The sequence below is a fragment of the Cibotium barometz genome, chromosome 14, assembly GCF_041138505.1.
Source record: "Cibotium barometz isolate CiBa-2024 chromosome 14, ASM4113850v1, whole genome shotgun sequence".
Classification (NCBI taxonomy): Eukaryota; Viridiplantae; Streptophyta; class Polypodiopsida; order Cyatheales; family Cibotiaceae; genus Cibotium; species Cibotium barometz.
The window spans coordinates 31,757,061-31,901,239 of record NC_141059.1 but is presented as its reverse complement, the minus strand read 5'-3'; the positions used below and the strand labels follow the sequence as shown (position 1 = coordinate 31,901,239).

At 42.7% G+C, this 144,179-nt stretch overlaps 1 protein-coding gene across 4 annotated transcripts; it reads left to right on the top strand.

Annotated features, from left to right (window-relative positions):
• The first annotated feature begins 46,759 nt into the window (after positions 1–46,759).
• LOC147631927 (pentatricopeptide repeat-containing protein At4g39530-like) lies at positions 46,760–103,168 on the top strand. Of its 4 annotated transcripts, none has more exons than XM_086808466.1 (3): positions 46,760–47,141; positions 99,842–99,984; positions 100,079–103,168. In XM_086808466.1, exons 1-3 carry the CDS (start codon positions 46,908–46,910, stop codon positions 102,378–102,380), a joined length of 2,679 nt encoding a protein of 892 aa, XP_086664592.1. In that variant the 5' UTR covers positions 46,760–46,907; the 3' UTR covers positions 102,381–103,168. The 4 variants fall into 4 exon arrangements, with proteins under 4 accessions (XP_086664592.1, XP_086664593.1, XP_086664594.1 ...); XM_086808467.1 differs by having other exon boundaries at positions 46,899–47,141; positions 99,829–99,984; XM_086808468.1 differs by having other exon boundaries at positions 47,009–47,141; positions 99,852–99,984.
• The last annotated feature ends 41,011 nt before the right edge of the window (positions 103,169–144,179 follow it).

Here is a 144,179-nt window from a genome sequence, read left to right as displayed (position 1 = left end):
GGTACATGGTCAATGTGGAATAGTGGAGCATGAGGAATATCGTGTTCCACCCCTAGAGGGGGTTGTTCATTTAGAATTCTAGAAAGGTGGTCAACATGAACATGCATAAACCCACTTTGCATGGTGATGGTGAAATTAAACTCTATAAGAATAAGCAACCGTCTCTGGTGATGCACCCTATGGTTAAAGCTTGTTCATCAAATACCACTATACTATCGATAACCCCTCTCTTTTAGTGGTTGTGTAGTTGCACTCAAAGTCATTTAGTTCTCGCTACTCATACAAAGGTCATAAGGAAGTCTTTGATGTGCTTCCCTAGCTATGCTAACATGTATTCAATAGCAAAGGCGAAAGCATATATAAGCACATGGAAAATTAGATCCTAGTTGGAGGGTGTGGTTGCTAATCCCTTCTTTAGTTTTTTGTAGGTCCACCATTGGCATTCATCTATCCATTTAAAGAAAACCAACAACTTATACAATATGGTCTAGCATATATGGATCATAGGAAGATAAATATTCTATAATACCTTGCATGCCCCGTGAAGCTTTGCACCCCCTTATAGTTGATAGGTGGTGGAAACTCTAAGATCATATGGATCTTGTTTTCATGAGTGGAGATACTGTTCTTAGAGATGATGTGTCAAAAAATGATGCCGTGTTTAACCCAAAATCAGCATTTGAGTGGGTTTATAATGAGATGTGGTAGAGTTTGAACCTCTCGAAGACTAGCTGAAGATAAACAAGATGCTCCTTCCACTTGGACTACATGCATGTTGAGGAAATCATAGTCAAAGAGTGTGTATTTGTGAGTCTTTGTGTGAGAGAGTGCCACGTGTCACTTTGGGAGTTATCCCATAAGCATATGGTACTTGAGTGTGTGTGTTCACTCTATAAGAGTGATGTACTTTCTTGTGTGTCACATCAATCAAGTCAAGATATCTTGCTCTACATGTAAGTACTTGTTCATTGCTTTCACTTCCATTTCATTATGTTTGCCATCTTTCCTTTTTGCAACTAGAGCTAGCTTGCTCTCCTGTTCCTTCATGTGGTATCAGAGTCATGCTTGTCTATGGGCAGGGCAGGTCATGCTTGTCCATTGGCAACCCTTGGGGGTGAAGGTCGACCCACAAATGGTAGTTGGTCTTCCTCCTTTGGTTGCCTACTCCCATGAGGTTCTCTTCTCCTATCCTCCATCCCATATGCTCCCTTTCTCTCTAATGACCGACTGCTCTTGATGTTGCATTGCTTCATCCCTCTTTCCCACTTTGAAATCAGCATCTCCTCCATATTTTCAAGCTGCTAGCTGCCTCTTCTACTTCTACATGCTGTTGGGCAGCTAGGAGGGTCGTGGTTCTTCTTCATGGGCAGCCATAATTGACTTTGGAGGTGTTCCATGATGCGGGCAGCAAGCTGGATTGTCATACAGGCTGTTGCAGGATGGGCAGCATGTATCCTTGTTGTGGGGCATGATTTTTTGATCCTTGAGCAATGTTTTTGGGGTCATTTGGAGCTACCATTTGAAGGATAGAAGGCCATTTTTGTGGCAGGACTGTTCAGCCGGCTACTGTTGTTGACCATCAAGTCTTATGAGCTGAATTCCATTGCAAAAATAGTAAGTTTTCAGTTCAGATTTGAGTCATGACTTCGCTATCTTCTAGTACAGTGTTCATGGATAAGTTCAATGGGGAAGGCTTTCCCACATGGCAAACCAAGATGCAGCTGCTACTTATGCGTGAAGGAGTCTGGGATGTTGTTGAGAATGACACAATCGATGCACTTGATCAGCCACAAACAAAAATTTGGAAGCAGCAAAATGCAAAAGCCATTGCCCTCATTGGTCTTTGCTTGGCAGACTCTCGCATTGGTCTTTGCTTGGCAGACTCTCTCATTCATCATGTCGACTTTACATCCACCATGACTAAGGAGATCTGAAATCGATTGTGGAGAGCATCTTTGGTAACAAGGTCACTAATTCCAAAGTTTTTTTGAAATCGAAGTTCTATGAGCTGAAAATGCAAGACGATGAAGAGCTAAGTGATCATCTCTCCAAATTTAATTCTCTTGTTATAAAATTATCAAGTTTGAAGTGTTCTCCATATGATGAGGACAAGCTGGCAGTACTAATGAAAAGCATGCCAGGTATTTCTTGCTTTGAGCATACCATTGAAGTATTACGCTTGGCCGCTACTACATATGATGACTTGGTTGCTCTTCTCATTGAGAAAGATTGCCGAAACAAGGAAACCACTTCTACATCCTTGACCTCAAGCACTGAAGAGGCGCTTATCTCCGCTAGCAGATGGAAAGCCAACAAGAACATCATATGTAGATACTGTAAGCGAAAAGGTCATATTGAAGCTAATTGCTTCAAGAAGAAGGAGAAACAACAAGAACAACACCATGCTAATCTTGTTGCCACTGTTGCTGATCCACCAGATGAGATTCCTGCCATTGATGGGTGGCATTCATGCACTTACTGCCCATGTCACCCTCAATGAGGATGACAAAGATTATAGTTTTTGATTTCTTCGATGTGTGCATGAGTGCTCTACCCTTGCATTATGCATAAAATGGATGAAATAAACAGTGTGATGTGTGATGGTCAATAAGGGTCCTCTGCCCTAGGTTGTCCCCTAAAAATGTGTATTGGTTTTTCTTTGATATGATGTATTGACACCCAGTTCAAAGTAAGGGGGGTGACGAGTGATGGTTCTCATTGCCGGTCACAAGCTGACTCAGAAGTCACTATCACACGGGAGGTGTTGGATAGTTGGATAGTTGGACTTGCTCTTTGCAGTATTGTAGTGGAGGGGGGATCGGTCTACTCCTCGCGTGTTGGGTCTCACACTCTTTGCTTTGAGGAGGGATTTTGAGGAAATCATAGTCAAAAAGTGTGTATTTGTGAGTCTTTGTGCCACATGTTTCTTTGGGAGTTATCCCATAAGCATATGGTACTTGAGTGTGTGTGTTCACTCTATAAGAGTGATGTACTTTCTTGTGCATCACATCAATCAAGTCAAGCTATCTTGCTCTACATGTAAGTACTTGTTCATTGCTTTCATTTCCATTTCATTATGTTTGCCATCTTTCCTTTTTGCACCTAGAGTTAGCTTGCTCTCCTGTTCCTTCAATACATAGGTCATCAATGAATATCTCCAAAATCTTCCAAAGGATATCTTTGAAGGCTATACACATTAAGCACTGGAAGGTGCCATGGTCAATGAATATCTCCAAGGTCTTTCAAAAAGGAGATCTTTGAAGGTTATACATATTAAGCATTGGAAGGTGCCATGGCCATTACTCAAGCCGAATGGGATAATATGATACATGTAAGTTTCCCATTTTGTAGGCAAAAGCTATCTTGTATTGGTTGGTTGGGTCTATTGTCACTTGGTTATAGCCAAAGAATCTAACCATGAAGATATAAGCTTCTACTTTGGGTGACTCTTTCTAGCATATGGTCTGTATTATAGGGCAAAAGGGGTAGTAATCGTGCACTGTGGTAGTTTAAGATTAGCGTAAACTCTAAGACTTCCATTCTTTTGGGAATGATCACATTGGCGACACTCACTGAGTGTGCTTAATCTTGTACATAAATCTTAAATCGATGAGCTTGTCTAGCTCTTTTTTGATCATTTGACCATACTTAGGGTTCATGTGATAGGCTCTCTACTTGGATGGTTTCACACCTTCATGCAGATGGATAGTGTGAGGTCATTGGCAATGAGGTTCTTCTCATGGGTCAACAAGGTTTATTTCCTTAAACCTCAGAGGGGCCGTCATATATGAGGCATGTGGCTGTGCCATGTACCACTCTATTCCCAATGTTGTAGGACTTGAATACTCAGGCACTTGCCTCATCTTCCTCTTAAGGCCCTCTTAAGGCTTGACGAGCTCTTTAAGGCTTACTTCCTTCTCTGCCTCTGCCTTAATTTTATTGACACGCAACTCAATAGAGCTTGGCTTGTTGGGGTCCTCATCACTTTTATAGACCATTGTGTAAGTAGTGACCTTGTTTAATTCAGCTTCCCACTATCATGTGTAGGTTTCATGTGAATCCATGTAGGTTTCAAGATACTGAAGCTAGTGAAGATCTACCTTTGTAGTAGGGAGAATATACTTCTTGGTAGGTTTCAAGATAGTGAAGATCTACCTTTGTAGTAGGAAGAATATACTTCTTGGGATTTCTATGTGGTTTCTTTTTTCTTGGTCGGGTAACTATGGGTAACGTAGAATTTGATCCTTCTGTGAAGGATTCCTCCCAAGATGAATCACTAGATACTCTCAGGCTCACTATTGTGGCTCCCAAGAGGGATGATGCACATGAACAAGGAATTTGATTTCCATCCCAAGAGGGATGCTCACATAAACAAGGAGGTGATTTCCATCCCATTCAGTCGTGTAAACCTTGTTCCAACCTTTTGTGGTGGAAGAGTTTCCATGGTTTCTAAGCCATGGACCTAATTCTTAGCATCATCGAGCTCTAGGAGAGGTTCATAATCTTGGTTCTCATCTTCACTATTCAACAAATTATTGCCACATTAACACATGTTAAGTTAAAGCAGTTTGTAATATTGGTTCTCATCTTCACTATCCAACAACTTGTTGCCACATTAACAAATGTTGACTGAAGCAGTTTAGACAATTATGTGAGACTCATGGTGAGAACGCCTTGGCCCACGGGAGGAGTCTTCCTTATTTTTAGGCTTATCTTGAAGGATTAGATACCTTTGCATATATAGATGTGATTGGTTTCCCAATCATGAACCAACCTTGCTTCCCTCATGTAGTAAGGTCTTCTAAGGATCCTTGGCTATGACCCTTTTCTCTCTAAAATCCATCACCACAAATGTGTGGTGGAAACTTAACTCAAAGGACTTGATTTTTACATCTTGCAGGATGCCTATAGGTTTGGCTGTGTTTTTATTAGCAAGCTTGACCAACGAGGCTTGTGGCTACTATGAGTGGTGGGCTACCCCAAGCCTCCTAACAATCTTTGGTGATTATGCTGACACTAGCAACACCATCCAAGATTGTGGAGACCGTAACTCCCTTGTACATGATAGGTAACACTACATTCATTTTGCAACTTTCAAAATAGTGTCCCAGCATGCTTATGGGAACTTTCGGCTATCCTTTGGTTTTGGCTATGGAGGGTTGGTTCTCGTCTCTTCCTGATCTAGTTCAAGTTCATCTGTGTGAGCTCTTAAATTCCCATTCATCCAGTCTAATAAGTCTCTCCAAAGTTGAGAATTCTCTTATAAAAGAGAAATTATCAGAACTTAGACCTCCAAGGACAAGAAGGCTATGAGGCTTGCTATATCCCATGGCAATATTCACACTCATCACTGGGCTTGTACTCACTCTGACGTGGGCTAGGACCTGCTAATGTGTAAGGTATCAAGTCCATCCCTAGGAGGCTTGCTATATCCCACAGAAATATTCGCACTCATCACTGGACTTGTACTCACTCTGAGGTGGGCTAGGACCTACTAATGTGTTAGGTATTAGATCCTTCCCTAGGAGGCAAGAGCGACAGATTACTAGCTATCTCCGTAAGGGAGGCAGCTTTGGAGTGCTCATCCACTGAACCACTTTTGATGGTTATGACATCATTTCCCTTCATCGTGTATTTTGTTTACGTGTGTTCTTTGAGATCTTCTTCTTTTGGACCTCTGGTTCTAGTTCATTGGCCTTCTTAGGGCTACTACAGCTTTTAGGGCTTGCACCTCTAGCTCTTTAGCTACTTGCTTTAAAGTTGAAGCTTGGGCTTTCTGTTTATTAGCAACCTTGGATGTTGTTTCTTAACGATTCTCTTAATGATTAATCACCTTGCAAAGGCAAAAAAAAAGTGCTTATTGATGATGATTTGGACAATATTAAGCAAACTAATGGTAGCAGCAGCTCTTCTTCGGCTCGACGACACCCACAACTATTTCAAATCGGCGTGACCGTTTCCTGAGCATTTCAGAGCATTTGCTAACTTGGCCCACAATCATAATTCCCGCCATTCAATGATGTTTAAGATGCTCTCTCCATCTTGGAAGTTGCCCACCAGAATGGGAAACAAAGATGTGGTTAATGCATGCATTAAATACCCTTAGCCACTACTTGGTCCAAAGGACACGAAGCCCAAATCCTTATCTTCCTCAAAAGAAGAAAACACATCCCTTGCACAGGAGCCCTTGTGGAAAGATTGAAGTGCATGGAATCATCCAATGAACTCATGAAGAGGATCATCTCAGTGCCACCAACAATGGCTTTGCAAGTGATGAGATTACAAAGATACGGAAGCTCGTCTTCGTCACTCGATAAAACCTTGGAATGCACGACAAGAAAAGCTCTGTCAAGTGTGATATACAACAAGGGGAATGAAGTGTTGCCCCAATTGCATAGAAGGGTGCATGTGAGGGACCTTCATAGGCCATGGATGTTCTTATCAAAGGCATTGATTAAATAGAAGATGGGAAATGAGGCAGTGGCCACATTGAGTAGAGGTCCAAAATTGCATGGGTATATATATGTATGCATGTATGTACACACGGATAATCCACGTATGTATGTACACACACACAAAAGAATAATCTAGATTATGTTATCAAAGACCAAAAACATCTAACCTTCCAAGAATCAATGAGAAAATATATGGATTTTGTGGCCTAGACACCTCCTTGTTTTGCCACCTTCAAGTCCTAGCCTCCTTAAAAAAATTTACCGCGTGTAAGCTAATAACGTCTACAATGCACTCGTCAGTAGCCTATTGCCTCAGTGCTCGCACATATCCCCCATGATGTTTGGCAATGTATCAAAGTTTCAAACGAAGCATAGTTTTTAGGTCCAACATTGCATGGGTATATATATGTATGTATGTATGTATGTACACACGGATAATCCACGTATGTGTGTACGCACACACACAAAAGGATAATCAAAATTATGTTATCAAACACCGAAAACATCTAACCTTCCAAGAATCAGTGAGAAAATATATGGATTTTGTGGCCTAGACACCTCCTTGTTTTGCCACCTTCAAGTCCTAGCCTCATTTAAAAATTTTACCGCGTCTAAGCTAATAACGTCCTCATAACGTCTATGATGCACTTGTTAGTAGCCTATTGCCTCAGTGCTCGCACATATCCCCCATGATGTTTGGCAATGTATCAAAGTTTCAAACTGAAGCATAGTTTTTAGGTCTAAAATTGCATGGGTATATGTATGTATGTATGTATGTACACACGGATAATCCACGTATGTATGTACACACACACAAAAGGATAATCTAAATTATGTTATCAAACACCAAAAACATCTAACCTTCCAAGAACCGATGAGAAAACATATGGATTTTGTGGCCTAGACACCTCCTTGTTTTGCCACCTTCAAGTCCTAGCCTCCTTAGAAAAATTTGCCCATGTCTAAGCTAATAATGTCTACATTGCACTTGTTAGTAGCCTATTGCCTCACTGCTCACACATATCCCCCATGATGTTCGGCAATGTATCACTCTCTGGCCTTGCCCATCTACACTCTTGGGTAGATGGTCTCAGAAGCTTCATACAAACCCCCATGCTATGGGCCTTGCTAAACTCTAGTTCTAGGTCTCTTCTTTTGGAAAGCAACCAAATGTCATAACATTATTACTGCTAATAGGACAACATTCTCGGTGGGATGCACAAAAGCTCGCATCTTTATATGATACACACAAGCCTTTGGTATGCACGTTGAAGTCTATATTGTTTTTGATTATGCTATTCTTATTGATTAGGTTCAAACAAAGTTTGCGCATGTATTTTGTGTGTGTGTGCATATATGTGTGGTGTAAAAAACTTTCATGAGACTTTTAATCTTCTATAGCTAGGTTAATCGCAATCTATAATGTTCTTGTATTGGCAATACGCTCCCTATTATCTCCAAATAGATATAAAATTTGCTTTCCTCAATGGAAACCTCAAGGAGGAGGTGTATGTGGAACAACCACCTGTGTTCGTGGTTTTAGATTCCCAAAGAAAAGTTTACATAAAAAAAGACACTCTATAATTTAAAACCGGCCGCATGAGCATGATACCAAATAAAAATTATCTTAGAATTACCCCCACCTATAAACTACAAGGAATCCCAAAGGTTAATGAGGCATGTAGGTTACAATAGCAATTTTGTTAATTTTTGTTGAATTTTGCACTCTTTTTCAATAAAATTAAAAAACAAATTGCTCAACTGAGCAAAACATCATGGAATTTTGATTAAAAAAACCCTGCCATTGCGTTTGGAGCATGCCAATCACCCTAATTGCATACATGTATCAACAAATCCATCATATTATTGCTTGATTTTGAGGGGTGGATTGAAGAGGATTTTGTAATGCAAAATTTTGGTTTTTGGCAGAAAAAGTGAAGAAAAATCACTCATTTGAGGCCCTAAATGATGGATTTTGATGAAATGGACACTGCCATTGCATTCGGAGCATGCCAATTACCCTAATGGCATACATGTATGCACAAATCCATTAAATTATTGCTTGATTTTGAGGGGTGGATTGAAGAGGATTTTGTAACGCAAAATTCTGGTTTTGGCATAAAAACTGAAGAAAAATCACTCAATTGAGCCCCTAAAGGGTGGGATTAGGGAAAACAAACACCACCATTGCATCCCAGCATGCAAATTAGTCATGTTGCATGTGTGTGTGTGAAACGATAACATTTGTGCTTAGTTTCGATGCCCGGATCGAAGAGGGCCTTTGTGCTTTGAAAATTTCTAGTTTTTTGGCTTATCAAGGCGATTAGTACTAATCATAATTAAGGGATGCTTGGTCCTTGTTCACACATACTCCTCTTGCTTGTCGGCTAGCAGCCGGGCCTCGCCCACCAACGTCCATCCCACAGCAGTCAACAACGCCCATTGTAGCGCAAAAGAAAAGAAAAGAAAAACAAAACAAACAATTGTGTACGCGACATGTTTAAAAAAAAGCGCAAGAACAAAAAAAAACAAAGAGAAAAAAAAACAAAACAAAATCCATATACGCGGCATTTTAAAAAATAACGAAAGCGCAAGAACCGAAAAAAAGAGAAAATAAAGAGTTTTTTTTAAAGAAAAAACAAACAAACGCAAGGGTCACAACAGCAAATGTTGAAAATTATGGCAGCAATTTCCAAGTAGGCCCACCTTCTCTCAACAAGCAGGCTTTGTATATAAGCTCATCAAACCTCTTCGAGAACTTCAACAAGATTGTGTTGCCGTATGTCAAACAATGATTCCCTCGACAAGAGTCCTTTACATTTGGACAAATGACATTAGTGCGGGAAACTATGAAAACAGACCCCTAAGACGATTTCTAAGTTGTACTACTACATGCCTGCTTTGTCTACTCAACAAGCATGTCGTGAGATGAGTCCCTCAATTGAGAGGATCACAAGGCAACAAGCTACCCATGCCCCTTCTGTTGAACCACCACAATCCGGACCCCCGCTCCCATATCGCTAGCTCATGTTCACCCTCCCCAACTCCAATCGTCATGGTTGTATCTAAATCATCACCATTGTAGTTTGCGACACCAACTACTATTAATGGAGCACGTGATATTAAGACATGTAGCCACCAGTGGAGGCCGACTTGGTTTTTATCCTGATCATTAATGCACTGGTATTTAAATCATCACCATTGTAGTTTGCGACACCAACTACTATTAATGGAGCACGTGATATTAAGACATGTAGCCACCAGTGGAGGCCGACTTGGTTTTTATCCTGATCATTAATGCACTGGTATTTGGTAGCCTTTCTTCAATTTGATCGGTGTCTTGTTATGGTCTCACAAAATTATATGAAGTGGTCCTAGCTGGTTTCACGACCCTGCTACTCTTGGTACAACATGACTTGAAAACTCTGGTGAGCTAATGATGGATTCTGCATTCGTAGAGGGGATGGTCATGAGCATACAAGAAAACCTTAGGCTACCATTAAGGGACACCGCATCTTTGTGTGGTTCCTTAAATGAAGCCCAAGAACTAAGTCGATCAGGCATTGCTACTAGCACACTAGCTAGTAGTGACACTAGCCCAAGAACTAAGTCGATTAGGCGTTGCTACTAGCACACTAGCTAGTAGTGACGCTAGCCCGAACACCACCCCCAACCAAAAACTTATGCCTAATGGCCAAACCAAAGAGGAAGTTGAAACAGTAGTAGCCATGTGGCGAGCTATTCATGCAATGAAAGAAGAAATTGAGATTTGTGCTCAATAAAGGCTAGCAGTTCAACCCTCCCAAGCCGACCCCAAAGCTCCCACATCACCAACACAAACTCAACCAGAGGCTAGTCCTTCAACCATGTCCTCCAATGCTGGCCCAACTTCTAGAGGACTCTTAAAGCACTTGGACAAATGGATTGCTCAAGGCACAAGACTGGCAATACAACATTGAGAAGAAGTCCTTATGGATTTTGCTACCCTGCAGCTATATAGTAGCAAGAAGACTTATTATTTATTGGTGTCTCCGAAAAAGGTGCTGAGAATGTGCAAGAGGTTGCCAATTACCTCATGAGCATAGTACAAAGTGAGCGGCAACGATTGACATGCCTTATGCTTGTTCAAGAAACTACACCAACCACCTCTACCCTATCCCTAGTGGATCCCGCACCCCAACTAGTTGAACCAATCCAAATCCAAACCCTCAAAAGGAGCACTTGAAAAACAAATGCTTAACATAGTGCCAAACTCTGTAATGAATCTAGAAACTCAAGAGGTACACAATGACCAAATAGAGTCGTTAGTGCCCATTACTCAAGCAGTTCCAATACAACCTACCTCTTAGAGGCTACAAAGAACTTGACAAATGTTGCTCCATCTTCTAGAGGATATCTGAGCACATGGACGAATGGGGTACTTAAAAGTGTAGATTAGGGATACAACATTGACACCCAACTACTTAGGGACTTGTCCACACATCAAACCTATGAAGTCCTTTGGCAAGAAATCATGCAAGCTATAACTAGTACCATGAAATGAGCTGAGCATCTTCAAGAGGTTTCCAATTGCATTGCTAAGGTAGTTCAGAATGAGCGACACTTTCTTGCAACCACCCTACCTACAAATGTGCCAAGGTCACAAGCTCAAGAAAATAACGTAGAAATTGAAGTGCCAGAAGTGGTGGGAGAATCGCCTCAAACCCCATCATGTGCTACTTCTATCATGCCACCACCAGGCTAAAACAAGCTCCAAATATGCCTCCACATGAGGGGGATAACAACAAGATGCTCACTACCAATGTGGCTATGGCAGCCAAGGAGAATGAGTTTCCTAGCTCAAACTCACAAGCTATGAAAATGAATGATATGCCTAGCTCAACTAAGAACTCCACCATGGACCCACAAGGAGGACCAATTGCTAGTGCTACGTGCTCCAAATGCTAGTTCTATTAGCTCTTTGGACTCTTTAGTGGACATAACAACAACAACTTCCCCTAAAGATGGCCCAAAATCTCCTTAATCACCTACTTCAAGCTCCAGGGTTATTAAAAAATAGACCATTTGTACCATAGAAATGAACCCTGAGCAGACTTCTCAAAGACCCTTGAGCTAATGGACGGAAGGAATTCTAAAGGGACAAGATTGGGAGTACAACATAGCAACAAACATTCTTATAGATTTTGTCATCGAGAAATGCTATCCTTTGGAATGGAATGCAATTAGCCATTGAGGACATTGGAATCTAATTGAGTCTTCATTTGATGATGATGGGACTAAATCACTCTGTGGAAGAAATAAGACAAGAGCAAAACATTATTACTCATGCCAAGAAATATCAAGAGCTATCAAAGGCAGATGCACCTATGGTTTCTCAAGCCTTTAAGCAAGGGGACAAGCTATTAGCCAATTCTCGAATTGCATCTAGCATGACATCCCTGGGAATTTTGAGAAAGCCATCAACTACTCTACAAAAGCAAGAAAAGGTCCAAGAAGCATCCAACACAAGCATGAATAGAGCTGACATCCTTGGGAATTTTGAGAAAGCCATCAACTACTCCACAAAAGCAAGAAAAGGTCCAAGAAGCATCCAACACAAGCATGAATAGAGCTCCAGAAAAATCCTAGCTAGTGACCCATGTGTTCCTCTAGCTAGTGAAACCATGGCCATGACCACATCTTTGGAAAACTACTGCAATGTTGCCACATCTTGGCACTCTAATCACATGGGTGAGATTATTCCAAAAGCTACTACTTCATGTGTTAAAGCACCTATGGTTTTAGCTACAGCAGCTCTGGAACCAAAAAGGAAATGCATTGAACTGGCTAGTCCATATTGGAAAGTGCTATTTATTGCTTTGATTGATGGGGAAACCATGCACAACTTAATCTCTTTTGTTGCTTGGTGCCAACCTAGGATAACCCGAGCTTGAACCAAGTGAAGCTAGAGTGAGAGGTAGCAAGAAGAAAAATACAAAAGTGCTTGGTTTGTTAAAAAATGACACCTATTGGGATAATCAACACTTGGTGGTCTTGCCTAAAGGTAACTTCAAAGGCCAGTCAGCCTTGGTTACAATTATAACCAAGGGGTAGCAAGAAGAAAAATACAAAAGTGCTTGGTTTGTTAAAAAATGACACCTATTGGGATAATCAACACCTGGTTGGTGACTTCTTGGTCTTGCCTACTAAAGGTAACTTCAAAAGCCCAATCACCCTTGGTTACAACAATCGGTTGACAAATGCAAGAGGTAAAAGTAACTATGCAAAAGAGATTGAACATATGGTAGAACATCATAATAGCAAAACTCTGGTCTTTATGCAACCTTCAGTGAAGTTGCCAGCTCTCAAGGTTAATCACAAGGAGGAAGCTTTGCCATCAAATGGATTTAAAGCTAGTTGCTCAAAGCCCTCTGCACCATTTTCAATGGAAGATTCTTCCACCTCAACTTCTTCATCGACTACAAAAAAGAAGAATCAAAGAGCTCATTAATGAAAACCAAAACCTGTTTTATAGGGTCCACCAATGAATCTACTAGGGTGTAGACTTCCCAAAAAGTTCCAATAGTTTGTCCAACCATTGACTCCTCTCCACCAAAATCAAAGCTTACAAGAACTGGGAGAAACAATATCAACTAATGGAGGAGGACAAATCTAACACCCCCTCAAGAGGAAATAGACATGCCAATACATCATGAAGAGTACCTAAGCAAAATTCACTCTTATGAAAGCACATTGCCACCTCTTCAATTGGATATAAGCACTTCTCAAGTACTCACATGTGTACCATCACCTAAGCCTTCTCCCATAGCATTTGGAAAGGATGGTTTCATCTAGCTTATGCCAAAGTGAGTAAAGAAAACTTGAGGTGGTGATCCAAGGAGATAGTCTCATCTTTCTTAAAACCCTCTACAACACCTTACTACTTGACATTTCACCATGTTCAAATCAAGAGGAGCTTGCTGGAAAATTTAATACCAAAAAAATTGGTATTGACCCAACATGTATAGCATTAATACTTTGTACACAACTTAATCACAAAAATACAAAAAAAAGTCAAAAACGAGAAAAAACTAGTAAGAGAAGAGAGCACTAATCAACAAGCAGGCATGTACTTCATAGTCTTGGCTAATCAACATGTGCAAAGCTTTCCTTGAGGATGATGATGCAACAACAAAGTCTTCTACAACAAAGCAGACAAATAGCAACAAAGTCTTTCACCAAGATCAAGAGCAAAGGATAAGCAATGACTTCATGAGCTTCAAATTAAACAGGTTTATTCAAAATTGACTCTTCATAATCTCTCTTTTGCAATTCTATACTTCAATTGTTCCTTTGAAGAGCATAATTGCATTGCACTTGACTGGTTTGCCTTTCTCTTAGTAGCTTCCAAGATGAATATTAATGATAGCATCTTTTCCTTTAAATCTTCCTAGTCTTACGATTCTGTATCTAAAGATAAAATATGCCAAAGGAGTATGCCAAGTACTCCATTTTACATTTATTAAACCATCTTTAGCTATATTTTATCTCTCTAGGTAATGTTTGAGTGCAAAGATGGTTGTTACAATATTTTAAAAAAACACATTTTAAATAAAATAAACAAAATTTTTAAAAATAATAAAACATGACCAAGAAGATAGCCATCGCCATGTGGAATCCTGGTAGGTCTTTGGAAAACTAGCAATGGTACCATAAGACCGATGCCTTGATTTCTCATAGGGTGGAACCTTGTGTCTTTGCTTCACTAAAAAACCATCGTCTCGTCGGAGGCTCTTAGAGTAGTTTGATATCCTTGGCGGGAGTCATTGGGCCATTACTTTGGTCTCCATGGGATGGTTATAACTCTTAATTTCACAAAAGAAGCAAAAAAGAAAAAGAAAAAGAGAGAGAGAGAAAAAACATTTTTGTTATTTAACTAATCGTCTAATCACATGCAGTTTTACTTCCAGAGCTAAAATATTGCTTTAGATGTTTTGCACGTTCATTAGTTTGAGACCATGGTAATAACCATAGGCATATTTTTTGAGCTCAGTTCATGAATCATAGACTTGTACCTATTTGTAAGTTAGATCCGCATTAATCTTCATCTTTGTAGCATCTTTGGGAAGCTTAACCAATCTTATCCGTGATTTCATAATTGTTTATTCAACTATTTTCTTGTTCACTTCTAGTTTTTGTTCAAAGAACATCTTACTTGTTATAATTGTTGCCATGTGGATCATCCCAAGCCTTGCATTGCTTTCCTCTTATGACCTCAAATCTTCTTCAACCACATCTTCCAAGGACAGAATCTACTTCAAGAAGGGAGGCATATTTGTTATGGCTCACCCTAACCCTCCTTGAAACACATCCAAAAAGAGATTAACTGTGGTGAATGTGAGAAACAATTCCACCATGTCTCTCGCGAGCGTTGTCACACCGTCGCGTTGCACTACGGGTCCTCGTCCCTCCTCTCACCTCACTTCAGTCACACACACCCACTAGCATGCATTAGGGAGAGAGATTAGCAAGAGCAAGACTCAATTACACAATGGGAGAGTGTTGTATTATGAGTGAAATTCACTTATATACATGGCCATAAGTGTTCACTCACTTACCGACTGGGCACTTTAGGCTCCTAAGAGGCCTAATGCTATTACAATGATTACTCTCATAATATATCCATGAAGTACATCACTTAGGACTTCATCCTCATAATATATCCATGAAGTACATCACTTAGGACTTCATCCTAACTTGCTAACACATGCTCTTGAAGCGAGAATCGCCATAAATACTCTGTCGCACCATTATGGGCACCCGTCCAAGTTGTAGCTTTAGACACTATTGCTTCATATCTTGAATGTATGACCCTTTTTGGTGTATCTACCGTGACTCCTTGATGTAAGATAATGGCGGTAGCTTTTGTTAATCCTAGAATTGGATTAACATCCCCCCCCTTCCTGATGACGATCACGTTGTGACGACCTTTGTGTGGGGAGAATGAACAAGATTTATCGTCGATGGCGTTAATGTTGAGTGACGTTCAATGGTCTTTGTTCCTCCAAAAGGAATAAGAAAAGCTAGTTAATGAATGAATAGGTTAGTGGTGTATTGGGAATTCTTAACGGGGTGGGGGGTGGGGTTTTTTGCGAATGATTGCCTTTTTATATTTTTGTGAGCCCCTCTTTTTTTTTGGGCTCAATTTGTTTTTAGCAATCATCGGCAAGGTTACATGCGATTTTTTGTTAGTGGGGACACTAAGAGATGTTAATAATGGGAGAGAAGAGAGGGTTTGATTCGGAGGAACGTAGACTTAATCATCAGAATGAGATGGTGTTTCTAAATTCCTCATTTGATTCATTGAAGCGACATTCATCATTTGAAGCAATTGGCTTTTGATGATGTCCTTTTGTGTGGCAGGATTCCTGTCAAATGTTGTTGAGAAGGACCTGTTCTTGTCTTCTTTTGCCCATGTGCTTTTTATTTTTTAATGTATATTTAAGTGCTCTTATGATACAGATTTACATGAAGTACAAGAATTGAGTCATATAGACTCTTATTGAACTGCTCTCTGTTGAAGTAGCCACTTGTTGGTGAGGATTGAAAGAATTACGTCGACTTGCGAGGCTAATATAGAGATATTCACTAGGGATTGAAAATCATTGAGTTGTGAAGATGGTGGCATCGTTTGGAGAGGTTTGTAATTTGAAGAAAAATTCCAGGCGATGGGTTGTACCATTGACCATGCTTTCGCCCACTATGGCCCCCCCATCGAGAGATGTACCTGGAAGTTTTTGATGGTGAGGCTTTGGTGCAAATGTTCTCTAGTGCATGAGTATGGATATATACTCATGGAACAACTGCTACATTAATTTATCTAAAAGAATAATAAGTAATAAGCTTAACAAATATATAGTGGCTATTGCTTGATATGGCTTAATTCGTGGATGGGGCTTAAATCGTGAGACAATGCTGGTTCTTAAGACGTGAGATGGAACTCTGTGAATTGTAATTCCATGAGATGGAATTTCTTTGAATTTGCAGGTTTTGACCTTGAGGTTTTTTTTTTAAAATGGGTCATCTAGTCATGATTTGCAAGCAACAGCTCCTTGTGCGCTCATTTCTCACTTCTAGAGGGGTGACAAGTGCATTGTTATTCTATTCTTGATGTGCTCCTAAGTTTCCGTATTGATTCTTGAATTTGTTTGCTAAAATGATGTCGAGGTAGTAGGGAAGACTGTTGATGTTTGCTTGAACAAACAAGCTCTTGTGAGAGTGGTTGAGTGATTTGTTTGTTATTGCTTAGGCCTCCATTCTTGTCAAACTTTAGGTGAAGTTGTTGGGGTTGAAGTCGATTGTGAGGTTTTCTTCACATTGTTCGATTTTGGTAACTATATGATGAAATTACTATCATAGTATCCTTGTTGGTTGAAGTACATGCACAGGCACCCATCTTTGATGAACACTCTAATTTGGTGGCCGATGTGCTTGGTGTTGAGGCTTTTTTCTTTATGCAAGCTTAGAGGACTTTGTTATGCGCTTAGGGACCTAAGCTTTGGTATTTCTTTGGTAGTACCCTTGTGCTTGTAGCAGTGTTTTTGGTACCCACACTTGTTGCATTGGTGGAGTTCTTTGAGAAACTTGCATAGGCTTTTGTGGATAGTGTTGTGGAGTACTTTTCTTTTTCCTTGGCCTTGGAGTGCTACGTTAAGGAAGAGGTTTTGACTGTCGAGGCACCCAAATTTGATTGGCACCTTCATAGTAGCTTGAGTTACAACAAGTAGCTGCTTCTCCACCCTCATTTTGATACTATGAAGATATCTTGATTGTGGTTGTCATGGTAGTGGAGTTTTATTTTGGGTTAGTGTGGAAGGTTTGGGGCCCTCCTTGACTTTGGCTGGTGCTGAGGCTGCAGGTTTGAGACTCATGGTGGGCACTGTCAATGATGATGAGGTTAGAGTCTCTTGTGGAGTGGTTGTAGATGAGACGAGGCCTTTGAGCATGTGGTTGTCTCCTTTGTTGAGGTTTGTTGATGAAAATGCATAGGCTCCGGGGTCTTTCCTTTGAGTTCCTTGTTTAGAGATAAATGGTTGGGCTTTGGGAACTTCTTCAAGAATAGCTACTGATATTTGTGAGGTTTTGGCATCGAACTTCATGGGGTTGAAGGAGTTGATACTTTATCGGAGTCGGTCGTTTTTGCAGATGGTAGGTCATTGTGTAGAGGGGCTTTTGTGGACGAGGCTTGTATCCTTTTACGTTCAGCATCATAGATATCCATTAAAGTTGGATCCTCTTCCTTCTTGTAGTATGGTATTGTCAACTTTTTGTCGTTGTCCATCATGATGACTCTATCGCTAGCAAAGCACAGTGGTGCTTGGGCAGCAACAGTCCATTTATACCCCAAGATCAAATCTACTTCCAACACATACTCAACCACAAAAAACTTGCAAATGAGGGGGTTAGTTTCAATATACATTGTATGTTCAAAGTACCCCAAACATGGCATGTTCAAGTCTTGTGTAAAGGTAATCCTTTTAGAATGTGCGGTGAGTGTTGGTTGACCTAACAAATCCCATAGCTAGAGGGTCATGAGATTGTGTTCGCGTGTTGGATAAAGCTGTGCTTGAGTTGTGGTGATTTTATTTGCAATTTCCAATCCAACAAAAATCCTAGGGATCTCCTCCCGTAAATAGCAATTATACATTGCATGCAGGAGTGTTCAAGGTGACTGTTTGCATGGATTCATGTAGTGAAATACAACGATTCACTTATCCAAGGTCCACCAAAGATGACATCATACTCAAGGGAATCTAGGGTAACATGGAATGTAAATTCCATATCATCATTGATTAACTGAGTAGTGTATCTAAAGTAACCTGGAACTTCAATGTTTTGTCCATTGGCTCCTCGTGCAAGACTATTGCTTGCAGGGATGAGTTTAGGTTGTCCCAAAAATGACACCCAAGTGTCTTTGTCATGATGTTATAACTTGCTCGAGGATTAATCAATGCACATTTGCGCTAAACATCATTTCTTGTAGGGAAATACAACCATACCATGATAGAATCTTCTAAAGGAACCATGGGTGTTTCGGTTATTGTTTCAACTTCAGATCCTGTGTCTGTTTCATATTGCCATTCACTTTCATCCTCTATTTAGGTCTCAGCTTTTTCAAGAGTACCCAATGCGTACATTGGCACACTTGGCCCTCTGACAATTCTTAATGAGGTCTATTTAAAAACTTACAAATCCTCACAGTCCTGTTTTATGGAGTTTGTTATGTCCTTGTATAACTCAGGTTGAGCCATTAAAGGTATAGTGTGATGTTAGCTTTATCAAGAAAGAAGAGCATTCCTTCGAATGAGGTTTTGAGAGACTGTTTTAATCTTGTAAGGGAATTTTCAAATTCCTCACGTGCTTTCTCAAGCCTATAGTTTGTACAGTATGTTTCAAATGACTCTTTTGTAGAGAGTATGTCTTCCTCTTGAAAGGGAAAGCAATACTCCTCTAGGCTTTGAATCTTGGTTGCTCTTTTCGGATTGGCATTATGAGGCTAAATCACAACCAGTGACCCTATAAGAGATTCAACCAAGCTAAGAATGCTCTCCCAAGCTTGCTTTTTGCATTCTGCATATGTCATGTGATTATCATTATGCATTTAGGGTGGTTGGGTGGGTTCTAGTTTCTTGACTGGTCTATGTGGTGCACTGAGTGAAGAGTAAGAACTTGTTTCATCCTCACTTAGCGATGTACTAGAACTTGTTTCATTCTCTGACTTTCTTTGGTTTGTCAGTTTTTCATTATGTTTACCCATGCGACGAGATCGAATTTTCTTTTGGGTTTTTGTATTCTGTGTCGCACACACATATGGGTGTTGTGGTTTGTGTGGTGGTTTTTGAGGTGGATGCTTCTGCATCATGTATAGCTTTTGGTTCTTTCGTGTTTATGTCCCTTTTTGGGTTTATGTCCCTACTACAGACTCCTTTTCCCTATCTTTTAATTCAACCTTGGTTTTGATAGTTTTTTGTCCCTTGTCTTTCTTGGGATTAGAATGTTTTGTTTTCTCTTTTGGGTTTTGTTTTAAAGCATGTTCTTCTACCCATGTTGAGGTGTTGTCTTTTACATTCCTTTTGACTGTTTCTCATGCCTTGGCTTATAAGCGTATAAGCACATTCAAGGGCACCGTGGCCAATTGCCCATTTTGTACACTTAAGATGTTAAGAGTTGTATTTTGTGAGACAAGCTGCATTGATGCAACTCGTCTTGGGCAATCTTGGAACATGTGATTAATGCCACATCATTCACACATTGGTCGCAAGATGTTAGTGATTATGGGCATGGAAGTATTCCAAACTGTGCAGTCTGCCACCTTGTGAGGTCCACGATAATAGAAACACTGAAGTGTCCGATTAATTGCTTCCTGAGCAGTTTCTACCCTTTGGACTGTTTCTATTTGGTTAACGGGAGATGGAGGTTTTGAGTCCATTGTGGATGAAGCGGGACATTTTTTAGTATCATGGTTAAAGGTTTTATAATATATGAACTATAGAAGAGCAGGTGCCTTGTATGCACAATGAGGATTGGGATGGTCGTAGTGATTGCATTCAACACAAGGCATTTTTCTCCTCACTTTTGGAGGCATTAAGGATGTCTGGTTTTGAAGGTTTTCATCCTGTCTTATAGATGTCTACTATAATGTTTGAAGCAAGGCTGCATAAAATTCAGGGAATGTTAATTCCGAGAACGATCTTTCTTTTGCCATTGCTTCACTTGGTTTAGAGATGAGGAACACCTCGTAGCATGCTCATCTTCTAGCATGTTGTCATCTAAACGTATTGCTTCTTTGCAACATTGATTGTTTCCGGATTGGATACAATGATCAAGTTGTGTAAGCTGTTATTCTTCAAGCCCATCATGAAACATCTCCTCAATCAAACATCATTTAATTTTTCGCATGACTCACAAGATGAGTCCAAGAGTTTTATCTGAAGGATAAAATCTCTAATGGATTCATTGGCTTGACACTCAATTGAATAGAGTTCTATTATTGCACTCCATAGATCACCTTGTCTGGAAAAGCCATGTATAAAGGTTGATTTTAAGGTTTTGAAGTTGGTCTTGATCGCGAGCATCAATGTGATGAACCATCGACTAGCTTTTCCCTCTAAGCATAAGTTCAACGCATGTACCTTAGTGGGGTAGTTGGGATTTCCAAAGGCTTCACATCTCTGTTCAAACATTTGAATAAATTAAATAGGGTCTGTTGTTCCGTCATATTTGCCCATAGTTTTGGAAATTTGTACGGCCGTATTTCTATATGAATCACTGATGTTGGAATTAGGGTTGCAGGAAAGCACACAAAGCTTAGAGAAGAAGAAGCAAGAATGCACACAACACAAAGTGTATAAGATTGTGTCAATGTACAAAAGATAAGTTAGCCCTAGAAGAATGGGCGTATATACAAGCCGGGGGAAAAAACCTCCTAAAGAGGGAAAAAGTGCCCCGGCGGTCCTAAGTGTGTTCACACACATCAATGCCTATGTATATGGCAACAAATCCCCCCTGGGAGTGATGGTGTGAACGAGAGCTGGCACTCATGTATAGGGGAGTGCCATGCCCGAAGTAGATCAATCCACAAAGGGAAGCAAGCCCAAAGCTTTGCGGAAAGCTTCGAACTTCTCACGAGGAAGCGCCTTTGTGAAAAGATCGGCGAGGTTGTCCTGTGTTGGCACATAGGCCAAGCTGATCTCTCCTGCTGAGAGTCTCTCCCTGACATAGTGATAATGCACCTCAATGTGCTTTGTGCGAGCATGAAAAACTGGGTTTCTCGCAACTGCCAATGCGCTCTGACTGTCAGTGAAGATACAGGTGGCAGACTCCTGTCCAACACCCAAGTCAGCCACCATAAGCCGTCTGAGCCACACACACTCAACCGTAGCTGTGAAAGCTACCATGTACTCAGCTTCACAACTAGAAGTGGCCACAGTAGGTTGCTTCTTGCTCAACCAAGATATGCATGAGCTACCGAGCATGAAACAAAAACCACTTGTGGACACTCTTGTGTCATAGCAACCAGCCCAATCTGAGTCCGAAAAAGCATGTAAATTTGGCAGCAACAACGATCCCCCCTTGGGATAAAACAACCCAAGATGTATGGTGCCACTCAAGTAGCGAAAGATGCATTTAACTGCCTTCCAATGCTGAGACCCTGGGCTATGCATAAACCTGCTCACCTGTGAGACTGCAAACTAAATGTCCGGCCTCGTAATGCATACATAAATGAGGCAACCAACAGCTGTCTGATAGAGTGTGACTTCAAAGTGATCTCCAGCATCATGAAGACTCAACTTCAAACCTGTCTCCATTGGAGTAGCAATAGGCTTGCAGTCTTCAAGGCCAAATCTCCGCAACAATGTCTCAATATACTTTGTTTGACACAAAGCAATACCTCCATCACACTGCTTAAACTGTATCCCCAAATAATGATGCAAATGCCCCAAATCTGACATCTCAAAAGAGGCATTCAAATCAGCCTTAAAATCAGCAATATGACTCTCATTTGGTCCTGTGAGCAGCATGTCATCGACATAGAGAGCAATGATTAGATGTACACCATCCACACGTTTAACATACAAAGTGCTTTCTGTTGGACTATTCTGAAACCCATGTGCAGTCAAATATGCATGTATCTTTTCATACCAAGCTCGTGGAGCTTGCTTTAAACCATATAAAGCCTTTTTCAACCTGCACACTTTGTTTTCCTGCCCTCTTTGAACAAAACCACGACGCTGCAATACATACACCTCCTCATGAAAATCTCCATTCAAGAACATAGTCTTTATGTCCAGCTGATGTACATTCCAACCATTATGAGCTGCCAATGCACAAATGCTACGAATGGTAGTCATACGACAAGTGGGAGCAAAGGTCTCATCAAAATCAATGCCCTTTTCTTGAGCATAACCCTTTACAACAAGCCTAGCCTTATAGCGATCAACACTGCCATCTGGCTTTCGTTTCAACTTAAAAACCCACTTACATCCAATGGCCTTTTTACCAATAGGCAAATCACACAAAGACCATGTACCATTCTTCATTATAGCATCATATTCACTTTGCATTGCAGCCAACCAATTTTCTGAATTTTGTGCCTCATCAAATGAAAGAGGTTCTTCCTCTTCACACATACTAGACACAGCCAAAGCATAACAATCTGATGTATAAGAGGCATGCTGAAAACCTGAACGAGTACAACTAGTCATAGGTGCATCAATCTTACTATCACGCAAGGTTTGCACCAGCCATTTAGGCATACCTCTAGCCTGCTCATTTTCAGTCCTATCCTCATGAATTACATCCTGTAAATCTGCATCAGAAATAGGCTGATCTATGATGTCGTTTGAAATCTGCATAGGCTGAATATTTACCTCATTAGGACTTACATTTGAATTCCCACCTGTAAAGAGAGGCAACAACGTATCAAATACATCCCGTGAGCTCACACCTGTCTCTTTGGTACATGATAACAAGGGCTGCACAGCATCTTCCACAAAAACAACATCTCGACTAATCAAGATACGCTTTGACTGCGGATGATACAATCTGTAATCCTTGCTTTCAGCACTGTAACCAACAAAAATGCATTTGACAGCCTTATCATCCAATTTTCTACGTTGTTGCACAGGCACTAAAGCATAGGCCAAGCAACCAAAGACACGCAAGTGACCAATAGAAGGTTTCCTACCATGCCAAGCTTCATATGGAGTAATAGACTGCAAGGCCTTAGTGGGACACCTGTTGAGTACATATGCAGCACACATGACAGCCTCAAGCCAAAACGCATGTGGCAAAGCTTGGCTCTTGACCATACATCGTGCCATCTCCATAAGTGACCCGTTTTTCCTCTCAGCAATACCATTTTGCTGAGGGGTATACGGCACTGTACATTGGTGTTTTATCCCACGACTAGCCAAAAATGCATCAAACTCTTTAGACATGTACTCCCCCCCTCGATCAGAACGGAGGGTGCCCACAGTACAATTGGATACATTTTCAACCATAAGAAAAAACTGTTTGAAGCACAAAAACACTTCGGACTCTGCCTTAAGTGGATATACCCATGCATGCCTTGAGTAATCATCAATGAAAGTCACGAAGTACAAGTGTTTACCAAATGACGGAGTTTGCATAGGCCCACATACATCACTATGTACAAGTTGCAATTTGCGAGTGGCCCGCACAAAACCATCCTTTGGAAACGCAGAACGCTGCATTTTGCCCAAAATACAGCCTTCACAAACATGTTTCAATGGTGCCTCAAGAGGGGGCAATGAAGCAACCATATCAAATTTCTGCAAACGCAGCAAACTAGCAAAGTTCAGATGACCAAAACGAGCATGCCATAGTTTTGCATCTGAAACTGCCTTTTCATCAGAAACTGCATTTACTGAATCTTCCACACACTTGTCATAAGAATTGAGCCTATACATCCCACGAAACAAGGTGCCAGACACAATAATCGTATCACCAGAAGTCAAATCATGAACAGTACATCTGTCATCCACAAATTTGACTACAAGTCCAAGTCTAGCAAGTGCAGAGACAGACAATAGATTCTTCTTTATCCTTGGCACATACAAAGCATCTGAAAGTGTGAAAGCGCTGCCATTTGCAGCTGTAAGCATAATTTTACTAACGCCCTTCACTGGGTAAGAAGCATTATTGGCACATGTGACAGTATTCCCATTAGGGACAGCCTCAAGGGAAGTGAACATATCACGATGCGAGGTAATGTGCTTTGTAGCACCACTGTCAAAATACCAAACATGAGAGTCAACAGAAACTGCCAAACATGCATCATGTACAGATGGGTTATACTGGCAATACACGCTAAACGCCCATTCTGTATCCTGCACAACATTTGCAGAATCTGCAGCAGTTGTAGAAGCATCCGCTATTGTGGCTGCATTTGACTCTTTCTTCTTTGCCTCTTTAGCCTTTAGCTTAGGGCAATTCTTAATGACATGATCATTTGCCTTACAATAGTTGCACCTGGTCTTTTTCTTGTCTTTATCAAGAGCCTTCTCAGACTTATTGTTGCTACCTGTGGAAGGAGAAGAAGTTGCAGACCTACTAATAGGAGAAGAAACAATGGAAGGGGCTGCCTTACCACTTCTTCTCTGCTGCTGCTGGGCAGCAATAAATGCTTGATCAACTGCACGCTGCCTGGCCCTGTTTTGCCTGGACTGCGCTTCTTGCAAGAGCTTGTTGACTAAAGTATCATACTTGACAGCATCAGGTCTGTCCTCATTAAGAAGTCTCCACGTGGAAGCAAAAGTCTGATATGTCTCAGGTAAAGCATCAAGAACAGTTTGCACAAGAGAATGATCAGGAATAATCTCACGTGCAGAAATCAACTGTTCTTTGAGATCTTTAATCTCAGCAAAAAAAACATAAATGTCATCATCTTCTTGCATAGTCTTCAATTCTAGCTCTTTACGCAGGTAAGCGATTTTTGCCTCGTTTTTACGACCTACATACAAACCAGCTAGAATATCCCAAGCCTCTTTTGCTGTTTTAGCTGAATGAATATGTGGGGTGATGTTACATTTGACAGAAAGTGCAATCAAGGCATGAGCCTGCGCATCTTTACCATCCCAACGACCTTGTTCAGCAGTGGGTAAAATAGTAGCAATAGTAGAGCTGCTAGAACCTGCAACATCCTCAACAGATCCTACATCCACAGAACCTGGACGTACATCCATACCCTGCACAGTGTTCCACACTCCTTTTGCAACCAAAACATGCTACATCATGTATGCCCAAAGTGGGTAGTTACTGTCTCCATCCAGTTTGTCTTCAGCAGACAACATGCGAAATACATCATTGCTGTTATCAGCCATGGCCACTGACTGAAATTGATGCAAAAGCTACCTGTAATGAAGCAAAGACTGAACAGAAAACAACTCGTGCTATGTAGCATGGTCCACAATAGAGTACGTATACCTGTTTTGCAGAAAACTGCACTGTCGAAATTTCTGCAGAAAATGACGAAAACACCTGTGCAGAACTTGAAATGCAAAAACGGAGCCCGAAACGACCTCAGATGCGAATTCTGAGAACGCACAGCCCCATGGGCTGATTTGCAGAGTATAGGGACCTGCAAGCGCTCGTGAAAACTCACCTCAATCGGAGAACGTGAGTCGGAGGGTGCTGGCGGCGTAGCCCTGGGAGCCGATGCCTGCTCTGATACCAATTGTTGAAATTAGGGTTGCAGGAAAGCACACAAAGCTTAGAGAAGAAGAAGCAAGAATACACACAACACAAAGTGTATAAGATTGTGTCAATGTACAAAAGATAAGTTAGCCCTAGAAGAATGGGCATATATACAAGCCGGGGGAAAAAACCTCCTAAAGAGGGAAAAAGTGCCCTGGCGGTCCTAAGTGTGTTCACACACATCACTACCTATGTATATGACAACAACTGAGGCCGTATGTGAGTACTCTTGTTGGAAGAGACTCAGTGATTCCTTGAGCCACCCCCCTTCCTAGACTAGTCAGTATGTCCAAGGTGTGGGCATCTAGGAAAGGGTTGGTACTTATAGGACTCACAGGAATGTTAGGCAAGGGACCAAAGCTCGGTGGGATCGAAGTCATAAGGGGTGTAAAACCGGATGACACTCTTGTTATAGGCATGGCCAATGGCATTGGAAGGTGAATTTGCGACATAGATCTCAATGGCTCGAAGATGTCAGCCATTGGGTTGAGTCCTTGTGTGCTCCTTGGAAATCCCTCTATCATGGCCATGTCAGAGTGTCTAAATGCTGAGCAATCACTTTCTTTTTTCTTCTTTCTTCTTTTTTGCTTTTTATACTTTCCCACAGCTCGTTAAAGCCTCAAGAGGCTTGGTGTTCTCTCCGTTGGATCAAATGGTCCACTCGCCCTAATTATCTTAGGCGTTATACGCACAAATCCATATCTTTTTCATGGGAAACCATAATCAAGATAATGGGCAATGGGTTATGTGTAGATTAGGGGCAAAACGATGGAAAAAACCAAGGGATGGCTCTCTAGAGCGGTGCCAAAAATGTTATGGCTCACCCTAACTCTCCTTGACATCTAAAAAGAGATTACCTGGTGAACCGCAACTGTCGTGATGAGGATCTTTCCAACAATGACTGAGCTCGTAACCCTTGAGGTCTCCAAGCTTTACAACTCCTTGAGAAGCAATTCCACCGTGTTTGCCGCGCGAGCGTTGTCACACTGTCGCATTGCACTACGGGTCCTCGTCCCTCCTCTCACCTCACTTCACTCACTCACACTCACTAGCATGCATTAGGGAGAGAGATTAGCAAGAGCAAGACTCAATTGCACAATGGGAGAGTATGTTGTATTATGAGTGAAATTCACTTATATACATGGCCATAAGTGTTTACACTCACTTAAACTGTGGTTGGCCGGGCACTTTAGGCTCATAAGAGGCCTAATGCTATTACAACAATGACTACTCTCATAATATATCCATGAAGTACATCACTTAGGACTGCATCCTAACTTGCTACCACATGCTCTTGAAGCAGGAATCGCCCCATAAATACTCTGTCACATCATTATGGGCACTCGTCCAAGTTGTAGCTTTGGACACTATTGCTTCATATCTTGAATGTATGACCCTTTGGTGTTTCTACCGTGACTCCTTGATGTAAGATAATGGTCGTAGCTCTTGTTAATCCTAGAATTGGATTAACAATGTTAAGTGCTGTTGGAGACTCTATCGAAGACTTCTATGACACCACGGTCGACCACCACATATTTTGACTAGCCTAGGCACTAGAGAATTCATATTTCTCTTGTAATGGATTATTTTACATGTGCGATCACTACTTGTATATGAAAGGTGTGCCATGGGATAATAAGGTTGGAGTTACTAGCTAAGACAAGGTGTTTGCACTAGTGTAGGCAGTCTTGGATGCACTAGGACCTCATTTTTAACATTGGCTAGTCAAGTGTGAACACTATGAGCTCAGTATAAAGGTCAAAGTGTAACTCTAAATCCTCATTCTTGTATGCATTGTTGGATGCATTCTTGCATGCACTCTTGTATGCTTTGAAGTAAAGGTACTCCTCTATTCTTCTCTCAAACCTTGCTTATCTCTTGCCTTCAAGGTTTGTATGAGTGTGTGTATGAGGGAGGGAGTGAGAGAGAGCAGTGGCTACACTTGAGGCATGGTGGTGGCTACTTTGTTGAGCTACTTTGGCATGCTTCCATTGACGTAGCTACCACGAGGAGTCCCCGATTCAAGCAAATGAGTAGAGGTAAGTGAGAGTTTCCTTGCTAATGCATTACATGTTTCCCATGGAATATTGGGTTTGGGTTGGAGTTTATGCTCCCCGAGGCATGAGAGAAGAGTTCCATTGAGTGGTCAAAATGCCCGACAAGATGTCCTCGATCCATAGTACCACTTCTTTAGCTTGCTACCATTGAAGTATTTTTCCATCTCAACCTCATCCAAGGTCTCTATCTTTATTGCAACTTGAGGAGAAATTTCTGACTTGGTAGGGACCTTGGCCTCTATACTTAAGTTTCCTTCTGTTCTGTATATAAGCACCATGTGGCCTACCTCCATGCACTTGTCCTTGCGTTGGTCATCAAACCATTGCTTACACCACTAAAGGTTTTCAACCATTAATCCATAAGTGGATCGTAATCATTACTCACTAAGTTGCTCTAAGGCAACTAATACAACCTCTCTATGAGAGAGTTTTCCTTGAGCTTATGTCTTGTTGCAATATTCGGAGGCTTGGAACCAAGTGTTCCATTTGCATGATTACGTCAAGCTTGAATGCAACCTAAAATGGTATGCTGTTGTGATAGCCACCTTGTATATCTTATGGTAGGCTTTGTCTCATCAGTTGATTGGGGAAGACTTGAATCACAAAGGTAAGGATTTAGTGATGAGAAGGGTTCCATCATCCGATGAAATTTGTCACATTCTCCAATTGTGCCATGATGGAGTATGTGGCACCCATTTTACACAAGATCACAAGAAATCACAAGTAGAAAGATCTTATTGGCAGGTTACATTTGGCCTAGCCTACACACAGATGTTGAGCATTGGTGCAGGGCTTGTAAAGCTTGCTAGCTTGCAGGATATAAGAGGCTCATTTATGAGCCACAAAATCCCATTTTCTCTTATGGTCCATTTGAGAAATGGGAAATTGATGTCATTGGTCTCCTCCCAAGAACCCAGTCAGGAAAGGTTTACATTATTGTGGGTGTTGATTACATGACCAGATTGGCAGAAATAGTTAGCACTAGGAGACTAATAGCTAAAGATGTTGATAAGTTTGTGTTTGATAATATTTGTTGCAGGTTTGGAACTCCCTTGGAGCTGGTATTAGATCATGGACTAGGATTCAGGGCAAATATTCTTCAAGAACTTCTAGATAAACTGAAGATCAAACACAAGTATTTCACCCCCTATTATCCTCAATGCAATGGTTTGGTGGAGAAAGTTAATGGTGTTTGTGCAAGATAATCAATAAGTACGTGGAGGGCAGACCTAAGGATTGGGACAAACACTTGACAACAGCCTTATGGGCTTACAAAACTTCATTCAAAGTAGTGATGCAATTTACACCTTTTCCTCTGGTGTATGGCCAAGAGGCCTTATTACCTTTGGAAGTGGAGATTCCAAGCCTTAGAGTTTTGGTAAGAAGCCAAGTTGAGCCATAAGAGAAGTTTAAGGAGCACTTATTGGACCTACAAAGGCTTGAGTTTAATAGAGATCAAGCAATTCACTTTTACATGGAGTAGGCCACCAAAAAGAGAGACAAATTCAATGAGGCCCCCAAGGAAAAAGGTTTGAAGGAAGGTATACTTATCTTGAGATATGATAATAGATTGGATAATAGGTTTGACATCAAATTTTTCAAAGCTAGGAAGGCCCTTTCATTATCAAAGCAAAAGTTTTCAAATGGTAGTTATAGATTGCAAGACTTTTCTAGCAAAGTACACAAAACTAGGGTCAATGGCTAGAGGTTAAAGCCATATTTTCAAAGAGTCGAACCAACACCAATGGAGGCCATGACAATTCATCACAAGGAACTTCAAGAAGTAAAGGAACTCACCAAGAAAAATATCTTTGATGTGGAGGATCTTACCACAACCCTCACTAATCTCTCTCATTCATCTACCACTTAGAGGTATGAATACCTTTAAGCTAGGGGGAAGGCTAAATATGAGACACGTTTTATAGAAATATTTTTTGCAATTATTTTATACCTTGTCATTACTACGAGTATTTTCTTAAACCTTATAACTTATGTATAAATCACACATTTTCTCCATATTTTTTCCTTGTTATTTATCATACACATCACTATGTCTCCCCTACATCTATGTATATATATGTACATTAAGTATTTTCATTTCTATTGTTGGGGTGGTTTTATCTAGATTGATAAGTTTCAACCTATTAAGAGAAAATATTTATATTCATGATAACTCTTGATAAACAAGTGCACACCAATAGGACTCACAAAATGAAGTCAAGAATGGGTTGTTCTGCTCAAAATTTGGCAATAAAAATTCACAAATTACTTTGTAGGTTGTGGAAAATTTTTTCGTAGAACGGATCACGAATTTCGACTTTGCTTTGAAGCTTCTCAATCCGAGCTACACACAAAAAGTTACAACCAAAACACTAGCTTACAAAAATTCTAGACAGTTTGCTCAAATCTCTTCCTCACTTCTTCTCTTACCCACAATCACACTCCTCATTTTGTAATGTTTTCACCCCACAATTATTTAATATGACCTTTGAAAACCTTGGCTTAAATGGAAAATTGTAATATCTTCCTTCACCACCTTGGACCTAGCAACAACTAAGACCTAGTCCAATTACAACCTCTACATCAAACCACGTTCACACTGCTTATATCTTTGCTAAGGGAGTCCCCCTCTACCTATAAAAAGGGACCATCTATCACCCCATCAAGGCATATATACATCTTTCTTCTTTTCTCATTAGCCCTCAAGCTTATGTTAAGCTCCTTCTTCCCAACACCCATGCCATCATAAAGTCTTGAGTATTCTCCCCATGCTTATTCCCTCACCCTAGCTCTCTACAATTCTCTACGTATCAACCCATGTGCTAGTGCTTCGGGGGTGTTTTCTCCACCATGTGGGATTAGTGTATAGCCACTTTGTCCACCATGTGGTTCTTGCTAATGCCATTGTAGGTGTGTATAAGTCATCCATGTGGGATTAGTGTATAGCCCACAAATCCCCCTCTCCATGTACTTTGTCTCCAACCATTCATAAACAAGCTTTGGCCTCCACTTGGTTTCGAGCATTGGTTTCCATTGGTGAGTTGATTTGTGGTGTGTGTATATGAAGAGGATGCCTTGTTTTGTTCTTCCATTGTGCTTCTTTTATCAAGAATTGTGCTTCTTCCATTGTTTTGTTCTTCCATTGTGCTTCTTTTATCAAGAATTCTCTAGTTTTTGTCTTTGTGAGTGTGGTTCTCTTGGGAGGTGATAGAGGCCACCTTTCAAGAAAATCCCCCTCACTATGTATGAAATTATACTTATAATTATAAGTATACATATAAGTACTTTACATTTTTTATATACTTATAAATTATAATTAATTATAAGTATACATATAAGTACCTTACATTTTTTAAATACTTATAAATTATAATTAATTATAAGTATACATATAAGTACCTTACATTTTTTATTATTACATGGCCATGGAGGATCAAAGGTGAAGTTAAGCATTGTGATAATAAGAAAGATTAACACTTAAGCAAATGAGAAAAATATGGAGCATAATAGCAAAGAACTCCTACACTTCCATTGATGAGAGAAGCCTCTTTAATAGGCTAAGATTACAAGATCAAGTACATAAGGAATGATGTCATTGCATCACATGGGCGGTCAATTATTCTCTTCTATATTCTGGCCTAGAGAATGTCCTCCATATGCCCACTTGATCTCTCCACGAGTTCCTTCAGTAGATTCTCTCATGTTTACTCATCCAAAAAGACCTTAGACATATCTAATGACTCTTAATGCTCCAAATATATCAAACATCCCAAATACAATAAATGTGTCAAATATAACCAATATCCCATGTGACTAATGTCAAGCTTCCCAATGCACCAAATAAATTTTCTCTAATGAGTGTGGATATGGCCAAGGGTGGTGGACCATCTTTCAACACCCCCTTATGGGCAATCATGGCCAATAAATAAATAAGAGCAAAGTGTCCAAGCCTTAAAAGGCCCATTCTGCAGCATCAACAAAATTTGCCTCCATATAGGTGAGTCTTCAGAGACAATGTTGGCTTCATTGGCTTTGGCTTTGATGAAGCACCTATCTTCCAAGTGTCCTAGTTTTCTACAATATGTGCATTGCAGCTTGGGCTTATTTTTGTACCTGAAATCTTTTATTACATGATCAATTTTACCACAATGAATGCAGCTAGTGTTTTTACCACCTTTGTTGATGAAGTAAGCTCTAGTGCTTGGATCAAAGGGATTCTTTGATCTATTCTTCTTTTCTTTCTCGAGTAAGGTGCTTTTCACACCTTCTAGTATAAGATTTACCGTGTACATTAAGGTAGGACGAATGTTCTCAAATTCTGGAGGTAAAGATTTTAATACAATAGCAATGGCATCACTCTCTTTGACTTCCTCCTCTATAGCAGCAAGTTGAGCCATGAGGCTCTTTATTTTGTTAATGTGAGAGGCAAGATTAGTGTTTTCAAGCTTCATGTCCAACCCATAGAGCTCTACTCTCAAGCTGATTTTGTTGCTTAGACCTTGTGCTCCAAAGGTTGTCCCATGCTTGTTTGGAGGTACCACAACTTTCCACATAATGAATGTAGTTGTCATCAAGGCCCAAAGCAATCCTAGTCAACGCTTTTTCATCTTTGGTTCTCCATGCGATTTCACATTCTCTTGTTGTAGGCTTGGGTATTTGTCCATTGACAATACCCCCAAACACTTTGCTTCATGAGAGTGAATTTCATCTTCACTTGCCATGTATGAAAATCATGGCCTTTGAATTTTTCCAGAAGAATAGTCTAGTGTTGTTGCCATGTTGAATGGGAGGTCTTACCGCTTGGCAAAGTGCTCAAGGGAAGTGTCTAACCCTTAGAAGGATAAGAATGCACACAATTCAGAAACTAAAACCCCCCCATCCCCATGCAAATGCAAGTTACATGAAATAAAATGTGAGAAGCCCGTAGATTTTGCATATCCTAAATACCAAGGCTTGGTGTTGCTCTTGTTACTCTTTTTTTGATTATTTTTTGTGATGACTTTCTTAGTTGTTAGATATTGAGCATTTGATGATTGACAAGAAGATGGCATTATGTATTTACTCACTAGTTTGTAAACTTGAAAACATAGCCCTCAAAGGAAAATCAGACCCCCCTTTTTGCATATGAACAACCCCTTAAAGAGGATGTTTGAAGAGGGAAAGGTTGAAACCTTATAATTTTTAAAATCTTGAAAACTCAATGATGAGCTGAGGGAGAGGTGAAGAAGAGAGGTGGAATACTATGGTTGACAGGCCACCCAATGGTGGTTACTGCTAGGGGATCAAGGCATAAGACAGCAGGCGTCGTCACAATAGAGAAACAACAGTATTTGAAGACACCATAGCTACCAGTTGCAGCAGGTAGTAGAGATAGCAGGCGGTTGTGGCGACCTTGCAAGCCGCAAAGAGAGAGAAATATCAGTGCATCCAAGATAAGGAGGCCATCATCATCATCATTGGCGCATAGTCGAAGAAGAAAGCAAATCGGTGGCACAACTTTTGACAGTGGCAGCAGTTGATGTGCTCAGTTCGACGACGACGGTGGAGACACGTACTGTTGATGGTTGACGGAACCTCACAAAAGGAGTCTACCATGGAGCCAGTCGTATATATGTGCAGGGATGCCATAGCTCAAATCTGCTGAGGAGTTGAGCGATAACGTTGTAGAGCACTGCTCGTCACCATCGTAGAGATGCGTCGTGAGCTCCTGGTCGTGCTAGTCATAGAGCAGTCGGTGCATACACATCAGTGGCTCCTTATACCATGTTATAATTACATGGCTATGGAGGATCAAAGGTGAAGCTAAGCATGGTTATAATAAGAAAGATTAACGCTTAATCCAATGACAAAAATATGGTGCATAATAGCAAAGAACTCCTACACTTCCATTGATGAGAGAGAGAGAGAGAGGTATTAACGTCGGTAGAATGCAACACGAGGGCATATACGACCAACGGTGGGACTTGAACTCGGGTGGATCATGAGAGAAGCCTCTTAAATAGGTCAAGATTACAAGCTCAAGTACATAAGCAATGATGTCACTACATCACATGGGTGGCCAATTATTCTCTCCTACATTTTAGCCTAGAGAATCTCCTCCATATTGATATGCCCACTTGATCTCCACGAGTTCCTCTTGTAGATTCTCTCATGTTTACTCACCCCAAAAAGACCTTAGATAATGACTCCTAATACTCACAATATATCAAATGTTCCAAATACATGTCAAATACAACCAATATCCCATGACTAATGTCAAGCTTCCTAATGCACCAAATAAATTTGCTCTAATGAGTGTGGGTATGGCCATGGGTGTGAACCATCTTCCAACAACATTTATATTTAGATTTATAATTAAACTTACATTTATACTAACATGTATGAAATCATACTTATAGTTATAATTAATTATAAGTATACATATAAGTAGCTTATACACAAACTTATAATCAAAATATTAAGAGTATAAAAAAAAGCTTCATGTCAAACACAGATTTAACGTACACTTCTACTTACTTTTCAAGAACTAAAAATTTTAAAATACAAAAGCCAAAAATTCATGTCATTAATTTGAGATCGGGAATGCTACAACCACTCCACAATCTCAAGGATGTGAGGGGAAATACAATGCTTGCACGTAATAGACTTTTCATGCCTACTCCTAACCTTCCTGCCATCTAGAATCATTTAATATTAACGATATCTCTTGTCTAAGAAAGGTCAAAAGCCAATTACTCTCTATGTTAGATGAAATTATGCCATGGCCCTCCTAAAGAACATCCACATCGAGCTATAAATCTTAATCTAAGCTTAGCCAATCACCTCTTAAGAGGCTCCATCTTCTATACCTGAAACACATTCATAACGTTTATCGAACAATGAAGTACCTATTCATCAAAACAAACAACATTGATAAAACCATGTTTTTAGCAGTCACATTCATTACAACTCTTACTGAAGGTGACATCCGACTTTATGCACTCAATTGGATCATTGTGACAAGTTTTGTTTGTATCCCATTGATCACCCAAGAAATGTGTCATCTAGCCCATAACTTGGACTTTTGTAAGCATAGGTGATTTTAGTTTTCTTCAGTTCTTCACAAGATGCAAAAAATAGACAAAGAAATCTGAAGGAAAAAACCAGGTCAAGTGAACATCTTTTGAGCCTATGGCTAGTTTCATTATAGCTTTCACATCATTTGAGAACTTTAGCCTGCAAGCTTGAATTTTGGTCTAGGCTGGGATGCTGGGACTGGGACCATTCAAGATTAGAAAAGGAAGGGAGTGGTATACGCTATAAAGAGCCAAAATTATCTCCTCCCATAAGCAAAACGTACAATGAATCATAAAAAAATATTTGTTTATGAGCCAAACAACTTGCTTTCTTGTTTTTATATGTCAATGTACAGATCTCAACATGGAGAAGAGTGATCTTTCTAATGTGGAAGGATACAAAGCTAGAAAACATCATGTGCTTCAGAATTAGAAAACAAAACTATATACTCATTGTTTCCCTTGTGCCTTGGAATTTGGTTATCTAGATGAAATCAGATTTGTTTGCACAAATTCGGAATAAGAACTCTTTTCTCTAAGTTACACCATCCGTTCGTCGTCTGAACTCTAATATTCTACCTTCCAATGTTTCGATAAATCACCTGTGTCTCTTAGCTTTACTTTAAAAGATCTTTGAGTGCTTGGTCGTACTTACTTAAGACCCAAGTGAATTTACTATATTGTTTAGGAATCCATTTTACCTCTTTATCTCTCTGATTCAAAACCTCCACAGTGTGTATATGTCTTCCTTCTTTAAGACATCTACACTGAAGAAACATATTTATAAAATAGATAAATATTAATAAAATGATACCTCAATGTAAGCCATAAGATTAACAAACATATTGAGATTAATAATTTTGCACTCAAAAATTAGATTAACAAGAGAATGAACTTGATTATTACCTTTCTACCTTTTTCTAGTCTCCAAACCAACATAACTCAAAGATTCAAAACTTATAAAGAGAAACAAATTAATATATTATAAATATATTACATTATCAATATTATTAATAAATTAGAAAATCTAAAACTTACGATTTAAAGATTAGCAAACTTTGAATAACAAGAGAATGAAAATTACTTATTACCTTTTCCTTTCCCAAACTAGTCTCCAACAGCAACAAACACAAAGCTTCAAAAACTCCAAAGCAATACCAAAGATTCAGAATTAGTCTCCATAGTAACACTAAAGATTCAAAAACCTATAATACATATTAAAAAATATTCAATTCATAACCTAAACTTTGACTAGTTTTAAAAAACTAACAAAATGTGAAATGCTTCTTATCTGTTTGATTCTTGGCAGGTTGTTAGTGAAAAATTGTCAGATCTTCAAAACTAACAAAAGATAAACTGTTAACATTAACATTAACATGTAAACAATTTCAAACTAGAATTAAAAATTTTGTTCTTAGTATTTTCCACGAATATCAAACTTAAAAAAAAAGTGTATTTGGACCTCTATGGCCCCAAAAATACAAGAGAAAAAGTAACCACAAGGTACATAAAATATTCTATTTAAATGATATTTTTTTAATCAACATCAACATATGATAGAGGATGCTAACTATAAATTTTTTTTCCAAAAAAAAAGAGGAGAACAAACTTCATGAATACTGTGAGAAATTAGCATTATCTCATTGAGCTTCTATTCAAAGGAGACAAAATTTTACCAAAACATGAACATATTAAAGAGAAACCTATTTGTAAATTTTACCTCCCAAAAATAGAGAAGGACTACCTTTGAGAAGGTCATGAGAAATCAACATCTCAAAGAGATTATATCCAAAGAGATAAAATTTTACTATACGATAGACATACTCGAGAGGATGCTTACAGTAAATTTTTATAAAAAGCAAGAAAGTGTGAAATATGATGAAATCAAATGTTGCAAAGGAAAAAAGGAGGGAAAATCAAAGCATGAAAGAGAAAGAAGAAAAGAAATTCATTGATTGAGAAGGAACATTCACTACTTTGATCCTATAATATTTTATTATGAGGACCACAAGACATTTCTTTAATTTTTTAATATTTGGTCCCAATATTATATTCCACTAGTTTGATCTTGCAAGATTTAGTAGCAAAAGATTAAAACATATCTATGATACATGGATATGGAATTCCAACTCTCTCATTGGTTCTTTCATTAGTTAGCCCATTATTTTTTTATATTTCCTTAGAGGGCCATTTTGTGAATCCATAAAGTACATAATGCCTTCTTGAGGATCTAACGTCACAGTCCCTTTTTGACTAACAATGGTGGTGAGCCCACTTGGCATTATACGTCCCCCCCTCCCTCCATTGTATGAGATAGCATTCTCCTCTTAGAGCAGCCCAACCGGAGGAGAAGAGCGTCCCCTCTCTTGTTATGTTTCTTAACTCTCGCTTCCCACGTGGAGCCGAGTTTGTACTTAGCCATTATGGCTATTTTTCTTGGTAATAAATAGAAGGATCTTTTTCTCGATTTTTTTAAAACTTGTAATAAATATTAATTTAAATTTAGAAATTCCTTATATCAATCTTTGCCTATGGTAAATATTAATATACAAATTTATTCTTAAGAAAACATTTTATTAGTCCATATTAATTCTCATATATGGGGGCATGTATGTCTGTGCACATGCGCTTGCTTCCTCAAGGTAATGCATTATGTGTGACTAAACGTGTGTGCTATATGGGTCTTTTATACACTTGCAAGAATATATAAACTCATATCCATAAACATCCACCTAATCGTATGTGCATGCACATTGTGAACACACACGCACAAGAACATCCACACAAATATGCACACACACTCAAGCGCATGTGTACCTCCCATAAAAAACTCATGCTAAAAAGTTCTAGTATACATCTCCTCTAAACTACATAGCCTTGTAAAGTTGATATATTTAGTGCCGTGGGGCGGGGTTGGGGGGCAGGGAAAGAAAAGGTGATGGAAAAAGAGGGTTAAAAATGTAGGTAAAACATTGAAGTATGTACTGTGTCGTGATATTGTTGCCCAAAAAACAAACAAGAGAGCAAAGAAATTGAAAGAGGTGGCAAAAAGACATTAATTAAAGGGTTAAAAGGGATATCGTTGTCTGAAAAACAAACAAGAGAGCAAAGAAATTGAAAGAGGTGGTCAAAAGGGGAAAGGGGCGGAGGGGATAAGAAAAGGGTATGAAAAAAAGGTAAAAATATAGGTAAAACGTTAACGTATATGCTACATGGTGTGGAAAGTTGTCACACACATGTAGGCAGCATTGTCCGAATTCGGGACACTTGGAGCTTATCATATGGTGAGTGGGTCAGGAGTGAAGTTTTGAAAATAGTCCAAACCATGAGTTTCATAGAATCTAGCCCGTAGTTAACATTGGTAGCATTCTATGAGGTAGGTAAGTAGAAAAAAGTATGAGTGTGTGTGTGTGTTATACTGTTATATAAGGGGTTGAAATGCTCCATTTTATCGCATCTAACACTATAGTTCATCAACACAAAAATCTTAGACAACTTATTATAATTATAATTAGACTATTAGTTTATACTTTAATATCAACGTCTAGTGTGTAAGGTTTTACTCCATAACCTTGTAAACTTATCCTTACAAGGTTAATGTTAGTAGGCAAAATGAGACTTATCCTTAGAAGAGAGGCCTTTTGACAACCTTATTATAATTATAATTAGACTATTAGTGTCTAGTGTGTAAGGTTTTACTCCATAACCTTGTAAACTTATCCTTACAAGGTTAATGTCAGTAGGAAACCAGAGACTTATCCTTAGAAGATAGGCCTTCTGACCATGTCTTCTTCCTGCTCAGATTTGTTTTTATTGTCTTATAAGTTCTCCTTTGCTGGTATTGAGCCCGTAATAGTGATGTTCATTCAATTTTCAATGATAGCTCCACCCAAGGCATCAAGCCCCACCATGTGGTAAGCCTTTCCTTTAAGCATGCCATCAACTCGCCTTGCTTGCACATACAACCGAGATACAACCCTGTAATGCGTTACAATTTATGGACCCCAATGCTCTAGGCCACCTAATCCCATCAATTCCTAGCCATAAAGCCCTACCAGCTCTAACGCTTAAGCCTTGTTCATGCCCTATGCTTAGCCTGAACTTTGTTGTGCACACCTACGTATGTATATAAGAGTGTGTGTGTGTGTCAAATTCAAAGTACCTCCGGTGCTCTAGGCCAGTAACCCTATTGATTCCTAGCCATGAAGCCCTGCTAACTCTAATGTTTAAGCCTTGTTCATGCCCTATTGTTAACCAAATTCTAGGGTTAACAAGATCTACCGCCATTCGCTTGAGTATTAGCTTCATGGCGTGTGCTTCAGATTCCTACAAACGTCAATTGGGCTAAAGAGATCTAATCTACACTGTGATCTTTACCTTTCTATGCTACTATTCCTACAAACGTCAGTTGGGGCTAAAGAGATCTAATCTACATTGTGATCTTTACCTTTCTATGCTACTATTCCCAACTAGATCGCTTGTTGGCTAAGCTTGATTGATGTAGGCATAGCTGTGATCTCTCTCTCTCTCTCTCTCTCTCTCTCTCTCTCTCTCTCTCGTCTATCCAGCTGACAATCGTGATAATTGGTGTAGGCAAAACAATTGATTGAGGCGCAGCCTACATCTCTCTCTCTCTCTCTCTCTCTCTCTCTCTCTCTCTCTCTCTCTCTCTCGTTAGCCTTTTGCCTTCGCGAAGTTCAGGTGTGAGCTGATCACTCACGAGCACTTTTACCCTATGCTGGCAGGGGCTTTTTACCCGTGATGAGAGAACACACCCTTAGTGTGTTAGCAGCCACGTTAGCCCTAGTGTTAGGGCTACTAGAGTTGTACTCCACTCACTCATTATCCATTGAGTACATTCTAGCTATTGCTATCGTCTCTATTGCTCTCTAAGCTCGTGTGGCTGTTTTGTCTATAAGTCTATGCAGAGCATCTCCTTTCACATCCAACATTGGTATTAGAGCCTTGTTGTCTTGAAGACAATGCCTAGAGTTTAGAGTTTGGCTTCTCCGCCTAATAGCTCTTCGCTTGCCAATCATTATCTCCCGGCACAAGTTTTAGAGCGAGTGTTTCATAGCTCTCATTTTGTTGCCGCTCCTGTTGGTCTTCATCTCATTGGCCACGTCGCACGTTCTGGGTAAGGTTCTGCTCTGCACACTTTCAGTTAGATCTAGGGTTTAGCCTTCTTTTGTACATTGGCATTATTTTTGTTAATATGGTCGTACATTCAAGGCTCACCCCCGCACTAGCTCTTCACTCAACTTTCATCAAAGTTTTTAAGTCAGATCTAGGGTTTAGCCTTCTTTTGTACATTAGCATTATTTTTGTTAATACGGCCATACATTCAAGGCTCACCCTCGCACTAGCTCTTCACTTAACTTTCATCAGAGTTTTTTAGCTAGTACTACTCTTGCTGCTGTTGTTCAATCATTCAACTTTCTTTTGACATTGGACTTTTACATCCATCGGCTTTGACATGTTAGTTTCTCAACATTCCTCTTGAGTATTTGACTTTTGCATCAATTGATTTTTCTTGGTCAGCTCATTTAATTGTGTTAGTGAGTTTTGCCTAGTCTGTAGCTCAGCCCTTCACTTTCCGCATTCAATGTTTGACTTTTGCATCAATTGATTTTTCTTGGTCAGCTCATTTAATTGTGTTAGTGAGTTTTGCCTAGTCTGTAGCTCAGCCCTTCAGTTTCCGCATTCAATGTTTGGCTTTGAGTCTTTAGCATTCAATGCTTTGCTCTCCATCTTCAGCACACCTGGCTCTCAGCTTTCAGCATTCATCACTTTGCTCTACCTTCAGAAGTCCGTTTTTCTTTCTTCAACTTCCTATCTTTAGCAGTCAGCGCTTCGCTTTCTGGTTTCAACAGTTGGTCGAGGTTTACTTTCCTAGTCGGGTTTATTGTCAGTAGAGCCAGATTACACGCGTGCCAACTCCAATTTGCTGACTTGTTAATTCTGAGTTAGCCTTAGCTTTGGAGCTACTATCTTCACATCAGATTCATATTTGATGTCTCCACGTCAGCTTTGGAACAGCTATCTCCAGGTCAACTTTTTGGACCTGCTATCTCCACATCAGCTTCGAACCTGTTGTCCCCACGTTAGCAACAGACCTGCTGATTCCTCGTCTACTTCTGTCTCGCTAATTCCACATCAGTTTTCAGTCAGCTAATTCCAGCCTGCTGCTTCCCCATCCAATTTTGCACCTGCCCATTCCGCTACCTGCTTTTGGTAAGTTTGCACATCCCTCTACAGATATTTGAAGTACTTTGACTCCCTTGATATTAGATACACTTCAGCTTGTATATTCCTTTGCTGTGCAACATGTTTGAAAATACCAATGAGTTGTTTGGCATGCTGTCTGTTAAGGACAAGTTGGATGGAACCTACTATCCCATGTGGGTATATATGATGTATCATGTTCTGGTGGATAAGAACCTGTGGGTATATGTATTTGGTCCTGACATCTAGCCTGTTGGGCCTGCATCCACCTATCAGCATGTCCAGTGGATCCGCTGTTGAAACCAATGAATTTGGTTCTAGTAGCAGTGTATAGCCTGCACCTGTTCCTCCTACATGAAACAACTTAGATGGGATACCAAAGATGCATAGACACATGCTTTTATTGCTCTCTCCTGCAAATGACAAGTTATTCCTCACATCCATTCATGTAATTTCGCTAAGAGTGCATGGGATGTCCTTGCCTCTCTATATCAGATCCACAATGAAGCTATCTTCAAAAAAAGCTTGCCTTGTAGCATTTGACAAAGGGTGAATCTATGGATGCATTTCTGGCCTGTGTCAAGGATCTGAGGGAACATTTGATCAATATTAATGAGGTTATTTCAAACAGTTCTCTTGTCTCTAATGTTCTGAATGGCCTACCTGAATTATAACAGGGTTTTGCTACCACACTCCGCCTCATAAAATAAAGAGCAATTCAGAGTTGTATACCTTTGATGAGTTGGTGGTTCTCCTGCTTCAGGAAGAGAACGATATGTTTGCTTTCGATTAGGCATTTTGCCGCCTCCCATCATGGCAAAGGCAAATCTGGGGCTCCATCTCATGCTTAGCCTAAAGCTAAAGCACCACCCTAGTTAGATAACCCTAAGTCCAAAGAGGAGACAACTGAGAAGAGGAGACAACTGAGAAGAAGAAGAGGTGCAATTACTGTTGGAAACCTGGTCATGTTTAGAGGACTGTTGGAAGCAGAAGGAGAGTGAGAAGAAGAAGAATCAACAAAGTCTTGCTGCCACTACAAGCAAGTGACAATGCAGAGGAAGCAAATTTTGCACATGATGGCTATGCCCTAATAGTAACATGCAATGATCTGCCGGCCTCTTGTCTGTCCTTGTCAGATGCTAATTGGTATATTGATTTCCGTGCCACTAAGAACATTACTTCATGCACCCAGCTTTTTTACTACCTTGAGAGATGCTCCGTCAAGTGGAATAGTTTTGTGTGCTAACAATGCATCCTATGCCATCAAAGGCATTGGCCATGTGGAATTGACTTCATGATCTGAGGATCCTTATACTCTTGCTGACACCTTGTATGTAACCGAAATCTGCAAGAATCTCATTTTTGTCTCAACATTTGCCAAAGCTAGCTTGAAGATCTAGTTTTCTGATCATTGTTGTTCCATTCATGATAGAACTGATTCTGATGCACTTCTCTTGTCTAGTACATCGCGCAATTGCCTATACAGGCTTGACATGTATGACATGAGTACTCATCCTCATGCAAATGCCTTGATTATTTCCATGCCACAGATTTAACGTGACATTGAGCTTTGGCATGCTTGGTTTGGTCACTTGAATTTCCCATCTCTTATGTGGTTACAATGTCAAGCTATGGTTCATGAGCTGCCGCCTATGCAGCTCCCCCACAAGCATGTATGCGAGGGATGTATATTGGGGAAGATGCATCATCAGTCCTTTCCGAAAGATGACATTGTTCATGTGCCCAATACAGCTAGTGCACAATGATCTCTATTGTTCTATGTGGGGGCTCCCTCTTTTAGTGGACATCTATACGTCATGACTACACATGCTTCTGTTGGGTGTATGGTTTGAAGGTTAAGTCAGATGCCTTTTCAGCTTTCTATTAGTTTCTTCCTCTTGCTGAAAACACTTGGCATTGCGTACTAACAAAGGGGGGGAATATTTGGCAAATGAGTTTACTACTTTCATGCTATCCCATTGCATTTCTCATCAGTGTACGACTCCTTATACACCACAACAAAATGGTGTGGTTGAATGTCGGAATCAGACACTCATGGAAATGGCTAGATGTATGCTCAAAAGCAAGGATTTGCCTTCTAGATTTTGGCTTGAAGTCATGTGTGCCAATTATGTACTGAACTGCTGTCCAATTAAGGCTTTGAAATGTATGATAGCTTATGAAGCTTGGAATGGCAGAATTCCAGTCATTACTCATATGCGTGTTTTTGGATGTCTGGCTTATGCACATGTACCAGCATAACACATACATAAGCTTGAAGCAACGGCTTTGAAATGTATCTTTGTTGGGTATAGCAGTGAGAACAAAGGACATTGACTATATCTTCTATCTAGTTGGAAGCTAATTGGAAGCTAATTGTATCCAGAGATGTCAACTATATCTTCTATCTAGTTGGAAGCTAATTGTATCCAGAGATGTCAACTTTGAAATGTATCTTTATGGGGTATAACAGTGAGAGAAAAGGATATCGGATGTATGTTCTGTCCAGTCGAAAGCTGATTGTATCCATAGATGTCATCTTTGATGAATATGCATCTCAACCCTATCGGCTACACCCATCCATCGGCGGATGCATTTGATACATTGCTACCTTTGTTTGGTACTAGTGCTGACTCCTCTAAGCCCACCTTGGCTCCAATTCAGCCTCTTGCCGCTGTAGCCCATCTACAAATTCAGTAATTCAACAATATCCCTATTGCTCCACATCAACAACCCTTTAATTTGGATGCCTTGGGTGATGCATTAATTGAAGAGGATGCATCTATTCGTGATTCTTAGTAGATTCCGTGCTAGCTTCGGGCTACTTTGTGTGATACAAGCTGCCTGAACCTTTGCTAGGATGGACGTGAGCTACCTCTAGACATGCATCTCATTTTGCAGCAGCACAGCCCTTGTCGCTACCGCACTGAATGAGGAACCACTTTCTCACTTTGATGCCTTGGAGGATGACAACAATTGGGTTTCAGCCATGCGTTTGGAGTTGGACTTCATTGCTTGAAATGATACATGGGAGTTATGTGATTTGCCTACCGTGGCAAGTGTGCTATAGGCACCAAGTGGGTGTTTAAGCTAGAACAGAAGCTTGACGGCTCCGTTCGGTATAAGGCTTGATTAGTCGCCACCCACAGGCTCTGCCTAGAGGGAAGGCATTGACTATGATGAGACTTTTGCACCTACATCAAGTATGACGGCCATTTGAACTCTAGGGTTGCATTGGTTGCACATAAAGGTTGGAACGTGCATCAATTGGATGTCAAAACTGCATTTCTGAATGGTGATTTGCAGGAAGAGGTTTATGTCACACAACCTCCAGGCTTTGTTCAACAGGGTGCAGACCATCAGGTATGCAGATTGCATAAAACACTATACGGCCTTAAACAGGCTCCTCGTGCTTGGTATTAGAAGATACATGCATACTTGCTCTCTTGCCTATTTCAAAATAGCCCCAATGAAGCAACTCTTTATGTCCGCAAAACAACAAGGGGATCATCTTCTTATCCTAATTCTTTATGTGGATGATTTGCTCATGTGACAGGCCCTGATGAGGAGCACATTGCAGCTTTCACACTGACCTACAGAATACATTTGATGTTTTTGACATGGGTCTTCTGCATTATTATTTGGGTATCTAGTTTGTTTCGATTGAGGGGGGCATTATATTATCTCAGTGAAGATGCATTCAACAGCTCTTGGAACGATTTCAAATGACAGATTGTACACATGTTTCTACTCCTGTGGAACCAGATCTCCGACTGTCAATTGAGGACTATTCTGATCCCTTTGATGTAGCCACCTATTAGAAGGCTGTTGGATGCCTTAAATATATGCGCAATACCCGTCTGGATGTTCAGTATGCAGTGTCGCAATTGAGCAGGTTTATGCATTGTCCCGGCAGTCGACATTGGCAAGCAATGAAGCGAGTCTTGTGCTACCTTCAAGGCACTCAGCACTATGCATTGTTTTACAGTAGTGCATCTTCTTTATGCTTGTCCATCTACACAAACAGTGATTGGGTAGGATGTTTCGACACAAGAGTGTCAACTAGTGGATAATGTTTCCTTCTTGGTAGCTCATGTATCTCATGGCTTAGTAAGAAGCAGCCGATAGTAGTGAAGCTGAATACATGGCAGCATTCACAGATCTATTGTGGAGTGTGTCTAGCTTCGCCGTCTTTTGGCCGATCTTGGTATCAGATAGTAGTCTGCTAGCACCCTTTACACACTGATAGTCAGAGCACATTAGCAGTTGTGCAGAATCCAGTTTTCCATGCGTGGATGAAGCACATTTAGGTGCATTATCACTATGTCAAGGAACGGCTCCATGCTGGAGAGATAGCCTTGGCCTACGTGCCGACACAAGCCAATGTGGCAGATGGATTTACCAAGCCCCTTTCCAGGGAGAAGTTTGAAGCGTTCCGACAAGCTCTGAACTTATTACCTCTACCAGGGTAGTCTGCTACACCTTGTATCTGTTCACACCATTCACTTCAGGGGGGTTTGTTAGCCTTCTACCTATGGGAAGTTCAGGTGTGAATAGAGTTGATCATCATGGGCACTTTTACCTTGTGTTGGTTGGGATTTTTTTCCCGTGAGAACACACCCTTAGTGTGTTAGCAACCACGTTAGCCCTAGTGCTAGGGCTACTAGAGTTGTACTCCACTCGCTCATTATCCATTGAGTACATTCCAACTATCGCTATTGTCTTTATCGCTCTTTGAGCTTTGGTGCGTGTATTGTCTGTGAGTTTGTGCAAAGCATCTCCTTTCACATCCAACATCTCTCTCTCTCTCTCTCTCTCTCTCTCTCTCTCTCTCTCTCGTCTACTGAGTTGACCACCATGACAAAGTTAGATCAACACACACCCAACTCAATCGAGTGCCTTCTAAGCTAGAGCGGCATGCATCTCTCTCTCTCCTTCTCTCTCTCTCTCTCTCTCTCTCTCTCTCTCTCTCATCTTGGGGCGGTCCAGGCGCCCCAAGATGAGAGGCCCATCCCGACACCAATGGAGACTACAACAGAGGATCAGGACCATACTAGCACGGCATGGGAGACGTCCAGTCAGAGTACTCACCACCATGGAGGACATTGAGGATATCCGCCATCGACCGATGAGAGACATCTTTGGATAGTGATGTATATGATGCTTACCTTTGTTGATGGAGTTTTCCTTCCTAGATGTTATCCATTAGGAGCTCCTAGTACCTTACTTTTCCTCATAGTTGTTGTTGTTTCAGTTTCAGTTAGTTGTTTAGTTGTTTTAGCTTTTCTTACACAGACATTGTATCAGATCCACCAATTGTTGTAACCTTTTTGGTCTCATAGGTCATTTTGGCCTTTTGCGGACGTTAATATATCATTTCATTTCATTTCTCTCTCTCTCTCTCTCTCTCTCTCTCTCTCTCTCTCTCTAGCTGACAACCACGGCAAAGTCAGATCGACAGTCGACTCAACCGAGTGTCTCCAATTGGAGCATGCATTCCTGAGCGTGAACAACGTGATGTGGCAAGCGTGAAGGTGTGGAGCTGAGCGTGCAGATTTGACGTGACATGGCGACTGTGAAGGGCTGACACATGGCTAGCTTAGGAGCCTGTAATAAAGAAGATAAAGCTGGCAATTCTCTTGGGAGCGAAAGCAAAGTAGACCATTTTTTTTTCCATACCAATTTTGTTAAGAGCTGCAGAAAACAAAAATTTTTTTTTTGATGCCAATTCTAGTGAAATTGCGGCACTCTATTTTGTTTTTCTCATGCCAAAGTGGAATGTTTTTTTGAAATAAATAATTGTTTGAAACCAAGATGACTATACAAAAGATATTATCCGAGTCCCCATCCGGTTACCTATGGAGTGTGCAACTGCTTTGCCTCGTTGCGCGACGTTCTACTGTAGCCCTTCGCCTCAACAACACACTATAAAGGATGTTTTCTCAATTGCTCTATGCCCCAGGAGAGCTGGGATGTTGGATACACACCACGCTTGCTGCAGTGTAAGACGGGGGTTCAAAGGATCCGCTTCTTCAACTGAAGGCTCCGTGGAAAGCCCGATTGGAGCTGTGCACCCCAATGGAGATGATGAGGTATGTGCTCGGTGATAATTCTGTGTGTGCGCGCGTGTGAAAGAGAGAGGGAAGGTTTATGAACGTCTGGCCCATGGCCCTGAGGAGGCATGTGTGGCGTCGCATGTATGGTGGTCTCTTCTGTTGAGCTTCGGGTCTTTGTGTTTTATGTGTCATTGTCGAGGGTGTCCAGCAGCAACTAGGCGTTTGGACGTCAGGAAGGAAACTCCTTGTGGGTGCATTCTCTCTGTGCATGCCCTCACTTATGTCTGCTTCTCGTCATCAGGATTTCGAGCTTGGCACTGCCAAATGCTGAGAGAGAGAGAGAGAGAGAGAGAGAGAGAGAGAGAGAGAGCGTCTTCACCATTGTAGCCAAGCCAATGGCCCACATATGATTTGGATTTCATATGACGGCAACAAAGTGCAAGGAATGGGACTTAAGCTTGAGATCTCTCGGTTAGGAACTCCATGTGTAAATGGATACACTAGCACTCCACACCCCCCCCCCCCCACACACACTGTCACATGCATGCATTAATGGTGGAGCATGTGGACATGGACCTTACTTGTAGCTGCCTGAGAGGCAAGCTTAGGGGTAGGATATGGTTCAAGGGTTTGTATGGAGAACTGGTACATCATTAAGCTCTCAGATCAATTCCAAAGGCCTAGCACTAGGCATGATCAATTCTGATAGGTGACCATAGTTGTCAAGTACTATACCGTATGATTTGTACGATATGATACTGTACGGGGAAATACGGTATGATATCAAAAATTTTCTTATCGCACTATAAAATATGGTGTTTTAAAAAAATACTTATAAACTTAGGTATTTCCAATTTCGAGATATAGAGTATTTTAAAAAGGAGGAAAGCATCATAGTACAGGGGAAGCTCAAACAGCCATAGACAAGCAAAAACAAGACGTTTTTTTTTTGAGATTGTTTTTTGGAAAAACAAATTATATTATTTTTTCTGAAAAATCTGTACGTGTCCGTACGGTATCATACCGTATGTTATTCCGTACGATATGGCGTTGTACGTAGTACGAAAACAACTATGCAGGTGACCCATCGCTGTATTAAGGGAAAGGGATAGCATTCATGGGGACAACAGTGGAACAGATGCCTAGTTCTTCAGCAAGACTTGGAAGTGGAGTTCAAAAGTGGAAGGTGTTCAGACCAAAAATATCAAAGTCAAAGTCAGAGTTAAAGTAGCAGGTCAAAGTCAGTATAGTCCAGGGAAGAAGGATGACAGTGTCCATCCCTCATCAAGTTTAGAAGGAGGGGATGTCGTGCACACCTATGCCATGGCTAATCTCTAGCATGAACATCATAACCCGTGAATAATATTGCAGTTAGGACAGCATTTAGAGCATCATTACCATTAGTATCACGTCCACGCCCGTGTGATGGCTAATCTTTGGCATGAACATCATTAATCCTTGATTAAGCATCAGTTAGATAGCATTTAGGTCACCAACACCAGCATCAGCAGCATCAGCATCAGCGCTTGTTGGCTGGTAGTAGTACCCTTTCGGCTAGCAGCAACAGACCTTGTGTAGCAGGCGATCAGATACTCTATAGTGGGTAACAGGTGTGGCAAGATCAACAGGCAAAAGCGTAGCAAATTCCAGCATTTTATGTGAATATTTGTCCACACAACAGGCCGACAGCAGTTAGTGCTGGTTGACTGCATCCCAAACAAAGATATATAGAGAGTCTAGAGGTCACCCCTTCGGGGTTGATCAAGGACCTACATCATGTACATTTAGTCAGTAACCTTTTTGTACCATATATAAATACAGAAAGCACTGACACCAATCTCTTGTGAGGGAAAAAGGACGAAAGGACCAAATGTACGAGAGATCAGAGCAAAACAACACAGCATGAAATGAGTGTCACGTGCATCCCGCACTTGGATGCCACGCCGACATATCTGCACAGAAGGTGCAGGACCTAGGATGGTAAACTGGTCCCATGTGAGCCCAGTCCGGGACGAGTCAGCCAAAGATCCATCTGAGTCATCCGAGGTAAGGTGTGCATTGTCTTGCACAAGAGTCCAAGGTTAGGTGTGTACTGTCCTGCATATGAAACAGTGCCAGTCCGCGCTGTGAGTCTCCCTCTGGAATGATGTTAGTGATTCTGTGTATCTGGTATGGTACTGGATGCCAGATCACTGGGTAGGTAGATAAGGTTTTGCTTATAGGAAAGGAGCCAGCCCAAGTCTTAGTGTGGCCATGGGGATAGTGTGAAACCACCCCCATGAGGGCCAAGAAGGCCTTGGCTGAACCCACCAGCCATGGAGAGGTTGTAGGACAGCCCTAGGGGCATGCCAGGGGCAGCCAACAACACATCAAGTATTTTGATGGCTGTAGGGCAAGTATGGTGCAGCCCATACAGGCTGCCCAGCCCCCAAGTTGCTTGCAAACCAGTGCCCAACCCCTAGAGATTTACGCGCATGATGCCTAGCCGGCCATGAAGAAAAGCGCAGCTTTTTATGTGATTTATTCAGCATTAAATGCTGAATATTCAGTCGTGGGCAGAAACTAAAGATGGCCGCCTGGATATAAACTGGCCGACTGCTGTTTATAAGTAGTATAAATAGGTGAGCCATAAACCATTTGTGTTATCTCATAATTCAGCAAGTGCTCAAGCAATCAAGGGCCAGGACAGCCAACGAGTGCTAACGCAAAGGGGTGAAGGACTGTAGGGCAGAGATTTCTTAGCCAAGAAAGGTCAAGATTTCTGTATTTTCTTTTCAGATTTACATCATTCTAATAAAGCAAATACACCATTCGTGGTGGGGGCCCTACAGAGTGTATTTGGGACCCAATACTATGTCCTCTCCTCTCTCCCTCTCTCTCCCTCTCTCTCTCTATTTTCTGCACATCTTCATTCAGTTTTGTGCGTTAATTCCGTCGCGAAAAGTGTGCTGATTTCTGAGCATTGAAGTTACCGATCTCCCCCGAAGCTTCCGCGTGTTATAGTGAGTGTATATATGATGGTGAGTGAAAATATGTACAAGAGCCCTCTGATGTGAGGTGACTCTGAGTAGTAGATCAGTGTAGAAACAAAGAGGATGTTGGAGTTGAAGCACGGTCGGTAACGAAGGCTCGCGTTGATGTGAGGCGAAGGCACTCCGAGAGGTGGTCGGTGTCGAAGGTTCGCGTCGGTGGATGCAGAGGCACTCCGAGGTCGTAGTGTGCAGCGGAAGGTGAAGGGATGCAAGCTCTTGTGACAAGGGTGCTACGGTACCTGAAGGGTGATGAAGAGCAGAGGGCTGTTGTCTGGAGTGGTGTAGTGGTGCAAGCTCTGGTGACAAGGGTGCTGCAATACCTGAGTGAGAGTAGAGAGGGCTGCCGTCGCGAGTGGTGTTGATGGTGAAGATAAGCAGAGAGGGCTGCTGTCCCGATGATGTGAGATGGTGAGCAGAGAGGGTTGCTGTCTCAAGGTGAATTGTAGAAGAAAGACGGTGATGTACTGTAGCAGAGAGTGGGCTGTTGTCCCAAGGTGTGAGCTGAAGTAAAACGCTGGTGTGCTCTATGTAGCAAAGAGGAATGCTATTCCATGAGTTGATGTAAAAATGTTGGTGTGCTCTATGTAGTAGAGGGGGTTGTTGTCCCATAAGCTGATGTAAAATGCTGGTGTGCTGGAGCAGAGGGCCGATGATGATGAAGCAGATGTAGTGCAGGCCCCGGCAGTTAGCAACAACAGCAGATGTGGTACCTGATGTGGTCTATGAAGTGGTACAAGTGTTGAATGATGAAGCGAATCTATATAGTATGTGGGCTGGTGGTCGGCGGCAGTCGGCCAGTAGCAAGACCCAAAAAAAGAGAGAATAAAACCTAATAAATCCAGTAAAATCCCCTTTTTAGGGCTGGACAAAATGCCATTTTCACAAACCCTCTCTTAGGCCAAAAAGGGGACCATGAGAGAAAATGAGAGAAGATGAAGGATACCATGGTCCCACACTGACATGTCAGAATACGGAGCGGAGATGATGACCAGATCTGGGAACACGAGCAAAACGCAGTGCAGAAAATCACAGCACGAGAGAGAGAGAGAGAGAGAGAGGCGTGTAACTTTGCTCTATATACACAAGAAGATCCCGGAGTATGATACGTAACTGGCAAGGGGGCTGGGGGCCTATTTATATGGCCCCCCAACAGTAGTCGGCCTGCTGTAGGGCAGCTGACTGGCCCTGAAACTCCACGACCAGTATACATATCCAGTCGGCCAGCTTGTCAGCAGTCGGCCATCACATACATGGAGTTGTGGACTAGTTCCAGCAGTCGACCAGCACATGGGCTGCCTCCCAAGCCACAAAAAAATGGGGAAAAATAGGGGAAAAATACGGAGAGTGGGGAAAAATGGGAAAACACCTCATAAGGGCGGGCACACCCACAACAAAGGCCCTGGTGTATAAAACTAGACAGGAGATGACTTCTAACACCCCCTTTCAGCTCCTGGCTGTGAAACCAACCACAGGGAGCTGGGGTGCCGCCTGAGCAAATCCTGAGATAGCGACTTCGTGAAGAGGTCCACTGTACTGTCCTCCGTCGAACAGAACTCTAGCAAGATGTCATCAGCAACGATCTGTTCACGAACAAAGTGCCTCTGGATGACCATGGGTTCCTCCAGTGGAAGCCCAATCCTGCAATGCAACCTCTGCATCCTCACCACCTCACAAGCAGCATCACAAGCAGCCCGGTACTCTGCCTCTGTCTGCGACAAGGCAAAAGATGAGTGCCTCTTACTGCTTTGTAAAACTGCTCGTGGGCCTGAAGTAGATCTCCTCGTGTCCTGATCTCCTCCCCAAACTGAGTCACTCCAACCGTGGAGTCGGACTCCATCCAACAATCCCCCTCCTGTGTAAAAGAGTCCATGATCCTTCGCATGCGCAGAAACCACAGGAAACGCAATCCTGCCTCCCAAAGAGTCATCTGCAACCATGAGCTCTACTGCCTCATTAGGAAGCTCCCGTCCAATTTGGTGTCCATCAACCAGATCAATGAACCATTTTGCTTCTGAGTCAAAGAGGCATCACACTGCTCACAAGGATCAACACCTGTTACGGTGCAAAAACAAGTCCTGGAAACCTGCTGAAGACCACGCAAGGCCTTCTGAAACCTGTCAACCACCCCCTCTGAATCCGGAACCACAAAGCCTAGAGAAACCACCTCCTTCTGCAAGTAATCACCTGCCACCTGCCTCGCTTTCCGAAAGGTCCCTGTGGAAAGAACATCCTCATCTACAGGAGGTTCTTTGTCCCGAATACTACGAGACATCAGAGCATAAGTGACCTGTTCAGTTTCCTCTGACTGACGAACACAAGAACCACCAACATCAGTACTGGAGAATTCCTGCCAACTGCTGCCATCTACTGGCAAGCTATCCACCATCTGGTCCCGGAAAGCCTGCACCTGCAGCGTATCCACACTTAAGTGGCCATTACCAGACTGCCACTCATCACAGAACTGAGGACCTGGGAGAGAGTGCTGAAAGCTTGTAAACTCCATTCTCCACTCCGCCTTCCCAAACCACCTGGCCTGTTGCTTTGTCCCGGAGAGCAACAAAATGCTCATCAAACTCCACCCGTACGCTAGTCTTGCAAACCTGATGCATTGACAACAGATAAAAACCAAGTGCCGCAACATACAACACCTGGGAGGAATGCTTCCCCCCTCTGCCATCGGGAACTATCTCCATCCTGCCCTCCTTGTGAACTGGGATAGTGGATGTATCCCTAGTAAGAATGTGACCAGAAAGCCTGTAGAGATCCTGTAAACCGGAACGGGAAGGAGTCATGTGCCTGGAAGCACCACTATCTAGAATCCACTCCCGAGTATCCGTTGCGGAGAGTCCTCCAATCTCTTCCCTGCCTGAAGAAAATGAAACATCGGTGTCCACCTCCAGGTGCACAAAAGCCGGAGTCTTCATGATTGCTGCTGAGAAATCTTCACCCTTCTCGGTCTTCCGCTTGGGACACTGCCTCCAATAGTGGCCTTTCTCGCCACAATTATTACAGGTCCTCTCTGCCTTTAGTTTCTCGCGGTCAGTAACGGACTTCTTCTCAGAAGACTTCTCCGACGAAGCCCTCCCTTTGCCCGTGTTACAGCCTTTCGACCGTTGGCGAGTTAAGGCCTCCGAATCTCCACCCTGAGGAGGGTTCGTGAATCGTTTCTCCTGGTCCAGGACCATGGGCACAAGCTCCTCCCATGTGATGGTGCTGAGCTTGCCATTGGTAATCAAAGACGAGTAAAATGCTGAGTACTGAGAGGGCAAGTGCGACAACAACGTGATGGCCATGTCCTCTGACGATCTCTCCTTCCCAGCCTGAAGAACTTCCTGCTGAAGAGCCTGCAACTTGTTAATATGCTCCCGCATCGTCGCCGACTTTACAGGGCTCATAACCCGCATCTGTACTTCCAAGGAAATCCTCTTCATGGGCGATACCCTGTTGTAAAGAGAGGCCAAATGCTGCCATATACCTCTGGCCAGCGTCATATGCTTTACATGATTGATTACCTGCGGTGTGCAGTTGAGAAAGATAAACGAACGGACCCTGGCGTTGACACGATCCCACATCTGTGTCTGAGCCTCCCGGTCCTTTCGGATCGACGGTAACTCCCCTTCCTCTACTTCCGGCCGTGGAACCCCAACAACGACGAAATCAGCGAGGTCGTAAGACACCAGAACAGATTCCATCATAACCTTCCATATGCCGTAGTTGCTCCCGTCCAACTGACGGTCCACCGAGAACGTGGGGAGTGTCGGGACCTTCACATGCCTCTCGGCCATCTCAAATAGATCTGCCATTGCGGGGATGTACTCTAAAAAGGGTGGCTGGGTGGGAACAAAGAAGAACTAACACTTGCAAGTGGTTGTCCAGCAAATCAGCCCGCCGTCCTCTTGCTTCTCCTCTTCCCGAACAGTCCCAAACAGTCCAACAATCAGCAACACAACAGTCCCCCTCTTGCTCACACAAATCCCAAGAACTATCTAGAGTATAGGCTCTGATACCATGTCAGAATACGCAGCATGACCAGATCTGGGAACACAAGAGCAAAACGCAGTGCAGAAAATCACAGCACGAGAGAGAGAGAGATAGAGGCGTGTAACTCTGCTCTATATACACAAGAAGATCCCGGAGTATGATACATAACTGGCAAGGGGGCTGGGGGCCTATTTATATGGCCCCCCAACAGCAGTCGGCCTGCTGTAGGGCAGCCGACTGGCCCTAAAACTCCACGACCAGTATACATATCCAGTCGGCCAGCTTGTCAGCAGTCGGCCATCACATACATGGAGTCGTGGACGAGTTCCAGCAGTCGGCCAGCACATGGGCTGCCTCCCAAGCCACAGAAAAATGGGAAAAAATAGGGGAAAAATACGGAGAGTGGGGAAAAATGGGAAAACACCTCATAAGGGCGGGCACACCCACAACAAAGGCCTTGGTGTATAAAACTAGACAGGAGATGACTTCTAACATGACACACTGGTAGAAGGAATGTATCCCCCTCTGGAAGTAAAGTCAGAGAGGGAGATCGTGATGGCAAAGCTAGTGAAGGTGAGTTGATGTAGATGGGTTGATCGTCTCCCAAAGTAAGATCTTGAACATGGCTCTCCTCTGATTAAGAAGTCCCATTCCCTGTGTGGTCCAGATCAGAGTTTGGAGAATCAACTTCTGGTGAGAAAAACTGGTCCTTAGGGAGTACGGGTAGATGATCCATGCTGTGTGCTCTCGAGGTCTTCAATCCCTTTGCTCACGATAGCTCTAATAGCTCTAATACCATGTGAGGGCAAAAGGACGAAAGGACCATATGTACGAGAGATTAGAGCAAAACAACACAACATGAAATGGGTGAGTGAGTGAATATATGATGGTGAGTGAATATGTACAAAAGCCCTCTGATGTGAGGTGACTTTGAGTAGTAGACTAGTGCAGAAGCAAAGAGGATGTTGGAGCTGAAGCACGGTCGGTAACGAAGGCTTGCACCGATGTGAGGCAAAGGCACTCCAAGAGGTGGTTGGTGTCGTCGGTGGATGCAGAGGCACTCTGAGGTCGTAGTGTGCAGCGGAGGGTGATGTGATGCAGGCTTTGGTGACAAGGATGTTGCGGTACTTGAGGGGTGATGAGGAGCACAGAGGGTTGCTGTCTCGAGTGGTGTATTGGTGCAAGCTCTGGTGACAAGGGTGCTGCAATACTTGAGTGAGAGAGAGGAGCAGAGAGGGCTATCGTCCCGAGTGGGTGTCGATGGTGAAGATAAGCAAAGAGGGTTGCCGTCCCGATGATGTGAGATGGTAAGCAGAGAGGGCTGCTGTCCCGAGGTGAACTGTAGCTGAAAAATGCTGATGTACTGTAGCAGAGAGTGGGCTGCTGTCCCAAGATATGTACTGATGATAAAACGATGATGTGCTGTACTGCAGCAGAGAGTGGGCTATTGTCCCAAGGTGTGAGCTGATGTGAAACGTTGGTGTGCTCTATGTAGCATAGAGGGCTACTGTCCCATGAGCTGATGTAAAAACGCTGGTGTGCTCTATGCAGCAGAGGGGGCTGTTGTCCCATGAGCTGATGTAAAACACTGGTGTGTTGGAGCAGAGAGCCGATGATGATGAAGCAGATGTAGTGCAGGCCCCGACGGTAGCAGATGTGGTACTTGATGTGGTCTATGAAGTGGTACAACTGCTGGATGTTGAAGCGAATCTATATAATCTATATATAGTATGTGGGCTGCTGGTCGGCCCAGTGCAAGGGGCAGTCAGCCAGCAACAAGACCCAAAAAACAAGAATAAAACCTAATACATCGAGTAAAATTCCCTTTTTAGGGTTGGACAAAATGCCATTTTCACACCTCTCTCTCTTCTTCTCTCTCCTTTGTCTTAATCATGTTTAATGAGCATCAATGTTCTTAATCAAGCTTAGGGTTGTGGATCAGTACAGTAAGGCTTTCCGCGCACACTGCATGCTACAATCGACATCATCATCAGCCTCAACAACATCATCATCATCATTATCATCATTGGCAGCATTAGCATCACGAGCAGCAACATCATCATCATGAGGGTCTAGATGACCTGTTGGCAGCCAACAGATCCCACTTGGCAGCCGACAGATCCTAGTGTCAGGGTAGACCAAGGGCCTACATCATGTACAAGCATTCAACAACTTTTTGTACCATATATAATAAAAGAAAACCTTGGCGCCATGTATCTCTCTCTCTTCTCAACATCTTGTTCTTAATCAGGCTTAGGGCTGTGGATCAGTACAAGAAGGCTTTTGTGCATGCAACATAGAGCTATGAGGAAGAAAACAAGCTAGGGTGCTTCCGAGACTCTTCTTCAGGTCAAGGGCAAAGGCAAATGGCAGTCTAAGGGTTCCACCAACAACAAAGTTGAGTCTAAACCTGCTAACAATCGTGCTCATAAGGATCTTACTTGTCATTATTGTGGTCTCAAAGATCACTTTCAACCTAACTGTCGCAAGAGCAGGCAGTCTTTATAGGTTGAAAGACTTTGGTGGCTCTTTGAATGAGTCATTGTCAAATCCCCATAGGATCTCCACGTAGGACGCTCCTGGTTCGAGACTCGAAACCTGCAAACAAACAAATAAACAAGAAGGGGGTGCAGGCCTGACTCACCACCCAACCATGACAGCTGTGGGCAAGCCCTTAGACCTGGCTGTCCCCACCGAGCCACGAGCTGAGCTAACTAGGTTGACGTACCGACCAATCTCTACCTCGCGACGTCCCATATCGCCATGAAGCTACCCTCGCGGGCCTTGAGACTGCTGCCGGCCTCGGTTGCGTAAAGCAGGTGCACGTCTGCACTAGATCCAGGCTCCAGACCATAGAGCTCTCACAAATCTCGCGAGACTCTATATGACTAATAACTAACCTTGGCCACCCTTTTATAGGCTCTTGGCTGGTCATTGGGCGTCCACACTTGGGTGCCCGCCTGTCCATACTTGGGTGCCCGCCCGTTAGTCTATCCCTAACTCAGCTCGCCAATCAGCCTGCCTAGCTCCAAGCTTCCCCAAACCTCGAAGCTAGTCTTGTGTGCGTGTAGCACACGGTAGATACACACTGTGCACATGACATACTCCCCTTCTTCTAAGAGCTCACTCCTGAGATTAATAAAAAGCCAGAGTAATCTCTCTGAAGAGTCGTCAATGTCTCCCATGTAGCGTCCTCCTCAACACGATCCTTCCACTTGATCTTGTATTCCGTGATAAGCGTATTACGCAATCTTCTTTTACGAAATCCAAGAATCTTTTCAGGTTCGTGTGGAACAAATGTCATGTCTTCGACATCTATGATTTCTTGAGGAGTAACTAACTGGTCTGTTCCACCTAGTACTTCCTTAAGTCTACTGACATGAAATATAGGATGAACTTTCACATGAGAAGGCAAATCCAGTTCATATGCAACTGAACCAATCCCCGTCGTGTAATACGAAATGGTCCATAGTATCTAGGAGATAATTTCGGAGATCGACCTGTCTGTAAAGTCTCGGAATCTTTCGGAATTCGCAAATATACCATCGTTTCTTCAGAGTACTCTCTGGGTGAACGATGTCTATTAGAATAAAATCTGTCTCGGTCTTGAGCACTTCTAATAGATTCTTTCGCAACTTGTAACATTTCTTGCATATCTTACAAAAAATTACGTGCTGCATCATGCTGAAGTCCTGAGAATCCCACTGTAACAGGTGATCGAGGTTGAAAACCATACATAAGCATGAAAGGACTAAAACCTGTACTCGTATGCTTAGTACTGTTATATGCAAATTCTAACATAGGAAGATAATCCTCCCATAAACTCTGTCTTTAGGATACATATGCTCGAAGCATATCCTCCAAAATCTGATTCACTCTTTCAGTCTGGCCATCAAATTGAGGATGATATGAGGAACTCAAATTCAAAGTTGTTTCCAACTTCTCAAAAACAAGTTTCCAAAAATCACTCGTAAACTTATCCCTATCACTGACTATGTCCTGCGGTAACCCGTACAGTCTAAACAATTGCTCAATAAACTGCCTTGCTAATTGCGTAGCTGTAATAGTCTTCCGGGTCGGTAAAAATCTAGCCATTTTTGTCAAGCGATCTACCACAACCCAAATAGAATCATGGCCTTGATGTGTTCTTGGCAATCCGGTAATAAAATCCATGGAAATACTTTCCCATTTATTACGTGGGATTTGCAAAGGATGCAACAACCGAGCCTGTCTAAAGCGTTCAGCTTTATTAGCTTGACAAACTTGACACTTGAGAACATAATCTACAACATACCCTTTCATCTTTGGCCAATAAAAAGTGTGTTTCACTAACGATAGTGTCCTGTGTACCCTAGGATGTCCAGCAGAAGGGGCGTCGTCACACTCCTTAAGAATCTTGGACCGAATGTCCGGGATCTGTGGTACACAAATTTTGTCATTACGAAATAGTAAACCATTCCGAATCATCCACTGGGCTCCTGCAGTCTGAATGGTAGACTGTTCAGTCATTGAGTTCGTCTTGGTCAATCAATGAGCTCCCGTCCTGGATCTTCTGCCAAAATGGACCAAAATAACTATCAGTCTTGCAAATCCCTCTCAATGACTGAAATAAGTCAGTAGAAATCTTGGTGAACGACAAAGTATTCACCTCTCTAATTCGACTAAGCGCATTTGCAACACTATTCATGGACCCTTTCCGATAACGAATCTCAAAATCAAAATCTTGCATTAACTCAGCCCAACGAGCTTTCCTTCCTCTCAAATCATCCGCATCACACACATACTTGATTGACTGATGATCGAGTCAATACCACAAACTTGGAGCCATATAAATAATGTCTCCAAACCTTGAGAGCATGAATCACAGCATAAAGCTTCTTCTCAAGAGTTGGCCAACGAGATTGAGTGTCGTCTAGCTTTTTACTTTCAAAAGCAACAGGTCTACCATCTTGAAATAGAGCAGCCCCGATGGCAGTCACTGGCATCAGTTTCAAGAACATAAGGCCAACTAGGATCGGGTAATGCTAAGATAGGTGCTTCCTTGACTTTATCTTTCAAAAGCCTGAAGGCTATATCCAAATCGTTATTCCAAGTGATAGGCTGATTTGACTTACGTCCACGACCTTTCAACAAGTCGGTCATCGGTAGTGTGAGCTGAGAGTACTCCCGCACAGATTTTCGAAGAAAAACAACAGAACCAAGAAAAGAACGAAGTTGTTTCATTGTTCGCGGTATAGGCCAGTCCAGAACCTTCTGAACTCGGTCATAGTCAATGCTCAATCCATCTCTAGTGATCTTGTGTTGATGTCTGTCTTAAAAAACTCACATTTACTTAACTTAGCATATAGTCGATTCTGTCTTAAAATAGATAAGACAATCGTGAGGTGTCGAACATGATCCTCAAGAGTATGACTATATATCAAAATATCATCCAGGAACACCAACACAAATGTTCACGAAAAAGAATGTTCATCATATGCTAGAAAGTGGCTGGAGCATTGGTTAACACAAAAGGTAATACGAGAAACTCGTAATGGCCATACCTAGTCCGAAAGGCGGTTCTTTCGACATGCCTTTCATGAATACGTATGTGGTGATAGCCAGTACGTAAATCTATCTTCGTGAAATATTTCGCTCCTGCTAACCGGTCAATCAGGTCATTTGATCTAGGGAGAGGATAACGGTTCTTAATTGTCAGCTTGTTCAATCTCTTGTAATCTATATACACATTCTCCAGGTGTTGTCCTTCTTTCTTCTAAGCAACATAAGTGCACCCCAAGGTGATTTACTTGGACGGATCTGGCCCATCCTCAAATAATCTTCGAGTTGTTTAGCCAACTCATCTTCCTCGGCTTGGCTCATCCTGTAAGGTGGAATACTAACAGGATGAGCACCAGGGATCAAGTCAATACAATGATCTACTACCCTTTCAGGTGGTAAACCCGATGGCAGTTCCGTAGGAAATACATCTTGAAACGAATCAAGTATCTTTTGTAATTCTTTGCTTTCAAATACACTTAATTCATTGACATCCATGGAAGGTATGAGAAATGAAGTAAGTGGAATCAATACACAATGGAAAGCAGTATACAAAGAAGAATCCATTATATTTCCAAAATCAACTGTATTTACAAGAGGTCCCTAAGAGGGATGTATACAATCACCTAAAATACTATACTGGGTGTTCCTATGCTGAAAAGAAAAAATATGACTAGACCAATCTATCTGGACTTGAAGAGTCTTAAACCACTCAATCCCTAATAACAAGTCTACATGTTCTAGGTGCATAACATAGCATTCCAGAGTATCTTTGTAGTTCTGAATCCGGATTGGTAGCATCTCCATCTTTTGATCCCATACTTGCCTTCCCGCAGGTAGGCTTACCTCATAGGTATGATCGCTGGGTGTCGTACCAAGACTCAATTTCTGCAGCACAAGTTTATAGTTAACAAAATTGTGTGAGCTGCTAGGGTCTAGAACAATGTGGATTCTATGGCCATTCACTTCTCCATACACTCGCAGAAGATCATGCAAGCCAAAAACTTTAGAGTTGAACAGACAATCAGAACATGAACTAGGGTGAGAAAGTACAGTAACTGACGTACCTGTCAAAGACAATTGGTTAGCTGCCTTTAGCTTGGGTCTTGCGTTGGTCTTTGCACCCTTTTGCTTGGGCACTCGTTACGCATGTGTCCTTTTTCTTCGCAGATAAAACGTCGTCCCTCCTTCTTGAGCTTCAAAGCTTTAAGGAGTCGTTTCTTCTTCGCTGGTGTCGAACTTGAATTCTTCGAAGGTTGGTCCAAAGACTTTCCTTCAGTCGTGTTAGCCATTGGTGCGGAGAACTTTCTTTTGTGCTTGTTCCTCTGCTCGGTAACGGGTTTAGACTTGGAAGAGACCATTGTATCATCATAGATACGAGCAAAGGCCAAGGTATCCATACCCGAAAGAGTAGATAGAGTAGTGGTCAAGAGAGAGATGGAGTTCTGCAAGGCTTGCATCTGGGCAGCGATTTGAGCCAGACGTTCCGAAGAAGAAGCTTTGAGAGCTACTTTGAACTCTTGGAAATCTGATTTTGACACACAATCGTCAAAAAGATCGGCATTAGTATCTTCCGTAGCCGGCAAGCCTTCGCGATCGACAAGGGGCTCCAACTCGGATTCTTAGGTTGACATCGTGAAGAGGGCAAGTGGAGAGAAAATTCGATCTCGCACAAGAAAAGTGCGGGAGAACTTGAGAGCTTGAGAGCTTGAAAACTTGAGAGATCTGTGGCAAGAAGCCCACTAAAGGGGTTTATATAATCTTCCCCAAAAGCAACTTGAACTTTTGCTTTTGTGTTATATATATATATATATACATATATATATACATATACATATATATATATATATATACATATACATATATATATACATATATATATATATATACATATATATATATATATATATATGATCAATGCATAATCTAAGAGTTCCATCCTTCTAAAAAAGAATTGGCAAAGTTACCTCAACTAATCCTTGAGCTCAACCACTTCTAGAACGGCCAACTTTCTTGTGGTTGGTCCATACCTCTCACCTTGGGTTGCGGTTCTTCTGGCTGTGTATTTCCTAGGATAAAATTATAGAGCCTCGAAGCAAGTCTTCTCTACGAATGTGTGGAAGAGGTAGGAGCTTGCTCTTAGACAGATGGTCTGTTCATGCACTAAAGTTCAGGCTCTCTTGTCTCGATGTTAGGAGTTCCTCATCCCATACTGGGATATAGATATATATATATATATATATAGATATATATATATATATATTCTGTTTTCTTAAAAAAAAACACCTTTAAACCTTAGGGGGCCTTTAAACTCTTTTTAAAAAAAAGTTTAATCTAAAAAAAACGAAAGCAATGAATTTGGTGTGTCAATGCTTTTACTAGTCCCCCCCCCCCCGGAATTAGCGCTGTCGGCCTGTCTACTGTCGTCACCTGCGCTGCTGCCGTCGTTGACCGTGCTGCCAGCGCTTTCGTTTCTGCCGGCGCTGCGTGCGCTCAGGTGACCGTGACTGCCTGCTGCCGTCGCCGACCATGGCTGTCGACGCTTTCGTTTCTGCCTGTGCCTGCGCTAGCCTGCCTGTGTAGGCGTGGCCCCTGCGTAGGCGTGGCCACTAGCCTACGTAGGCCTGGCCGGTTGCCAGCCTGGCCGCCTGCGTAGGTCTGGCTGCCTACACGCCTTCGCCTACAACAGCCGGTAGCAACGCTTGTATCCGGCTAGCAGCACTCGACCAGCACCCGCAATCAGCATCGCCAACAATCGCTTCTTGCGCTCTCTCTCTCTCTCTCTCTCTCGTTCAGCCAAAAGCAAACTTGCTTTTTCTTTGTTTTCTCTCTCAAAACTATTCATGCGACTGCACAAACACCTTCAGCCTTCTTCTTGCAAAGCAAACGAACCCTGCTAACCACCTACACCCTCATCACGGGTTTCTTTGATGAAAAAAAAACACATACTAATCTGAAAAAACAGCAATATGCATAAACAAAACAGCAAGCTTCTTGAACATATACCTTTCTTCGACCTCATCTTCTCTACCCACCGACTTGCTCGTTCACGAGGCACGCTCTGATACCACTGTCAAATCCCCGTAGGATCTCCTCGTAGAACGCTCTTGGGTTCAAGACTCGAAACCTGCAAACAAACAAATAAACAAGAAGGGGGTGCAGGCCTGACTCACCACCCAACCATGACAGCCGTGGGCAAGCCCACAGACTTGGTTTTCCCCACCGAGCCACGAGCTGAGCTAACTAGGTTGACGTACCGACCAATCTCTACCTCGCGACGTCCCATACCGCCACGAAGTTACCCTCGCGGGCCTCGAGATTGCTACCGGCCTCGGCTGCGTAAAGCAGGTGCACGTCTACACTAGATCCAGGCTCCAGACCATAGAGCTCTCACAAATCTCGCGAGACTCTATATGACTAATGACTAACCTTGGCCACCCTTTTATAGGTTCTTGGCCGGTCATCGGGCATCCACACTTGGGCGTTCGCCCGTCTATACTTGGGTGTCCGCCCGTTAGTCTATCCCTAACTCAGCTTGCCAATCAGCCTGCCTAGCTCCAAGCTTTCCCAAACCTCGAAGCTAGTCTTGTGTGCGTGTAGCACACTGTAGATACACACTGTGCACATGACAGTCATAGTCTCAATTGTTGTAACATGCAGAAGCTCAGTGGAAGAATCGGTAACTTCAATGCTCAGAATTCAACAATTGTTCGTGACGAAGATAATGCACAACATAGAAGATGTGCAAAAATAGAGAGAGAAAAGGGAAAAGGGAAAACTATATTAACGTCCTTTAGAGGCCACATCTGACCTATAGGACTAATCAGATACATCCATGTGATTACATTCCGAGAGAGAGAGAGAGAGGGAGAAGAGGACACAATATTGGGTCCCGAATATCCTCTGTAGGGCCCCCACCACGAATGGTGTATTTGCTTTATTAGAATGATGTAAATCTATAAATAAAGACTAGTTCTTGACCTGCACTTCTTCACCTTGGCTGAGCACTTCCCCTTGGCTGTCTTGGCCCTTGGAATGCAGCAACCCTTTGCGAATAATGAGATGAAAAGACTGTTTTCTATCTTGGGTATTTATACCCTTTCATATGCTGGTCAGCCTGTTCTCAATCCTCTCCACGACATGGTCAAAAGGCAAGAATGTGCCTTTTATTCATGCGATTTCACATTGCTGCCCTGGCCACCCTGCACATGCTGCTGGGCAGCACCTGGGTTTGGCCGTCTGGTGCTGGGCAGCGCCTGAGTTTGGCCGACTGGCTGTTGGGCAGCCTTTTGGCCTGGCCGTAGGGCCTGTCGGCTGCCTGGCGAGGTCCCCTTGGGCTGGCCGACAGCCTGCCCAGCCCTTTTATGGGCTGGTGGGCATGGCGTGGTGCCTTCTTGGTCCCTTGGGGTGGCACAGAGCTTGCCCCATGCCCACTGCAAGAGCCTAAGACTCTTTTCTGGGGTAGCCCTATGTCACCAAACTGGGCATGTTCCCATGTGAAAGGACTCTGGGAATCTAGAGTGCCCAAAATAGTACAAGTACTGAGAACGAGGGGTTTCCATTACGCATGCATGTGCATAAATCATGGATGCATGTAAATGCATTAGAGGATTTTTGCTAAAGAATGATGTGTTTTTGTGTCTTGCTTGCATGGATGTATGAAGAGATAGGTAATGCTTGGGACACTTGGCATCGCTTACTAGAGTGTCCTTGTTTGCTGATAAATTTATCGCATTTTTTAGGGTTTAAAACATGTGAAAAGAGGTCCAAAAAGGGGACATTTTTTATAGTGACCCACTTATAAGCTTTTGAGTTCACACTCATTTAAATGAAGGTGGACACTATTAATAATATTGGGCACTACATGTGGACAACTGACTTGGCAACAAGATTCGTGTAAAGAAGGAAATGATTAGAAGGTGCGAGCTGTCTTCATTTACATAGACTTTCCATAAACTCAACCAACTTGTATACATTAGAGCTAGTCGACGAGGTCCATTTTTCGCCATGATCAAACACACGCAGGTTGATACGGAATTCTCCAAGCAACCGGCTGCTACAGAGCGATGATCTTCTGTCGAGCAGCTTGGTGTACGGCTGAATTCAGCCACTGCACGATCAACTCTTAGGTGTCGGCAGCTATACTGGCTGTAAGGGGTGCTGTCTGTGAGGTACTATACTATATTGTACCTGCTGTACCTGTACCAGTTGTACCCGCAGCCAGGTGCTGTACTGTACCCACTATACCTGCCTGTACTATACTTGCTGCACCGATTGTACTACAGCCAGGTGCTGTACTGTACCTGCTGTACCTGCCGGTACAATACCTGTTGTATCGACTATCCCGTACCTGCTGTACTGTACCTACCGTACCTGCTCGTACCGTTCTTGTTGTACTGAACCTGCTGTGCCAGCTGTACAAGTTTGTACATGTGCACCAGTCTGTTCTGGCTGCACGACTGTCTTCCTTTGTGGTATTGCTGAACTCTTCTGCACCTTCTGCACGACTGGTTCCAGCCATGTTGCAGGACTGAATTTGGAGAAGAGGACACGATATTGGGTCCCGAATACCCTCTGTAGGGCCCCCACCACGAATGGTGTATTTGCTTTATTGTAAATCTGTAAATAAAGACTGGTTCTTAACCTGCACTTCTTCACCTTAGTTGAGCACTTCCCCTTGGCTGTCTTGGCCCTTGGAATGCAGCAACCCTTTGCGAATAATGAGATGAAAAGACTGTTTTCTATCTTGGGTATTTATACCCTTTCATATGCTGGTCGGCCTGTTCTCAATCCTCTCCACGACATGGTCAAAAGGCAAGAATGTGCCTTTTATTCATGCGATTTCACATTGCTGCCTTGGCCACCTTGTGCATGTTGTTGGGCAACGCTTGGGTTTGGCTGTCTGGTGGTATTTGGCCTGGCCACCTGGCTGGGCTGGCCGTCAGCCTGCCCAGCCCTTTTATGGGCTGGAGGGCAAGGCTTGGGGCCTTCTTGGCCCCTTGGGGTAGCACAGAGCCTGCCCCATGCTCGTTGCAAGAGCCTAAGACTCTTTTTTGGAGTAGCCCTATGGGCTGGACCCCATCCTACATGCAATCCTACATGCTTTTATAGACGCCTCGTGTCCGGTTGCAAACCCAATACGCAAATCATCTGACATCATTCCAGAGGGAGACTCATAGTATGGACTGGCACTGCTACATGTGCAGGACAATGCCAATCTGACCTTAGACGCGTAGAGTGGAACCCTGGTTGACTCATCTCGGACTGGCCTCACATGGGACCAGTTTCCATTCCAAGTCCTGCACCTTCTTGTTCAGATATGTCCATGTGGCATCCAAGTGCGGGATCTACGTGACAATTTGCTACAACTTCTTCAAAGCTATCATGCCTTGGTAGCTTAGGAGGATACATCATTGTGGCATGCTTGCTACGGGCACTTAAACTATGCTTCTCTTCAACAGCTGTCTTCTTAGTAGATGGTCGAGGGTCTTCTGCACTTGAAACCCTTCCACTCCACTTGTGTGGCTTGTTTGCATGACAAGCAACGCAGAGAGCCTTTCCCTTATGAGGCTACTCATGGGGCTTCTCATATCTTGGAGCTTATCCATATGGACTTGTGTGGTCCCATTCGGACTATTACCCAGGGTGGTGCCATGTACTTCATGCTTATTATTGATGATTTCTTACACAAATTTTGGGTGTATCTCTTGGCAGAAAAATCTCATTAGGCTTTCTCCCGCTTTCAAGAGAACTTTGGACAAATACAAAGCCAGATTGGTTGCAAAGGGGTATTCTCAGATTGAGGTATTAACTATGAGAAAACTTTTGTCCTTACAGCCAGATACACCACTATTTGGACCGTTCTTGCTCTCTCCGCTCATCATCACTAGCCCGACATATCTTACAGTGTCATTGGGAGTGAATGGGAGAGATAATTAGGGTTAGAGTTCATGTGGGAGACATACACAGAGAAACAAGGGAGAGAGAGAGAGAGAGAGTTGTGGGGATAAGTCAACTCATGAGAATATGAGTGTGTGACTCCCCTATCACACATGTATATTGCACTAGTACACATAGTGCACTTAGTACATTAAAAGTACTAAGTGTACTATGTACTATAACTTATGGGCTTGTACACACTATAAGGGTGGGCATAATGCCTTTACCCCAACAACCTCCCACTTAAAGGCAAAGTGCCCTTAAGTAAAGGAAAAGAAAAAATCAGCATGTACATGATAATATACAAGGCCATATCAAGGCTGAAACTGGCCTCATCCAATGCCCATCAAGTGTCTGCAATGAGCAAACCGCTCCGGAGGCAAACTCTTTGTCAACAGATCAGCCGGGTTGTCATCCGTATGAATCTTAACAAGCTGAATTTGCTTGTTCTCTATCACCTCTCTGATGAAGTGATACTTCACATCCACATGCTTCGTCTTTGCATGAAAGACAGGGTTCTTTGCCAACTGGATGGCACTCTGACTGTCACAATGCAACAATGGAATATCCCCTGTATAACCCAAATCAACCACTAACCGAGATAGCCATAATGCCTCCTTGCAAGCCTCTGTGGCTGCAATATACTCGGCCTCTGTAGTAGATAAGGCAGTGCACTTCTGCATCCTGGATATCCATGACACAGCACCTCCTGTGAATGTAAACACATAACCGGTAGTAGACTTCCGGTTATCTGGATGACCGGCATAATCCGAATCCGTGTAACCATGCACTAATGCATCCTGTTTGCCAAAACAAATGCACATATCCTGTGTGCCCTTCAGGTATCTCATGACACCTTTCACTGCTTCCCAATGCTTCTTGCCAGGGTTGGCCATGTATCTAGAAACCACTCCCACTGCAAATGCAATGTCCGGCCTAGTAGCAACCATGGCATACATGAGACTGCCACAAGCTGAAGCATACGGAATCTTGGCCATATCAGCCCTGCCACTATCTGACTGTGGGCTGTCCTAGCACTGAGTTTCACATATGGAGGCAAAGGAGTACTAGTCTTCTTCCCCCCGTCCATATTGAACCTCTGCAAGACTTTGCCAATGTATTCCTTCTGAGACAAATACAACACATGCTGATTTCTGTCCCGAAGTATCCGCATACCCAAAATGCGATTTGCATCACCCAAATCCTTCATATCAAAGGTTTGATGCAGCCTCTGCTTCAAGGTATCCATCTCCTTACGAGATTTCCCGGCAATCAACATATCATCAACATACAAGATGAGGATCAATAGACTGCCATCCAAAGCTTTCTTGGTGTACAAGCAGTGATCTATGTCACTTCTCCTGAATTTTTGGGATTTCATGAATGTATCAAATTTGTGATACCATTTCCTTGGTGCCTGTTTGAGCCCATAAAGACTCTTTTTCAGCTTGCATACAAGCTTCTCCTTTCCAATCACTGCACAACCCTCTGGCTGTTGCATATATATCTCCTCATGGAGATCACCGTGAAGAAAAGCAGTCTTCACATCCATCTGAATCAAGTCCAGATCATCATGTGCAACCAAAGCTAACACAGCTCTAAGTGTGGTCATTTTGACCTTTGTATCTTGGCTTTGCATCTAGTGCAACTTTGAGCCTGTATACCCACTTGCATGGCAAAACCTTCTTGCCTGTAGGCAAATGCACCAACTTCCATGTTCCATTTTTGTGCAGAGAATCCATCTCTGACTTCATGGCACGCTCCCATAGAGCTTTGTCTGCCCTCTGTAAAGCCTCCTTGTAACATGAGGGCTCCCCACAGTCAGTGAGCATTAAGTAGTCAACCCCTGGAACAAACCTGTCAGGGGCTCTGGAGGGTCTTGTGGACCTCCGTACCCAATGACCATCATTTGCAGGTTGCTGTCCAGCCTGCATATCACCCATTGGTGGCTCCTGTTCCATGCCATAAGCCTGAAATATCATGCCCGGTATCTCCTCTAACTGTGGTATATCCATAGGGATATCTTCTGCCATCTCTGGCTGTCCATTTGGACCATTTTCAGCACCATTTAAGGGCTGGTTTTCCTGCTGTAATGGCTGATTTACAGCCCTTGGTTGTTGTCCATGATGTCCATCATCATCAAAGATGACTCTGCTAGGCTCTTGTTGCCTTGCAGGCTCCTTATACATGGTCACCATATCCTAGGAATATGCATTTGTGAGACTTAGGATCAAGTTTGGTGCGCATTTCCCTGCGTATGTGCACGTACGCAACGCAACCAAACACTCTCAAGTGCTTGTATGACGGAGGCTTCCCTGTCCATACTTCCTCTGGCACTTTCCCACCAAGCCTCGTGTTAGGTGACCTGTTTATAAGGTGAACGGCTGTCATAACAGCTTCAGCCCAAAAACCATGAGGTAATGCAGCATGTGACAACATAGAACGGACCTTCTCCTGAATGGTTCTGTTCATTCTCTCTGCTGTCCCGTTTTGTGGAGGATCATAAGGAGTAGGGAGCTCCCTCTTGATGCCTTTAGCATCACAAAAGTCCTGAAACTGTTTGGACATATACTCTCCACCATTGTCGGAACGCAAAGCCTTCAGTGTTTTGCCAGTTTGATTCTCAATAAGAGCAACAAACTTCTGAAACACTGAGAATGTATCACTCTTCAAACGAAGAGGATAAACCCACACCTTACGTGTGGCATCATCAATAAAAGACACAAAGTATTTTGCCCCTCCCAAAGAAAGCTGAGGCATCTCACATACATCTGTATGCACAAGCTCTAACTGAGTATCTTTCTGTCCAAGAGCTTTCTTGTGGGGAAACTGCAGTTGCCTGCCATATATACAATGCTCACAAAACTGAAAACTTGAAAACTTTAGAGAAGGCAAGTAACCCAAACGAGACAATTGCTCCATTCCCTTGACACTCATGTGTCCCAACCGGCTATGCCACATAGAAATTTCCGGCAGCTCGGTTGCATTTACATTAGCATGGTGACAAACACCTGCATGCATAAAGTAAAGAGTGTCCACCTTACAGTCTCTGGCAACAACCAGTGAGCCCTTACTAATTTTCCACTTTCCACGACCAAATGTGGTAACATAATCAGCATCATCAAGCTGTCCAGTAGAAAGCAGATTCTTCTTGATCTCAGGCACATGCCTGACATCATGGAAAACACAAGCCTCACATCACCTCTACCAAGAATCTTGCATGCATGGTTATCACCCAAATAAACCACTCCTTCATTGCCAGCACTATACCTGACAAACAAGTCTCTGCAACCTGTGACATGAAAGTAGGCACCTGAATCAATGATCCATGAGTGCATACCATGACCACCTGTAAGAAGTGAATGGGCATCAAGTGAAGACGTAAATAGGACCTCATCCTCACTGTCACCTGCATGTGACACATTGATTTCTTCAATCTTGACTCCACTTTTGCCCTTTGGCTTTACATCTTTGGCTTCATCTTTGTCTTTGTCTTTGCCTTTTCCCTTTTCCTTTTGATCATTTTTCCATTTGTAGCATTGCTTTTTGATGTGTCCCTTCTTGCCACAATAATGGCATTCCAAATCCTTTTTGGAGCGGGACTTGCTCCTTCCTCTTTCTTGGCTTTTACCCCTTTGTTGGGATCTCCCACGTGCATTCATTGCATTGGACTTTCCAACAGAGTTGTTTTTCCTGTTCATCTCTTCTTGAAGAAGAGCACCCTCAACATCTGCATATGACAGCATAGCATGCGAATTGCTAGTGGCTGTCCTGAATGTGTCCCAACTCTCTGGCAAAGTGCATAAGAGAAAAGTGGCTTTGAACTCATCGTCCATTGCCAACTTTTGATTAATGACGTGGCTGACAATACCATTAAACTCATTTAGATGGGCTGCCATAGATGCCCCTTCCTTCATTTGAAGACCTATGAGTTTCTTCAACCAATACACTTTGCTTGAGGCACTTTGCTGGGCATACAAGTCCTGCAATCTCTGCCACATTCCCCAAGCTGTCTTCTCTTCACGAATGCTGAAAAGTAATGAGTCTGACACAGACAACATGATAGTAGATCTTGCCAGCTCATCCATATCTTCCCACTCTTCAGCAGTGAGAGAAGCGGGCATTACACCCCTTTCTTTGATAGGCTTGTGCTGCTTCTTCTGGAGCAACACATTATAGCACTGGGTTTGCCAAATATCATAGTTATGTGAGCCTTCAAGCTTCTTGATGTGAAGCAATGAAGAGCTCTCACCTGTGGTTGCCATAGCAATATGCAACCTGTCAATGCCTGACTCCCTGCAAAATGTGCAAACACTGCACCAAAAGCACACAAAGTGCTCACAGTTGTTCTCCCAAGCTTTATCTCCCACTGCGGAAGCACAAATGCAACTTTTCTCCCACTTTATGTGATGAAATCACCAAAATCTGGTTGCTGCAGATTTAGGACAGCACCTTAAATGTGCTGTGTTGCCCTTCCAAAGTATTGTACAGCAGTACTAAGTGCTCACCTGTGATGTACCAAACCTATACCGGCACGTACAGCAGCTGAAATTGAACCTTTTCCTCACTCAAATCAGTGTACAACCATGCCAAAACTTGCACAAAGCTGTGCCAAATCTGTACCAGCAGGTACAATAGCAATAAATGCTCTCCTGGCTGTCCAAATGAGTGAAAATCAGACTTTTACAGTCCCGAACACTGCATACAACAGTTCCGAACAGAAATTGGGCAAAAGCCCCTTGATTGCAAGCTGATTTCTGAGGATTCAAGGCATAAAAGTCTTGCCTGCTGCTTTGCCGAGCTCAACAAGCATAAAATCTTGAAAAGCCCCTTGATTTAAGATCAATTGCTGATCATACATGGTACATTGACGCACATGAAGGCATCCAGAGTGTTCACGATGCTTCCCCCAGGCCACATATACATCCAATACATGAAAGCCCCTTGATTTACAGGCACATTGAGTGCTTGTAAGGCATCAACACATTATCCACAGCATCAAATGCGATTGCCTGCATGCAAATCAACTTAATCGGCACAAAAGCCCCTTGATTTGCACTGCAATTTGCTGCAATTTTGCCCGAATGTGCGATTTCTCACATCATACAGCATGTATGAATGTTTAATTGCACAATTACATCAAAAGCCCCAAATTTCGACATCCAATTTCCTGCAAATTGATCCTGATTGTGACCAATGTCACCCAATTTTGCCAATTTTGCTCAAAATTGAGCAATTCGGCACCTGTACCTGCTCAATTAATGATTGTACCTGCTCAATTGCAAATCCCAAAAAAAGATTGAGGCAAATACCTTGTAATTTTCTGATTTTTCTTTTTGTTGCAGGAAAATGGGGTTGATGATTTTTGCTGCTGTTGTGCAGAAATGGGCAAGTGCAGGCGTACAAGGCTTCTCCTAGCTGCTGGTGATGTTTGCCGTAGAGGAGAAGGTGACGTGGAGCTTGCTTGGCCGCCCATTCACGACAAAACGGCCTATCCTGGGGCCTTCTACGAGCGCTGCCCAGAAGCCCGTAGAATGTGCTGTTGACGGGCGCCGGGAGTTGCTGATTGCAGGTGCTCGTTGCTGATTGCAGGTGCTCGTAGAATGTGCTGTTGACGGCGCCACTCGTTGCTGTGCTACACATTAGACGGCGCCTTGGAGAAGGTGACGTCTCACGGCTAGTTGTGCTGTCGAGTTGAATGGGAGAGTTGGTTTTACGCCTTCGCCTAGTGGTTCGCTACGATGCGCTGACACGCTTGCCCACGTTCGCCTGCCTCCCCTTCGCACTAAACGTGTAGACGCCTGGCTGTGTGCAAGGCGATGTTGGGCAGACCTCGTGGCTGCTTGAGTGTGTGACTCCCCTATCACACATGTATATTGCACTAGTACACATAGTGCACTTAGTACATTAAAAGTACTAAGTGTACTATGTACTATAACTTATGGGCTTGTACACACTATAAGGGTGGGCATAATGCCTTTACCCCAATAGGGAGGCCGCTCTCAGGGTTCTTCTCAATTAGTTCTCTTCCACTCCTTGACATTCTCATTGGCAGGCCGCTCTCAGGGTTCTTCGTTACTTACCTTGGACTATGGTCTCTCTTTCAGAGGAGGCACTAAGCTTGCTGGATACTTTGGTGCTGATTGGGCTAGTGATCAGGATACCATTTGTTACACTTCTGATTAGTACTTCATTTTAGGTTCGGGCCACATTTCTTGGAGATCCAAGAAGTAGACTATGGTTTCTCTTTCTTCCACTGAGGTTGAGTACTGTGCTTATTTGGATACTTGCTGCTGCGAGGGATTATTGTTGATGCAGATGCTGAGTAATCTTGATGTTCTTTTTGACTCTCCCATTCTCATTCTTACAGACAGCTAGAGTACCTTGGCATTGGCACGTATTTCATCTTTTCATGGCAGGACTAGGCACATTGAGGTTCATTTTTCACTTTGTTCGTGAGCTAGTTGCTGACGGCATCATTTCTCTAGAGTATTTTCCCTCTTAGGACAACGTAACTGATCTCTTCACACCAAACCGCTTCCTCGAGATACTATTGATCCGCTCCTTACCCGTATGACTGTGTTGGAGTTGAGAGGGGTTGGAATGACCATCTCCAGCCCCATATGTCCCCCTTTATTCAGCATATTTATGTGATAGTTCTGGGTATTTTTTTCCACCTTTTATTAGGCATTTTTTAAAGTCATGGACTTTGTCCTCAGTCATGGGTTTTTATGCTGGCCGACCAGCCCCTTCATGGTGTATATAAGAACAGGCTTTTTGCCATTTAATTCATTCATCATTTTTGCTCAAGTGTTGGATCATTGCTGGCTGCTCCTAGTCTCTTTTCTACTTCTGCTTGTTGCCTTCAATCGGCTTCCCATGTTACAGATATAGTCCGATTTGGGCTGCTTGGACAGTCTAATAGACGCTAAGAGATGCTTAAGACGCGCCCTAAATGATACAAGCTGGGCACAATAAGAACATGTTTAATGACACTTTAGATGATATTTATGGTCTTGAACGCTGATGGCCAACCTAAATAGGACTTGCCATTAGATTCCTGTATAAAGGAAGGTCAAGGATCATTTGAAGGCATCTATTAGTCAAAGTTTGTAGGAATAAAAGCAAGGCAAGAAGGGCACGTTGTGGATCATCAAGGTGGCAAGTTGTAGAATAGCAAGAAATGCAGCCCTCATGTGCATTAGAGCATGCAGAGTGGAGGAGGATGAGGAACCTTTTGTATGCATAGTAGAGGCATGCTTGAACAAGATCCCAGTCAAGATTCAAGATCATCTTTATGCATATTCATGTGTTGGAATACAATAGATTAGGGTTTACATCTCTTGTCAATTTTGTTTTTGCAAGTAGCTTTGATTAGTGTTAATCTACCATGCTTAGATCAAGCACGCTTCTGCATAGTTAACATGTTACTGAGAGAGAGAGAGAGAGAGAGAGAGAGAGAGAGAGAGAGAGAGACTCAAAGGATCTAGGAGACCAAAAAGTAGTACAATATCTCCATGAGAAATATCGAGTTGTGGAAGAAAGACTGAAAAAAGAAACTAATTGCTTATGCTAAAACATGTGTCAATGGGCGATGAATATAGGTAGCCATGTGGCCGATATAAGCTGCCAGTTTGTACATTTGGGGAAAGTGATATTTGGGGAAAGTAGTATATAACTTATCTAATGATGCCATTCTCCTCCAAACCGAACATAAGGAGGCAACAAAATCTCCCTCTTGTGAGAGGTTGTTCACATGCATGGGGAAAAACCCTCCTAGAGAGGAAAAAATTGCCCCGGCTAGTTCTAGAGTGTTCACACACCAATGCCCATTGCATATGTCACATGCAGAAGCTTTGGAGTCTTCTTTCATCCCTAAACACCTTTTCAGGAACACAGATGCAAAACGCAAACAAAACATGGAGAGAAGAGAGAGAGAGGTGTATTTTTAGTATATTCGATATAGTACAAAAAGGTACAATCGTAGCAAGCCCTAGGCTACCCCATAAAACTGTCTTTGACTCCAAAAAGTCCTATTCTATGATTCAACTCCCTAATGGAATGAATGATCTACAAGTTCTGGGCTAAGCTCTTTTATAGGTCCTTGGGACCCCACATATACTAGCCGACCTGCTGTTGGCCAGTAGTAAAAGCACATAAATGTACTCTTTGTGCCGACCAGTCCAGGAGTCCCTTCATTACCCTGTCCGCCAGATCCTGCACCCTCAAGATGCTTTTCTTGGGATCCCTTGTGCCCTGCTCATGCCCTGGTTCATCTGTTTTTCTGTTGCCCTTCAGGGATTAGCCCAGGGATGAGCATGTCCATGTGCATGCACATGACACCCCTTCTGGTAAATTTGATGACGGGATTCCAACTTCTGACCCTGGATGATTGTCATCATCCCTTTGCCTTCACATGGACTCCCAAACCTATCATCCTTCTCTTCCTGGCAACCTTTTCACTGAAAACCTTCCCCTGTCTTTGACTCCACTAAAAATCTAATGAAGATGTGTGCATCTGTTCCACTTTGTCCCCTTGCCTTCTTGCCTTGTCCCTGAACATTTTCTTTGGTCTTCTTTTCCCGAGTATTGAGTTTGGCATCCTCAGTCCACCCCTTGGATGATCACCATCCCTTGGAACTGTTTTCTTGAAAGCCTTTCCTTGTATGCCCCAGGTGGCATCCGAGTCACAAGGTTGCCATTCCCGTTAGGTCTTGTGGAACACCACCAAACAACCTCCTGGGAACTTCTTCCATGTCTTGTGTTACTCTCCTTGGATTGTGCACCTTCATCTGGGACACCGTTAGTGTTTATGATGCGCGTGCTGCTGCCGTGTCCTCTGGTTCAGCCAACCAGTTCTGTGAGCAGCCGACAGCTTGTGTTTGCTTCTAACGCACTGTCAGGACACCCTCTTCATGCCCTCTAGGCCTTGCTGTGAGTCCACACTTGTCCTCTTCTGCATCTTGTGCTCAAAATCCTAACTCTATCTGGTTCAAAGTCTTTATCTGGCTGCCTCTTCTGGATTAGCGTCTGAAGATTGTCCATGGCATTGATCATGCACATGACATTCCCCTCTGCTAAACTTGATGACGGGAATCCAACCCGCTCTTGGATGACTATCATCATCCCAATCCTTTTCCCGAAGTCCCTCTGTCATCCATCCATCCCTGGCAACCCTTTTCTCTGAAAGCCCGGCCTGTTCTCCAAACCACTCTGTCTCAGACGAAGATCTATGCATCTGGTTCCATCAAGTCCACAATCCATTCCTGCCCTGACTCTGAACACCGTCTTGGTCTTCATTCCTGAGAAATGAGTCTGGCACTCTCACATCACCCTTGGAGGATAAACCTCCCTTGGGACCGTTGCCCGAGAACCTATCTGGCTCACAGGACTGCCATCCCCTTTGGCTTTGTGGAACACCACCAACAAACCTCCTGGGAGTTCTTCCCGCTTCTGTGCTCCTTGCCTTGGGCTCTGAATCCGTGTACTTTCCTGTACCTTGGACCTGTACACCATCATATGGGACTGAATCAGTGTTTAGCTTTCCTGAGCCTGGTGCTCTGATACCAATGTAACACGCGGAAGCTCTGGGAGTCTTCTTTCAGCCCTAAACACTACTGGAAAACCATATGATGTGAAATGCAAATATAGAGAGAGAGTAGAGAGAGAGAGAGAGAGATGTGGTGGAAATTCAGTATATTCATATGGTACAAAAAGGTACTTGTCTGCAGCCCTAGGCTGCCTTGAAGAAAAGGTGATAACACCCAAAATTCTGTCCTAAACTAGGACCCTAATGATCCACCCCATAAAGGAATGAATGCCTAAAACCATGAGCACACTTTGCTATTTATATGGTTCTTGGACACTTGGTATACTGGCCGACTGCTGGTCGGCCAGTCATAAATGCATAAAATGCTCCTCAGCGCTGCCCCGACTGGATCTCTTCCTTGATCATGATGCGCGTGCTGTTGCCGTGTCCTCTGGTTCAGCCGACCAGTTCTGTGAGCAGCCGACAGCTTGTGTTTGCTTCTAACGCACTGTCAGGACACCCTCTTCATGCCCTCTAGGCCTTGCTGTGAGTCCACACTTGTCCTCTTCTGCATCTTGTGCTCAAAATCCTAACTCTATCTGGTTCAAAGTCTTTATCTGGCTGCCTCTTCTGGATCAGCGTCTGAAGATTGTCCATGGCATTGATCATGCACATGACAACTTGAATATGCTATGTCTGCGCGACTGCATATGCGCTCTGACTGTCAATGAAAAAATGGTGGTAGAAGACAACTGTCCAATACCAAGATCTGTCGATAGACATCGGGGCCATACACATGCCACAAAAGCTGTGAATGCTGCGATGTACTCAGCTTTACAATCTGAAGTGGCTATTGTCGGAAACGGTTACCATTGTTGGACACCTTAGTGTCAGAACATCATGCCCAATAGCTGTTAGTGGAGGCGGAAAGCATGAGGAAAACCCATTTTTGCTTTATTGCGTGCCAATGCCAAAGCTGGGGCAATGCGGAAATCTGCTCAACTGTGACACTGCATACTGAATTTCAAGACAGTTATTGCATATGTAATAAGGCATCCAATAGTTCGCTAATAAGGGGCAGCATCAAAAGCTTCATTGGAGGTATCAAGACACTCCCCTTGATTGCTATGAATTGGATACTTAAATTATGCAAAGCTCAATGTTTGCATCAGATGCATGCTGTAACATCACGAGCAAATATCAAGGGCAATTTCTGTTAGATCTGCTAGGGCAATTTCTGTTAAATCTGCTGAATGCCAGCAGGAGCAAAAAGCCGAATGCATGATTGTAACCCATGTTGGAAACATGGATCCTCCCACTTCCCGGGAGGTCACCCATCCCAGTTGTGTTCCTGCGCAAGCGCACTTAACTGAGGTGTTCCACAAATTGGTCTAGCCATCTAGACCCTAAAACCTTAAGGTGTTAGGTGACCTCCAGTAATCCAATTTGTAGAAACCTCAACTTGCCAAGATTCAAACCTAGTCTCACCACGTGAGCTGGTTCTCTCTAGAAGTGTGGATTGCATCTCCAACACCCCCCCTCAAGCCACACTTTGGTTGAGGTCTTAGCTTCCAACATCACAACCTGGGCTTTGATACCATGTTGGAAACATGGATCCTCCCACTTCCCGGGAGGTCACCCATCCCAGTTGTGTTCCTGCGCAAGCACACTTAACTGAGGTGTTCCACAAATTGGTCTAGCCATCTAGACCCTAAAACCTTAAGGTGTTAGGTGACCTCCAGTAATCCAATTTGTAGAAACCTCAACTTGCCAAGATTCAAACCCAGTCTCACCACGTGAGCTGGTTCTCTCGAGAAGTGTGGATTGCATCTCCAACAACCCAATGATTTGCTTCCAATGCATCAAGAAGAGAAGGTGGCTCCTCATGTAATGCGAAAGCAACAAGGGCAGAATCGGTAAAATAAGATGCATTACGAGAGGCCTCGCGTGTTTGTTGCTGAATCTGACTGAATGGTAGCAGTAGCAGAGGACTGATTCAGAGCCAAAACGGGCTCAACTGAGGCAGCGAGAAACAGATAATGTGAACACTATGAACAACAACAAGAGATAAACTGTCAAGGTCTCTTTGTTGAGCAAATTCATGCACAACCCAGACACAAAGCATTGGCAAGCAGTCAAACGCATTTTTCATTATCTTCAAGGTACCCTGGATCTTGGTTTGTTCTATCCCAAGGGGGGCAGCTTGCAGCTTTATGCATACAGTGATCTTGATTGGGCTGGTGATTATGATACCATGCAATCCACTAGTGGGAATTGTTTTTTTCTTGGCAGTTCATGCATATCTTGGTTGAGCAAAAAGCAACCCACTGTTGCCACATCTACTTGCGAGGCTGAGTACAGGGCAGTCTTCACAGCTACATTAGATTGTGTATGGTTGAGGAGATTATTGGCCGTTCTTCGTGAGTGTCAGCAGACACCCACCACCATTCTCACTGATAGCCAGAGTGCTATGGCCGTGGCATGAAATCCCGTATTTCATGCACGTACCAGGCACATTGAGATTCATTATTGTTGGGTTTTATGCTGTGTATGCACCTAAGGGAGTGCTAGTGATCATCAGTAGGTTACTGGGGCACTTTTTACTTCAGTTAGTGGAGGTTTTTTCCCCCAGTTTAGCTTAGTTTCACTTATAGTGATTTATAAGTGATTTGGTCCACCTGGCACAGTTTATGGCCGGACCATGTGAACACACTATTAGGTCACATCTTTTATGTGGCTATTGTACTTCATTTTATCAATCAATATATGAGTAGTCGTGTTTCTCTCTCTCACTCTCACGCCTCCTGTTGAAGTGCCTTCCAAAACCCTAACCCTAACAGCTCAAACCCTACATTTTGGTATCAGAGCAGGTTCGCCGAGCTGTCCGTACAGGCCCTCGCCTTCAGCTGCAGTTGCTCAGTCACTCGCCATCAGCGCGCGTACAGTCTGTCGCCTTCAGCTGCAGCCACGTACAGACAGTCGCCTTCAGCTGCACAGACAACTGTTCCGTATAGGTTCGCCTGCCCTGCCTGTACAGTTCCAAGCCATCAGCTGCCTTCGCCTGTTCTGTTCCGCACCCTGCAGCTGTCCGTACAGCTCGCCGTCAGCTGCACGTACAGTCCCACGCCATCAGACTGCTCTGCTCTGTACAGGCGCTTGCTCTGCTTCGTACACTGCTCCGTACAGCAGACAGCAGGCGACCAGCACGTGCTGCAGTACCTGCAGTTCCGTACAGTCGACCAGTACCTGCTGCTCTTCCGTACAGCCTACAGCCGAGTGTACCTGCAAAATCTTTTGGGAAAAAATTTACAGCTTTACATGTTTTGAAATTTGGGCGTTTTTCTTGTGAAAATTTTTCTGGCAGATACAGAGAGGTTTTCTTGCAAAGAAACCTCTACAGGCTTTTGCAAGGCTTTGGGTGCAGAAATTTTGGGCATTTTGGCACAGTGTGAGCCACTTTGTTGCTCTACTCAGTCAGTGGTGCATTGTTTTGCACATTCAGAGGATTGAGAGTGCAAGCATATTTGGGTCAGTTGTACTTAGTGCAGTACAGTTGCTTTCAGGGTTGTTGCTTTTGGGTTTTTTGATACACAGGTACAACATTGTGCACTGGTATAATGGCAAATCAACAACAGAGTGATGTGTTCACGTACTTGTCTAAGGAAGACAAGTTGGATGGCATGAACTGTAACTTGGTTGAACACAATGCTAATCAATACACTTAAATACACTAAGATTTGAAGGATACTAAATACAAGAAGTAAATTGCTGAATTGACAAGAGACACACAATGAGCCGGAACGGCCGACCCCTCCCTTGAGTAAATTGTATTACTATTGGAGAAATTCAATACATAGCTTCACGGGCATCCATTGCCAAATCCTCCATGCCAATGCATATGAAATTCAGCATTTAGAAGACAATGGTATGTCGATGTAGATCACCAAGGAGCTGCCTTGATGCCCGGCCTGACTTCAATGCCCATATTCTTTACCATTGGCTCTATGTTCTACCAAGCAAGGTAGCAACATCTTCAAGAGCACATAGGACAAGAGAAATACTACACAGGGCGGCTAAACAAGGAGTCCTGCCCTTCTAATGAGTAAGTAATGACAACACATTGTCCAATTAGCTTACCAGACTTCATAGAAGTTTTTGCAAGCGGAAGCCTTCGCGTTGGAAGCTTTAGAAGTGTTGATATCTTCGATTTTCCGCAATCCTTCGCGACAAAAGTCTTCAAGAGGATGAAGGGAACCCTGGGAAAGCTTCCCCTATGGTTCAACTTGAGAAAGGAAGGCTGAAATTAGGGTTTTCAGCAAAAAGACCAGAAATTACAGCAAAAATGAGAGCTGTTTTGCTGAATTTCAGTCATTGGGAGTGAGTAGGAGAGTGATTAGCACTTGGAAACACTCTTGGAAGCTTGGAAAACACCCTAGCAAGTTGGGTATGGCTATGGAGAGCTTGGAAATGGAGAGAAATGGTGGAAAAACAGAGTTTTCAGCCTCCAAAAATCCTCATGAAGAGAAAACACGAATTTCTCTTAATAAGTAAGTGAATTGGGGTCCAATCAGGTGAAGGGACATGGGGAGATGCCCATTTATGAGTAAAAGGGGAGGATCAGGTCCTGGACATTGAGTCTTGTCCGCCTTGGGACTTCAGTGAGTGTGAACTTGGAAGCGGTCATAATTTATAAGTGACTTTTGGGCGGCCAAACTTTAATGAAATGGGAACGCACTCACTTATAAATATTGGCTAAGTCCTAAGGGCTATTTGAGCCTAGATTGGGAAATACTTACCACCTGTTCACATGCCACACAACTATGTCAGCAGACAGTTTCACACGCACGGTTCACGGGCGGGCGTCCCCTTACCCGGAACTACACATAGGTCATGCAGGCATGAAAACAGCATGCAATTTCATTTGCAGGCAAGCACATAAAGATGCTATGCAATGCAGCATTGGCATGAGCAATTTCCGTTCATGAAACCATATAAGACGAGGCGTTTCCAGGCAAGTATATGCGATACCAGACCCAGTGGAAAGCCAATCCTCCAGGCGTTTCCGGGCATGTACACAAAGGCACAAGTCCCAGCGGAAAGCCAAGTCCTCCAGGCGTTTCCGGGCATGTACACAAAGGCACAAGTCTCAGCGGAAAGCCAAGTCCTCCAGATATTCCGGGCATGATAACGTCAAGTCCCAGCGGAATATCATATCCAACTATACAGCATGACACGTGTCAATCACATGCATAGGCACATTCCATAAGCCATGGACACCAATCCAATATGTACATAGTGTGAAAGCAAGAGTGAACCATTCGGGTGGCCAAATGGTGACATCCCCCCCCGCTTCTAAACAGTTGTCTGCAACTCAAATGCATCCAAATATGTTTGAAGCACATGCGGGCAATCTTTGAAGAACTCTTTATCTACCCATTTAGCATCAATGGGAGGATAGTTCTTAAACTTCACAAGGTAACGCCTCACAACTTTGCCTGCACAGCAAGCTTGCGTTTCTTGTGATACACAATCTGCTCTGGCTGCAAGATCTCCTCAAGCTCATCCACTTCTGGTGGATCCTCAATGACCATTTCACTAGGCTTCGGCCCTACATACTTGCGAAGGAGACTCACATGAAAAGCATTGTGTATGTGCCAATGACTAGGTATTGCCAATCTGAAAGCCACTTCATTGATCTTCTCGATCACTCGAAAAGGCCCATAGTACCTGGTTGCAAGCTTAGGATATGCACCCTCTTTGCCAGGCCTCTTTGCAAGTCTTGCTTTCTCAAATTTTAGCAATACCCAATCATTCTCTTTAACATCCAATTGCCTTCTATGCTTGTCGGCAGTCTTTTTATGCTTGTCTTGTGACCTTGCAATGGCTGTCCGCACCTGAGCAAAAGCAATATCCAAGTCTCTTACATACTTATCAGCTGCAAATATCTCATCCTTTGTGCGAAGGATGGGTGGTAAAACCACCTTACCATAAACAATCTCAAACGGGGCCTTTCCCGTAGATGCATGCACTGTGTTGTTGTATGCAAATTCCACAAGCGGTAAGTACTTCTCCCAAGAAGACTTCTAATCTGCCACATAACATTTCAAGAGATCCAACACAGCTGAATTTGCAGCCTCACTTTGTCCATCCGTTTGAGGGTGATAAGCTGATGAGAAGTCCAATTTGGTGCCCATATTATCAAATAAGGCCCGCCAAAAGAGACTTGTAGTCCTGGGATCTCTATCCCCCACAATGGACTTCGGCATTCCATGATGTTTGAACACTTGTGCAAGATATATTTTAACCATATGCTCAGCTTTGATGGTCTTTTTGACCGGCAAGAAATGAGCTTGCTTGCTAAACCTGTCCACAATTGTCCAAATTGCATCATTACCCTGTTGGGTACGTGGCAAGTCCATAATGAAATCCATTGTAATACTTTCCCATGGCTGCGTGGGAATAGGCAATGGCTGAAGCAAACCTGGTGCCTTTTGCCTATCAAATTTGACCTTTTAACAGGTGATACATGCACGTACATGTGCCTCTATGTCCTTCCGCATACCTGGCCAAAAGAAATACCGCTCAATCATGTGCGTAGTAGGCATTATGCCTCTATGACCAGCATATGGAGGAGCATGGCACTCATCCAAAACCTTTTGTCTCATGTAAGACACCACACATAGGCAATTATCTTTCATGAGATAACCCTCTTTGATTACATATGAGGCATGTGCATGACCAGCCATCAAATCAGCCCAAATAGTGGCAAAATCAGCATCCGTATGATACAAACCACGCATGGTAGACAAGTCCCCATGAGAGGCAACCGAGATAGCTGCTACATACGGCTTTCGTGACAATGCATCGGCCACTACATTCTTCTTTCCCGGGGTGTGCAAGATCTGAAAATGAAACATAGAGAGGAAATTGGCCATCCTCATATGCTTCTCTGATAACTTAGTTTGAGTAAGAAAATACCTCAAACTGTGGTGATCTGTCTTCACAGTGAAATCAGCCCCAAGAAGGTAATGTTTCTATATAGTAAGTGCATGAATTACAGCCAAGAGCTCTTTCTCATAAATGCCAAGAGATAGCTCTGCATCATGCAATCTACGACTCTCATAAGCCACGGCATGTCCCTCTTGATTAAGGACAGCCCCTATGCAATTTCCAGATGCATCCCATTCCACACAAAAAGGCTCTTGCAAATCCGGAACGATCAACACTAGACCATGAGTAGTTGCATCTTTCAATTTGAGGAATGCATCTCTCTCTACGTTAGTCCATTTGAACACGGCCTTCTTCTTTGTCAAATCATGCAAAGGAGAAGCAATCCATGCAAAGTGCCGAATGAACCTGCGGTAGTAAGAGTATAATCCAAGGAAACTACGGATCTCATGCACCGAACTCAATTCAGGCCAATTCCGAATTGCATCAATCTTTGCAGGATCCATCTGGACTCCATCTTTGGACACAATATGCCCAAGATAATGTATCTGTGACAAGAAGAACTCACTCTTCTTTGCATTTATGAAGAGTTTATGCTTATGGAGCTCTTCAAAAACAATAGCCAAATGAGCTTTATGCTCTTCTTCGGTCTTCGAGAAGACTAGGATGTCATCAAAGAAGACACCTGTAAATTTCCTGTACCCACGGAATATGCGATCCATCATTCTATTGAATGTAGCCGGGGCATTTGTAAGACCAAAAGGCATAACAAGATACTCATAAAGCCCAAATGCTGTCCTGAAAGCAGTTTTGTGTACATCCTCAAGCACTACACGCACTTGATGATATCCACTCCTGAGATCAATTCGGCTAAAGCATGCCGATCCATCCAACTTGTCAAGGATGTCGTCTATGGGTGGGATCGGAAACCGATTCTTGATGGTAAGCTTATTCAAAGCTCTATAATCCACACACATACGAAAGGATCCATCTTTCTTTTGAGCTAAGAGGACAGGTGAACAATATGGGGAAGAGCTTGGCTGAACCAAACCCTTCTCAAGAAACTCATTTACTTGCTTCATGATCTCCTCTTTTTGGGATGCACTTACACGATAGGCTGGCCTATTAGGTGGTGAGCTACCGAGCACAAGATCAATGCGATGATCTTCCGGTCGTACAGGGGGTAACTCATTTCGTAACTCATCAGCAAAACAATCATTGTGCTCTTGCAAAAATTTCAGCCTATCATTACAAAGAGTGTTTACATGTACATCATTTTCCTCATCAGGATCTCGTACAAAAGTCAAGTACGCAAAAATACTCTTTTTCATTACTTTCTTAATTTGTACATGAGATACAAGGGGAATAGTATCACCCTCTGCACCAGCATCAATTACATGTTCTCGGCCTTTATGCATGAAAGTGATCCTGTTAGTCTTGTAAGCCTTGCACAGATCAATACGTGTATGCATCACAGCCATTCAAAGGCGCCACAAGAAAATCCTCATGATCCACATAGCCTTGAATGTGTATGTGCAACTTGCCAAAAATAGGCATGACTTGCACTTCTCTACCAACAAAGGCAGCCCCTACTTCAATTTGAGGACCCATGTCCTCCACTTCAATACCCAAAGCAGCTGCCATCTGAGTGGATATGAAATTTTCAGATGCACAATCATCAAACATGAACAAAGCGGGCTGATCTTTGAGCTGTCCCCAAGCTTTACATACAATCCTATCTTTGCTATAATGTGAAGTGTTGCCCTGCACATCCGGAACCATATGCACATTAGGCTTCGGTACATTAGCATTTTCAGCTTTGTTCTTCTTATTTGGGCATGCTCTTGCCATGTGCTCAGTGCTGCCACAAGTAAAGCATTTGCCTTCACGCATATATTGCTCCTTCTCAGCACTAAGACCAAAGTTTGCCGGCTTATAAGGGCGCTTTTTAGCAAACTTATTTTCAGCTTTTGGACCTGATTTGGCTTGGTTTTGGTCCCTTTTAGGTGGCTGTCCATCATTTTGCAGGTTTTGGACAGTCCTCTCTTTGCCTTGAAATGAGGGTTTAGCCTTATTGGATCGACTCAATTTGAGTTCCAATTGCTCGGTGGCGATGGCGGCTGCGATTAATTGGTGTAAGGTATGACCAAGATACATTTGTAATCCCGCTTTGTACACGGGTTGCAATCCCGATTGAAACCTTCTCTTCCTTTCCGCCTCAGTGACATGCATAAATGGAGACACCTCCAAGAGCACTTTCCAAAACTTTTGTACATATGCATTTACCGATTCCCCCTCATTTTGCTTTACCCAATCCCACTTCATTGTTATCTCATTCAATGCATTGGGAGGCAAGAATTGAGCATAGAACCTCTCCTTGAACTCTTCCCATGATCTAACAGGATTCGGTGAGAGCTTCTCCGTGAGCCACCAATGGGCAGCAGTGCCTTTCATGAACATGCTTACATGCCGGATCATGGATTTCTGAGTGAAATCCTCATCACTGAAAGCAATATCAAACTGGGCAATAAAAGCAAGTGCCTTTGATGCATCATATTCTCCATGATATGTGTCAAACTTCACAGATTTGTCTCCGGCTTTGAAGTCACGAGACTTTGATGCATGTGTGTGCATCTCAACATGTTTTCCCCCATGTTTGTCCATTGGTACAGCTCCTGTGATTGGCATCATTTTTGGACCAAAAGGTGATGCATAAGGCATAGATACATGTGCCCTGTAAGCATGAGGCATGGCTGGCCCCTCAACATGCATTGATACATTTTCAGCCATAGCTTCTCCCTCACGAGCACACTCGAAGGCATGAGTGGCATGAGAGATACGCGGAATACCTGCACCAACGGAAAATTGCAGCCCATGTTGCATGTGTTGTGCATGTACATTTTCAGCCGGCAATGGCATTTGACATACATTTTGACCACTGCCATAAACATTGTATCCTTCACGGGCTACATAAGGTATTCCTGCATGGCGTGAAGTCACTGATTGTTCCTCTCCCATCGCATGGAGATTCATCCTCTTAGACATAAGTTCTTGTTCGAGCACTTGTGGGGATTCCAAGACATGTGGGATGGTTGCCTTTTCTGTATTGGCATCCTCGGTACGAGCCAAGTATGCACGTGCTGCATCCCTCGGTTGCATGTGCAACTCTTGAGCAATCATTGCCATTGCATGATCCATATAAGATTCAGCTTTCTTGGCCTTCAAACGGTCATGTACCAATGGATCCTCGCGGCGATAGAGATTCAATTCTTCTTGTTGTGCATGGAGAAGAGCTTGCATACGAGTAAGTTCAGCCCTCAAGACTATGGACTCTTCTTCTTGCATCTTCTCTTTGCCACAGGACGGCTGTCCCACATATTCATGTTCTCTATTGTGCACCACATGAGTTTTCTCATCTTGTAAAGCATTGGAGGCATGCATTTCATTGTCCCTGCCTCTTGTATTAGCATCTCCAACATTCATTGTATGGCTGTCCATAATGTTCTAAGTGTAGAGGTAGCTGGTGTTCACGGTGATCGTCTCTCACGATAGAAGTGAAAGAGAACTGTATGCTCTGATACCAATGTAACTTGGTTGAACACAATGCTGATCAATACACTTAAATACACTAAGATTTGAAGGACACTTGCTCAAATACAAGAAGTAAATTGTTGAATTGACAAGAGACACACAATGAGCCGGAACGGCCGACCCCTCCCTTGAGTAAATTGTATTACTATTGGAGAAATTCAATACATAGCTTCACGGGCATCCATTGCCAAATCCTCCATGCCAATGCATATAAAATTCAGCATTTAGAAAACAATGGTATGTCGATGTAGATCACCAAGGAGCTGCCTTGATGCCCGGCCCGACTTCAGTGTCCATATTCTCTACCATTGGCTCTATGTTCTACCAAGCAAGGTAGCAACATCTTCAAGAGCACATAGGACAAGAGAAATACTACACAGGGCGGCTAAACAAGGAGTCCTGCCCTTCTACTGAGTAAGTAATGACAACACATTGTCCAATTAGCTTACCAGTCTTCATAGAAGTTGTTGCAAGCGGAAGCCTTCGCGTTGGAAGCTTTAGAAGTGTTGATATCTTCGATTTGCCGCAATCCTTCGCGACAAGAGTCTTCAAGAGGATGAAGGGAACCCTGGGAAAGCTTCCCCTATGGTTCAACTTGAGAAAGGAAGGCTGAAATTAGGGTTTTCAGCAAAAAGACCAGAAATTACAGCAAAAATGAGAGCTGTTTTACTGAATTTCAGTCATTGGGAGTGAGTAGGAGAGTGATTAGCACTTGGAAACACTCTTGGAAGCTTGGAAAACACCCTAGCAAGTTGGGTATGGCTATGGAGAGCTTGGAAATGGAGAGAAATGGTGGAAAAACAGAGTTTTCAGCCTCCAAAAATCCTCATGAAGAGAAAACACGAATTTCTCTTAATAAGTAAGTGAATTGGGATCCAATCAGGTGAAGGGACATGGAGAGATGCCCATTTATGAGTAAAAGGGGAGGATCAGGTCCTGGATATTGAGTCTTGTCCGCCTCGGGACTTCAGTGAGTGTGAACTTGGAAGCGGTCATAATTTATAAGTGACTTTTGGGCGGCCAAACTTTAATGAAATGGGAACACACTCACTTATAAATATTGGCTAAGTCCTAAGGGCTATTTGAGCCTAGATTGGGGAATACTTACCACCTGTTCACATGCCACACAACCATGTCAGCAGATAGTTTCACACGCACGGTTCACGGGCGGGTGTCCCCTTACCCGGAACTACACATAGGTCATGCAGGCATGAAAACAGCATGCAATTTCATTTGCACGCAAGCACATAAAGATGCTATGCAATGCAGCATTGGCATGAGCAATTTCCGTTCTTGAAACCATATAAGACGAGGCGTTTCCAGGCAAGTATATGCGATACCAGACCCAGTGGAAAGCCAATCCTCCAGGTGTTTCTGGGCATGTACACAAAGGCACAAGTCCCAGCGGAAAGCCAAGTCCTCCAGGCGTTTCCGGGCATGTACACAAAGGCACAAGTCCCAGCGGAAAGCCAAGTCCTCCAGATCTTCCGGGCATGATAACGTCAAGTCCCAGCGGAATATCATATCCAACTATACAGCATGACACGTGTCAATCACATGCATAGGCACATTCCATAAGCCATGGACACCAATCCAATATGTACATAGTGTGAAAGCAAGAGTGAACCATTCGGGTGGCCAAATGGTGACATGAACTACTCCTTGTGGAGTTTTATGCTGAGAAATGTGATCGTGGCGAAAGGTCTTTGGGATTTTGTTAGTGGTGATGAACCACGTCGAGGTCCATTGGCTCCAGAGACTCCTCCCCAAGGGGGTGCTCGTGGAAGAGGACAACAGGCACATGCACCAGGTCAGCCACTCCCTGTTCAAAGAACAAATGCTCAGAAGACATGGGATGCCAAAGATGCACAAGCCTTATCACTTATTGCATTGTCAGTACAGAGGTCTATTATACCTCATATTCCTTCAGCTGGCTCTTCACGGAATGCATGGGTGACTTTGGAGCAAATGTATGCTGCTCGTAATGAGGCACGGATCTCATTTTTGAAAAGAGAGCTGGAAAATCAGAAGATGCATGAAGGAGATGATATGTCTAGCCACTTGAACAAGCTGCAGGATTTGAGAGAGCAACTCATCAATGTGGATGGGATTATTTCTGAGACACAGCTTGTATCCACCATCTTAAACTCTTTGCCAAGATCCTACTTGGCTTTTCCTACCTCTTTGAACCTCAGCATGAGGAATGCTATTGAGCCCCTAAAGTATCAGGAACTTGTTGCTCTCTTGTTACAGGAAGAGCAAATCAGGAAGAACATGAACATGAACACAAGTGCTGAACAAACATTTGTGACAGGTCAAAAAGGGAAAGGCAAGTCTCAGCCAAAGAGTTCAAATCAGAATTCAGGTGATGGTGGTTCATCTCAAGATACCAAGAAAGGTGATGGACAGCCCAAGAAGAAGGGCAAATGCCATTACTGTAAGAAGCAAGGTCACTACATCACAGAGTGTAGGAAGAGGATTGCCAAAGAGAAGGCGAAGGAATCTGGGATGTCTGTAAACGATGCCTCTAAAGCTCCTCCGGAGACTGCTTCCTTTGTTGAAGACACGGATTACTGTTTCTACACATGCAGTTATGATGCCTCTTGGTCTTCAGAGGCACTCAGTGTGACTGATCATGCATGTACTTGGTATTTTGATAGTGGTGCTTCAAAGCATATTACATCTCGCAAGGATTTGTTTTGTAATGTATGCCCTGCCCCTGTTGGCAAGACCGTTCCGTGTGCCAATAATGCTTCATATCCAGTTCGTGGCATTGGGGAGATTCAGCTCACAGCCATTGATGGCTCTATTCTTCGTCTTACAGATGCCTTATATGTACCAGGGATAAAGAAGAATTTGTTGTCCATTTCTTCTTTAGCACAGTGTGGTATGCAAGTCAACTTTGATGATGACAAATGCATGGTCAGAGACAAAGCTAATGCTTTGACCTTGATGCTTACTGGTACATTATGTCATGGACTCTATTAGTTGGATGCATTTCAGCCAGTGGATCAGTCTGCTTATAATCCATTCACTCTTACTCTAGCTATGGTTGATGCGGAGTTATGGCATGCTCGCATGGGGCATGTAAATTTTGGTAGTCTTATGCTTATGCAGCGACATAACATGTTGATAGACCTACCTCTTATGGAGAAGCCTCCAAATCACATATGTGAAGGATGTATTTTGGGAAAAATGCATCGGTTTTCCTTTCCACGTCATCAGGCTCTACGAGCAACTGCAAAGTTGCAGCTTATACACAGTGATCTTTGTGGTCCCATGCAGACGAAGTCATTAGGAGGTTGCTTCTATTTTGCTACATTTATTGATGACTTCTCTCGTATATGCTGGGTCTATCCGTTGACACGGAAATCACAGGTATATGATGCATTTTTGGCCTTTGTAGCACTTGCTGAAATAGAGTCAGGATGCAAGGTTAAGACTCTCTGTTCTGACTGAGGGGGGGAATATGTGTCACACATGTTGAATTCCTTTCTTGAGAGTAGAGGTATCAAGCATGAGTATACTACTCCTTATACTCCACAGCAAAATGGAGTTGTAGAAAGGAAGAATCGGTCACTCATGGAGATGGCCAGATGTATGTTAAAGGCAAAGAAGCTACCACATATCTTTTGGGTGGAAGCTGTTATGTGTGCTTGTCGTATTTTGAATTGATGTCCCACAAAGGCATTGGTTTCCATTACTCCTTTTGAGGCTTGGCATGGCCGCAAGCCTTCGGTATCACATTTTCGTACTTTTGGGTGTCTTGCATATGCACACATACCCAAAGAGTTGAGGAGGAAGTTGTATGATAAAGCCACAAAATGTATTTTTGTTGGGTATAGCCGTGAGAGCAAGGGCTACCGGTTATATGACCCACTGTCCCAAGAAGATATTCACTAGTCGGGGATGTGATTTTTGATGAAAAATCAGAATTATCCATGGCTAGTTATGATGCAAATCAGGCTGAAAATGATGTGCTTGAAGGCCTGCTACCTATGGAGTTTCATTCCACAGTTGGTGATCCAACCCATGAGGGTGCAGGGCAACCAGCTAATCATGAAGGTGGTGCAGAAATTCAGCAGGAGATTGACCCAGAAGTTGAGCCAAATATGGGGCAACAGGCTCCACAGGTCAGACATATACCTAGATGGTATTTGAGGACATTACAGGACAGCCATCTAGAGACTCCTCTTGCTGGCCGTACTCGTAGGGAGACACGGACCAATGAGCATGCACACATCATGGATTTAAATATGGTTATGGCAGCCAGTTTACAGGATGATGATGAGCTTGATTCATTTGAGGATGCACGAGACAATGTGCATTGGAACAAAGCCATGCAGGATGAACTTGATTCTATTAAAAAGAATCAAACATGGGATTTGGTTGATCTGCCCAAAGGCAAGAAAGCCATTGGTACTAAGTGGGTCTATAAGTTGAAAAGACATGGAGATGGATCCATTGACAGATACAAAGCCCGTCTAGTTGCAAAGGGCTATGCACAGAAGAAGGGCATTGATTATTTGGAGACATTTGCTCCTACATCCCGTATGTCGACACTTAGGAGTTTCATTGCATTGGCTGCACATCGTGGTTGGGTTGTTCATCAGTTGGACATCAAGACTGCTTTCCTACATGGGGACCTTGAGGAGGAAGTTTATGTACATCAGCCCATAGGTTTTGCAGAACATGGTCATGAAGGGAAAGTATGCAGGCTGAAAAAGACCTTGTATGGTTTGAAACAAGCTCCACGAGCTTGGTATGCAAAAATAGATGCTTTCCTGCTCACTCAAGGCTTTGTGAACAGTCCATCAAAAGCCACTTTGTATGTAAAGAAAGAAGAGAAAGATCTGCTGGTCATCAGTCTTTATGTAGATGATCTTTTGCTCATGGGATCAAATGATGACAAAATTGTAGCTTTTAAAGAGATACTGCACAACAGACATTTGACATGTCTGATTTGGGGCTCGTACACTACTATTTGGGCATACAGTTTGTGCAAGATAACAGAGGCATTGCGTTGTTGCAATCTCGGTATGTTGCTAAACTTCTGGAGAAGTTCAAATTTCAGGATTGCAAGCCTATCAGCACTCCTATGGAGCCTGGGATGAAACTGTCACTACAAGATGACAATATTTTATTTGATGCCACTACATATGCTCAAGCTGTTGGGTGCCTTATTTACTTGTGTACTACACGGCCAGATATTCAGTATGCCGTATCTCTCAGTTGAGCAGATTCATGCATAGCCCGCGATTGTCACATTGGCAAGCTGTGAAGCGTGTATTTCGGTATTTGCAGGGTACCTTGTCTCTTGGATTGCTTTATCCTGAGGGGGGTGACATGCAGCTATATGCTTACAGCGATTCAGATTGGGCTGGTGATTTTGATACCAGACATTCCACTAGTGGAAATTGTTTCTTTCTTGGCTCTTCATGTATTTCTTGGCTAAGCAAGAAACAGACCATAGTGGCCACTTCGTCTTGTGAGGCAGAGTAAGAGCAGCCTACACTACTACCGTTGAGTGCGTATGGCTGCGTCGTCTTATGACTGATATGGATATTTTAGTGGAGGAGCCTACACCTATCTATACTAATAGTCAGAGTGCTATTGCCGTGGCCAGGAATCCTGTGTTTCATGCTTGCACGAAACACATTGAGATTCACTATCACTTTGTTCGGGAGAGACTCCAGGCAGGTGATATCAGTCTGATTTACTGCCCTACAGATTAGAATGTGGCAGACATCTTCACGAAGGCACTACCATGTCCGAAATTCGAAGCATTCCGCACTGCTTTGAATTTGTTTCCTTTTGGTGGATGATGTAAAGTGATCACATATCACTCCAGGGGGGTTTGTTGGGTTTTATGCTGTGTATGCACCCAGGGGAGTGCTAGTGATCATCAGTAGGTTACTGGGACACTTTTTACTTCAGTTAGTGGAGGTTTCCCCCCCCCCCCCCCCAGTTTAGCTTAGTTTCACTTATAGTGATTTATAAGTGATTTGGTCCACCTGGCACAGTTTATGGCCGGACCATGTGAACACACTATTAGGTCACATCTTTTATGTGGCTATTGTACTTCATTTTATCAATCAATATATGAGTAGTCGTGTTCCTCTCTCTCACTCTTACGCCTCCTGTTGAAGTGCCTTCCAAAACCCTAACCCTAACAGCTCAAACCCTACAATTATCACTATGTCAGAGAGAGGTTACATGTAGGGGAGATCAGTTTATCTTACTGTCCTACACAGGACAATGTTGTAGATCTATTCACAAAGGCTTTACCTCGAGAGAAGTTTGAAGCTTTCCGCAAAGCTTTGGGCTTACTCTCATACAGAGAGTGATCTGCTATCTTGTACAGGTTCACACTCTCACTACAGGGGGGATTTGTAGGCATATGCTCACTTATGGTAGTGCTATGTGTGAACATGGCTTAACCAAGGACACTTTTTCCCATGTGGTTTTTCCCCTTGGATATCAAGTGTGAAAGGACACTCTATCCATATAACTTTTGTACTTCTATATTATATGGATGTGACACACATGCAAGGGTTGACTTGCATTTTGTGGCTACCACACATTTGGTGTTTTGGCTCTCTCTCTCTCTCTCTCTCTCTCTCTCTCTCATTTTTGTGTGAGCTTCTTCTTCCTGCACCTAACCCTAATCTGCAAGAAACATTGGTGTGTGTGAGTGTGTGAGTCCACCAACACATACAAAGGAAAATCCAGAGCTGGAAATGAGCAGAAAAAGGGTGGACGGCTATCTAAATTTATGCCTAATGAGTCCAAGGATGCAAAAGGGAGCTTTGAAAAGAAGCCGAGGGGTAAGAAGGATGATACCAAGTTGTCCCAACAGCATATCTACGAGTGTATGAAAGAGGGAAAATGTTTCTTATGTGGCAGTAAGGATCACATGAAGTCTCAATGTCCTCCGAATGTCAAAAAAGGTCTAATGTGCAGGGTGCAAAACCAAGCGTGAATGTCATACCCGATGTAGAGGGAAATATTGCACATGAACCTAAGAGTAGAATTTTATGCGAGGCTCGGGACAAATTGAAGGAACAAACCACCTTGTTTCTTTTTGATAATGTCTCTGTTGATAATTTCATATCTATCTAGATGGCTACTGCTCTTGGGTTAAAGCTTGAGAAGTTGGGTATGGATTTTCATGTAGATGCCGCCTTTGAGGGCAAAGAGGTTAAAGTCACTCCCATCATAGGGAAGCTTCATATATAGATTCACAGCTATTTGGATCATGAAGACTTCTTAGTAGCACCACTTACGGGATGTGATGTAATACTTGGGTCGCCTTGGCATTACCGTTTGGATCCCAAGATTTTTCATAAAGAGAAGAAAGTAAATTTTACTCATAGGGATAGGGAAACTTGTATAGATGCGGGTACCACTGGGAGTACCGTACTAGTTGTAAGCCATATTTCCATTTCCAAAGCAATAAAGAAATCAACTTGTTCTTACTTGGTTTTTGTACTTGATAATGTTGAACATGATTCTTTTTTTGGTAGGCATTGTTTGATAACATGGACATGAAGGTGAATTTTTTTCATTAGCTTATCATCCACAAACGGATGAATTTTTCATTAGCTTATCATTCTCAAACGGATGGTCAGAGTGAAATCGCAAATTCAGTCGTACTTGATTTTCTCAAATGTTATGTATTTGAGTAGAAAATAGATTGGGAGAAATACTTACCATTGGTTGAGTTTGCATATTGTAACTATTTGGCCCTCCTAGCTCTTTTCACATGATGGAGCACATGCTTGGACACATGGACTGGTTGATGAAAGCATGGGAACAGGGATCTTGAAGTTGGCTCAAGAAAAAGCATCAGTTTTGGACAAAAAGCAAAAAGTCAAATTAAGTTGACCGCGAGCCAAGGGCACCATTGGAAAGAGGAGACTGAGCCGGATTAAAAAGCTGAAAGCCACTTTTTTCATAAAGCAGCTCCAAGGCCAAAAAGCAAGGCCCTGAAGCTAGAAAAATAATAATTCAAGAACTTTGGTAAATATTTTATTATTATTAAAATATAAAAGCAAATAACAAAAGCGAAGTAAAAAGCTTGGGTAGAGCTTTTTCGACAAAAAGTGGGGCTCTCCCCAAGTTTAAAAAGAACCTTGAGTCCCTCTTTTGGTATCAAGTGTGTGGAGAGCAAGGAGATCATCATCAACAACTTTATCATCATCCTCAACCTCACCACCCTCTCCATCCGTTGGGCCTAGGGTTGCACCTCCAACTTCTGCCAAGGCTGCCTCGTGCGCTGCCGGCTGTGCCACCACTGCCACCCTGCAATGCCGCTTGCTTGACCCTGCGCTGCCTTTGTGCCACTGCCAGTGCTGCCCTGTGCTGCATTGCTCTGCCTAGCGCCGCCCGACAACGCTATCTTGCGTTGCTCGGCAGCACCGACAGTCGGTTGTAGCGTTGCTCTCAGCTGCCAACATTGCTTGAATTTTCCCAGCTTACTGGCTGAAGACCTCCTACCAGGTTCAGAAATCCGCCAATTTACTGTCATTTTGGTGTTTGCTTTCTTGAGGAGATTCTTGAGGATTTTTCTACAAATTCGGTATTGAGTTGTTTGCTGGACATCCTTGAGATTTGAGATTTAGACTCTGGTCATGGGTGCTAGCCCGGTGAGAGACTCTTGTGGGTCATCCTTGTGGTGTGCTCGGCATCAGAGATCGTGTGCCTCGACATTGACTTCGACCCAGACTTCTACATCGACATATTTGTTAGATATTGTATTCTTCGATTGTATTGGTCTTGGCTTGGAATTGAATAGATTCTTGAAAGGGGGCGGGGCTTGTTCCTCGCTCATCAGTGTGGTGTACTGTGCAAGTTTCCCATACCTTTCTCTCTCTCCCCTCTCTCTCTCTATCTTTATCTCTTGGACACGTGGTTGAATCTGTCACGGCACGCCCTGCTAGGCTTACACATACAACAATACTGTGCATTCTTCAACTAACAAGGCTTCATTTGAGATAGTTCATAGCAAAGTGGTGTTACCACCTGTCCTACGAACTAAAGAATGAAATCTTTGTAGTAGATGAGTATGTCAGAGATTTGGATATTGCTTTTGCACAGGTTTGGACAACCATAGAACGATCTCAAACTAAGCATAAAAAGGGAGCTGACAATCACAGGAGAGAGGTAATTTTCAAGGAAGGTGATTGAGTGTTACGAAAGCACGACTTCGGAAGCGGCCAGGTAAAGAGGGCCGATATCCTAAGCTTTCAAATAGGTATTACGGGCCATTGTAGGTTTTATAGAAGATAAATGAAGATTGATATTAGGAAAATACATAATGCTTTTCATGTCAGCTTGTTGAGGTCTTGTGTGGGACCATCTTTGGTCGAACCAGTTTTGGAAGATCCACTAGAGGTGGATGAGCTTGAGGAGGTATTGCAACCTAAGCAGATAGTTTTTCACAAGGAGCGTAAGTATGCGGGAGGCAAGCTTGTACGTAGGTATCTTGTGAAATTTAAAAACTATTTGGCTGTGGACGCAAAATGGATGGACGAGGATTTTTCAAGATTATCCGGAACTTTTGACAGCCTATCTGGAAGCTTTTCAGTTGCGGTCAACTGCTGAGAAGCTGGGGGGAATGTCACAAAATTCCTCATTGCTTCTATTTCTGATGTACATGTGTGGTATATGGAGCTTGACATGACAATACATGTATGGCATATGTAGCCTGACATGGTGTGTTTTCCGGGGACTACCTATCCTGTTGTTCACCTGTATTTATGTTTTGGAAAGATTCCAGAAGGATATTGGATCCCTGAACACTCTACTTGATTGATACAACTGAGCAGATGGATGTTTCTTCCAGTTTAGTTGCACTCATGTGTGTGCATGACCTTAATTTTATATTTGGATGACTTGTTTTGTTTGCGTGGACAATGCCTGAGATTATTGCGTGTGTTGTCAATGGAGCCGGGAATATGTGGGCGCCCTGTGGGGACGTGCATACGCACACTTGTTTTTGGACTGACAGGTGGTCTACATGTGTTTTACAGGTGGTAAGTGCTCTTAAAAACTCAATTTACAGTTTTATGCTTTCACATGCTAATATTTATTGATGTAGGGCCACACTCACTTAAAAGTGACGGGGCAAATTTATAAGTTGTACACACTGGGCAGAACAATTTTAATACACGTGGTGGCCAAAGGTCGGGCATTGGACATATTATGGGCTGTTTGCTTGTAGGCGCCTCCTTTTGGACGTGAAAATCACACGATTTGATGTTTTTGGCGGGGAAGCTCTAATACTGAAGGAGAAGTCAAGTTAGGGCTGGTCGCATGCTTTCTAGGGAGCTGATCGACCTGTTTTGGAGAGCAAAAACTGCTGGCCTTCTGGATCTATACCTTCCTGTGTGTTGGTCGATTGGATCTAAGCCTTCCTATGTGTGGCCGACTTGTGGACAGTTCCCTATTGGCTGGCTGACTTCTTCTGGCATGAAAAGGTTGCTGGCCAACTCCTTCTGGAACCTTTGAGGGCTGGTCGATTGCTGGTACAGCCCCTTGAGGCTGGTTGACTTTCTTTGTGGGCTTGGCAGGATTGAAGACAACCATACAGGGCTGTCTTGGGCCGACGTGAGAATGTTGTGGGCTGTCCATGGCTGTCCTACATGTGCTTAAAGCTGGGAAAGCTCTCCAGTTCTATTGAGGAACACTATTCAACATATGTTTTGTTTCTGTTTTCATATTGTACTGGAAGATTTAGGTGCATGAAAGTGGAGAATTCTTGGGCACCCGCAAGGTTGTATCTGAAGTAGACTCCTTTGGGTCTGTGCATTTCTAGCATCCCACGGTCTTGCTGATCCACAGTAGGTGTGGGTGTGTGAACCACAGATGATCCAGAAGTAGCTATGCTATATGTGGCAATAGGAGCAGTTAGCTGTTGCCCAACTAGCGAGAGAGGACAAGCCCCTTCACCTAAAATCATGGCCCATAGGCCTTTGGCAACCAGTAGGTGCCTCATCATCTATGCTCACAATGGGTAATTTGTCCCGTCCAATTTGTCCTTGGCAGTAAGTATGCCAAATACATCATTGCCTGCCATAATAACCTGCAAAAAATTATGTGTCGTACATACTGCAAAGCCAATGTCCACTGAATGCAACCTGGACAGTTGCTGGGTGGCCCATTGGTGGCGGAAACCTGCAAATGTAATAAAAATGCAACTGTAGGGATAGAGCTTACACATCAATTGTTGATTTAGAAGGTGTCTCAGATCAATTTTGTGAAAACCCCAAAATTTGCACACAACTTGATGATTACCAAGTAGAATGAGTGGTACGGGGTACAAAGAATAAGTACACCTGAAATGATAAGTGGTAGAGGGTGTTCAGATGCACAGGGGAAAAAACCTCCTAAAGAGGGAAAAAGTGGCCCGGCTAGTCCTAGAGTGTTCACACACCATTGCCCATGACTTAGATGTCTAGTTTTGACGGTTTCATAATGTTGTCTAGACTATTTGAAAGTGTGAGAGGCCACCCTAGAGGCAAATTCAGCATGTATCCATTTATGCTTCATGAAAAAGAGGTAAATTCAGCATGCATCCATTTATGCATCATGAAAAAGAGGTAAAATCAGCATGCATCCATTTGTGCTTCAATTTTGAAGAATCATGCGATGGAACAACTTTTAAAGGTTTATGGGAGAACCGGATTAACCGTATGAGAGTGAGTATTTACTGTAATTCTGTGATTGTGATTTTTGGTGTGGCAAATGATCCAGTACACCATCCAGTACACCGACAGATAGTTGGACAAACAAGAGGGGCACTTGTCAAATAGCATGTTTGGACACACAAGGGGGAACACTTGTCAAGAGTCTACCCAACCACTTTCTTCCTTCTCCTACACATGCAACTTTCAGCTCATATTGGTGCTACTACATGCCTCTTGCTCTCTACCTCATAACCTAGCTGTTGGGACTGGTTTTGGCCTCTTTCTTGAGCTGAACCACTCCAAATGCATGCCCTACTGCTGCCTGGAGGTGCTCTACTGCCAGTTGGCCTGTTCTACTGTTAATTTGAAGGTTCTGTAATGGTGTTTGGATTATTTTGAAGCTGTGGAGTTAGCTTCCGGTCATTCCAAGCTTGTACAAGAGAGACTCTTTTGGTAAAAAAATATCGTAAGGGGGCGGTCGACCCATCTTTGACCCGTAGTGCAGTATTTATGGTCTTGTGATCGTGTGGTTAAATCTCTGGTGTGTTTAATTAACTTAATGGTTAATTGGCCCGAGATACATGCACTCCGTTACATTGGTATAAGAGCATAGGTGGAGCATTCACTAGAATTGGAAGATGATCTTATCTTGCGGATTGTTGATCATTAGTTTAATTAAAAGCATAATGGATAATCCCTCTCCAAGCCATGTGGAAGATGCCACTTCACATAGAGTATATCAAGATGATTATGCTTTCAAATTGGCAAAATTGAAGTCCTGATCATGCATGAAAACTTCATCACCTGCACTTTCTCTGTCCTCATCTAGTCCTCTCCAAGATCAGCTCCCCAAAATGGAGCCCCATACATCATAGCTGGCCTCCCTAATGTGTCAAGTAGCCAACTCTTCGTGCGAGGTTCCTGAAAATGGGCCCGAAAGCACTGTCTCTTCAGATGAGCCAATGTAGCATTAATGTCTACAAAAGATAGAAAGGGCCTATGAGACCAAAAAGTGTTTCAATAGTTCCATGAAGTACTCGGGGATATAACTGCTTGGATCCTTTGCCCCTCATCTATGAAGTTTTGAGGCAAAGTCCTCTGTCAACTCCAAATCTCCGAGGGGAGGCATTGATGGAGTCACCCCTAAAGAATATTTGATGAGCGCAGGCCTCCATCTGATCAGCACTAGCACCGGGTTCATCAGGTGGGTCTCCATCTTCTTCGAAGAACCTTTTTGGGCTCCCAACTGCCCATCAAGGACTTTTGACTGCTGAAACAGTGGAGTGGTGCATATTGGTGTCCTTTTACCACCTTTTCTATCTTTTGGTTTGCAGAGCTTGTGCTTTCAAATTCTGATATCCGTATCTGACTAGTCATTGCTAGTGTTGGAGTTTTCTTTTGCATATAGATGGCATAGTTTGGTGCTCCTTGGAAGACGCTTTGTCATATGGACTGAAGTTCTAACATTCTTTTAGAGTTATGTTGTAGGGAACAACAGAAACCTCTTGGATGGAGAGTCCTTGCAAGGAGTCCGAGGTGACTGTAAATTCAGTGCTCAGAGACAGTACTACTGAACAACACCAAAGAGATCACGATAATACTTTTGGAGTTTTGGGGCAAGAAATTGTCAGGTGTTGACACATCTCCTCAACTTATCTTGCTCTGCATGATATCAGTTCAATTTCATTCTGTAATGCACAGCTGTGAATAATGCACATGTGGCAGGACGTCAGGTGACAAGAAAAGTGGTTTGAAAGTGAAGGAGCTCTGGTATCAGAAACAGTGGGATGAGGCACTGTCAGTCTTGGACTACCAGCTTCAGCAAGGTGGATGTGTTCCAGTTGATGATTTTTCCTGCCTCTTGCAGCGTTGTGGTGATATGAATGCCCTTGTTGAAGGTAACCAAGTACATAGCTATATAATTAGGAGCGGATATGAATACAATGTCTTTCTTAACAACACCCTTGTTGACATGTATTCCAAGTGTGGGGACTTAATGGATGCATGCGTGGTGTTCAACAAAATGTTCAGACACAATGTGTTCTCCTGGACGGCGATCATCTTAGCTCATGTGAAACAGGGCCAAGCTGAAAGCGCTATTTTCCTGTTTGAAGAAATGTTGGGCACAGGTGTGGTGCCCGACAAGGTGCTGTTTGTCGTCATTCTCAAGGCTTGCACGGGCCTTGTTGCACCTGAAAAGGGCTGGGAGGTACATGCCTATATCCTTGAATATGGTTTTGAGTCTGATTCTTATGTGGGGAGTACCCTCATTGTCATGCATGCTGAGTTCGGGAGCCTAGATTATGCGCACATTGCATTTGACAAGATAAGGGAACCTAGTGTGGTTGCTTGGAATTCACTGATTATGGGATATGCCCAACAAGGGCTTGGTAAGGGGGCCTTAGCACTCTATAGGAGAATGCAAGGGGTTGCTGTTGTAGATGAGATTACATTCCTTGTTGCTCTTAAGGCATGCATTAGCTTGGAAGATCCAAGTGAAGGCATGGAGGTGCATGCTCATGCTATTGAAAGTGGTTTGGACTTGGATCTCTTTGTCGGGAGCAGCCTTATTGATATGTATGCAAAATGTGGTAGTATTGAGCATGCATGTGCATGTTTCAACAAAATGGAGGAACGGAATGTGGTTTCATGGACATCAATGATTGCAGGATATGCACAGCAAGGGGTCTGGGAGGGGGCTTTGGTCCTGTTTCAACAAATGCAGTTAGAAGGTTCTGCCCAGCCAAATGAGGTAACGTATTCGAGTGTGCTCACTGCATGCTGTGGCCTTGTGTTAGTGGGAAAAGGTAGAGAGATCCATACTGACATAGTTAGAAGTGGTCTTGAGTCTGATGTGGTTATTGGGAGCACCCTTGTTGACATGTATGCCAAGTGTGGCTATGTGGAGGACGCGCTTGACATTTTTGATAAATTGCAAGCACGAAATGTGGTCACATGGAACTCTATGCTTGCAGGCTATGCCCAACAAGGGCTCGGTGAGGTGACCCTCAAACTGTTTGAGAAAATGCAGAAGGAAGGTGTGAAGCCAGTTGATGTCACCTATGTGAGTGTTCTCAAAGCATGTACCTTCATGGCAGATCTGGAGCATGGCAAGCGATTACATGCTCAAATTCTTGAAAGTGGGATTGAGTTAGATGTGTTTGTTGCAAGCAGTCTTGTTGTCATGTATGCCAAATGTGGCAGCATGAAGGACTCACGGGAGATCTTTGACAACATGTGCCAACGAGATGTTGTGTCATGGAATGCGGTGATATCAGGCTATGCTTTGCAGGGGCCATGTGAAGTGGCATTGGATTTGTTTGACAAAATGCAACTAGATGGGTTCGAACCAGATGAGATCACTTATGTAAGTGTTTTCAAATCATGTGCCAGCCTTGCATCTTTGGGACAGGGCCGGCATGTCTATGCGCATATAATGAAGATTGGCATTGAGCCAAATTTGCTCATAGACAGTACCCTTGTTGACATGTTTGCAAAGTGTGGGAATCTAGAGGATGCCAAATATGTATTTAAGAGTATGTGTGAACATGACGTGGTGTCATGGACTGCAATGATTACTGCCTATGCCCAGCAGGGGTTTGGCAAGGAGGCCCTTTTATTGTATGAACGCATGAAGCATGAAGGTGTGCAACCGAATGAGGTAACCTTTGTTGGTGTTTTCACTGCATGCAGCCATGCAGGTCTAGTACATGAAGGGTTCCAGTACTTTCACTCTATGAGGTATGTTTATGGGATTACTCCGTCTGTGAACCACTACGCTTGCTTGATTGATCTTCTTGGTCGTGCTGGGCACCTTGCTGAGGCCATGGACCTTATCAATGAAATGCCAATAGATCCCAATGAGGTGATTTGGCTGGCCTTGCTGGGCGCCTGCAGAAGCTCTAATAATGTTGCACTCGCGAGGCATGCTGCAGAGCGGGTTCTTGAGCTGAACCCAGAGAATGCCTCAGCAGTTGTGCTTTTGTCCAACATTTCTGCTGTGCAAAAGATGGAGGCAAGTGTGTGAAACATGTTGACAGGGTTGTCATGGATATGAAGAGGGACCTGTGCCAAATATTTGCTTGATATTGCAGGATATGGAGGAGCTTTTGCCATCATTGTGAGAAGCTCTAGCCTCAGCCTCAGGGTTTATGATGATATGGATATGTGCTGTCAAGAACCTTTTGAGTGTGCTTTATAGCCACACATTTTATCTCTGGTGTCCGAGGTAGGTAGACTGGCAGTGAATAATGAATGCAAAACTTATCAAGCTCAGCTACAAGAGGAAATGGCCAAGGATTTTGACTTAGCCAAGGTCACCAAGAGACAATGACAGAGGTTTTATTCTCAAGAGAAGAGGGAATTCTGCAGAAAGCAGGTGGTGCACAAAATCAACCTTCTCCTGAGTGGTGACTCTAGATGTTGGAGAATCATAGCTGAAAAGTGTTCGTACACAGCCTCAAGGATCCCTGGATATGGAGTCAATATACAGGCACTCTCAGATGATCCTTACCCGGAAGGAATGTGGTGGTTAGAAATTTGGTGAGAATGAGCAGCTCCAGTGGAGATAGTGGGGCTCTTATACATACTTGAATGTGACCTATTCTGGTCCGCTCTACCATTTAGAGAACTATTAATGCGCTCAACTTAGTAAGGGATATGGCTTTTTGGTATGCTTGGAGAGAGACTGGTTTCAAGCCCATTTTCAAGACCTGTGGATGAGTGCTTACTTTTTGACTCGATAGTTCTTTCTGCAGCTACTTCTACAAATCACCTTTTGACACCTCATCTAAATTATATTAGAAGTGTCTGAAATTGGAGTCTTCCCTCACTTAAGCTGCATCTGTATGGGGCTGCCAAATTGATTTTGGGAAATGCAGAGAAAAAAATTGTTCATTTCACAGGTGCTGCTCGTCCCTTCCCTTTTCCTGCCAAGTTGCTGCCCACTACGTGATGAGATATGCCATGGACATTATTGTATCACTTTGGTCTCATAGGCCCATTATGTCTTTAGTAGACGCTTAATCTCTCTCTCTCTCTCTCTCTCTCGACAGGGAGATTTGAGCGTGTCTTCACAGCTGGGGAGCTGATACGGAGACCTAAGCGAGGAGATGATCCGCCGATTATTCCACACAGGTTGAGACAGAGCGACAATATACTATGAGATCTGTGGAAGGTTTCATTATTTGAGACCCGAGGAGGAGAGGATCTGCTGGGTTATGCCACAAAAAAGTTGATACAGAGGAGCATTACATATGTCGCTGCCTAGTATACTATGAGATCCACGGAAGGTTTCATTGTCTATTCCATGAGCAGTTTGGCCCACTTTCCAGGATCATTGACTTCCGAGGCCAGCGCTGACAAGGGCTCTTCCTATTTGAGTTCAGGGACACTTTCTTGAGAGAGCTTCGGTCCCAACCACCCCGACCCATCCCTTGCCCGCCAACCATCACTAGCTTCTTCCAGACCCAGAAAGAGGACACCCACACAGTGGATCCCGTGGACCCACCTCAGGATGTTGTGGACCCACCTTGCTCGAGAGGAGTTACCTTGGACCAGGTCTCCGCATTTCAGCGTGCCGGGCATCCCTGGTCCCTTGGACGTCGGCCATGATCCCCTCATCAACTCTAGATCCAGCACATGCTCCATTACCATTGCGCTGCCTTTCTACATGACTTTGTGAGAGGTTTTGTGAGCCCAATGAAGTCAGGACACGGACAAATTTGAAGGAGGAAAAGGCAGGTTGTAGGAAGATATGATGTATATATGCTAGTCTAGAACATAGCGTGTAGTTGATGTAGTCTAAAAAGGATAAATAGAGAGGCCATGCAATTGCGAGAAAGGGAACTATGCATGAAGAAAGACATGGGGAACTATGCATGAAGGTAGGAGAAGTAGTGTGTTTGTTTCCTATGAAAGGGGTTGTTGGCTGAAGGTCGCAGGTTTTTTTGGAAGCTTTGGGAGAGCCCATTAGAGAGGAAGGACACGAGAAAGCATAGGCTTTTTGCTGAGCGGGAGAAAGACATGCAGAGGGAAGGGAAAGCAGTGTGAGAAGGTGTGGGTTGAACCAAAGCAGAGGGAGTGCGTGTGAGCAAGAGGATTTGTTGATGGTTGCAGAGACAAGCCTAGGATCTCTGATTGCATTTCTAGTGGAACTTGGTGCTACCCAGGAATTCGCTCAACTGTTGATTTGTGTTTGAAGAAGTTCTGCAGAGGTGGCTACAGAAGTTGTGGAGATTTGCTTAGTTTCCTTTTGGTTTAAGCTATATGCAGAAAACGGTATGTTTGGGTCTGAACATGTTGTGAGTGGATGGATCCGATTTTGTGCTATGGTGTTTTTGATTGTGTTGTTTTGATTGAGATTATTAAGAAAAATCAATTGTGAGTGAAGATTGGAAGTCTACTTAGTCAGGGTTGAATTAGATAGAGTCAGTTGAGTATTAGGATCAGTCTACTATAGAAGGGTAGAATTAATCTTTTTGGGTTGAGAGGAAGCTAGTCTGGGTCAAGTTTGACAGAGGTCTGCCAGAGTCAGTCATACAATTTTGTGGGTTGAAGGATATCTAACAGAGTCAGCAGGGGTTAATTTAGGTTAGTAGAGGTTCAGAGGATAGTTGCAGGGCTATTGGGTGCCTTGGGCTGGGTGTTCTCAATGATTTAGATGCTATAGAGGCAGATCCTGTTTGCTCTTTCCATGTTTTGGTGCCCCCATTGAGGATCCGAGAGTTCTTGGATAGGGCTTAGATAAACATATTGGAAACCACTTGAAGATTAGCTTAGGACCTATGGGCAGGAGCAGGGTATGAATTATTCAAAGGAGAGAGGGGTGAAGATGTAGACCAATTCCTAGGGAGAATTGAACTGGCAGCACTTACCAACATGGATGATGATGCTTACAAGTTGAGAATGGTAAGATTGCTTTTGGAAGGAGCAGCCAGAGAGTGGTATAAAGATGTGGCTATAGAGGATGAAAGAGGAAATTGGGACCGGTTGAGGGGAGCCTTGAGAAGGAGATATGGAAAACTGGACAGCCTAGAAGATCTTTGGAGAACCAGCAGGTTACATCAAGGGGAGGAAGAAGGAATTACAATTTTTGCGAATAGATTTGAAGTAGTTTGGAGAAGAATTCTGAGGGTTTTGGGAGAAAATTAGGTGTCCACAGACTTCCTGAAGAAAGATAAATTCATAGGATTGTTGCATGGGAGCATTAAAGAAAAAGTCGAGCTTAAGGGTCTAGATACTTATGGAGAGGCAGTAAAGATGATTACAAGGCAATGGAGGAAGAAGAGAAAACAAGAGTTGGCAAGAAAGGAAAGGGAAGCAAGCAGGCATGTGGTAGAACCTTTCCCTATGGACATGCATGTGGAAAGGGAGCCCCATGTGGAGGTTCCAAGGATTGTAGAGCCAAATAGAGGGCAAGATGGGCTTTATCCAGAGATTCAGAGGTTGATAGAGCAAATTTGAAACTTGAATCTTGCTATGTAGGTTATTCAAAACCAAGTAAGAAGGCCACAAGGAGAGACAACCAAGGAATAGAATGGATCATCTCCAATGCTACTATTGTGAAGAGAGAGATCATATAGTACCTCCATGTCCTCAACCAAGAAGAGAGCCTGGAGGTATAAATCCTATTATTCAAAGATCATAGGGTAATAGGGATGCTGCCAATAGGGATGGAGTTTATGGGAATCAAGTGCCCAGACAATGACACGTGCAACCTCAAGGTCCATTCGGTAATGTGAGTATGATTGAAGCAACTATTACGAAGAGGAAGGTGAGGTTGATGTGTTGGTCAATAAGAGGACGAGGATGCAAAGATCGGAGTCCGAGGATGCATGTAAGGAAACAAGAGCTAGGAAGAAGCAAGAGAAGGGAAAGGCAACCATGGAACAAGCAGAATCTAGCAAGCAAGGAAAAGCTAGGACTAGAAGAAGGAAGATTGGCATGGATGACTTCCAGTTGGAAGATGGACATCCCCCTTTATAGTCTCTTGGTTGATGTTAAACATAGGAAGGCTGATATCACTTAAGGCTGAATTCTAGCACTAAGTTGCATTATACGTTATACACGAATAAGGGCGTATTTAGTCAAATACACTTAAAATACGGTCGTATTATTCCATGGCACATCGGACATTAGTCGACTTAACGTTTTAGTCCCAGCAAATCGATCATATGGTATTCGATTGAATGTCATACGATCGAAAGGTATTCTATCGTATGCCTTTCATTTGAATTCAATTCTATCGAAACAATTACTAATAGCTATATAAGCTTGCTTATGGGCCGCATTGTCATTGTACAATTCCATAGGTTCTTGCAAAAGGAATCTGCCTGCCACTTGTGGTAAGAAAAAAAAATCTAATTTAGTTAAAACTATTAAATTAGGCAATTTAGGTAGGTTGAGACCCTTGTGTTTCAACATAGTTCACACTAGGATTAGTGAGTCTAAGTAGTTAGAATCCCTTGTGTTTGGATATTGTTCACACTAGGGTTTAGATCAATTAAAGTAACTAGAATCCCTTGTGTTGGATCATTGTTCACACTAGGGCTTAGGTCGATTAAAGTAGCTAGAATCTCTTGTGTTGGAACATTGTTCACACTAGGGCTTAGGTCAATTGAAGTAGCTAGAATCCCTTGTGTTGGAACATGGTTCACACTAGGGTTTAGGTTAGTTAAAGGAGCTAGAATTCCCTGTGTTGGAAAATCGTTCACACTAGGGTTTAGGTTACTTAAAGGAGCTAGAATCCCCTGTGTTGGAACATAGTTCACACTGGGGTATAGGTTATTACATTGCAAAAGCTAGAATCCCTTGTGTTCGAACATAGTTCACACTCGGGTCTAAGGGGTGGGACATTGTTAATAGACTGTGTTAGAAGCTAGCTTCATAAAAGGCATTGGGGTAGTAGGATTCAATAAGCGTGGATATTTATTGTTATTTGTATTTGTTTCTTTGCTTGTGTATACAATTATTTTTCAATATGAATTCAGAATTAGAAATAGAAATTTTAAAGTGTAGAATGCATAATGGTAGATGTGTAGGTTATTTTATGGCATTAATGATCATTTATTGATGTAAAGTTGCTCATGAGTCATTTTGTGCTTTAAACAGCTTAAGATTACGATGGGTGGATAGAGGGCCCGAGTGGGACTATGTAGAAGAGTTGAAGTGTGGTAGATACACATCTCATGTTAAGTGTAAGTCTTGTGGCCATGAATTTCATGGCAGTGCAACGAGGGTTAAGGAGCATCTATTCAGAGTCGGTGTTTATGTTGCAGCTTGTTCTAATCCGCCACCTAACGTTAGCACTAAGTTATATAAGTATGCTGCAAAATTAAAAACCAAAGCAGTATCCATGGCAATCAAAGGTAACAAATATCGCCACATATTACAGGAATCATGCTCTCAAGGATGCATTGGTTAGGATGAGGATGCGGTATGTCCACAATTGAATGCGTTAGTAGCGTTAGAGAGAATGCATCAGTTCAGCAAGAGAATGCATGAGCTCAGTAAGAGAATGCTCCTTCGTGAATTGAGGAACCTTGTAACATGCACTCGACGCCTCCTATGTGCACTGCTACCTTAAGACAAAGTAATGGTGTTGTGAGCAAAAAGTCTAGTCCACTATATTGTGCCTTTGATCAAACTACAACATTGGAGATGCATTATATTTGTGCAATAATGCTTACATAACCATTTTGACTACAATAACAAACAAAGGACAAACATTAATACATGTGTGTGTATGTGCATTAGTGCTTCGACGTTTCGGTTCTGCGTTTCGTTTTGTCTTTGTGAGACGGGGTGAAACGTTTCATACCAAAACTTTGCGTTTTGACATGAAACGTTTTGCGTGACGCTGGTGTATCCACATTAATACATGAAGACAATAACACACAAAGGACGTGAAGATAATAACAAACAAAGGAAAACATTAATACATGTGTGTATGTGCATTAGTGCTTAGACATAAGCACGTATATGCACTAATATATGTGTATACGCATAACCAAGACAAGACTCAAGAGATGAAGTAAAAAAGGTAGAATAGTTAATGGATATGCGCTATATATAGTCAATGGGTAGAATACTGATTCCACCATGGATATACCTAAGCTATATAGTCTGGAGATAAAGAAAACTATGGATATGCCTAGTTTCAAAGATATAAACCTAAATCTAAAGCATGATAGAATCATGAATGTTGATTTCACCATGCATGGCTATGCAAAAGCTTATCATAATGAATGGAGTGAAAGAGAGTATCAAGCTAGCTCAACCTCGATACCACCCGTATAATAACAATGGCACAGACGTTTGACTATCTCAACACTGCCTCCCCCTACCATTCCTAGGGAACATAAGTGCTCAAAGTGCCACCTGAAAATCAGTGGCACTGAGTACAAATGCTTGGGATGTTATAGAAACTAATCTATATTCTAGTATCTACGATATGGGAACCTGGAAGTACAACAATGCCACCTGAACCAGTGACAAAGTTGTACGCAGGTAGTGCTTAAAGCGAAGAGAGAAGACCCAGAAGTGATACATTGTCACCCGAAACAGTGACAGAGTACTCACACGGGCGAATACAAACAAAAACCTAGAAGTGCACAATGCCACCCGAAATAGTGGCACAGTGCACACAAGTAGCAACAAAACAAACCTACAATCACCACCCGTCACATCACTTAGCAGTGGTGAAGTAGGCTGCAGTAATCACAACAACGCCCGATTCAACGTTGCAGTGACACTGCAATGCAAATACAAATGAAGATATATTTTTTTTAAATTTAAATATGCTTTACACACAAGTTGTTGTCCCACAGCGGTATCCGAATAGCGGAGTGGGACAACATATGCAATACAAATGAGAACAATGAATTTTTGAAAATTTTAAAACAAATTCTAATTAAAAAAATCTAAAATTTAAAATTTTTGCTTTTTTTACCTATGCAAATGGTAAGAGAGAGAGAGAGAGAGAGAGAGAGAGAGAGAGAGAGAAATGGTGAAAATGGGGGGCGATTTTGTGTTTTTTATTTCGGCACTTTTTATTCGATCGAATGGCTTTCGTTCGAATATCTTTCGATCGAATCAAAAGCTAAAAAAACGTTATTCCTTGAATTATACATTTATTCACGTATATCCTCGTATTTTTTGGTAAAATATTATTATACGAGACGTATAATGCAACTTAGTTCTAGCATAAGGAGACAGTGGCAAGAGCTTGTAAGTGTTAGGAGAGTTAGATTTAGAATCCGTGAGGCTAATGTAGTTCAATAGAGCAAGGTTTTTAATATTACCTATTATGGATATTTGGGTTCATGGCATGAAGGTTAGCAAGGTTTACATTGATGGGGGAGCCCATATGTGTGTCCTAATTGAAGAGGCTATGTAGTATGATCTTGGATTGGAGGTGACAAGGAAGTCTATTTTCACTGTAAATATGGACAATAGTTCAAAGGTGAAGTGTCTTGGTGTGGTCAAAGATTTGGAGTTGAATGCTCTTGGGAAAAAAGTATTAATTGATATGCATGTGATGCCAGCAGGGGCTGGGTCATATCCCATCATTTTGGAAATACCCTAGCTGATTGCTATGAAGTCATGTTAGGACTAGTATACGGGTTGTATTGTTTGTTGACAGGCCTAAAGAGAAGAGGATAAGGTATGATTTGAAGACATGCAATATTTTAGAGATTGGAGAGGAGTTGGAAATGGATACAAGGGTTGATACAACCTCTTTTGATAGTTATGATGCTTTTCTATAGGATCCTCAGATAAAGCTGGTGATGACATGGATTTAGATGAGAGCTTGTTAGAGCTTTGGACATGTGTGGGGTGCATATAGGTGAAGGTTAAAGGGGCTGGTATAGATGGTCATATGTCTGAGCAAGATCGTATTCAAGATATAGAGCCCAATGTACCGAAAACTGAGCTGAATGATGCTTCTCCATGCATTGTTGATACCTTTCTTGATGCTATTGATGTTACTTGCTTGGATGTGGTTGATGGGAATGTTGGTGCAAATGATGCTGAGCCCTTGGATATGGGTTATGTGGATATCCAGCTAGGTGGTTGTGATGTGTTTAGTAAGGGTTGTTGCTTGCAGGATGTAGAGTATTTGAAGAAGCTCGAGAGCTTGGTTGATATGAAGACTAGACATGATGATGATTTTCATGCAAGTTCTACTTTGCAGGAAGAGAAGTGCTTTAAGGAGACTTGTGGCTTTATGCTAAGTGAGGTTGTTAGTGGAAACATACATGACCTTTTAGAGGTAACTGGGTTTGATGATTCGGGTGACCAAGTATGTGTGGCATGTTGATGGCTTCAGGAGATACTGCCTCTATAGCTCTGTTTGAAGCACACCACCGTGAGAGGAGTCTATCACAAGCACCACAGATGCTAGTATTTCATGGTGCCAGGATGGAGCATGTGCAAAGAGAGGGATGAAGGATTAAGCCATGACTATGGTGGATGGAGGATAGCTATGGTGACTCTCTGTGTGTGTGTGTGGGGAGAGAGAGAGAGAGAGAGAGAGAGAGAGAGAGAGAGAGAGATATTAAGCGTCTACTAAAGACCCAATGGGCCTATGAGACCAAAGTGATACAATAATGTCCATGGCATGTCTCATCATGGAATGGAAAATAAAACAGAAACAAAACATAAACATATCTATCTCACTGTGTGATACAAAACTGTCCATGGAAACTCATCATGGAATACCAGGAACATAGAAACATGAGAGCAGCATCAGCTCCTAGTAGATGGTATACCACTCTCCAAAATATCAAGTACATGTTTTTATAGGCACTCTCCACTATGTGAGTGTGTGTGTGTGTGTGTGTGTGTGTGTGTGTGTGTGAGAGAGAGAGAGAGAGAGAGAGAGAGAGAGAGAGAGAGAGAGAGAGAGAGAGAGAGAGTTGTATTAACGTCTTCAAAAGGCCAAAATGACCTATGAGACCAAAAGGTTACATCATATCCATGAGGACATCATCTTGGGTAAAGAATAGTAATAAAGAAAGATAACAAAAATCTAGAACTATAAAATCTGATCTAGGTACATGAGCAGAGAGCTCTTATATCACCCTAATACATCCCTCATGGGCCGCTGACATGGTGCTCAAGGTGGTAAAACTGAGCTGGTGCAAGAAGGTCCTGTGATGATGGGAGATGATGGCCTGGATTCTCCTGTGGTGGCGTGGCCATGGGTGAGGGCCATGGGGTCTAGGGCATCGAGCTCTGCATAACTCAGTGGCTCTGTCGAGTGTTAGACCTCTCGGTCAAGCTCCTGCACTAGCTTGTGGTCTAGGTATGATGAATTGTGGATCGACCACCCTTGGAGTGTTGGTATGGAAGAAGTCGGTCAAGCTCTCTGTGTCGGTCAAGCTCCTGCACTAGCTCGTGGTCTAGGTATGATGAATTGTGGATCGACCACCCTTGGAGTGCTGGTATGGAAGAAGTCGGTGAGAGCTCTCTGTGTTGGTCCTCGAGCAAGTACAGTTGATCTGGATCTCACTAAGGACTCCTTGTGTCTACGGAGCTCTAGAAGAAAAAGTCCAAGGCATCTCTGATTCGAGAAGTCCACGATCCTGGAAAGTGGTCTGAACCCAGCTCTCGGAAGAGGCAATGGAACCTCCCCTGAATCTCGTAGTATACAGGGCATCGACATATGTAATGATCCTCTGTCTCGGGCTCTGTGTGACAGAGCTGGCATATCCTGTCCTCTGGTGCAGCCGCTCTAGGCCCATATCTGGCAGTCTCCACTCTCAGCTAGTGGGATGAGGTGCGGATCTAGCCGATCGCACATCTCACCCCAAAGGATAGGTGTGTGTCCATGTAGCATGGGCGGAGAACTCCATGTCCCCTGAGTATCCAATCTGACAATGTCCTTCCTGATAACCCTGTTTCGCTCTATGTGCGTCTGAGAGAAAATGACAGGGCCTCTATGATGTACTGGAACAGGGGGAGTGTCTCCATTTGCATACCGTGCATGCCAAACCAAGTGCCTACTTGTGCATACCAGCACTCTGTATCTCCCTCAAGTGCTAACTTTCTTGAGGACTCCAGGGCTAGGGTATCTATCAAGTGGAAGCTCCCATAGCCTGTGCTAGTATGTCACTGTCTGGAATAGAGCCTCTGTCACTATCGGTGCAACCACCATCTCTGCCTGCACAATTTCATGTGGCAATGATGGCTTACTCCTAATCATGCGTGAGATCATCGCCACTAGGGGCCTTTCCATCGGCTTTCACCCATCATATACCTCCTCTGTATCTGTCTTGGTCAGCTCTCTCCTCTATCTCCTCATGTAGTATAAGCTAGGACCCCAGATGGGGGCACCATACAATAGTGCAGGTGTAACTAGAGTATCAAATAGCCAAAGCTTTGTCCTCGGCTCCTAAAACTGTATCTGTGAGCATTGCCTCTCTAGTGAGCTAAGGGCTGCATATCCCCTCATCAATCTAGCTTCAGCCACCTTCCGCATCGAGAGAACTGAGGCCCAGCAAAAGTGATCCCCCAAGGTATAAATATGAGGTAACATACTCCACAGGCTCTCCACTATATGTAAATTGTTTTGCAAATCTATTTATCCACTATGAGGAGGTGTTAAAGATCATGAACTTGGTCTTTCCAAGGTTCATAGTGAGGTCCCGGTCCTCGCAAAAGGTCCATAATGCATCCAAATGCCTTTGCAGCCCCTCTGGTGAATAAAAAATAAGAACAATAACATCTGCATACAACAGGATCAGGACTCGTGCCAAATGTGCTCCTAGTCCTCCCTGTCTATCTATGTAATCCGAGATCCCGTCAATGTATAGACCAAATAGAGTAGGAGACAAGGGTCAGCCCTGCTTCACCCCGTTAGTGCTATGTATGATCTCTGAGTCACCTCCTAGAGCCTGTACTTTGCCTATGATTGACTCATAGAGTGTAATGATCCCCCAAAGCATCTTTGCTGTGCTAGCACTCCCATATCCTACAGTCTCCTCATCATTCTGGTCAGTGGGACGGTATCAAAAGCTTTGTGGAAATCCACAAAGCAGCAGTATATCCGATGCCCGTGAGCTGTCTCCCCCATCCACCCGAACCTCCTCCCCCACACTCTTCCTTCTTTCACCTCAACATGGTGAGAGATGCTATTGACAGGATGCAGACTGTGAGAGCACAGCATCATGATGGACTCCTCACCAAGCATTTCTCCCATGCTAGGGACACACTAGCCCCTTTACTCGTTCACACGTTTAACAGGGCTTTATGTGAGGGCTTTCCTTTCAGCTGGTCATCGACACCTTGGCCAAGATTTATGATGAAAATCACACGTTTAATATAAAAAATATCTTTTATGCGCATATGTTTATGCATAAAAATCATTTATGATAAAAGTAACACTTTTATAAAAAAAATATTCTTTTATGCATACTTATATGCATAGAAATCAATAATGATAAAAGTGGATTTAGAGCCTACTCTTCAAAAGCTTTCCAATGATATGTCACATGAGGGGGTTTTGACAAAATCTTCCCCTCTCTTCTTTAGTAAATCCAACCATTCTTTATCCTAGATGATTGATTATTGGATAAAATCAAGTTTTTCATAATGTTCTCTTAAATAAGTAGAAAATGTTTACACTAGAATGATTTAAATACTCTTGGTGAACTTCTAAGTGAGTTAAAAATTGAAAAATGGTTAGCTTTTGTTGTAATTCTCTCATCATTTCTAACCATAGAAACATTGCAAATGTTTCTACATTACAAATTGGCATCCTCTTTGTCACCACATTGGCCATTTCAACATTAGTTGAATGTAACCGTTCAATGAAAGAAAGTAGTTAACCTCATAAGCCTAGATTAGCCTAGAAAACATGGATTAGTAAAAATTAGCAAATATGAAAGAAATAAGTCTATGATTAGGGAAAGCTTGGGCTGTGAGGCCAAGGCTATGTTATACTCTCTTGTGTAGAGAATCATATCTACTCACGATATGGGGCATCAAGGTAGAGGTATGATGTATTTCATTTATAATTCATGTGTGCATCCCTTGGGCTTGGGGGTGGTTGGGTTTATGCTTGATTTATGCATGTTTATGCATAACAATAATCTAGAGAGATCTTAGGGTTTTAACACAAGTAGTGTGACATATGCTAACGTCTTGGCTAGCCAACCCGATAGAGACAGGATGCCGCACAACCCAATCCTGCCCCATTGGAACCATTCCAAAAATGGGGCCTCAACTTTATGGGCTCGTTTAATCCCCCAGCTTGCTTCACCAGTCCATAAGTATATCCTGGTAGCCATAAATTACAACACCAAGTGGGTAGAAGCCTGTGCTCTATGGGATAACTAGTAAAGTCAACTACCAAATTCCTCTACAAAATGATAATCACTCATTTTGGATGCCCAATCAAGCTGATTAGTGACCAAGGTAAGCACTTTGTCAATGATGCCATCCGAAAACTAGTCACCCAGTATCTCATCATCCATAAACGCTCCACAGTATATTATCCACAAGCCAATGATCAAGCCGAGTCGACCAACAAAATCCTCAAGTAGATCTTTACAAAGTTAGTCAATGAAAATCACACTGAATGCCCATAAAGCTGTATTCAGCTTTATGGGCATTCGGCACAGCATATAAGGTCTCAATCGGAAGGACCCCATTCAAACTAGTATACAGCATAGAAGCAGTCATACAAATGGAATTCCTAGTCTGCCAAGCCTCAGAATTGCCACTGCAAAAAAATTAAGCCTGAAGGACCTCAAAAGTTTCTTTGTCACCAGAGTCGTCTCGAAAAAAAGAAAGAAGTGGTCGACCACCACTCTAAGTTCCACATGTTCATCAAGGAAGATGATCCAGTTTTGTTATTTCAGTCTCGCAAGGTTTGCATCCCGAAAAACTAACGCTCTAGTGGACGAGATTATTCTAGATAGTGGAGAAATTCTACGATGGCACTTTCCTACTTGACATGTTCAAAACGGTTCCAGAAAGCCGTCAAACCGGCTACTGCCTGCTGCAACCCTACCATGCACCAACGCCAATGAATACCTTCATCGATGTGGTAGCACCACTAATCCACTACCTAGGTATTCATAGCCTTGATGAGAAGGCACCTCTCTGAACCATCATGAAAGATTCGTCTCTAGTGTTAAGCGATGTGATGCAGCCACATTAACACTGCACGCCAATCAAACCAAGTAACTCTATTTAAGTCCTTGCACACTCTAGTTATTTATTCTCTCTCTCTCTCTCTCTCTCTCTCTCTCTCTCTCTTTGCATGCAGAACCTCTTCTTGCTCAAAGCATCACCCTTTCACTACAACTACCTCTTCGACATTCTCTCTCGCAAACCCCCTGTTCTGTTCCTAGGCATGGTGACCTTAGCACCTTCCAACGATGCCGACACGCCACAGTGGTGGGACACCACCACCAACCTCTGCTTCCAGAAGAACAACACACATGAGCAGAAGGACCATAGTGGCGGTGGGAGAGAACTTCACAACAATTGGAGAGGAGGAGATGGGCCACGAAGAGCACTACCCTCTTCACAGGACTGGAGATCCAAGGGTAGGTTCCAAAGGCTCGCTTATGGCTATGGCAACCTGTTTTTAAAAAGAAGTCATGGTTCTGTGTGGCAGCAGAAGTTCCTCTGAAGGGAAAGGCCAAAGAAGCCAACATTCTAAAAGAGATGGAGGACCAGTAGCCAACAAAAGACCAGATGCAAGAGGCCAGCAATGTTATGAAGCTACTAGCAGTGATAGTGGCGTGAAGAAGCAACCAACCGACAAGCTAGACAGCAACGAGATCCTCGCTCACATGAAGGAACTCAAGGCGAGCGAACTCAAGGCAACGAGATCCTCGCTCACATGAAGCAACGAGACCCTCGCTCACATGGAGGAACTCAAGGCGAGCGAACTCAAGGCAAACTCATTGGGAAAAAGCCAGTACTACCCCATAATTCTTCTTCTCTAGAAGTATGCTTCCGAAAATCCATCCCCAGAATTTGCCTCACAGAAGGCATGCTTCATCTTCTGCCTTCCGGATCCATTCTTCTGCCTCCAAGGCCTAGATGCTCCTACCAGAGGTCGGCTACTCGGGGTAGAGAGAGGTGGCATAGGTGTGCCAGGTGTCGGGTGAAGTAATCGGAGTCGGAAGGCAATAATCCTGGAAGATTCTCCAAGCCTCCTTACATTCCCTTCCAAGAAATAGATGGTATAGCTCCTACTCAAGCCTGGCTAGGTAGGCTCTCTTCTTTCTTCGTGTGAGATGTTGAAAGATCACTCGCACGTGCTGGTGAGTGGTGGATCCTAGTGCCATCTCCTGATGTAGACGGGCTCAAGTATCATGACATTCCTCGTTGTACCAGCTATTCTGTGGGAAAGTCCCTCCTCGTGATGTAGGGGTGGCTCTAGAGTAGTGCGGGAAGGTGGCTGCAAAATGGACGTATGGAGGGTGGCTGAGAGGTGTGTGGTAAGCTCATCAAGTGGGATGTGTGGGTCGAGGTCGGAGAGGATGCGGTAGACGTGATCAGAATAGATGGAAGAAGTCTCTCTGGTGAAGTGGTATCTTGAACGGTGATGGGGCAAAGCAGGTGGTTGGATGGTGTATCGGCAGGTGAGGAGAAGGCGAGTATGCATGGTCGGCTGCAACACCGAGGGAGTGAGGTGAGATGGTAAACTTCGGAATGAGTGGGATCAGAGAGAGGGATCCCATTAGATAGTCCACTGTACTGGCTCCATGTCCGAAGGGGTAGGAGGTGAAGGAGTTGGATATAGGTCATCTAGCCAAACCATTATAAATGGCTAGCCTATGAGCCCCGCCAAGGGCTAAGATATACTCTTCATAGTCTATGCGGGCTGCTGTATCCTGTGATGTCCGCTCCAGATCCGTTACCCACCGTGTCAATCTCCTGGTACATGGGATCATCTGTCTCAAAGAAGAGTACATGTGCACCTGCGGTGCGGGCATTGAAGTCTCTAGCCAGGAGGATGCCCCCTAGACTAGAAAACTTCATAATGCCATCATAAAGGGGCAGGTATGGGGACTCTCCATGGGTGGCATATTTAGAGTTGGAGGGTGCAAAGTAGCACACTGCAAGGTAGATGTCTCAGGCCCTCTGTCTGGATCCTCACCCACAAAACCGTGTGGCCTCATCCCGTCCGACCACCTGTATCACATGTTGAAGCTCCTCCTGTATAGTAAATCCACCCCTCCTGACCCCCGAGTACCCCCTATTGTGCGTGGGTGTGGGCGGTGAACAGACTCCCATCTGTATCCTCTCACCTCTGGAAGCCAACTCCCATGGCACTGATGTGTCTCTATGTATAAGACCAAGTCTCTCCCTCTAAATGTCTCCTCGAACAGATCTGCATCTATCCTCAAGGCACCATTGCAGTTCCAAGCCGCAATCTCTAGCTTGGTATCATAGGTCTTGCACCGTCATTGGGCACGTCGCTCGGTGATGATCACCCTCCCATCTCTATACACTACCCATTTCCCTACCTTCCGTGCATCCAAGATGCGTGGCATGCACTCCCTCTTGTGTGCCACCTGTGCTAGTGTGAGATTGTCTTTGAGGTAAGTCTTTTCTCATTTTAGTGCCAGCCTTTTGGTAAGGAATGCTTGCCTTGCCTCCAACCCCGCAAACTTGAGGATGAGTGCGCGTTCCTTGGTGGTGTCTTTGCCCACCCTCCATGCCTCGACGAAGGGGGTATCAGCGATTTCCAGCTTTCTGCATGGTGCTATGGCGCCCTCTTTCAGTGGCAAGGTTCCTTTCTTCCATCCCACCACTTTCACATTCAATGCCCTACTCTTCCTTCTTTTCTCCTCTTCGAGTGTGTCATTGATGATGTTTGGGAATGATGGTGGGTTCCGTTGCTTCTTGGCAACCTCAATCCACCTAGCCCGCTTCTTGCACTTGTTTCTATGTCTTCTTAATCACCTTGGCCCATGTAGTTGCCTCGTTTGCCTTCTTCTCCTCTTGTTCTTGGAGGGTCTTCATTTTCTCTCTAAGTGTATTCAACTCATCATTGAGGGATAGTTGAATTTCTCCTTCTTCGAATTGAGTATGTGCCCTCAAGGTCTCGTTTTCCACTTTAAGGGTGGCGAGTTGGGCCTCCAGCTCTGTGATTAGTGAGGTGTGGTGGCTGGTTTTGGTGTCCAAAATTTGGACCATTTCCTCTTGCATCTTGCTTAGCTGAGTTGCCATGTATGCCTGCATGTCTGCCTTCCACCTATCCATCTCCTCTTGCATGGAAGCACACACCTCATGCCTAAGGTCATCACTATCCAACTCAAGTGATAGTGTGACGAGAGAGAGAGAGAGAGAGAGAGAGAGAGAGAGAGAGAGAGAGAGAGAGAGAGAGAGATCTCATCCATTCACATCTACCCATATCCACATCACATCACATCCATTCACATCACATCTCATCCATTCACATCTACCTCGATCCACATCACATCACATCACATCCATTCTCATCACATCTCATCCATTCACATCTATCTCGATTCACATTACATCCATTCTCCTCACATCTCATCCATTCACATCTATCCCGATTCACATCTCATCACATTACATCCATTCACATCTACCCCGATCCACATCACATCCATTCACATCTCATCTCATCTATCCTGATTCACATCACATCCATTCACATCACATCTCATCCATTCACATCCAATCACATCATATTACATCTCATCCATTTACATCACATCTCATCCATTCACATCCATTCACATCACATCTCATCCATTCACATCCAATCACATCATATTACATCTCATCACATTCATTCACATCACATCTCATCCATTCACATCCATTCACATCACATCTCATCCATTCACATCACATCTCATCCATTCACATCATCACATCTCATCCATTCACATCCATTCACATCACATCTCATCCATTCACATCACATCTCATCCATTCACATCCATTCACGTCACATCAAATCCATTCACATCCAATCACATCATATTACATCTCATCACATCTCATCACATCAATTTACTTTTCTTAATCCACATCCAATCATATGTATTCCTATCGTTCTTCATCCATTCTCATCCAATCACATCATATTAGAGAGAGAGAGAGAGAGAGAGAGAGAGAGAGAGAGAGAGAGAGAGAGAGAGAGAGAGAGAGATGTTTCCCAACTCAAATGATACTCTTATAATTAGAGAACCTCCAAGTATATGTTTTTATAGGCATCAAGCCTTACCTTATAACCTATACTTTAATAAGGGCTTTTCACATCCATAGAGGGTGTTCACACCAACTAACTTTGAAAGATCCAAGCTCTCAGCTATCGACTTCGACCACTTCCGCTTCCTTGCGGCCCTTCAGCGGCCAGGCGCCCTTTCTGCTGCGGGTGAGCAGAGATGGCCACCCGCTTTGTCAAACCTATTGAGATTCAAGCTCGATGTCAGTGTGAGCCAGCTATGCTATGTGCTGGCATGTTAGGTAGGAACATGTGTGAGACATAAATGACCGCGTGTCCAGCTGGTCATAGTGTGTGGACATTAGCTAGGGTTAGATGAGTGTGGACACAACTCATAGTGTGTTGTGTGTATTATGGATTATGGCATTATGCTTTGTGTGAGAAGGGAGATGGCTTCCCTCTATGGTTAGGGTTTACAATATACATTAGGGTTTGCTCCTGTGTGTGTGTCTCCTCCCCCTCTACCGTTCTTTCAACATGGTATCAGAGCCTTGTGTTGTCTATTAGGGTTTATGAGTGAGTGAGTGAAGAGGGAGAAGAAGTTGTGAAGAGAAGCTGTGAAGCTTGCCATTGAAGCTGTGAAGCTTGGAGCACACCGAATACTATCAGATCTGAGAGCTTGGCCTACCGGGTAAGGTCTTCTAAACATCCTTGAGCAGATTGCAGGTGATTCAGGCAAAAACAAAGCAATTTAGAACAAATCAAAGCAAAGTAAATTTTTGGTTTTTGAAAGCTTTCCATTAAAGCTTGGAAGCATTGAAGTATGGTGGAAATACATGTAAATCTGGCAAAAGACACATGTATCTAACAAAGAGGGATGTATTGGCAACTCCTATGCAAGCCCTATACTGATTTTGGAGCAATTTGAATGCATTTGAATGTGTGAAAAACTCTGGTTTTTGAGCTCTCACAAAACAGAGAAAAGGAAGTCAAAAATTGATGCATTTGGAGTGTGTTTTTGGTAAAAATCCAACCATTGACTGGTTGCACACATACTTAGGTGTGTTGGGGACTTGAATACCTTATCAAATAACATTATAATTACTCCCAAATCACTGTAGAGCAAGCGGCGCAGCCAGCACAGAGAAACAGGGCAGAAAATTGATCATTTTGGTACGAGGAGGTCGATTCCCACTTGGTTGCTTGGTATATTTCACAATTGCTTTAGCAATTGGTTGCTATACACATTGGAGAAGAGGGCTACATGGTTGGTTTGATCAATTATCATTAATTGAGCTGGGAATGAGCTGATTAAACAGGCTATCCACTGGTTGCAGAGAAACAGAGCAATTTTAATTGAGCAATTAATCCTTGGTCTTAAACTATTGGACAAATTCCTCTTACATGGAGTTGATGGACACTATTGCTAAGCTAATGAATGCCTGGTTGATCAATTTGGATAAATATTGAAGAAATTAGAGCCATTTTACTACTGGTTTTTTTGGTTTTTTCCAAAACAGAGAAAGGGGTTTTCAAAAATTGATATGTACACATGTCAGATGGTGTTGATACTCTACATTGAGGTTGTTTAGGTGTCAATGCAAGTTGTCCATACTTGATTGCACCACTACATTGTGATTTGGAGCCTTGGAAAGCGCATCAAAATAGGGTATCTTGGACTGCGTGAAACAGGGTATCTCGGCGGACTGCGTGAGCCAGTTCATCTTGGATGCATACAGGTTGATTTTCTACATCAAATTTGAAGATTGTTGGCTACTTTGGAGTATCTGGAACACTCATTGGAGTGTAGTTGAGTTGAGGAAGGCTCATTTACAGATTTGAAGTGTACGGAAGGTGTATGCATTGAGCAAACATGTCGGATAATCCAGTACAGATTGTTGATGAAAAGCTGGATAGGAAGAACTTCCAGGCATGGAAGTATAGGATAAAAAGTTTCTTGAAAGGAAAAGGTTTTTGGAATCTCAGGTGCTGCCAGAGCATGAGCTACCCCGACAACCTACACAACAGCAGGTTACTGCTCATAAGCAATGGTCAGAAAGAGCATTCAAAGTGCTGCATTATCTGTCTATATGTATTTCTGATGCTATGCTCATACACATACAGGATGCTGAGAATCCTAAAGATTCACGGGATACTTTGGTAAAGATGTTTGATACAGACACGAGTGCTCGCAAGTCTCAGTTGCGACAGCAGATACATAATGTGAAGCAGAATAAAAGGAGCATCCATGACTATGTGTAAGAAATAAAGAAGTTTGCAGATGCATTGGCAACAATAAATGCCCCCATGCCTGATGATGATTTGGTGGATATTACCTTGCGTGGTCTTGGCAAGGAATATAAATCTTTTGATACATCTATCTCAGTGAATGAGGAGTACAGGTTTACCAGACTTTGATGAGTTGGTTTCACTCTTACTTGTTGAGGAAATCAAACTCAGTGATTCATTTCTGGATGCATCTACTAGCCATGATGATAATGGCAGGAATCAGGCTTTCTATTCGCAGAGAGGTTTTAGAGGCAGGGGGAGATTCACATCATGTGGCCGTGGTGGTAATGGTCGTGGATGGCAAGACAGGTCATCACAACAGAATTTTCAGCCCACATATGGTGCTAGAGGTGGTCGTGGATATGCACCTCAGAGAGGCAGAGGTAACCCCCGTGGTAGAGGACGTTGGCAAGGCCAACAAACATCTATGCAAGATGTTGAATGCCATTATTGTGGGAAATATGGTCATATGGCGAGAGATTGTTTTCGCAAACAGAATGATTTGAGAGGGGGTAGAGCACAACGTGGTGGTCATTATGGTGGAAATTATGCACAACATGGTGGTGGAAATTATGCATCAAGCAGCAATGATGGCACTGTAAATCATTTGTTCGTCGCCATGAAACATGTTGTTGGATCGATGATGACAAATGCTGAGAATGATGATACTTGGTATATGGATTCTGGAGCATCAAACCATATGACATGTCATGGTGAATGGTTTGAGCATATGAAGCCTATGGATGTGAAAGGCTATGTGGAAACAGGAGATGATACTCAGCATGCCATTACACATGTTGGTAGTGTACCATTGGTTATGCACAATGGTCAAACAAAGTCTATGTCTGATGTATTGTATGTGCCTTCTATCACAAAGAGCTTGGCCTCAGTTGTTGAAATGGTGGAACAGGGATTACAGGTTCGTTTCAACGAGCATGGTTGCTTCGTTGAGGACTTCAAACATGGATGTAGAGTCATTGCTAAAGGAAAGAAAGAAGGCAGGTTGTTTAAGCTGGATGCTGGAATTCCTGAGTTAAAATCAGCCATGTTTTCTAAAAGCAGAAATGTGGTACATGACATTGATATGTGGCATAAGAGGATTGGACATGTCAATATACAGAGATTAAAGAACATGCAAACAAGAGGCATTGTCAGTGGATTGCCTAGATTCAAATATGATGGGAATATGCATGTTTGTGAAGCTTGTCAGTTTGGAAAGCAGGCAAGGTTGAGGTTTCCTAGAGAAGGAAATATGAGTAGCAGGCCACTTGAGATAGTACATAGTGATGTATGGGGTCCTGCACGAAACCCATCTATCAAAGGCAGTTTATACTATGTGACATTCATTGATGACTTCAGCAAGATGACATGGATATACTTTCTGAGAGAGAAGAGTGAAGTGTTGAAAAAGTTCATGGATTTTAAAGCTTTTGCAGAAAAGCAATATGGCTGTTGGATTAAATGTTTGAGAACAAATGGAGGTGGTGAATACACCTCAAAAGCTTTTGAGCATTTCTTGAGGAAGCATGGTATAAGAAGACAATTGACTTGCAGGTATACACCTTAGCAGAATGGTGTGGCTGAGAGAAAGAATAGAGTCATATGTGAAGTGGCTAGGGCGATGCTCAATGAAAAGAGCATGCCAGATTATTATTGGGCAGAAGCATGTGTTACTGCAGTGTATATACTAAACAAAACACCTACAACAGCCATTCATGGAAGCACGCCAGAGATGCGACTTACAGGTTATAGGCCAGACATTGGACATATCAAAGTTTTTGGATGCATAGCTTATGTACATGTGCCTGATGAAAAGAGAAGGAAGTTGGATCCTAAGGCAGAGAAATGTGTATTTGTTGGATATGCACAGGATCGAAAGGCATACAAATGTTATAATCCACAAACTAGACAAGTGGTCATCTCACGAGATGTGGTGTTTGATGAGCTTGCTAATTGGTACAAAGCAAAAGATGAGGGAGTCATTGAGTCACTTGAGGCTGATGTGCATGTGAACTTGCCACCACAAGCAAGTTCTAGTTCTACTTCTATGTTTGGGCCAGCAGAGCAGCAGAGGCTGAGAGTAGTAGTGTACGTCCATGGTCAGGACGTTTGAGGCATGAGAGTGTGAGCACTGGGAGTAGTGCTGTGGATAAAGGCAAAAAGAAAGTCGAAGGAATTGGAATTATAGGTTATGAGTCATCTAGTTCAGAGAGTTTGGATGAGGAGCTTGGCATACCTGTTTTACGCACACCTGGTGCTAAACAGGATAGATATGTGCCACCACATGCTAGAGTTACAGGTGTATAGAGTGACCCGCATGCATTGCGGAGATCCCAGAGGGTCAAATATCCCGTTGACAGGTTGACATATTGAGATTTTGCTATGCACTATGCATATATGACATCTATGGTGAAGCATATGGAACCTACATGCTATACAGAAGCTATTGGAGAGCATGTATGGGAGAAAGCAATGGATGTTGAGATGGACACATTGGTTCATAATGATACATGGGACTTGGTTGCATTACCAAAGGACAAAAATGTTATTGGATGTAAATGGGTTTACAAAGTGAAGTGCAAATCTGATGGTTCTATTGAGAGACATAAAGCAAGATTGGTAGCTAAGGGTTATGCACAAACCCAAGGTTTGGACTATGATGAAACGTTTAGTCCAGTGGCAAAGATGGGCACAGTGAGAGCAGTCATTACTATGGTTGTAGCTAATGGTTGGAAAATGCATCAAATGGATGTCAAAAATGCATTTCTAAATGGAGATCTACAAGAGGAAGTGTATATGGCACAGCCAGAAGGGTATGTACACCCAAGATATCCCACTCATGTATGCAGATTGAAAAAGGCATTATATAGTTTGAAGCAAGCACCTCGTGCTTGGAGTGATAAGATGAGAAGATATCTTATCTCTCTTGGTTTTCAGATTTCTACAGCAGATTCTTCACTCTATGTGAAGAAGACAGAGCATGGGATTGTTTTACTCGTCATCTATGTGGATGACTTGATTATCACAGGTGATCATGGTGCAGATGTGATGCATGTCAAGAAAGCTTTGAGTGGGCAATTTGACATGAAAGATCTTGGTGAGTTGAGATACTTCCTTGGAATTGAAGTGGTAAAAGATCATGCAGGTACATGGTTAGTACAACGCCAATATGCATTGGATATGTTGGCAAAGTATGGCATGACAGGGTGTAAGCCTATGAGTACACCTTTGGAGCAAAATGTGAAATTGCGGGCTGATTATGGTGAGGAGTTGGATGATCCATCTATGTACAGAAACATGGTTGGTAGTCTCATTTACATGACTATCACACGCCCGGATTTGAGTTATGCTGTGGAGCTAGTAAGCCAGTTTATGCAGAGCCCCAGAAAACCACATTTGGATGCAGTGAGACGCATTATGAGATATGTGAAGACCACTGCACATTATGGTCTACTTTATGAGAGTGATAAAAGCTTGGACATACATGGCTACACAGATGCTGATTGGGCAGGTAGCTCATATGACAGGAGGTCTACTAGTGGTTATGCTTTTACACTTGGAAGTGCCGTGGTGAGTTGGAGTAGCAAGAAGCAACCTACAGTTGCTTTATCCAGTACAGAGGCTGAATACAGAGGTGCAGCCATTGCTACTTGTGAAGCTGTATGGTTAAAGAATCTCTTGGCAGATTTGTGTGAGCCTATTGATGGCAAAGTTGTCATTCATTGTGACAACATGAGCAATATACAGTTGGCCAAGAATCCAGCATTTCATGCGAGGACCAAACACATAGAGGTCCATTATCACTTTGTCAGAGAAGGTGCTGGATGGTACAGTTGATCTACAGTATGTGAAGACTGATGTTGAGCAGGTGGCAGACATCTTTACAAAGCCACTTAGCAGGGAGAAGTTTGAGTACTTCTGTACTATGTTGGGAGTACATGGGATGAGCTTGAGGGGGAGTGTTGAGAGTCTTGATATCCCAAGCTCATCTACATCTTCATCTATGGCAGGGGCTGTTGAGATTCAAGCTCGATGTCAGTGTGAGCCAGCTATGCTATGTGCTGGCATGTTAGGTAGGAATATGTGTGAGACATAAATGACCGCGTGTCCAGCTGGTCATAGTGTGTGGACATTAGCTAGGGTTAGATGAGTGTGGACACAACTCATAGTGTGTTGTGTGTATTATGGATTATGGCATTATGCTTTGTGTGAGAAGGGAGATGGCTTCCCTCTATGGTTAGGGTTTGCAATATACATTAGGGTTTGCTCCTGTGTGTGTGTCTCCTCCCCCTCTACCGTTCTTTCAACAAAACCTTCAATAGTATCTATACTCCAACACTAGAAATAATCTCTCTCTCTCTCTCTCTCTCTCTCTCTCTCTCTCTCTCTCTAGGCTATGCAAGAGCTTGACCGAGAGGAGTGACATTAGATAGACCCACTGAGCTATGTAGAGCTCGACGCCCCCAACATAATGGTCAACGCCCATGCTCACGTCACCTGAGGAGGATCAGAACCATTATTTCCCACCACCGTAGGACTTTCTCCCGCCGCCCTGTCAGCCTCACTACATTGGGTACCATGTTGCAATGCCCTATGCAAGATATTCTTGGCTGATGTGAGAGCTTGAGGCTCTTTGTTTGTTTAATATTTTCTTTTATTATTACTTTCAGTGCCATGATGATGTATTCCATGGACATGATGTAACATTTTGGCCTTTTGAAGATGTTAATACATTTTGGTCTCATAGGTCATTTTGGCCTTTTGAAGACGTTAATACATTTTTCTTTCTTTCTCTCTCTCTCTCTCTCTCTCAAAGAGAGAGAGGGACAGAAAGAAAGATGTATTAAGCATCTACTAAATGAGAGAAGATTAATAAATTTTGCATCCTTAACATGTTGCCCAACTCAAATGATACTTTTGTAACTAGAGAACCTCCAAGTACATGATTTTATAGGCATTAAGCCTTATCTTCTGACCTAGACTTTTATAAGGGTTGTTTACATCCATAGAGGGTGGTCACACTAACTAACTTCAAAATACCCAATACCCCCCTTCGATGTGATGGAGCTTATACTTATCAAACCTTCAATAGTCTCTATACTCCAACACTAGCAAAAGAAACAAGACATGTTTCATGCTACTGACTTAGAGGCTCATGAGCATGGCTCAGAGCCATAAAAACATAGCCTAGAGGCTCATGTAGTATGGCTCAGTGTGCAAAGGATTCAGAGATCAAGTCTAGAGGAGACAAAGACAACCTACATTAGCGTACCAAAACAACCCCCCTTGCTTAAAGCAGGGCAAAGAGGGAATGATGAAGCATTACAAAAAGAAACACAAAATATTTAAATTTTGCGGGACTTTAGGCAGAGAATGCGTGACTACAAAATATTCAGATTTTGGGGGACTTGCTAGGCAAAGAACCCATGACTCAAACAATATAGGAACTAGAAGGTCCAATCATAATCTAGAAAAAGATTCTGGTCACTATGAATGCCTTGTCTTCTTTCTGGTTTATGATCTTCTTCTTTAGCTACAAGGTTTGCATGCTCTTTTTCATGTTCCTTCTTTGGCATATTCTTAAAGCATTTTTCTTCTATGCGACTAAGATTCTTGTAGTAATTGCACTATCCCCTTTCCTTCCTTTCCATTTGGCTGCTATAGCTTCGTCTATACATCAAATGCCTTTTCACCTTGATCCTTAAGATGAGGGTCTTCTAATAACATTGAAAGCATGTCATCAAAGAGTGTCTCTCTAGCCCCTCTTAGAAATGTCGAAAGCTCTTAATTCTTCTATGCTAGATAGAAGAATAACCTTCTTATTATCTTCTTCAACATTCACTCCTAGGCTTGAGAGTTGTTGGAGAATGGAGCCAAGTTTTCTCAAGTGTTCTTCCAAGGTCTCTTTTTCATCCATTTTTAAACCAAACAATTTTTGCTTCAAGAAAACCTTTTGGGTTATTTATCTTATCGCTAAATACTTTTTCCAGTTTGTCCCATACCTTCTTAGAAATCTTGTTGAAGTCCACATGGTGAACAAGATGGTCAGACAATGCAAGCCCGATGACAGTGGCGATGGCCTTATCATTGAATCTTCTCAGCTCCTTTGTTGTTGCCTAGTTTCTTGTTGGTGCCATTGACCATGGACCATAAACTTTCCCTCATCAGATAAAGATGAAGCTTTGCCTGCCAAGTTGAGAATCTGATGCTGTTGAACTTTTCTATCTCAAAACTCCCTTTCTGCTACTCTCCATGTTTCTCATTTGGGCATGGGACGGCTTCATTTTGTTGATTTGACTTCTGGATGTGTTGCGTTTAAAGACTCCTGGATGTGTTGTATTTTACTGATTATTTGACCCCCTGAATGTGCTGTGTTTTGTTGATTTGACCCTTGGATATGCTGCATTTTCCACTCTATAGGTTATAGATGCAGTAGATGGATATCTCCTTCCTTGCGTTAATGATTGAATATTGAGAGATGGTTGTGGGCTATGTAGACAGAAGGTGTGTCATGAAGTACACGAAGCAACGCATAGCTTTTGTTGAAACATAAACATAAAATAGGTTGAGAAAAATGCAGAGCTTCATATCAATTAAAAAATGTAGCAAGGCATGAGAGAAACACACTGCATTTTATGTAAAAAAATGGTAGTATAGCATCATGATGATAATAACTAACACATAGAGGAGATTATGAAAGATCCCTACCCCCTCCGCGTAACGAATTCAAGGGTGCTAGCAGCGGAAGTAACACTTCTTGCGTAGGGCAGAGCCTCTCACTCGGGGCCTCGCCCACAGATATCCAGACAAGAGACTAATCCCTCGGTTTATTCCAAAACCAAACCCGAAAAAAACCTCCCTCGCCCAGAAAGCACGGGCGATTCCTCTAGGATATTTTTATTCTAACGTAGTCAAGAGCCTTAACTAACCAAACTGATCCGACCGAACCTCTAAGTCACATGGTCAGATAAGGGAAGAAACTTGCAATTGGATCATAGAGACCAACGCTTTTTTCCTCATCGAGAGGCACATCCGTTGATTCTTTTCCATAGAACAAGACTATCCAGGATTTACTTCATCTATCGTACCATAATAGAATTGAGTCCTATTTTAGGGATCCATCAGTCCAGCCTAACCCCATCCAATCCCATGGGTTAGCCAACCACTGTAGTGATAGGATCCATTTAGGAATTTGGTTATGTTTTGTCCCGAGTACCAGGGAAAAGAGTTCCTAGCCGGCGCTTCAAGCAAACTTCAAGATAGTCACACCACTTACACACCCAATATAAAATTGCATGTTTCACAGATTCACCTGTCTTTAAAACAATCTTTTAATCAAACCATAGTATCAATAATCATAATCCTCCAAAATATCCGGTTGAATTCTAATTTTCAATCATTTCTTCATCAGTGTACCTATGGCATCATTGGCACCAGAATGCTCACCACCTGTCCACTCAAGGGCCTTTTCAATAGTTCCTAGCTCATAGTACCCAGAAATATATTCACTTATAAAAATCCAAATGGACTCTCCGTTGTAGATCAGCAAGATCAACCAACAGATCCATATAAAAGAGCCATGGACTCATTCGTTGAGGACCAACAAGGCCAATCAACCAGATCCATGCTCGAGTTCAGAAAACAACTCTAACTCCTTGTTCCAATTTCCTTCCTCGACTCACGCATGGGTATCTTCGGTGACCCAGAGCCCGAGCATCGTATGGTCAGTACCCTCTAGGATCCTTTGCAGGTCACCTAGCGCTTCACTCATAGGCCGCTTCCTTGGTCCCTTATTCACCGTACTGGAAGCTCACCATTTAAATTGAACCGAGGCTGGTCAAGACCTCGACCGACCTTGCTATGCGAGACGTCCTCCGTTGACTCTCCGTCAGCTGTCCCAGCATTCTTGACATAAAACAGTCATTTAAAAACAGGTCATAAATACAGTTTCTAATGAACTCTCATCTTTCCACATTGTTCCACATAATTTCTCGTTATTCCACATTCTATCCCGATTCACGTCATATCACATCACATCCATTTTACATCACATCACACCACATCCATTCACATCTATTTACATCACGTCATCTTCACATCCATTCTCATCACATCTCATCTATTCACATCTATTTACATCACGCCACATTCACATCCGTTCACATCACATCTCATCCATTCACATCCATCACATTCATTGTATCCCCATCCCATCACATACATTCTATCCACATTACATCACATCCACATCTATCTACATTATATCTCATTCATCCACATGCATCCAGTCATTCACATGCACGTCTATCCACATCCATCCATTCATTCACATTCACATCCACATATATTCACATCACATCACATCTCATCACATTCACATCCACATCCCTTTACATCAATCACATCTCATCCACATCCACATCCACATCCATTTACATCACATCATATCCTTTCACATATCCACATTCATTCACATCTCATTCTCATCTCTTCATTCACATCCACATCCACATCCATTTACATCACCTCACATCCAATCACATCTTATCACATCTTATTCACATCTATTTACATTTAGTAACATTTTCTATTTTCGATACCAATGGGACTTTTCTAAATTTATGCCAATTGCTTGGCCTAGTTAAAGGTACTTTTTCTCAATGGATATATTCATATCTATTTACATTTAGTAACATTTTCTATTTTCGATACCAATGGGACTTTTCTAAATTTATGCCAATTGCTTGGTCTAGTTAAAGGTACTTTTTCTCAATGGATATTTTCATATTCTTTCTCAAGTTTCTTAAGAAATATATTCAATATTCTTTTTTTGAGTAAAAGATTCATGGGATTTACAAAAATCAATTCTACCCATATTTTCCAATAAAATTAATAATGCTCAAAATTTCACTTTTGATAAATACTCATAATTTGAATTATGCTAAAATTTCTCTTTTTTCATTTAATTTCTTGCATCTCAAAAATCATGGGAATTGCTCTTTTTGCATTAAATTGATTGAATTCCAAATGTCATGAAAATTCCTCTTTTATCATAAAATTTTTTGATACATAAAATAAATGTATTTAAATTTTCTCTTTAAATAAAAATATTCATTATTTTAATATACCAAAATTTCTTTTTTTCCATTTAATTACATGGATCTCCATTATCATGGAAATTTCTCTTTTTGCATAAAAATAAAATTACAAAAAATGTCTCTTTTCTTTAATTAATTATTTATGCATAAACACTAAAATTTAGTTTCCCATGAATTTGATGAAAATCATTCTTTTAGCATAGGATGTCAAATCCTAGAATATGGTAGGAAGTCCTCTTTTAGCATTATGCATAGAAAATATCATTATTTTAATGTAATACTGGCATGGTATAGTTCACATATTTTTTTACAAAATTCTAAGGATCTATTTATAGATGAGGGAGGTCTCTAACCAAGTCCAATTGGGTTCTAGAATTTTCTAGGTTTAGTTTAGCTCAATTTGGACAAGATTTGGATCAGTTTGGCTCCCTTTTTGATTTGGTTTGATCCAAGAGAGAGGAGAGATAAAAGTATCACAATGTTTTTGAATTAAAAACTCACATGTGTGAAATAGGTGCCTATCTCAAAGGTCTCCCCCTCCTTACCAAGGTGTCAAAAATTTATCATTTCTCCAAAATATCTTATGTTTTTAGTAATATCTCTTAACTTTTAACTAATAAATCTTGTACTCAGTCAACTCTTCACTTATGTGAGCATTTACTCATTTTTGTATATTTTTTTAAATTCTTTGGATTTATCTTATCCCAACACTTGGATTAATCCTATTGGTCCATAGGAACCTTAATTGGACCATAATCTGGAAATTTTTGAAAATCTAGACCCTTAGGCTAAGGTCCCTTAAATCATTTTTAATTGATTCCTAATGCCCTTTGGAAAGTTCATTTTGAACTTTTGTTTCAAGGGAAACCATTTTAGACACTAGGAGGATTTTTATATCCAAAGATATCTCAATTTTGGATTACCTCTCTCTAGATATTTTCTCTCTCTAGGCCAAAACAGGGTAAAACAAGATCTTTCTCTTATTTCAGAGAGGGGAATTATTTCAAGAACAGAAGGGGAGGTTCTCACACCTTTACACCTCAAAAGCTAGAGGGAGGAATCTTACATCCTACCCCAGTTAAAAAACGTGAGATGTCCTCATCTCGCAGCTGGAGGACAACTCTTTTCCTTAAGATCCAACTGATTCTGGGGTTCCTTATAGTCTAGTCAACCCAACAAAATCCTGGGATAAAGATCCCTTCTAGAAGAAGAACATATAGAACTCATTATTTAGATAACAATTTATTTAAAACATATCATCTATATCCTTAACACAATAATGGTCCATCAGACTGGAAATTCCATATCTGAACATTCCTTCGGGAATTTCAGTTATGCAAGTTTTCAATTTGTCATCCCTTAATTAGATCCACTGGGTCAAGAGTTAATAGCAGCAATCTATCAGCACAATCCACTAAATTTATAGTGATTTGCCATTCCAGTTACCAATATCATCACTAGGATTTGTTCCATTCATCCTCATTGTGGCTTTGTTCAACTTATCTTCTTTCAACCAGAATTCAAGAATCATCATCTTTCAATCAGAATCCAAATCAACTCATCAATTCTCAACCAGAATTCTAAAATCATATCAACCAGCATTCGAATTCATTCTCTGGATAGCATTTTTGCTTGTAACTTCAAGGTCTTAGATTTACTCTTATATATTGACAGTAAAGAGATGCAGATATAATCATTGTATATACGAGTAGTCACGGTCCTTGGAGTTATAAGGTAAATACCATCATATCTAGGTCTCAAGCAAGTCAGGGATTCTATACAATTGCGATACTTCCATCTGAAGACCCAATTATCAATTTATGAATATCAATTTGTATGAATTTCATCACACAATTATAATCTTTTACTGGTACTTCATAAATTTTTGACATTTTTGGCTTCTCGGTTGTTCTACTTTAGCCAATTTGCTCTGATACTAGCTGAAAGATCCATGCCTCCTCCGTGCAACGAATTCGGGGTTGCTAGCAGCAGAAGTAGCACTTCTTGCGCAGGGTAGAGCCTCTCACTTGGGGCCTCGTCCCACGGATATCCGGACAAGAGACTAATCCCTTGGTTTATTCCAAAATTGAACCCGGGAAAAACTGCCCTTGCCCAGAAAGCACTAGCGATTCCTCCAGGATATTTTTATTCTACCGTAGTTAAGAGCCTTAACTAACCAAATTGATCTGACTGAACCCGTAAGTCATATGGTCAGATCAAGGAAGAAACTTGCACTTGGATCATAGAGACCAATGCTTTTTTCCTCATCCAGAGGCACTGTAGTGATAGGATCCATTTAGGAATTTGTTTATGTTTTGTCCCGGGTACCAGGAAAAAGAGTTCCTAGGCTCCCTAGCCGGTGCTTCAAGCAAACTTCAAGATAGTTACACCACTTACACACCCAATATGAAATTGCATGTTTCACAGATTCACCTGTCTTTAAAATAATCTTTTAATCAAACCATAGTATCACTGATCATAATCCTCCAAAATATCTGGTTGAATTCTAATTTCCAATCATTTCTTCATCCGTGTACCTATGGCATCATTGGCACCAGAACGCTCACCACCTGTCCACTCAAGGGCCTTTTCAATAGTTCCTAGCTCATAGTACCCAGAAATATATTCACTTATAAAAATCCAAATGGACTCTCCGTTGAAGATCAGCAAGATCAACCAACAGATCCATATAAAAGAGCCATGGACTCATCTGTTGGTTGATCTTGCTGATCAACCAACAGATCCATATAAAAGAGCCATGGACTCATCCATTGAGGACCAGCAAGGCCAACCAACCAAATCCATACCCGAGTTAAGAAAACAACTCTAACTCCTTGTTTCAGTTTTCTTCCTCGACGCACGCGTGGGTATCTTCAGGGACCCAGAGCCCTAGCACCGTATGGTCAGCACCCTCTAGGATCCTTCGCAGGTCCCCTAGCGCTTCACTCATAGGCCGCTTCCTTGGTCCCTCATCCACCATACTGGAAGCTCACCATTTAAATCGATCGAGGTTGGTCAAGACCTCGACCGACCTTGCTACGTGAGACATCCTTCGTTGACTCTCCGTCAACTATTACAACTTTATCACTTTGGTCTCCACGACCTCATTCACAAGATGGTCTGTCAGGACTATGGTCCTACGGAAGTCGAACCCTAGCATAATTTAATAGCTTTCGGAGTCTCGAGAGTATTATTAGTGCTAGCGGGGTTCAGGGGTTAATGGGCGTTAGGGTTTGGTCGATGTGTGTACACATCTAAGTTAGCACGGCTCTTAAGTAAGATGGGCAGCCGGGCTAGGAGGTGTGGACACAGGCCAGGGTTTTGGTATAAAACCCAACGAGAAACCCTAACTCGTCATTATATGGTTGGGAGGTGAACCGACTTCCGCTTTTCAACTCTGTGAATAACAGCGAATCAATCTCTGGCATACGACTCAAAGCATCAGCTACAATATTGTAACGTCCTTTGCGATAGTGTAGCTTGCAATCATACTCCTGAAGGATCTCAGCCCATCTGGCCTTTCGACCCTGCAAATCTGTTTGGTTCATAAACCACTTTATGCTTTCGTGATAAAAAACAATCTCGAATTGTGCACCATATAAGTAATGTCGCCATTTTCGTAAGGCATATATGATGGCAAAGAGCTCACGCTCATAAGCTGAGTAGTTTTGTTGAGCACGATTGAGCTTCTTGCTCTCATAGGCAACAGGATGACCATCTTGAATGACAACCGCACCCACTGCCTTAGCACTGGCATCCGTTTCAATCACAAATGGTCTTTGAGGATCCACAATTGCCAAGATGGGAGCCGTAGCCAAAGCAACTTTAAGCTTATCAAAGCTACGTTGTTGCTCCTCACACCATTGAAAGGTAATTGCCGCACCTTTCAATTGATCAGTCATGGGAGCGGCAATCTTTGCAAGCAATCTTTGCAAGCAATCTTTCGCATGACGGAATCTTTTTAATAGCAATCTTTCGAGGTGTGGGTGATTCGCGACAGGCCGTTGCGCCTGATCTCGGGATGACAACATGACCGATGCCGAAGGGGGTGCGAGTCCAATAGATAATTATGGTTTGGTAGACACGGTAGAGTTTGGGCGTCTCACTTCAAGGGTAGTTGCACTTGAGCGCACTATAACAAATGTCAATACCAATCTCACAAACATGAGCACGCTTTTTACTGAATTTATGGCACGTTTTGCAAGTGGATTGGCGGCGGCAAGTGGAGGGCCTATTCCGATAGTTATGCCTCCTCTTGTTCCAAATCCTACACGAGAATCTATTGCACCATCTGCAACGCAGGAAGGGGCTATGTTGAAAAACGTGAAGCCGCCTGTGTTTAAGGGAGAGGAGCGCGATCGTAACAAGGATGCGGTCCATACATTTTTACACAAGTGGACGGACTTGCATCACTTACGCCGCACTCCCGCTGCTGTTATGGTCACTTAGACGAGTCTCACACTTGAAGGTAAAGCCTACAAGTGGTGGATGAGTCTACCTATTGAAACTCGCCCTAAGACTTGGGAGGAGTTTGCGGCAGCTTTTAAAAAGGAGTTCTTACCGCAAAACGAGAAAGATCGGAGTTGGACAGCCTGGGACAAGTGCAAGATGGAAGGTCTTACACTTAATCAGTATGTGTCCAAATACCGTGAAGTCATTCTCAAGCTAGACGGTTTGGACGACTTTCAAAAGATTCGTGGGTTTGTTAGAGGCCTTGATAAAGAATATCAGGCAAAGGTTAAAACCCAGTATCCTAAAACTTTGGAAGTGGCTATCCAAAGTGCCCTTATCTTTGATGACACCATGGATAAGAAGGGCATGGATAGACCGGCCAAATTCAATGGCTCGCAATTTAATGCTAATAAGCGTAAACTTGCCAGCAATTCTACTGAAAACACAAAGAAGTCTAAAGGGTCAAGTGGTCCGTTGTCTCCACAAGACTATGAACGGGCCAAGAAGGAGAAACTATGTTATCATTGCTTAGGTAGTGATCATGAGAAGAAAAATTGTCCACAGTTGCCTCGCAAGAATAAGGATAAGGTCAAGGAGAAGGCTGTACACATGGTGCAAACGCTTCCCTTGGATGCTGATCCTAAGTATTCTGCGGGCGGTAGAGGTTTCGCACACTGCCGAGTTGCATGAGTGTAATCTCACTGCATCTATGTGGCAAGAGACAATTGGACCACACGATTTGGTCCGTATGCATGGCTCCATTTATGGTCATCGAGTACGTATTCTCATTGATGATGGTGCCACGCACAATTTCTTGAACTATGCATTAGTTAAGAAATTAAAGTTGCCGGAGACAAAGAGTTCTCATCGTTATGTGGTGTCCACCATTCAGGGGGATGATCACGATGTGTGGGATACTCTAGTACGGCAAGTGCCTGTGTTTGTGCAAGAACACACTATGGTTCTTGACTTCCAAGTGATGAATATGTCTCGTGCGGATGTCATCTTAGGACGGGAGTGGTTGTATGGGTTAGGGTCATCACTCAAAAGGAGTTATGAACATAATACGTTTACGTTTGAGGCCAATGGTAAGCATGTTTTACTTATTGGGGAACGTGATGTACCCCCAACACCACTCATATGTAATGCCGAACTCTCTTTTTTGGAGCATAGTAATCAAATAGAAGAAGTCTATTTTTGTTATTGTGTGTCTCAAACTAGTGGGTTTGATGTGCATGATGTTTCTTCTTCAAATGAATCTTCCTCAGCGATGCCTTCTTTCTCTTTACCTTCTTCTGAAATCTCTTTAAATAATCTTAAGCAACCAGTTAATGCTTTGTCTTTGCAACAACTGTTACAAGAATTTAAAGATATTTTTCCTAATGATTTACCAGAGGGTTTGCCACCCGAACGAGCTTTGCCTCATCGCATTGATGTTGTTCCGAGCACCAAACCAATTAGTAAGCCGTCGTACAGGCTTAGTGCGACTGAAGCAGCTGAGGTGGAACGTCAGCTTGCTGATTACCTTAGTAAGGGCTTCATTCGCCATAGTGCTTCACCATGGGCATCGCCCATTCTTTTGGTGAAGAAAAAGGATGGATCCATGCGCATGTGTGTGGATTATCGCTCCTTGAATGCGGTAACCATTAAGAACAAATACCCGCTACCTAAGATAGATGAGTTGTTTGATCAACTCAAAGGTGCGAAGTATTTTTCTAAAATTGATTTACGTTCAGGATATCATCAAGTGCGTATTAATGCTGATGATATAACCAAGACTGCGTTCCGGACTCGCTTTGGACACTATGAGTTTTTGGTTATGCCGTTTGGGCTTACTAATGCCCCGGCAACGTTTATGACGCTTATGGATAGCGTACTAAGGCCGTACTTAGGCAAATTTGTCATTGTCTTTCTTGATGACATTTTGGTCTATAGTTCGACTTTAGAAGAGCATTTGGAACACTTACGAAAAGTTTTTCAGTTACTACGCGAGAATGCACTTTACGCGAAAGAAAGTAAGTGCAAATTTCTCAAGGATAGCATACAATACCTAGGTCATGTAATTTCTGCAGACAGAATTGCTATGGATGCTAGTAAGGTTGATGCTATTATGCGATGGCCAACACCTCGAAGTAAGGAAGAACTTCAAATCTTCTTGGGAATGGCAGGATTTTATCGCAAATATGTGAACGGTTATGCAAAGATTGCCGCTCCCATGACTGATCAATTGAAAGGTGCGGCAATTACCTTTTAATGGTGTGAGGAGCAACAACGTAGCTTTGATAAGCTTAAAGTTGCTTTGGCTACGGCTCCCATCTTGGCAATTGTGGATCCTCAAAGACCATTTGTGATTGAAACGGATGCCAGTGCTAAGGCAGTGGGTGCGGTTCTCATTCAAGATGGTCATCTTATTGCCTATGAGAGCAAGAAGCTCAATCGTGCTCAACAAAACTACTCAGCTTATGAGCGTGAGCTCTTTGCCATCATATATGCCTTACGAAAATGGCGACATTACTTATATGGTGCGCAATTCGAGATTGTTTTTGATCACGAAAGCATAAAGTGGTTTATGAACCAAACAGATTTGCAAGGTCGAAAGGCCAGATGGGCTGAGATCCTTCAGGAGTATGATTGCAAGCTACGCTATCGCAAAGGACGTTACAATATTGTAGCTGATGCTTTGAGTCGTATGCCAGAGATTAATTCGCTGTTATTCACAGAGTTGAAAAGCGAATTGTTAGAATCTTTACGAGGCAAATGCAAGCAGGATTCAACATACTCAAAGGTGTGGAATCATGTTCAAATGAGGGGTCCCTCTCACTCAAACGGTAGTGTTCCCAGTTCTTCCACACATGGTTCTTCTTTATCACAAGATGAACTACAGCGATGGAAAAACTTTTCCATCGATGATGGATACTTACTCCACAAGGGGAGAGTTTGTGTTCCATTGGACTTAGAAACTAGGCGCCAAATTCTTTTTGAGTGTCATGATAGTCCAAGTGCAGGTCATGCGGGCATTCGCAAAACGTATGCTCTCGTAAGAAAGCATTTCTATTGGCCTGGACTTCACAAGGATGTTACTGACTATGTTCTGCAGTGTCAGAAGTGTCAAGTGAATAAAGCAGAACGTCTTAAAGCTGGCGGGTTACTGCATCCATTAGAGATTCCTGACGGAAAGTGGGAAAGTATCTCTATGGATTTTATAACGGGCTTGCCCACAACGAATCATGGACATGATGCGATTTGGGTAATCGTGGATCGATTAACCAAGCTTTGTCGGTTTGTGCCTACTAAGAAAACAGTTACAACTCCAGAATTGGGATGCCTTTTCGTGGAGAATGTTTACCGACTTTATGGTGGCTTACCGTCCAATATTGTCAGTGATCGCGATCGCAAGTTTAACAGCCATTTTTGGCGAGCAGTATTCAGTAAGCTGGGTACTATGTTGAACCTTAGTACAGCTGATCATCCGCAGACAGATGGTCAAACTGAACGGGTTAATCAAGTGCTGGAAGATATGCTTAGGGCATATGTCAGCAAAAAACAATCTGATTGGGAGTCTTATTTGCCTATTCTTGAGTTTGCTTACAATAGTGCAAAGCATGTCTCGACAGGCTTTAGCCCTTTCATGTTGATGTATCGTTTTCAGCCACGTTTACCAGTGTCGGTGGGACTGGCGAATGAGAAAATCAGTCAGGTTAAGGATTTTATCCAAGACCATATGGATATGTTGCGCCTTGCACGATTAAATGTTCATCAAGCGCAAGATCGTTACAAGAAGTTTGCGGACCAGAAATGTAGGCCACTTCACTTTCAAGAAGGTGATTGGGTGTTTCTGAAGGTACCAGAAAATTCCACCAGTTTAAAAACGGGTCCCGTACCAAAATTGTCGCCCCGATTTTGTGGACCGTTTAAGATACTCAAGAAGGTGGGCCCAGTAGCCTATAAACTTGAGTTACCAGCACATTCCAAGGTTCATCCCATCTTTCACGTAAGCCGTTTGAGGAAACGCCTTATGGGTCATGAAAGCCCGGTGGATGATTCTTTCTTGGTAGAATATGTGGAACCTCCAATACTGCCTCATGAACCAGAAAGAGTATTGGATTACCACATGTTACGTACTCGCCACCAAGTTCGGAAACAAGCTCTTATCAAGTGGAAGGACCGTCCCGAGGAAGGCTCCACTTGGGAAAACATTAGTGTGATGAGGAAACGTTTCCCCACTTTTGTTTTCGAGGACGAAAACTCTTTTCGAAGGGGGGAGTAATGTCAGGACTATGGTCCTACGGAAGTCGAACCCTAGCATATGTTAATAGCTTTCGGAGTCTCGAGAGTATTATTAGTGCTAGCGGGGTTCAGGGGTTAATGGGCGTTAGGGTTTGGTCGATGTGTAAAAATAGTGAAAAATTTGATTTTTGACACCTCAGAGTAGGGATTCTCCCTCATGAAAGAGGTGCCTATTTCACATGTGTGGTGGAGTTTTAAATTCTCAAATATTGAGATATTTCGTCTCTCCTCTCTCCTAATTCAAGTCTAGTTCTAAAAAGTAAGCTAAACTGAACCAAGATGGGTCAAAAATTGACCAAACTGATCTGAAAAATTCTAGAATCAGTTTGCTTGGTTAAAAGCTCACTTTTTCCTATAAATAGAAGCCTCCCCCTTTGTAGAAGCTTAAAAGTGTTTTATGCACTGTTACTCTACTCCACCCCCCAGAGCCAAAAACAGTGAATTTATTGATAATTCATTAGTTTTTGACCTTTTTCTCTTCAAAAGAATTGGTGGCCACTCTTGTTGCAAACAAGAGTAGATCCCTTTTAATATGTGTAATCAATTATTCCATCTCATGTTAAAGTGATGATCAAAATCTCTCCCAAAATTGCTAGCTTAAAGTCATTTTGTTTTGGACAGCTTTCTATGCCATTAGTAAAATCCCCATAACTTTCCGCTCGGTTATCCGTTTTCAAAAGTTTTTATATATGCGCGAAGCTCTCTTCGAGCTCTACGCATCTCTGTAGTCTAATTTAAGTGCAGCCATAAGGATTGCAAACAAAAGTTCTCTATTTTTTTGCTTTTTTTTTGCATATTTGGTCATCCCTCTCCTTAGTCACAATTACTTCCTCTTAATCATCTTGCCCATGTGAAACCCCATGTATTTAAATCATTTGTTGCAACCTATTTCTACTACCATTTACTTCCCAATTCTGCATCCAAATCGCCCAATATGTCCAAATGAGCCATATCAATACACCCCTTTCACCTCTATTCACATAGTGCTAAGTCGAAAGATTTTCTTCCAACAGAGACTTGCCCTTGCTTTTGGGGCTGATCAGTTAGCCCAAATTAATGCTTCCCCTGAGCCATTTCTATTTCCACTTATGGATTTCAATCTCACTTTTGATGTCTATATCTTTGTTTTACTCTAAGAAGATAGGAAGTGAGATTGTCTCTTTTCCTCATTTAATACCAAAATCTCTTCTTCCTTCTTCAACACATGATCTTGAGAAGTGACCAAAATAAACCCCCAATTTTGTCACATCTTTTTGGTGGAGATAGCGGGCAAGTTTGGCTTTGGTTTTTTAAACCTGCCTTACCTAACGGTCTTTTGTGAATGGGTCAATAAAGACTTCATAATGGTGAGGACACCATTGGAGGAGATTGCCACCCGGCTTCGAGAATTGGAAGAAAGTGAAGGAGATCATCAAGCAATTGGACTAGTAATCATAATCATTGCTTTCATGTTTTCCTTATTGAATACCCTCATGAGTCGTCGACGTCGACAAGGTATACCATAATAGCATGGGGTTTGGTGACTACAATAGCTTCATGGTGGTGTGTAGAAAAGTTAAGTTGGTGGGTCAATGTTGATGATACCTTTGAGAATGTACATGTTGATGTTTTTTTCCTTCTTTTGTAATGTAAATAAGGATGAGTATCATGCTCTCAAGTTGCTATGTGCATTACCCGTTTTTTGTAAGAAGGATTCACTTGAATTGCATTCACACCTAATGGATTCCTCATACTTGTGAGTCATTTAGGTTCAATGATATTGTCAAAGATCACATGGTGGAAAGAATTTGTGAATGGATTCATAGTCTCACAAGTTAGTATTGTGCTTGTAACAAAGTGCCAAGGCTTGTGCATTTCTTTTCTAATTGCAAAGATGCTTAACAATCCAGTATTCTATGGAAGTGAAGGAGAAGATCCAAGGGCCTACCTGTGAGAGTTTAGTCGAGCATGTAGGATAGCAAGTTGGTCATTGGAGCAGCGAGCAGAGATACTTCCTGATTTCTTGGAAGGTGCAGCTTTGACATGGTATGAAGGCTTGCCAGAAGATTCTCAAAAGGATTGGGAAGAGATAACCAAGGCAATGAAGGAGAGGTTTGGGTTAGCGGAGTCACCAAATGCTTTGGTTCTACAATTGGATCAGCTTTCTCAAAAAGAGGGGGAGTCAATTTTTGCTTTCTCCATGAGGTATGAAGCCTTGTTCTATCTGCATGCCTCCTTACATGTAGTTTCTTCTTCGCCTTCTTCTTCCGTGGTGGATTCTAAGAGCTCCTTAGCAATAGAGCACCTAAAAACGAGCCAGTTTGTCATGGCCTTGGCTCCTTCTTTGCGAGGAAAGGTCTTAAGCAAAGACCCCAAAAGTTTTCAAGAAGCCCTTCGGATTGCTATGAAGAAAGAGGCTGCCCTTCAAATCTGCCCTTCAAATTGAGTAACACTTCAGGCTTCCATAACTATGGCAATTCCAACTTCTTAAGTGGATGTCCCTTCAACTACTTCGTCAACATCAAAGGTACCTTCATCCACTATATTAGATCACAATATTACACAACTTATGTGGCTGAGTTTTCTGATCTTAAGCTTCACTTAGTAAATGCTCGCCCACCTATACCCCCTAGAGTAGTGGAAGACAGGCCAACAAGGGATAAAAGTAGTATCACTTGTTTATGACTGCCAAGAGAAGGGTCATTATCGCCCTGAGTGTCCAAAGTTAAAACAGAAGGAGGGTAAGAGGGTGGCATTACTAGAGGACACATCTTCAGAGGGAGATAATGAGACTTTGATGCCACTAATAGCCAAAAGGGATCATAGAACAAGGATTCAAGAGGGAAAAGAAGCAAAGGAAGATGAGAGGATGGAGGAGGAAGAGAATTATAGGAAGAAGAAGAAGTCATCTAGGAGAAAAATTAGCCAATTTGATTTTCCTCTTGGACAAGGATCCCTTAGCTATGATCTTCTCACTGACTTAAGGGATCAAAATGTTCATATCACATTTGGCCAACTCCTTGCACTTTCCCCAAAGCTTAGAAAGGAGTAGGGGAGATTACCAAGCACAAGAGAAGGAAAGAGAAAGAAGAAGAAGGGTGATGAGACTCCTACAGCTCAGAAGGTGGACATTGATGTAGGAGATGATGTTCCAGTGGTCGATGTCATCATAGATGGGCAATCCATATCTAATGCATACATTGATGGGGGTGCTCCTATCAATGTGATGAGTGAGAAGACAATGAAGGATGTGGATTTGAAGCTATCCTCTACTAATTCTCCATACCACACCAAAACTGCAGATAACACTAGGGTGAAAACCTAGGAGTAGTAAGAGATTTGGAAGTAGATGTTTGTGGAATTTCTGTGCCTACTACTTTTCAGGTGATTCCTACCAAGCCTGATGCTGGGGCTTATCCTTTGATTTTGGGAAGGCCATGGCTCTGCAAAGTGAAGGTAGTTAAAAAATGGGAGACAGGTGATCTCATTATTCAGGGGGCAGCAAGAAGGTACGGTACAACATCAAGAGTCGGTGCCAAGGATGGTAAGACATGAATTCTCAACTTGTGAAAGTTCAGAGTCAAAGTCATCCGATGAGGAGACAAGTGGTAGCTCATAGATTTCCATCTCACAAGGAGAGGTGGAAGGAGCTGCATTTGGTCTTTGCCTTGGAATAGATCAGGGGGACATTGAAAGAGACAGAACCTTGGAAGGAGAAGATTCTTCAACCGTGATCTTGAGAGTCGGTGTGGACCTCACTAGTCATCGCCAACAAAGTGAACTTCTTCTTGATGAGTCCATAAACAGGTAATGAAAGAGAGGATTACTTGAAAATGTTAGATGGATTTCCTAATCTTTTTGCAAATAGCTACTCACAAGTACGCCAAGTTACCTTAGTGAAGCACAAAATTGACCTCAAACCCCAAAGCAAGCAAGTAGTGCAGCGACTCAGGTGATTGGGAGTGGTGCAAGAGACTCAGGTGATTGGGAGTGGTGCAAGCAGAGGTGCTTAAAAGAGATATAACTAACTTGCTTGAAGCTGGGTTCATTTTTCCTGTAGAGAATTCAGAATGTATTTATCCAGTTATGGTCACTCCAAAAAGGGTGGAAAATGGCATGTATGTGTGGACTTCCGTCCTTTAAATGCATGCAGAAAGAGTGATTATTTTCCTCTACCCTTTCAAGATGAGATTTTGGATCAGGTTGCAGGGGCCATAAGATATATTCAATATGTGATGGATACTCTGGATACTTTCAAATCCAAATTTGTGAAGAAGATCAAAGGAAAACCTCATTTGTCACCCCCTGGGGAGTGTATGCCTATAGGAGGGTAATGCCATTTGGCTTGACCAACGCATCAGCAACTTTCCAACGATTCATGAGTTAGGTATTTGCACCCTACTTGGGAAAGTTTATAATAAGGGTCTTCTTGGATGATTTTTGCATTTATTCAAAGCCGCATGGATCATTTGAAAAAATTGAGGTTGGCTTTGCAAAGTGTTCATGATGCAAAAGGGTGTCTTAATCCTAGAAAATACCACTTAGC

What these genes read in the sequence shown, in the direction of transcription:
- LOC147631927 (XM_086808466.1), top strand. Translation starts at nt 46,908, where the DNA reads ATGGAGTGTGCAACTGCTTTGCCTCGTTGCGCGACGTTCTACTGTAGC. An exon ending in ACCCCAATGGAGATGATGAG is followed by an intron (nt 47,142 to 99,841) that starts GTATGTGCTCGG and finishes GTTATGTTGTAG; the next exon opens with GGAACAACAGAAACCTCTTG. An exon ending in TTGGGGCAAGAAATTGTCAG is followed by an intron (nt 99,985 to 100,078) that starts GTGTTGACACAT and finishes CACATGTGGCAG; the next exon opens with GACGTCAGGTGACAAGAAAA.